Raw genomic sequence first — 144,179 nt, forward strand, 5'->3', positions numbered from 1 at the left:
TTTAGGTGGCATTTTAAATAAACTAGATGGGAAATCTCCTTATTTGTTGTAGATTGTTATGATATCTAGAGAGTTCACAACTTTCATTGAGATTGTATTCTAGAACCATGAGAACACAATTCAATCATGACTATTGGATGGGTACTCCTTTGTGGCAGGATAAGTAACAAATTTGAATTCTCATACCTTTCAAGCTCTTCCCTTTTTATTAGGTTTCTAAAGATTATTCTTTTAACATGATGGATGGAGGATAATGTAACCCTACAAGCATAGATGTCTATAATATGTTTGATGTAGTTTCTCACTATGTAACCTAGATGGCTAACCAAATCAATCATTTAGTACTAAATAAGAAACCCTACTATGATATACAGACACAACTATGAATTATAAGAAACTTTGATTTGATATAACCCCATTCCGTGAGTTATATGAAACCTTATTGCTATACATACACACTTCATTGGAATTCAATTATGATATTCTTTATGATGGGTTATTATGAAGGTATATGCAAATTTGTGCACTACCATTCTCTTAAGTTTAAATAATGTAGGAAAATGGAATTTGAGATCAAACACATGGGAAAGATAGTACCTTGGACAATAGACCTACCTAAGGAGTAAATCTCCATTAAATTCACCATGGGACAAGTACTTTCAATATATGCAGTTGTAGGCAACAACGATAAGGCACACTTGTAACAAATATGTATAGATGGTTTTTCACTCTGCAAACACAATGCAAAAACTACAAGTATCTTGCAAACTAATAATAATAATTACAATTAATTCATATCTATTTGTAACTACCATTTTTTCAATTTAAAAACAATTAAATCCTAAGAAAACTAGTGGTAACAAGTAGAAAATTAGAAATTAGTGTGCACAAGTAGAAAATTAGAAATTAGTGTGCAAAAATATATTTTAAAAAAAATGCTCCCCATACTTTAATAGCTTGAACTATTTTTATTGAAAAAATTAATAGATAAGAACTACTGAACTATGTTTAATTTCTTCCCATTAATTCAAATAAAGTAAACACAATTTTTTTCTTTTAAAAAAACTTGCAATTGAAAGAATACCTAAAACAAGTATAGTTCTCATTGTACATAATATAGTTACACTAACTTATGAAAAACACACTGGTTCCAATTTCTTTCTCCCTGTTACATAAAGCTTAATAACCAATGGACACCCACAAAGAACAAATATAAAAAAAAGAAGATTTTCTCGCAATGAATGTGAACGTGAATGAGGTTGCCCATAGCACCCGGCGAGACCAACAAACTGACTTCCTTGCCTATTAATTGGGCCATTCTTTAGTGTAATTTGTCAGTTGTGGGATCCAAACCTATGGCATCATCACCCACTTTAGCTATTGCCATTGGTGCTTGCATAAAATCAATTGATTTTGATACAGTGTGTGAGCGACGATCAACCACCATGTATACATACTTCTCGAAGCCATCCTTTGTTATAAGTATTTGAAAATACCAATACTTTAAAGAAGATTCCATTTTTTTATTTAATTGCTTTTTTATCAAGGAAACTAATTTTACCCTAACAAAATTGATACTAGACAATAATAATCTAGAAATACTCTATAGAAATATATTAAAAAATAAAATACTTTATACTTTAGAATGTCTTTTTCAATATTTAAAATTAATAATGAGAGTGCAATAGGACTAAAATAATCAATTCCATGAAAATAGTGAAAAACAAAAACAAAAACAAAACAATTTATAAATATTAAAATGACTTAAAAAAATTTCAAACCTCATTTTGAAAAATTTAAAACAATTCATTGGTATAAGCACTATAGTTTTACCTTCCTACCAGCAAAAACTAATTAGAAAACAGAGAGTCAGGGAACGATTCTCTGTTATTTGAGGAGATCTGAATGGACGGGCCCGCTATCTAGAAACCACTTGGAGTCTTGCCGACCTGGTCGGGAATCTGGATACGTGGGAGAAACATAAGAAAGTAAAAGTTACTCTGTGCTTGCAGATTAAATGGAATTCTTATTACGCTCCAGAGGTTATTCCTAGCCTAAATACTTCATTATAAACCCGTCGAACTTGAAGGAGCAGCAGCTGTGGCGACAAACTGAAAAAAGAACAGATGGGATCCGCTTACGAGGAAGATGATGATGACGGTGGTAACTGGGTCACTGTCCCTGTTCACTCCAAATACCAGTCTTCAACTGAAAAGGTATCGCCTTTTCTACAATTCAATCGTTAAGTGTCATCCACTTTCCAGCTTTCAAAATAACCCTCGAAGCCATAGACATCGGATAAATATGAACGGGTATTGCTTGGTCAAGCTACCTATACTTTATGAGCTGTGCTTTTTCTGATTCCATGAGGATGCTATTGTTTTTAAAGTTTCAATCTGTTAGAAAATTTGTTCATATGATTCTGTAGAGTATCTGAGCCGCAGTTTGTCCAAATTGGTACTTTTGATTTAGCAGTTAGTGTATCAAGTCTCCCTGAGCGGTTGCATGTTTGATGCAAGGTAGCATAAATGTTTGGGCACTTGGATAACATCCTCTTTGCTCCTGCAAATTCTCATAGGGCTGCATTTGGGAATTGTTTATTTGTGAAGTAAGGTAATGCAATAGCAAGGTTTTATTTTACAATCCAAGAAGCACAGTTAATAGGTTAAGGGTACTACCTTTTGGAAGCAAGGAAATTTCACGATTCATCATATCTTGATTCTTCAACACCTGGTCTCTTGAATTTTCCTCTCTTTGACCACGCTTCTTAGAAAATGTATAAGAATAAAATCATATATGTTTTCATTACTTTTGAAATTTTGGAATTCTCAATTGCACTTGCAAAGTACAAAATATATCCACGCACATGACATTATGTCAGATGTTGGGTTCTAACCATCAAAAGTATCCTCTCAATTCAAACTATTTACCGTCCCGCAGCCGGAAATGCTTTTAATGCGTTAAATGGAAAGTTGAATGCCCTAGTAATCACGCACAGGTACATTAACGAAGAAAAATCTAGCAGCATATAATAGAAAAGTAGTATGTGAAAATAGAGTGATAGGACTGGACATATTTCTAAATCACATTCAGAGCACAGCGTTTATGTATTTTTAGGATATTGTTTGGTTTCTTCTTAGCCTCACTTTCCCTCTTCTCTAGCATTTCTGTCGCACTAGGTGTATGAGGTGACCGAGGAAAGTGCATCTTCCAATGCGATTTGAATATTAGGGGACGGAGGGGTTACCTTTATCCACATTTCTGGTTAGGTTGCATTTCCAGAGTGACCAGGTTTGGGAGAGGATATGTGCACTTCCTTAACATTGGTTATTTGATAAAAATCCAACTGGGTCATGATCCAGAATTTCTCTGACAATTCTCAGCATCCTTATAAGAATCACATGAGTTCATGACTTGCATAGCTTGCTTATTATTGCACTGATTATGACTTTTGATTCTATATGTTGGTTGGGCTAAACATTTTTACAACTGTATGTTACATGTTTTTTATTAGCTTGCCAGCCAGAAGTGGATGCATGGGGTAATCAATAAGATAATGAAGTATATGACAACATGGTTTTGATGAGTGAGGCATATTCTTGGAGTCTCAGGACTTCATGAGATCCCAATCAATTAGAGATCTAGTAGTGCTAGACTGTACCCTCTCATAAATTTTCTGATTTTACAGCTGATGATTTGAGTTGTCGTTTCATTCAAGTTAAGCCTTTCAATATTCTGGAAAAATATGAACGTAGTTCATCAAGCCATGGTTTGTGAGAGTAACTAAGGTTTTGAAGAGAAGATGAACAATAAGACATGGAGAAAGAATAAAATTGTAGGGTTGACTAAGTGGAGGCTAGAACAAGAGTAAGAAGACATAACAACATGTTGGAAGCAAGTAGAAGACAGTAAGCAATTGAATGGGGCTGGAAATGGTGACAGTACAAGTTTAAGTGTTGGGAAATCAATGAACCATGACTAGATGCCATCCTGGTTGCTGATGCTAGTACAAGTTTAAGTGCTTGGGTGTGCTAGTACGACATTTTTCCCCTCGGAATGGGTGTAGGTTGGTGTATACATTATTTAAAACTATAAAAACAGTGATACTCATAATACCACTAAATAAAATGTTTAAATACTGAATGATTTGAAAAGAAAATGAAATACACAATGGGAATTACAATCAGTATCCAACAATCTTCAAATTATTCTTCATCAAGATTATCAAACTCAACATTTGGTCAACTTGGTTTGAACCAAAATGAGTTACAGTAACACTTCCACTAGCCATTTCATATGTAGAAGTTGCCTCATCTAAAGAGATTTCTGCAAATTGTGCACTACAATGTCTAAGTCAACACACTCAAGAGTTAGGTCCTAATTCTTCACCACCCCCTTCTTTTAATCAAATTTCTTATGCAACAAGACATGCATGTTGGAGTGCACAAAGACCAAATCCTGAGTCTTTTGCACCCAATCAACTATACTTAGCTAAGGGAACCGATGGCCTAGATTCTGGGAATGGCAACCAGTGGGGCTTTAGGAACATAAATCACAATGTTGAGTGATAGTGCCCCTTGTTGAGGTTTAGGGGCAACACCCCGGGTGATTTTGAGGGGCAGTGCTCCATGCAGGCTGTGGGAAAGTTAAAATCTTTTAAATCACACAAATCTTCATGATGCACTCTGTTTTTGCTATTTTATCACTTAAGGGCAAAATTAGGTATTTGGCACTTTGCTGTTGATAGAAATGATTTTTTTCTGTTTTATTTTAGGCAACCCACGGTTTTGTCTAGATATGCCTCAGGTTTTCTCTTCATGGATTTGTGTGATTGTAAGGGACCCTAGGCCGTCTTGGCCTCAAATTATACACATTCAAAAAGGGATGGGGGTTTCTGCTGAACCCAACAAAATAGGATGTAACTTTGATATTGTTTTACATTTGGGTGCATTCAGTTGTGTTGATTGTCTTGAAGAGACTAACTTTTTTTAAATCTATGGCTGAATGAAAGGACATTGTTTTTTAAGAACAGGGATTTTAAAAAGGACTTTTCACAATTGTATCACTTGAAGTGCAAAGTTACGTGTTTGTCACTTTTTGTTTCCAAAATGTTTTTTTACTTGTTCTTTTGGGCAGCCCTTTGGTCCACCTAGGTTTGCCTTGGGTTTGCCCATGATGGATTTGTGTGGTTTCAAAGCGACCTTAGGATGGCACGATTCACGTCCTCAAAGTAGATTCGTATAAGATATCATGGGCTAGGATTTTGCTGAACCCAACAACATAGGATGTAACTTTGGCATCATGTTGGATGCGTTCAATATTGTTGATTTTCTACAAGGGAGTACAAATTTAATCTATGACCCAATCGAAAAGGATTTTGTTCTTTAAGAACCAAGGCACTCCTATAAAGTCTTTTCATGGACTTACGAGGATATTCGAAGTTACCATGAGAAACCCCTTGCTAGGACACAATCTCTTAGGAATAGGTTTAGACTAATCCCAAAGTCTAGGATTTGCTACATGTACCTAGAGAGTGATTACTTGGAATTTCTTTTTGCGAAAAAGTAGTATAGAATACCCAAGTATAAGGACAAGTATCCCCTTATTATAGATAGGTAATATTCTCGCACTCTACATTTTTATCATTGATTCTTATCCATGTTAGTATTTATGCATTGTTTGAGGGTCTTTATGGTTGGCTAGATGCTAGAAAATCAACGTGTAGGCCTAGTTCCCATATTTGATCTGAGGATTCTTTCTTGAGGATTGTGAAATGGATTTTTCTGGTTCCTTGTGATGGTCTCTCCTTCATACCAATCTTTGAGTTCACCTTGTTTGTTGTTGCAAATTTGAAGATATTGCACCCTTTTATCACTTAAGGGCAAAATTTGTAGGTGTTATGGAAGAGCTAAGTTGCCGACAGTAGTACAAGGATGGGTACAGACACAAGTTGTTATCCACACATAGACATAAAATTATAAAAATTGTGATATTCCTAATTCTTTAATGAAATACTCTAATATCTTATAATTTGCAAAAAGAAAACTCTCATACATTCACAACACGATTCAATGATTTTTCAAATATCAATAGAAAATGAGAATTTCAACCAGTTTTCAACCATTTTCATATTGCTCTTTATTGAGAGCATTAAAGACAACATTTAGTTCAAGTTTATTTGAACTGCAATCAACTACAATGCCGCTCCCATGGGCCATCCCATATGTAAACGTTGCCTCATCTATAAAGACTTCAACAAGTTATACAACCCTAGTGTCTAGTTAGCATGCTTAAGAGTTAGATCTCAATATTTTGTCATCCTCTCATTGTAATTAGGTTTCTTATCTGAAAAGAAACACAAGTTGGATTTCAGAAAGATCAAACACTAAAGTTTTTCTTGCATTCAGTTGGTTGCATTTAATTATAAGAGGATAAAGGAGTATCTACTCTAATTCTGTTCAACTAATGAGGAGTTTGCAACTTATGAATTTTACATACAACATTGACAATTGTAATTAAATAAATAATAATATTAGTATATAGCAACAAATAAAAAATGAAAAAGTAAAAAAATAAAACGATGCTGCAATGCCCCCACCTATGTTGCTTATATAGATCTTGTAGTCCATGGTTATGAAGATCAAAATTAAGAGTGATTATTTTTTAATATTTATTTTAATGCTTATATTCAAATCTTAAGAACATTATTTATATATAGGCTAGGTCATGTAGGGTTGGCGAAGGAGACCTCACCAAGTCCTCGGGTAGAACCTTGGCTGCTTGTCCGAGCCTTCCCCTAATGTGACCTCAATGGGTGCTCCCTGTCATGACCCCTCCTAAAATGGAATCCCACAATTACGCTAAATAAAAACATATCTAATAATAATATATATCATATGATTATTATATCTTATGTATATGAATTGCTCACATACAACATTGCCCTAATGAGGTAATGAAATCATCAAACAATAATGAATGAATAAATTGACAAAAAAATAGTTGAGTGATAATAAAAAAACCTTGCAATACTATGGATCATTACATTATCCAATCATCAAAGGAAAGTCAACATCAAGTATTCACAATAATCAACAAGTATATGAATATATATTTATAGTCCATTTTATTCAATCATAAATTTATATCATATACAAGATAATAATAAGATATAATTATTACCTAATTATAAACATATATAATCCCAATATCAAATTTTATATCAAATTTTATGATCTAATTATAAACATTAGTAATAGTTTATAATCCCATTTATATTTCATATTAACCGATCACATACTAACCTTATAAACCAATTACATAATTAAATGAAAATAATAAATAATAAATAAATCCATGCCCTTGGGGTTAGGGGCGGGTTCCACATGAACCGTTGTGGTGGTTAATTTATACTCCCACCCATATTTATAAGTCACCGAATGTATTTGGTGGGGATATATAAGTTATAACATACACCAAAAAGAACATATAAATATTGGGGAGGGAATAAAATCAGATTCTAAGGAAAATATAAGCCACATGTGGAAATCAACATGGTAAAGCATTAGAAAATATAAGTGGATCACCACCCCTTTATTATAGTAAGAAATAAGAAGGGTATTAAGGTTAAGAAAGGGATGTAAGGTAGAAGAAACTTAATAAAGAAATAAGAAATAAGAGTATAGAGTGAAAAAGGGACCCAAATAAAGGTTATATTAATTTTAGTTGCTATTTTGTTGAGATAGATTTATCATTTATAATATTCATATATTCCAATTATATATAGAATAATTATCTTTTATATATTTATATTTTGTCTAAGAGCTTGTATAACTGGAAATGAATATAAACCTCATATATCTTCAAGTGTAAATATGTTTGAAATCAGTCATAATATAAACAAGAGCTATCCAACCTTAAATTGGAAACTCGAAGTGATTAAAGAGAAAATCCAAAGAGGGAGATTACAAGTGTTATCCGAGCATCCTTCTTGCCATCCTGTGAGAAGTGGTTGATGCAAACTAACGAAAGGACCCAGAGAGAATTAGAAAGAGAAAAGAGGAAATGTACCACCACCATGAATGGTCAATGAGTAATGAATTTAGGGCATTTATGGAATAAAGGGCCCGAACCACTTAGGCCCTCATGGAACAAAATAAAAGAAATGCACAAGCTATTACTGAGCAAAGTGAGACAAATCAACTCCTCCTTGAAGCAATCCATAAAATGAGTAAAAAATGGAAAACATATGAACTCTAACCAATCTTAGAATAACAATAACCAACCAAGAATGCCAGATGCAAGGCCAACAATACCCTCTTTTCTACCTGACGAGGAACATGAAGAAGAAAATGAGATGGAAAACCATCGTATGAATGGTATCGATGTCATTGTAAAAGCATATGCCATAATCGATCTTGAACTTAGGAAGGAAATACCTTTCAAAGACTATTGTGATGCTAAGATGAAAGAAGCGTCAAATAAAGAGAGGAAAACAACACAAGAAATATATCTAAAGGAAGAGATGAATAAAGTAAGTCTTCCCAAATTTAAGGGATCAGGGGAAATTACAACAAGTCTATGGGTACAAATGTTGGACACTTGTTTTTCTCTAAACCCTATGAGAGAAGAAAGTGTCATCAGATTTGTAGTACTTCATTTAAGAGGGGCAACACAAAAATGGTGACAACATGGTCTTATCAACCAAAGCCATAAACAAATAAAAAGTTATGTTGAATTCACACAAAACCTCATAAAGCGATGTGATCAAACAGATCTAGAATGGTATTTCAAGAGATTTTCTCAACTTAGACAAGAAGGATCAGTGGTGGAGTTCACTACTGAGTTTGAAAGATTATCAGCGATGGTATCTGAGTCTCACAGAAGAGACTCACATATTTATTTATAAATGGATTAAAAGAGTCAATCAAGAGCATAGTGGGAGTCCTAGAACCAACAAACTTAGAAGATGCAATCCAAAAGGCATTAAAATTTGACACATGCCTAATAAAAGACAGATTCAAGAACTATCCTTCAAACACGCACTTCAAGCATTCTCATAAAGAAGGAAATTACAAAAGGGAATTCCAAAGATAGGAGCTATCGCCGATGCAATGAGCTATGGGATCCCAACTATAAATGTGGAAGAGAATTTAAGAGGAAACACAACAAATTAAAGAGGAAGAGCTTATGTTTTAGATGCAAAGAACAATGAGAACCGGGACATACTTGTGGAAGAAGGAACCAAACTAGTAGATTGGAATTCTTCCAAGTTGACAAGGATTTAGAAGAGAATTTAGGGAAGAAAATAAAACATGATTACAAAGATGAAGAAGGAAAAGATCCAAGGAATTTTGAGGAGCTACAACTCTAGCAATGACAAATAAGTGCCAAAATCATTGAAAGTAAATAAATATATGTATTGTATGTATATTCTCATTAATTTGGGAAACATTTTTTAATGAATTTGAAATGGAGATAAAGTATATGATTACCATCTAAGTAGGCCACCTTGATGGATGCCTAACACCTGCCATCAAGGCCAAGGGGGTCAAATTCCCGCCCTTGGGCTCAGATTGGATAAACTAAAGAAGGATATTATGATATTAAAGTAGAACACCTTGATGGATGCTTAACACCTTCCATTAGGGCCAAGAGGGTCAAATTCTCGCTCTTGGGCTTAGATTAAAAAGAGAATAAAAATACCATCTAAGTAGAACACCTTGATGGATGCTTAACATCTGCCATCAAGGCCAAGGGGGTCAAAGTCCCGCCCTTAGGGGGCTTAGATTGGACAAATTGAAGAAGGATATAATGATAATCTAAGTAGACCGCCTTGATGGATGCCTTACACCTGCCATCAAGGCCAAGGGGGTCAAAGTCCCGACCTTGAGCTTAGATTTGGATAAAGTATAGATATGGAAGAAAACAAGCATCCTGCTAAGTAGACCACCTCGTGTGAATGCCTAACACCTGCTATCGAGGCCAAGGGGATCAAAATCCCACTCTTGGGCTCAGTATGGAATCATCTTGGAATTAATTTATCTGTACTTATTTTTTCTTGAAACTAATATAAATATATACATGTTTATACTAATGATCACTTGTGATTGCAGGATTCACAATCCAAGAGAATATTGAAGAAGTATGATTTGTAAATCATTTCATGAACCCTAGTTCATTGCAAGATATAGATTATAGGGAATTAATCAAGAATGCATTACATTTCCACATGCATTTATGTGTTTACATTGTGTATTCTTCATGTCTTCATGCATTCAAGTGTCTACTCCGTGTCTTCTTTGTGTTACCAGAGGACTTGGTGAGGTCTCCTAAGCCAACCCTATACGACCTAACCTATACATAAATAATGTTCTTATAAGATTTGAATATAAGCATTAAAATAAACAATGAAAAAATAATTTCTCCTAATTTTGATCTACATAACCATGGAATACATGATCTATACAAGCAATATAGGTGGCGACATTACAAGGGTATCAATGCATGGTCTTGCCATCCCGTAAACATAGAATTATGCTAATAATTTCAATAAGATTAGAACTTTAAATATAGTATGACAAGTGATATTGATATAGCCTATCCCTTAATCTCGTGTTGTAGCCTTGGGATTTGATAGTTGGTGTTGTGTAGGGAAAGGCAGAGTAAATCCTCACAAGATAGGTGAATTCCAAGATGGGTAAGGATATTTTTTCCCAATGCCTTGAGGGAAAATCCTGAGATGGTGCGAACATGCAGTCCCCATGCCTTGAGGAAGCCTATTTGTGCCAAGTACCCTATGACAAGTAAATCCACGCTCTCCTCAGGGTTGAGTTAGGAGAGACATAAGGAATCATGACTCTACTATGTCAAGTATCTTGAATGTATTTATTGAGTTTTTACGTTGAATCAATTTGGTGGTATAATAATGGGTGTATGTTGCCTATACTTTATGTATGCTTGTGTCTTCATGTGTATACTCCATGTCTTCATGCATTGGTATGTATGCTTTGTGTATTGTTCATGTCTTCATGCATCAATGTGTATACTTTGTGTATGCTTTGTGTCTTCATGCATTAGTGTGTATGCATTGTGTCTTTATATATTCATGCATATATTTCATATTTTCAAATGTGGTTCTACTTTCTTCTATTTTGAATAGGGGAATCTAAAGCATGTTACATAATGTGGTTCAAAAAATTCGGTAAGCACCATTATGAGGTGAATTAAAATAATTTCTCTAAAAGATGAGAGAAAAATTATCTTAAGTTCAATTGCCATTTTTTACTATAAAAGGAGAAAACATATAATTGCTCGAGGACAAGTAAATTTGGTAAGGATAGACTGTCATGAGCTGAAATTGTGCAGGTACAATACAAATATATCTCATAATTGCAAATACATTGAGTATAAAATACATTGCTTTGCTTATACATACATGAATAGTCAATATAATATTAATATTAATCATAATCTCTAACCTTAATCAATATAGATGTATATATATAATATTTAGGCATTAATACCAATAGTATTAATCAAAGCTCTTAATCAAATATCAAATGTAATTAGTCCAATTATTAACCAATAATATTATAACATTAATCTTTACATTTTAATTAATAATATTATAATAAAATTTCAATGTTATAATATTATACTTGTATCCTATGTTTGAATGACATAAAGTGCACTATGTAGTGCTACCATTGGAGAATCGTGACCTATGAGGTTTGTATATATAGATTATCGTGAATGCTTTAGATGGGAGAAATTATAGGAAGATAGTCTCTTGGAGGAAGGACAGGAATGCTTAGCACCATAGATCCTTGGCAGTGAGTGAAGACCATCAACTACTATTGCTGGGACTGTGCACAATGCACAAAATAGTAGGAATTGTATATTGCTGATAAAAAGAGACATTATAAGAGCTTATCGTCAATGTCTTTATGAAAGAGGAATAAGTAATTTACAATGAGCACGGTGGAAGTAGTGACATCCACAAGTGCCGATAGACAGATTATTCGTGATGTATGTGTAATGCATTTCTCTCATACATACAAAAAGATCTCTGATATATATATATATCTATTTACATATGTGTGTGTGTATTACTGAGCATGTGGGACCATATTCATGACAATCCTCAGTGCTTAGAAAAAACATATTTAATTAAGGCTGTAGAAAAATAGTAAACTGAACTAGAGTTCTTGGTAGAATAGGATATAGATATTTTTTGGTATTCTTCAGGAGGAAGAGAAGATGGAATAAGGAGATATCATTGAATAGAAAGAAACAGAATGATTATCATCAAAAGGAAATTAATTATTTGCAATGCAAGCAAGCACTGTTTCACATCAGTTAATGCTGTAAAATACTAAATCAGAATTGTATATATTCATCAATATGGAATAAATATATTCATCACAAATTGATAAACTTATATTAATTCAAATCCTATTACTATTGACTTATAGATGGGAAGTTGTAATTTTAGAAAAGAGGGGCTTGTATAAATCTTAGCAATGGATCTCTGTCCCAAGATAGGCTGGGGATCAGCGACCACAAGGGCCTTGCAGGTATTGTGCCAAGAAAGGCTTAAGGGCTTGGATCTGTAAACTTTGAGGGAATCCATTGCAAAGTTGGTGTCTTGGCAACTTGGATGACTTCTACTCCTTCCTTCACTAAGTAGTAATAAGCAGGTATGGATGATAGTAATTTTTACATATAACTTTAATCTAATGAGATTAATGACTAAATCTATTAGGGAACATTACAATCCAAACCCTAATTGAGAAATTTAGGTTAAATTAAGTAAAGTTCCAACAAGGGGACACTATAGATGCATACTTGAGAGAACTTTTATTGCAAGAGGCTGCAAGTACTTAGAGCCTTGGCTATGTATGTAGCACCATTCATGAACATCTTTTTTGTACTTGTCTTGAAGTTTTCAAGCATCATGAATCTTTGAAGATATGAATTGATCAAACTCGCTTAAGGCAACACTTGTATATTTGCATTTGGGGATACTCTTTCAAATGCAATCTTGTAGCCAACAACATCCTCTTCATTCCTATATGGTGCCATCTTCTGCAACAAAAAATGTAGCTTTAAGCTATGATATTTTTGAAACAAGGAAAACGCTAGAGATGAAAGGGCATAGTCATGTTGTTCCAAATAGTCAATAATGATAACATTTTTGATTTCTTTTCTTTCTAAATAGTCAATCTTTGGCTTCTATTATTGTACCTTTTTTCAACCATGGAGTCTATAACATCTTAAATTTCACCAAAAACAGGGGCAATCTATATCAACATATCTAACCATGCCTGCGACTGGCTTAGTGAAAGTCAAAACATACTCCACATGGGCTCTTTACTCATCTACTATCAAATGCTTAGATTTTGTGGGTTCTCTATGTATTATTGTCTTCATACACTCCAAAGAGTATTAATGCCCATAGCCTTCAATGTCCTTCACACCTCAAGTTGTCTCAAGAAAACAGGGAGATATGTCAATGGATTTTTGACAAACTAATGTGGTATAAAAATTAAAATAAATTAAAATATTCAAAGGTAGACGTCATGACACAAAAAATTACTAAAAGATAAAATTTAACATCTTTTTAATAAATCTAAGTTCGAGAAGACTTTAAAGATGGCTTATGACATGTGATTATTTGTCACAACCATTTGAATCTCCTTGGCCTTTGTGTAGATATCTTTGACGTACTGAATCTTTGTGCCAATCTCTTACAAGATCAAGTTGAGCAAGTGGAACATGGCATTCAAAAGCTATATATATATATATATATATATATATATATATATATATATATATATATATATATATATATATATGTATGTATGTATGTATGTATCCTTAACTATTGAATCAAATGTTTCACAAGTTTTTGTGTTGCTAGCTATAACTTGAAAATTGTTTTGGGCTCAACCATCTCTCGCTCCTCATAATCTATTACCTTCAAAAACATCGTCCCTTTAGGGGATATTGAAATGACATTGGTTAGTGTTTTTCTGGCTACCTTTCCATTCTTAAAAATGGTCATGCCTATTTTGGCCTATGCATCCATGATTGGTCTCAATGATGCCTCTATGGAAGCTTTATTCTTGGTCAGTAAGGTAGTGTGCATCTTTTCATAGCCAACTCATATGATCAATAGGTGTGTTGGTGCCATCACCATATTGCACCATTGTGGCCATCCAACAAGGTTGAAAGAAAGTGCTTTGCCATAATTTCAACAAGCAATACTCTCACTTGCAACTTCCCCCTCCTCACTCTCATAGGCCTTTTCCAATGGGCCTCTTTTACATGAAAGAAGGCAAATTCTCTAGTTGGGAAGATGGTAGCGTGAAAGGATGTTTGCTAATTAGTTGTGACAAGCCACTAGTAGGTTTCTATAATCCTTTCATGGAAAGAGGATGTGCTCCTCTTTCGTTTGATCAATTACTTAATATGTTGATGTTCTTTTGTTCTTTAATATATCGCATTATTTGGTGCTTTGAAACCCTTTTATACTTGACCTTATATAAATTCTTATTTCTAAGACAATAATAGCGTACAAGTGAGGTTTTATTGGACTATACAAGCCCTTGTCCTCATTCACTTATCGGCTACAACATTGATGATAACTTGCTGCCAAGAAGTAGTTCAATCATGGTTTTATGTTGTCAAAGAGGTGACACTGCATTAAATTTAATTGAGCTCTGTACATGTGGAAAAACTGAATTAGAACTACTAGCCATTCTGTATAAATATAACAAAACCAAAAAAAAAACTATAAATTCCCAACTGCACAACTTAATTTCTTTGGTATTAGAACCCTCTATTATGTATAAGAAGGTATTTAAAATTTCATTTTATTTGGAAACATAAACCCAAAAATTTTTTAAAGTTGTTACAATACTCACTCACTTTTGACAGGTAAATTCTTGTGTAGCTCTCTCCCCTATGCTGGAAGTACATCCTGAATTATATGTATGCACTTCATCTTCGGATGATGTTTGCTGCTTCCTTTGTTCCCTAAGTTGAGATCTGACTGCTCTGTCCCTTACTTAGGCTGTTTAAGTATTGGAATGGGAAGCAATTCAGGATAACCTGGTGACATAGTTTTTAACCTGTTAGTGCTTTACTTACATAATAATTAATAAATGTGAAAATATATGAATGATAAATCTTGCTTAGATCGATGAGGCATCATGTAGCATCATCCAAATTTTTACCATTTCAAAATTCCAATACACAATTTTTATACAGAAGCACTATTTTTTAATCAGTGGAGTTTGGGAGCATATGTTATTTAATTTTATACAGTATTATGATCTTTTTATTTTTATTTTTTATTTTTAAATTTTTATTTTAAAAGCTGAGCACAGTTCTTTCCAGTGAACATCTCAACTGTGCTGCCACAATCTGTCATATGTTGTCTTGACAATGTTTGGTTGTTTGGTATTAATATTACAGTGGCACTTCTTTATGCAGGGAATAAGGCAACTTTGCTCACAATTATTACACATGAAGGCATCATCTGCTGAAGAACTGCATTGTCATGCTTCCTCAAAATACTCAGCATTTATGAGGTGACTGTTGTTTCAATTAATTTTCCCCTTACTCCCTTTGGTGCGAAATATTTCTAATTGGAAAAAGACCTATTTTTGCTCTAAATTTTTTATTAATGTTAAATCTATGATAACCTCCAATCAGACATTTTCATATTTGAAGTTTGAAATGTGCAAGATGCTATGGTTTTATTGGTTATTAACTTATTAGACACGTGTTTTTGGAGTCTTTGAGATTGCAGGATCTTGGAAAACCGTTGAAATTCCCTTTGGCCTCTTATTTTGTTATAATACAGATCTGATCAGCATAATGGTATATTTGACATGGTTGTTATAACACATGCAAGCTTTAGTCTGTTAGAGCTCCAGGGTGGTGCTGAAGAGATTGTAAGAACTGTTTAACTAATTGAGCACTTTAATCACAAGCATTTAGGAATGACAATTGATCCACACGGAGTTTGCAATTCTTTTCTCATATTTCATTTCTTGTACACATAAAGTAAGAAAAAAAAAGGGAATTTTTTGAGGAAATTGTCTTTATAAGAAGCAAGACATGGCAAAGATGATGTATGATGGATATGATAAAAAACAACTGTCCCCAACATTTTTTCTTAAAGCTTAAATCTCACTGTCTCCCATGCTTGTCTGCTTCATCTTATTTGGCATAGGATTTTTAGATCATGACATGAAATGTAAGAGTAACCTTGTGGTTACGTAACCCGAGCTTATGTACTTGGACCACCTTGAGTGGTCCGATCATGATCGCCCCTATATTCTGCACTGATGAGGAGTTCCAGTCAATATATGTCCTTTGAAGTAACATGGATCATTTTTTGCAAATGTATTAACATTGCTAATGTGATTGATGTCTTCCAAATGCAGATTTGAAGGCTCATAAATATGAGAGGAGGAGACATGTCTCATGAAGAGACATGTCTCTATAGTTAATCATTATTTAATATATCAATAATATAAATAACCATGTGTATAACTCATTTTCAAGCATATATGTAATATGTTATAATATATTATTATATTATTATATAATAATATATAATGTATAATATATATAATATATATTTTATTATATATATAATATATACTATATATATAAGATATTTATCTTAAAGATGATTTACCATCAACAAGGTATCTCATGATAAAATCAATCCGACGGAAGCTATAACTTTAACACTCCCTCTTAGCTAGGGAGGATTTATAGAACACATTATGCTCTCAAGAATAAGAAGATATATCATCTCAGTATGATATTCAATCCACTATGAGGCTAAATTTCTCACCTTTCATAACACACAGTTGAAGCAATTTTTTATATCTTTTAAAAACACCACCTTAAGTGTGGTCTGTATGGTGTCCGGCAAGGTCCAGCCCAAAGAACCATAACAAGTTGGTTATCATAGTGTCTGGAAAAATCCGGCCCAAAGAACTATGATAGCAGGTCTACCATTTATAAGATCGCTACCTTACAATGGTTACCTTCTATCTGTTCGTTATCATGATTTTCAGCACTCTGGGACAACAATTTAATGAAGTTTGTCATGATAACAGGTCTACCATTTATAAGATCGTCATCTTATAATGGTTACCTTTTGTTTATATATGTCAATGAAAGATCCATCACCTTTCATTACATATCATAGCAACATCATGTGGTGACTTACATGATATCCACCATGAACCACCATGAACCACCATAGCTGCTACTAGAGGGTGGAACAAATATTTTCACCTCAGAGTTCTCTCTTATAGAGAAGAGCACATTACAAGGAATTTCACTTAGAACTTCTCCTCATAGAGAAGATATGATCCTCAAGGGATTGCATCTCAAAATTTCTCCTTCTGAATAATGATCCTGGGAAGTCAGGTCCTATGGTTACTTTGTTAGAAAATCTCTTCACCCAAGGATGCCTATCGAACTCACTCTGAATCTTATATTAATCTTTTGATTTTCTAGTGATAAGTCAATACTTACTCATGATGCACTCAAGAGTAGGCCCATCAAAATCATGCAGTTACACAGATGTATTTTTAGAATCCCTCTAAGTATTAATCTTCTAAGCTCCTGCATTGCCTTTGAAGAAGTGTCATAGTCCCTCTTAATGTAGAAGGATACTCATAATCTCAATCATTAAAGATATTCACTTCACTTTATCTTGATCATCAAATGACTAATGAATTCTCGTCTACACAATATTTGATAGCATGTGTAAAGTGCCAATCTTCTTTTCCCGCAAGAACATCCTCAGACGAGTACTTATCTGCCCATGAGGGTCATGGAACATCTCCTTACTAAAGATGGTTCAAGTGGGAATGAAACATTGGTTATTATTCCCCCCACAATGTAAAATTCCCACTCTTATACCTTTGAACACTTTTGCCTCACATCAAATTTGACGACTTCTTTCTAAGTTCCAACTTGCTCTTTTCATCCATTCAAGCTCCAAACATTCATTAAACTTAATAGTAGAAGCAAACATTTCCTTCCATTTTCTTAAACTCATCCACGATTCTTAATCTCCCACTGTTTCCTGCAAAAGCATTTTCGGAAGAAAGATCAAGGCAAAATAGCTCCTACAACATAATTATATTTCTCATTAATATTATCATGATTCACATTGTAACTCATATTAATCGTTATATAATTTCCAATATAGTATAGATCAAATAAATATAAAATTTAAATGTATATATATATATATATATATATATATTTTAATCTACACTTTCAATATATCATTTCCATAAAGAGAAAGTACAAATAATAATTTGCATACTTTATCGGGCCCCATTGTCTTATAATAACACTTTTTCAATGTCAACTAATAGTAATTACTGTCAATCTTTTGTTTTAATAATAAATTTCTTTTATTAAGATTGCCGCTGTAGCCCCAAAAAGAATAATCACTGATGTGTATCTTCTATAGATTTTTATGTTTCGATTAAACCTTCATGGCTGACTCATAACTGACGATTTGGCTCTTATTTGTAATCAATAACATCTGACAATGAACTCACTCGCTTGATAAAAGATCTAAATGCTGGTGGTATCAAATTCTGTTTGTTTGATGATCCTTTTAATATTTCTGTCTTTAAATTGTTGTTCATCATAATCGCAGTTGCTGCCCATTATACATATATTGTCCATCTTTTTTTTTTAATATCTTTTGTTGTGATTGATACTTGCTACAATTTGCTTATAGCCATCATGTCCAACTTCTCGTCGCCTTAAAATTTATTTCATGTTGTTACCGTATAATCCATATGCTGCATCTAAGATATTCTCAGTTTGCTATCCTCATAGGGCTTTTTTTTTGTATTTCAAAGTCACGATATAAACGAGGTTGTATCATCTTGATAATTTTCACTTCCTCTCACGCACACCAAAACTTCTCACGGTATGTATTTGTCTTTAACACCTGCTATGACTTGTTCCATATCATGATTCATTCCTGAGACTTTACTTATGACCTCTATGTTCTTGTCGGAGCTGTGTCATTTATAAAGCTATGTGAATTCTTCATTCAATTGCTTATGTTATTCTTTCTTTCATTTGCAGTTTGGCTCTGATACCATGTTAAGTAACATGGATCGTTTTCTGCAAATTTACTAACATTGCCAATGTGATTGATGTCTTCCAAATGCAGATTTGAAGACTCATAAATATGAGAGGAGGAGACATGTCCCATGAAGAGACATGTCCCATGAAGAGACATGTCTCTATAGTTAATCATCATTAGTTAGTATATTAATAATATAAATAACTATATGTATAACTCATCTTTAAGCATATATGTAATATGTATTATATAATAATATATAATGTAAATATATATAAGATATTGATCTTAAATATGATTTACCATCAACAAGGTATCTCACGATAAAATCAATCCGACAAAAGCTACAACCTTAACATGTCCAACATCTGCTATGTACATCCTTAAATACGTGGCATGAAAAACACTATGCAACTAGGTGAGAGAAGTTGTAGAGCAATTTTGTAGGCTACAAGGTTGATAACTTCTAGGACCTCAATTGGCCCTACATATCTTAGTGTCAGTTTAGAGAAATTTTCAAACTTAAGGGAGCTTTTCATGGGTTTAATCCTCAGGAGAGCCTTCCCAAATATCAAATTGTCTGGGCATGCATTTAGCATTAGCATAGCTTTTCTATGTGTCATTAGCCTTAGCCAATCATCCTCTGATCAACTTTACTCCTTCTTTCTTTTTTCAGAGCATCTCAGTTTTGAGGATTACCCTATCCTCTAGCTTATCCTAGTTGATAGGCACTTTGCATCTTTCATACAATGCCTCAAAAGGTGCCATCTTAATGATTGATTGATAAGATTCATTGTTTGCAAACTCTACTACCAACAAGTAGCCTTCCCATTTTTACTATTGGTCCAAGCACTATATCTTTGTAAGATTTTGGATTTGGTTTACCCTTTTTGTTTGATGATTTGTCTCAGGATGATATGCTGAATTGATGTTTAATTGAGTATGCAGAGCTGCAAATGATGTTTGCCAAACCATGGATGTCATTCCTGTCTATAGAGCTGCAAATAATGTTTGCCAAACCATGAATGTCATTCCTGTCTGAAATGATTTTCTCAAGAATTTCAAGTGATTGAATGTCATTTTTATACAAATTTCCTTGCTATGATAGGTGCTCCATTGATTAAGTTCCTTGGAATAAATTAGGCTATCCAAGTTAGTTTATCTGCCACCACCAAAATGGTACTCTGCCTATTTATTGGCATGGGAAGCCCTTGGATCAAATCCATACTAATGATTTGCCACTTACGCTAGAATGGCATGAGGTTGTAACAATCCGGTTGGATGCTGGTGTTCAACTTTGACTTTCTAGCATTCTAAGCAACTTGTCACCAATCCAACAACATCTCCCTTCATTCCCTTCTAGAAATACAAGGGTTTAATATTAGCTAGTAATTTATTAACATCTGGGTGCCTTAAATAAGGTGCAATGTGGACTTCTTTAAGATTTAACTTTCTTAATTCCTGATAAATTGGGAATTTACATCCAGATTCATGGTTTCTTAAAAGTCCGCCTTGATCGATCTCAAAATCTTCTAAAAATCTTCATACCTTGGGTTATGGGGGTCAATTCAAGGGCTGCTTGTACTTGGTCATAGTATTCATCCCCTTCTAATTCTTGAAGGGTTCTAAATCTAACATTTGTTCTTACAGTTTATGCCTCAGATGGTAGAAAGCATACTGTTCTCCTTGTTCTTAATGTAATAGATTTTAAAGTTAAAATTGGAGATTAGTTCTAACCATCTCTTTTGTTGAGCATTTAGATTGGGTTGAGTGAATGTATGTTTCAAACCTCAATGATCCAATTTGAGCTCAACTAGCTTGCCTAAGAGATACTGTCTCCATACTCAAAGAACATGAACAATAGACGCAAGCTCTAATCATGGGGAGCATAGTTTTGCTTGTAGTTCTTTTAAATTTATGGATTCACAAGTGACCACCGTCCATCTTGCATCATAACTCTTTTTAGTCCTTCCTCAAATGCATCTACAACTACTGCAAAATGCCCTAAAGGATTCAGTACCTTGAGTATGTGTGCAAAAGTTAATCTTCCCTTCAAGTACTCGAATGCTTTCTGACATTTTCTTGGCTATTCAAATCTTTTTCCTTTCCTTTGGAGTGAAGTGATTGGATAGGCTACCCAAGAAAAATTCATCACAAACTTCTTGTAATATTCAGGTAACCCTATAAAATCTTACTTCCTACACATTTGTTGGAGCAGGCCATCCTATTATAGCTTTTGTTTCAGCTAAATCTACAACTATACCATTGGTAGAGAGGATGTGCTCTAGATACTACACTTCTTTCTAGAAGAAGTTGCACTTTGATAATTTTCCATATAACTCACGTTCTTGCAAGTGCTATAATACCATCTGCCAGTGTTTGTAGTGTTCGTCCTCATTCTTGGACCAGAATGAACTAATTCATATAATCCTTAAATACTATTAATCAAATTAAGTAAAGCAGTTGGAGCATTAGTTGTTAGTTAACTGAGAGGAGGGGGGAATTAGTTATGTCCAGTTAGCATACAATCCCTTTCAAACATTAACTTCAATCTCTCAGTGTAAACATCCAACTTAATTCTTAACTCAATCATTCAACTTCATTCCAAACTGTTCCTTGCATTATCGACTGACAGTAAAATTCCAATTATTACCTAGTGATATCTTAGCTATTATCGAGTTGCAGTAAACTATAAAACATGTAAAACAACTTGCAACACAAATAACATTTACACAATTAATACCATGATTTTAATACATTTACTCTTTTGAAGTGAGCTCTGCTAGGAGCCAACCTTGTTAAAGGTTACACACACATTGTTAATGTGACCTTGTTAGAGGATTTTGCCAAAAGATCATCTAGACCTTATCACTCCTTGTCCTTGACTAAACAGAGTGGCCTAATTTAAAGGACTTATAAACACCACTAATCGATGTTACCATATAGGATTTCACAGACTTGTTAGGTCCACTCGGTATTTTCGCTTCAACGGTTAAACAATATAAAGTGATATGTTAGAATAGCAACTACCTTTGCTTGTTCAGATCTTTGTTCTTGCTCTTTCTTTGTCTGATCTCTCTCTTGGATCTTCTTTCACTTTGTACTTTGACTTGGTTGATTAATTCCTCTTTCTTCTTTCATTGCTCGGTTCACCTGGCTCAACACTTTACTCATTTTTTCTTCTAGAACTTCGCACTCACAATGACTTCAACACTTTAGCATAATCACCTCCTAACCAGCAACATGAAATCAACAACCTAAAACTGTCTTGTTATCCTCCTTAAATAGTTTTCTCAATGCTTCCAGAGCCTTCCATCTTTTGCCACTTTATCAGCATCGTCGATCTTAGGGTTATAACAAAACTCCTTCATACAATGAATTTAGACACTTAGAAAATATAACTTGCATAGAACTTTGTGTCCATACTTATCTTCATTCAATTTCCTTCATCAGATTCTTCTTTAATTTCTTAGCCGTAGATCTTGCAACAAACTTTGACTTGTGCCTTAGACCTACTCGAACTTTCCAAATTTCCATAAAAAGGCCTTAGATTCCAATTTTTCAAACTTGTTCGTCCAGCTATCACTCGGTAAACATTACATTTACTTGGGCAAAATAACACCCGGTTAATACTGACTTGCTCGGGTAACACTGTGTTTCCTTTCTCCTTTTACCAATCGCTCGAGCAATACTGTAGTCACTTAGTGAACACAGTCTCCCTTCATTAACCTTGTCATTCGGTTAAGCTTGTGTTCTTCAATATATTGCAATAATACATGATTGTAAAACAATCAACCCAATAATAAATTATCATTGTCTAGCTCATTCAAGTACCCATTGAATACCTTACATATCAATTATGTTTTCATCATATTTTCTTCAAATCTTCTTCATCAATCTAATGATATGGTACTTAATTGAGTTAGCATAATGTCTAGCCAACTAAGACTTTGACATCAATGACAATATAATGACGACTATTATACATACATTCATAGCATCATCACCTAACGATCTCCTATTACCAATTATATTATCAGTTGGGGCTAACAATCTCCCCTTCAACATTGATAGCAACACATAAGATTTTACATTACAAAACATTGCATAAGATAATCAAATGTATGCATTGATAGCAATACAACTCTGCAATTTTGATTCTTCAAACTAGTACTTGGTTTGACAACAACAATCTTCAACATCTTCAACATTTCTCCCTCTTTGGTTGTGAACTCTTATTCCAGGTTCTTTCTTCTTTCTCATCTTCATCTCTGTAGCACTCCCCATTTGAGTAATCTCTCTTCCTTTTCCTATTCTCATACTTCTCCTCTTTGGGTATATTCTCTCCCTCTATCATCTCATCTTTGTCAACTCATTTCAGTAATCTTCTTCCCTTCAGACATACATTTCTCTTACCATTCATTATATTCTCCCCTATCAGTAGTCTTCTCCCCCTTTGACAACAATGCCAAAGGTCATTATAAATTTCAACACGAAACTTATAAAACCTTATAGTTATCCTTGTAACTTGCATGTATAGATTACTTTAGTTTCATCATAGTCAACTTCAAAACTTCAGAAATGCTCCTAAAGTGTGAACACTTTTGTATCAACTCCATAAAGATATTACAATTCATCCATGAATTGATGCAGCATGCCTTTTTACTTAGTGAATTTTGGATAGGGGTAGGACCCCCCAGTTTATTGCTTAGATACTCAGAAGCATATTAGGCAGGGACGTAGTAAATATATCAGCAATTTGTTCTTTAGACTTCACATATTCAAGCCTTACTTGCTTTTCTTGTACTTGCTCCCTCAAGTAATGATACTTGATTGATATGTGCTTTGTTTTTGCATGCATCACCGGATTCTTTGAAATATTTCTGGCACTTGTATTATCATAGTAAATAGTGATAGGTTTAGTTACCTCTTCTTGCATTCCTTCCAACAATTGTTTAATCCACACAATATTTGAACAATTTATAGCAGCAGCAACATATTGAGCTTCAGCAGTAGATTGTGAAATACAACTCTATTTCTTGCTTATCTATGTAATCAACCTTTCTCCTAAAAAAGAAAGCTCCACCACTTATTTTTTTTCTGTCATCAACATTTCTAGCCCAATCAACATTTGTATAGACTTTATGATTAAAGTCATCTTCTTGTTTATGCCATAGGCCATAATCTTTAGTTCCCTTAAAATATTTGAATATCCTTTTCATTGGAGTCATATGAGTTTCCTTTGGATTAGAGGAAAACCTTGCAACAATTCCAACAGTTGGGGCAATATTTGGTCTACCATGTACAATATACTGTAGCTTTCCAATCATTGATCTGTATAATGTTTAATCAACCTCACCAGTAGTGTCTTCTTTTGGTAATTTCACTCTAGTCACCATAGGTGTACTGACTGACTTAGACTCATCCATCCCAAAAGTTTTCAAGATTTCCTTCACATACTTAGACTAAGTAACTTATATACCTTTCATTGTTTGATGAACTTGTAAACCAGTGATTTTTTTTATCTCACCAAGTATAGACATCTCAAATTTAGTACTCGTTTGTTCAGCAAGTGTCTTACTCGACATATCATTTCCACCAAATATTATATCATCAACAAATATCTCAGCAATCAACACCATATCTTCAGATTCACTCTTTAAATATAGATTACTATTTTCACTTGTTCTAGCAAATCCAATCTTAATCAAGTAAGAGTGCAATTTTTCATACCATCCTCTAGGGGCTTGTTTCAGTCCATACAACATTTTGCCCAACTTGCAGACCATGTTCTTCTTTTCCGGTTCGATGACTCCTTCAGGCCGTTCAATATAGACTTTCTTTTCAAGTATTCCATTCATAAATGTAGATTTTACATCCATTTGATAGACCTTGAACTTCTTGTATGTAGCATAAGCCAACAATGTTCTTACTCCTTATCTTGTCATAGCTGCTAAAGTTTCACCATGATCAATTCCTTCTTCTAGTGCATATCCTTTGCAAACTAATCTTGCCTTGTTTCTTACCACTTCTCCATTCTCATTCAACTTGTTTCTAAAATCCACTTGGTTCCACTCACATTTTTGTCAGTAGGTCATGGTACTAGAGTCGTGGTATTGTTCTTTTCAATTTGATCAATCTCCCCATTCATAGCATTAACCCAACATTCATCATCCAATTCAACTTTTACTGTGCTACGTTCAAAATCAGCTATTAAACATGTACCTTCTCTTATCTTGCGTCTAGTTTGTACTCCAACACTTCTATCTCCAATTATTTGTTTAGGTGAGTGGTTCTTCCTCACATATTTGGCCAATATAGGTTCAGTTCTATGATTCTCAACATTTCCTTCACTCAGTAGGGGTTCAACTTCCTGCTCAGGTTGTACTGTCTGGTGCTCGGGTATAACTATTTGTGACAAGGTAACAATTGTCTGGTTCTCGGTAGCTCTGTGCTATAACTCGGGTAGAGTATCAGGTGCCTCTTTATAGATATAAACAAATTTGTTGTAATCTTCAGGTTCCCTCTTGTTTTCCACATCATCTCTCTCTGCAAACTCATCAAATCTCACATTTGCACTTTCAATCATCTTATTAGTAGCCCATGTTCAAACATTTTAAAGCTTTGCTCTTAGATGAATAACCAAGAAATATACCTTCATTTCCTTTAACATCAAGTTTACCATTCCTTGTATCTTTATGAATGTAACACCTACTTCCAAAGATTTTGAAATAACTTACATTTGGTGTGTGACCATACCACAGTTCATAGGGTGTCTTGTTTGTTCCTTTCTTCAATTGTACTCCATTAAGACTATAAACAACAATACTAATTGCTTCTCTTCAGAATATATGAGAGACCTCCTTCTCAATCATTAGAGACCTTGCATAATCCATGATGGATCTATTTCTCCTTTCAACAGTACCATTCTGTTTTGGTGTCCTCGGTGCAGATAACTATCTTTCGATACCATTCTAGGCACAAAAGTTAGTGAATTCAGCAGACATAAACTCACCACCTCTATTAGATCTCAAACATTTCAAATATTTACCAGTTTACTTTTTAACTCTAGCTTTATACCATTTGAACATATCAAAAGCATATGATTTCACTTTCATGAACATTACAATCATCAATAATCATACACAATCAATATGAAGTATCTATCACCATAGTAACTATCAATTCTTGTTGGACCACATAAATCAGTATGCACTAATTCTAGAATATCATTTGAAATGTGTGCCTTGTTAGAAAAACTTGACTTTGTCATCTTACCGAGCTAACATTCTTTGCACATAGCATTTTTAGGTTTTTGCAGATTTAGTAAGCCTCTTACTCTTTTATTTTTATTGATTTTCACCATGTTTTCAAAGTTTACATGACACAACCTCTTATGCCATAACCACACATCCTTGATTTTAGCAAATAAACATGTCTCAACTATAGGATCAAGGTAGAATAAGTTACCTTTTGTTTGCATTCCTGTTCCAATCAGATTTCCCTCATCATCAAATATTTTTACTTTCCTTTTCTCAAATTCCAGCTTGTGATATGCATTATCACTTAAAAGATAATTCAAGTCCTTAAACCCAATATGCATCATCACGTTTGATCTTATCATTCAGCAACAATGATCCTTTACCTTTCACCGAGTATGGAACATCACTACCGAACTTAACAGTTCCACCATCATTAATTTCTTCAAACTTGTCAAACTTACTTAGATCACCAAGCATGTGATGTGAATAACCACTATCAATAATTCATGAATCATTCTTAGTAACATGTGAAATAAGGGCATTTTCATTCTCATACCTTTCGCCATTTGGATCTTCCTCGATTGCAACATAGATCATTTCAAGTACTTCCTTGTCTTTGCCAGAACTAGACTTGGTGTGCTTTTCCTCAGTGATATAACATGACTTCTTGCGTTTGTCTTTGTAATCCTTGTTCTTCATGTACTTGAAATCTTTCTTGTCATTTCTATCATTTCTATTAGTCTTGCCTCTGTTAGGGTATTTAGCAGCAAATTGACTAACCTCATTACATTTGAAATAGATCAAGGACATTTTACCTTTGTATTTACCTTACCTCTTGATAACCTTCTTGCAAGCAATGCTTCAATCTCATCCAAATCAACTTCAGTTTCAGACTCACTTTCTTCTTTGGTTTTCTTCTCTTTCTTTGAATTGCTGATGGTTAGTGAATTGCATTTTCCAATGTAACCATATTGTTATCATAATTGCTCAACTCAACTGCAGTCAACCAACCAACTAAACCATCAAGTGTGAGATCATTTCCAGGCACAACTCTTACTTCTTGAATAGCAGAAACTTTTATAGCATAAATAGGCAAAATAGTTCTAAGAACTTTACTTACATTTTTAGAATTAGAAATAACTCCTTGAGCAACTCTGATTGCACTTACAACATCCTTGATTCAGTTCACATATTGTGCAACATTCTCACCTTCTTTCATTCTCATGTCATCATACTTACCTTTGAGACTTTCAGCTTTGACTCTTCTTACATTGTCATCTCCTCCATGTACTAGCTTCAGTTTATCCCACATTTGCTTTGCATTGTCATAGTTCTTGATATAATCGAATTCAACATCATTGAGAGCAAATACAATCTCAATCATTAGACTGTTATGGTTTCTCTTCTCATTCATTTGCTCCACAGTCAGGGGACCAACAGGTGTAGTATATTCATTCTCCAACCAATGTGTGACAATTTCTCCAATACCATAAAGATGCAGCTTCATTTGGTCTTGCCATGAGGAAAAGTTCTTCTTGTTTAGCTTTGGTACCTTTCTCTTATACACCTTTGATCTTTATCTCATGTTCCTTTGAAATTATTTCTCCAAGTACTTAGCTCTGATACCAAATTGCTAGATAATTGAGAGGGGGGAGAGAATCAATTATGTCCAATTATCATAAAATCCCTTTCAAACATTTTAGTACCAACCAAACATCATAAACATTAACTTCAATCACTCAGTGTAAACATCCAACTTAATACTTAATCATTCACTTCATTCCAAACTGTTAACAAACTGTTCCTTGCATTATTGACTGACAGTAAAATTCCAGTTATTACCAAATTGTAGTAAACAAGTAAAACAACTTGCAACACAAATAACACCATGATCTTGATGTGGAAACCTTGTGAAGGGAAAAACCATCTGGGATTGACAACCCAAACATTTTAGTCTTCTCAAGTGAACTCTACAAGGAGCCAACCTTGTTAAAGGTTACATACACATTGTAAATGTGACCTTGTTAGACGATTTCACCAAAAGATCATCAAGACCTTATCACTCCTTGACGTCGACTTAAAAAAGTGACCTGATTTAAAGGACTTACAAACACCACTAATTGATGTTACCATATAGGATTTCATAGACTTGTTAGGTCCACTTGGTACTTTTGAGATTTTCTGCTACAATGGTTAAATAGTAACAGTATAAAGTGATCTGTTAGAATAGCAACTACCTTCGCTTGTTCAGATCTCTGTTCTTGCTCTTTCTACGTCTAATCTCTCTCTTGGATCTTCTTTCACTTTGTACTTTGACTTGGCTGATTAACTCCTCTTTCTCCTTTCACTAATTGGTTTACCTGGCTCAACACTTCACTCTTTTTCCTTCAACTTCGCACTCTCAATGACTTTAACACTTAAACATAATCACCTTCTAGCCAACAACATGAAATTGACAACCTAAAACTATCTTGTTCTCCTCCTTAAATAGTTTTCTCAATGTTTCCAAATCCTTCCATCTTTTGCTACTTAATCAACATCGTCAATCTTAGTGTTATAACATAATTCCTTCATACAATGAATTTAGACACTTAGAAAATGTAACTTGCATAGATCTTTGTGTCCATCCTTATCTTCATTCAATTTCCTTCATTAGATCCTTCTTGAATCTTCTTGATTTTTCTTAGACGTAGATCTTGCAACAAACTTTGACTTGTGCCTTAGACCTACTCGAACTTTCCAAATTTCCATCAGAAGGCCTTAGATTCCAATTTTTCAAACTTGTTCATCCAGCTATCACTCGGTAAACATTACATTTACTCGGGCAAAATAACACTTGGTTAATATTGACTCGCTCGGGTAACACTGTGTTTCCCTTCTTCCTTTACCAATTGCTCGGGCAATATTGTAGTCACTCAGTGAATACAAACTCCCTTCATCAACCTTTTCACTCTTTTCAAGCTTGTGTTCTTCAATATATTGCAACAATATATGATTATAAAACAATCAAACCAATAATACATTATCATTGTCCAGCTCATTCAATTACCCATTGAATACTTTACATATCATTATTGTCTTCATCATACTTTCTTCAAATCCTTTTCATCAATCTAATGATATACTTAACTGAGTTAGTATAATGTCTAGCCAACTAAGACTTTGACATCAATGACAATATAACAATTGATATGAATCTTTTACATACATTCGTAGCATCATCACCTAACAATCTCCCACTATCAATTACATTATCAATTGGGGCTAACATTACTGAGTCCAAAAGGTAGCACTATGAATTTATAATGCCCAATACTGAGTTCAGAAAGCAATTTTAAGTATATCCTCCTCCTTTAGTCTTAGTTGGTGGTATCTAGACCAATCTATTTTGGAGAATATTACCACTCCTGTCATTTGATCAAATAGATCATCGGTTCTCGACAAAGTGTATCTATTTTTTGGATAATGACTTTTTTTTTAACATTCTATAATCAATGCAAAGGCTCAAGGTTCTTTCTTTCTTGTGAATATAGCTTGGTGCTCCCTAAGGAGATACACTAGGTTTAATCAATCCTTGGCGAGTAGCTCTTGGAGTTGTGCCTTCAAGTCCATCAGATTAACAATAGACATTCTATAAGGGCCTTGGATATTGGTTATGTCCCTGGTACTTCATCAATGGAAAGTCAAGCACTCTCTTAGGAGGAAGTCTAGGTATCTCTTCTCCAAATTCATCCTAAAACTCTTGTAGATAAGAATATTTCTTTGCGAAGGCCTCTTCCTTATAATAGTCTTCTAGTGCCATCTTTTAAGGGGGGGAGGACATTTAATAATTCATTTTGTCATTGAAATATACTACCTTCTCTAGCTTCCTTACTTCATCCATTTTAATTACAAACATTTGACACCCTTTCCTTTTGCTTCTCTTGAGTTGCATAGCTGAAATTTGTTGTACCCGTATTCCTCATTGCGCTCCTCTGATATAAACTTCATTCCCCTTATCATCTAAACAGTCCACTGTCTCAGAATATTAATATATCTTCACCCTATGCCTCTACAACTAGTTCATTCGTAAGATTACATCACAATACTCCTTAGGAGCCTAGGGGTGCCATGTACAAGTTAATCTTGGGAGGAACACTTGGAACATTTAGAAGAAGTGCTTAGCATTATTGAGAGTGAATCTTTACATGCAAAAGAGTCTAAATGTGAATTTGGATTAATGGAACTGCTGTACCTGGTCATATTATTAGCTCTAGAGGAGTTAGTGTTGATCCTGAAAAAATTAAGGCAATCACGGATTGGCCTCCTCCAACAAATTTGTCACAGCTGAAAGATTTCTTTGGGTTATGTGTATTTTATAGAAGATTTGTTAAAGGTTTCTCACAGGTTGTTGGCCTGTTGACTAATTTAACTATAAAGGGAGCTTTTACATGGTCTGAAAAGGCACAAAAATGTTTTGATCAGTTGAAAGGTTTAGTGAGTTCATGTCCTCTGTTGGCTATACCTGATTTTACCAAACCTTTTGAGCTGGAATGTGATGCATCAGGTGAAGGGGTAGGTGCTGTCCTAATAAAAAATAAACATCCTATTGCATTTGAAAGTAGGAAATTGAGAGGAGCTGAAAAGACCTATTCAATTTATGACAAAGAAATGTTAGCAATAATGCATGCTCTTGCCAAGTTTAGACAATATCTTGTTGGAAATGAGTTTACCATCAAAATGATCACAATAGCCTCATATACTTTTTGAATCAGCAAAATGGTTGAGTAAATTGCAAGCCTATGATTTTGATATAGTTTATGTCAAAGGGAAAAGGAATGTAGTGGCTGATGCTTTATCAAGGAGACCACATTTATGTTCAATTTTGGAGATGACAACTGATTGGAAGAAATATGTCATAGCTGAATATGCAAAGAATGCCTGAGCCTCAAATCTCTTGGAAGGAATCACACATGGTGACAGGTATAAGGTACAAAATGAACTTACTTTACAAGGATAGAGTGTTCTTGGTACCTAATTCCAAGTTCAGACTGGAGATTTTAAAATCATTTCATAATGCTCCTATGGCTGGTCATCCTGACTTTTTCAAAACATATAAGCAGTTTAGAGAGACATTTAGTTGGAAAGGACTAAAACTATAAGTTCAGAATTTTGTACAAGAATGCTCAATATGCCAACAAAATAAACATGAAAACATATAGCCTACTGGTTTGTTAGATCCCTTGCCTATAGCTAATAAACAATGGGAGAGTATTTCTATGGATTTCATAATGGAGTTACCCACTGGCCAAGGAAGGAATTGCATCTATGTTGTGGTTGACAGAATAACTAAATTTGCACATTTTTTTGCCATCTCATCAACATACACAACAGTACAAATAGCAAATTTATTTTTTAAAGATTTTTTTGGACTTCATGGGCTGCCGAGGAACATGGTAAGTGAATCTATGAGTTTGTTTTGGCAAGAATTGTTCAAGCTATGTGGAACTGAGCTCACACCCAGCATTAGTTACCAACGACAAGCTGATGGTCAAATTGAGATTGTTAATAAGTGGTTAGAGGTTATTTGAGGAACTATGCATCAGGACAGCACAAATGGTTGCATTTGATTGAGTATTGTTACAACTCAATTCACCATATGTTGAAAAAAATGCCCCCCACCCATGATTCTCTATGGATACAAACCACCAAGGCTTTTGGATTTTCTCTTGACTGATAGTACAGTACCCAAAGTTGCAGATTTATAGCAGCAGAGCAAAGACATTGCAAAATCGTTGAAGGAGAATATTCAATAGGCTTAAAAATAGCAAAAAACATATGCAGACCAGCAAAGGGTGGAAATGCAATTCGAAGTCAACGGTTTGGTATACTTGAGGTGGCAGCCTTATAGGCAATCTTCCCTTAAGATAAGTTGAGCAAAGAAGCTTAAACCGAGGTTTTATGGGCCCTATTGAGTTTTTAAGCGAGTGGGAGAAGTAGCTTATGAGCTGGAACTACCTTCAACCAGCAAGGTATACAATGTTTTTCATGTTTCATGGCTCAAGAAAGCACTGGGACATAATATAGTTCCATCACCAGTGTCACCACCACTCTTTGATGAAGAGAAGCTGATCCTAATACCTAAAGCCATCACTGATACAAGAGAGAGGATCCTCAGGAAGAGAGTGATCGAGGAATACCTTGTGAAATGGAGTGACTTACCTGTGGAAGATGCATCATGGGAAAATGAACAAATTTTGGCACATCTAGAAATGAAATTGCTTGAGGACAAGCAATTTAGGGGAGACTGTAATGTCCCCTCCTAATCTCTAACTTCAAAAAAATACATATTTATTAAATGCTTTACCCCTTTTGCATTTAGTAAATATACAATCATATATAAATATATTTACAACTTTGGAAGTCTAGTAAAAACACACATAGACATATTTTAAAAAGGGGAAGGACGAAGACAAAATAGAAGGCATCTATGTGGTAATGAAGAAGACAATAAACTAGGTCGATTACGGAATTGGTAGGGGATAAACAGACAAAAAAATTGTTGCCAAGGGGAGGAAAAATAAAGGAAAAAAGGGAATGTCAGAATTGGTGTAAGTTTGCAGACTGTATGCTTGGCACGATTGCTGAAGTTGTGGAGTCTGGTTGCTACTGCTATCTTCGTCATTGAGAGAGGTGCTCAGGAAAGGAAAATAATCTCCATTGTTTTGAAAAGCTTGCTACGACAAGTTAATCTTCCTTGCTATTTCATCCGTATCTAAGACATGTTACTGGAGCTTGGTGATGACGGTAAGGAGTCTAGAGGTTGTTTCAAGCTAGAATGACTTGGTCTGAAAACATGAGGTATATTAATTACATTGTGTATTGAGAGAGAAGCGGATTTGCTGGTGATAGACTAGGATTATGTTCACAGAGTAGAAAGCCTTATAGACAAATCAATTTTTTGAATAGGTTCTTAGACCCACGAGAAAGGGATGGGACTTTTAGCAAAAGGAGAGTAGTGGGCATTGCAGTATTAAATCTTCTTTATGGGAGAACTGACTTGAAACAACCACACCTTAGGCATTGAAAATAGGTGTGAAGAGCTAGCAGATATATCACACATGATGAAAATCTACAGGAGTCGTGAGTGACTAAACACAGACCAATTGCTAAGAAATAGTCATCTAGTGGGACATGTTCAACAAAACAATAGTAGAAAGAGAACCGACTGTTGAAAGGTGTGAACAGGTCCTCCTGATGAGATTTGAAGACGCTCAATACCTTGCACATCACCAACAATGATAGTTTACTGACTTCTTCATGTAGGAGACATAGCAGATGAAAGAAGAGTTAGAAACGAAATGCCATTGAAGCCGGCAATGTTGCTTGGTCTAGATTGAGTCGACATCAATTTTGAGGTCTGAAATAAAACACTCTTCAAGTTGGACAAATGTGATTAATACAGGAAATGCATTTGTATCTCTGTACGCTCAAATAAGCTTTTCTGTGGAATATTTGTGATGCTTGGATATAGGAAAAGTCCTTTCTCATATATGAGTGATCATTGTTTGGAAGAAGCACACTGTTCTTTAAAGTTTGTTAATTTGACAAATAGGTTATATCTAAAACTGTTTAATCTTGTTGTCTGTGATTCACAAAGTTATTGACTGAGTAGTGAAAAAACATTGATAAGGGGTAGTTTTTACAATCTCTCTCTTGCAGTTTTGGTAATGACAAGAATGGGCGTTTGGAGGATACAATTGGTTTAGTGGGTAATTGTATTTTTTTCTTTCGAGATGGACTACAAAAAACCAATCTATCAACCTCTTCTTGTTCTTTTACATATCTTGCTATTTATGCTTTAGAAATCCCATTCTCATCTTTGCCTTTGCATGCTCCCATTCTTTTACTGGAATGGCCCATAAAATGAAGTTTAACATGAAAATCTGAGCTATTGAATGGTTTACTATCACATACATTTCTCTTCCAAATATATGACCCGCCTCTTGCAACCTATGATATTCTTGTGGTATGTCTCGAAAAAGGAGATCCTATCTCAATTTTGTATTTATCGGCTCCTTGCCCTCCCACTGAACTTTCACTACTGGTGGTGGAGATTCATTTACAATACAATTTGATTTCTTGCTATTATAAGAGATTAAATAAATTTAAATTAGAAAAAAATCTATGAACGAGCATACAAGTGCAAAAGAATATACAAAAATATTAAGCTAGAGCTAAACTTGCTTTTTTATCTCTTAAAAAATGGAAAAACTTAGAAAAATTTATTCGTGAACTTGAAAAAATTCCTCAAAATCTCGAAAAATTCATTAAACGACTCAAGAATGGGATCAAATGCTTTTACCTTAGATGCTTAGATCTCCTTTGTGGAAGCTATCTAGCACCCCACGAACAAACCTCTTCGAAAATAATCACTTGCCCCTCAAAATGCCAAAATGACGACCAAATGAGAAGAGAGCGAAATATCAAACAAAATGATATGATAAACATTGAATGGTCTCTTCTAGGGTCATTTTGGGGTTTAGAAGATAAAAATAATATTTAAAAAGTGCTTTGAGTACATGTTTAACTTTAAGTGAAAAATGAAAAAAAAATTGCTTATGGGATTTTTTTTTTTTGTCATCTTGGCCCTCAGATGCTCATGGACGACTGAGGATGCCTACAGGAAGCACTGCAGCGCCCGTGGATGCTTTTTTGAGGCGCTTGTGCACACCAAGAGATTACATGCCTTTGCATTAGCACCATAATACCTTTGCATCCGCATCTGGGGGGTGCCAAAGAGCATCTGATAAAGTAGATAAAGAACTTCACTTGTAGCTTGTTCCTTGGCTAAAGATGTCGCTCTAATTTGCAAATTCATACCACAATTCTTCAAGGATCTGATTTTTAAAATCTTCTTGATGGGAAAGCCCATCCTAATCTTGTCAGACCATGCCTATATAAGTGGGGGGTCCTAAATTTCATCTTGAAATCTCCATACTTTCTTGTGGGAATTCATTGTAAAGAAATCTTAGATCAGAATGAGGGGACAGGATTTAGGGGTCTGATTTTCCACTTGGAACATGAAGTGGTCAGAATCTGACTTGCTTATGTTCCAGCTTGAACATGGGGTAGTCAGTATTAAATCATCCCAAGTTCCAGCACTAAGGTTGGCTTTCTTACTCATCTCCAATGTGCCACTACTCCCACTTTCTCACCAAGTTCACTTTATCTTTCAAGCCTTGATCAATTACAGTCAAATTTGAAAGTTGCGATCACTAATTTTCCTAAAAGAATCAGATTTTCACATTTTATTTGAGAACTAGATCTTTTAGCCCTTTCAAATTTGACTTGATTTAGGAGACGAGACTGGTTTCAAACCTTACTCCACCTCTTTTCAACATCACAAAGGCCATTGGGAACTGAAATTTATCCAAAGTGGAAGATCAAAATTTTTGGGGTGGAAGTCCCACTTGGAACATGAGGTGGCCGTAATCCTACCTGCTCATGTTCCAGCTGGGACATAAGGTGGTCAAAGTCTGACCATCCCATATTCCAGCACTAAGTCCTTTTCATCAAATCCCTACTTTATCTCAGAGTGACTTCAATGCATCTTTTGCTTGCCTCGATTTCATTCAAATTTCATTCTCAAAACTTCCTTAATTCTGATTTTGACATTATGTTGAGAAGTTGGGCTTTTAATTGCTTCAAATCTAATCATACTTGGTAGAAAATTGATTTTCTATTCTTAATTCTGCCTATTTTTAATGCCGCCCAAGGCCATGAAATAACAGTATTACTTCAATATAGGGGTGGAAAGGTAGGGGCTATCATTCACAAATGGGAACATGAAAGTATCGGAATCCAATCTCTCCAAGTTCTAATTGGGACATGGGGTTGGCGGATTTCGATCACTTCAACTTCTAGCTTCAGTTCCAAGTTTTGACCTTAAAGTCTCAGCTTTTTCTTGCAATTCCATTTTCATAGTCAGCTTCCTCTTCATTTTTTCATTCATCTGAATCTCCCGAAGCCTCAGATTTTTCACTTCTCATAGTTGTATCAGGTTGCTTTCTCTTTTTGTAATTATCTTGATTAATCTTTGTCCTTAAAGTTATATTTTGAATAAATACTGTCAGGATGTTTGAGAGTGGTTTCAGATTCATAGGAGTTATAATAAAGATTTTGGATTTTGTGAGATTCTAAAAAATTCCAGACCCAACCAAATTTCAAGAATCGACACGCTTGTATCATCCTCCATAGCTTTTCTTGAGTTTCCAAGATAAATTAGATGTTGAAACAAGGATTTTCAAAGGATTATAATTCATGTCATCACAATATCTTGACTCCAATCCCTCCTTGACCATATTGACTTATCCTTATTCATATCTGTGGCTGACTTGACTCCTTAATGAGCCAAAGTTGCCCAAACTCATCTCTAATGCTCAAAGAATTGAAAGTTGCCACTAAACTAAGACCACCCATGACAACTATCTATCAAGCAAAACAAGGGGGTCCAAGTTTGCAATGGGGTAATGGTGTGGAAACCTCACAACAATGCCAACTTACCCTTCACGTACTCAATCTCAACCATTGTAAATACATATGGTTGTTTATAGATTTATGACTATATGCATGTGCCTGCATGTGGTTATATAAATGGTATTTATACACTCTATGATGACCATATACTTAGCTATGGATTTTTCTCAGATGGCATTTCCAACCTTCACCACGTGTTTGCACATTCTCTCCCCGATGATACTCTTCCCTTGTTCACAAGATTGATCTACTCTTGCATCTGTTGACAAGGAATGATTAGCCGTATTCACCTTCATAATATTTTAAGCAATAAAATATCTATAGCCTCGTAAAACATTATCCATTCATGAATATAATCCTCATGTGAATACTATTTAATAAACAATCCTCGTAAATGAAACTTAATTATATTAATCATAATCGTCTTGATTAAACATAAAAAATCCACATGATTAACTAATTTCATACTTCACATGAAACAGTTATTAAAGTTGTTCGAAAGTCCTCAAGGAAGCGATGTAGCATTTGAGAAGTTTTTGGAGTCTAACAATATACTACATAAGATTTTTTTTTAACTATGCTTGCATAACAACATTTTTAACAACATTATTAAATAAGGATTTTTTCATGGCTAGAGCTACCCGCCAAGCATTTAAATTAGTCAAGAAATGTCTCCCCTGCAGTCTTGTGTTAGATTTTTTCTATGACATTTGTGGTAGAACGTGACATGGTATTAGGGTGTTATTGATGCAAGAAGGGAATCCCTTAGCAGTTGAGAGGTGAAAAATCAAACGAAAGAACTTGCTAAGGCCTACATATAAGAAATAGATGTGAGCTATTATTCTTGCAGACAAACAATGCTGTCAGTATCGTATGGGAAGGTTTTTCGAAGTCGAGATAAATCACGAGTCTAAAAATAATTTTTCGAGCATTGATTGTCTTTAGAGAAAGAAACAAAATGGAATGCCAAGATCCTAGGATATGACTTTCAATTATTTACAAAAAAGGTAAGAAACATATTGTAGCAGACGTCTTTTCTCTACAAATAGATGAAACAGAGTTTGATCCATTTCTTTATTATAACTTAATTGATTAGAGGTTGTATGAAAAGAGGGTAGTGGTCAAATAGCCAACTAAAATGTAAAATAAGGGCAATTTGAGAAAAAACTAAGTGCCCCCTTGGTAAGATGCACATTTTAGTTTGCTGTTTAGACATTGCCTAGAAGTACATTTTGCATGTCTAATATCATATTCCTGTACAATAACAACATCAGTGCTTGTCTCAGGCACAATTACCAGAGGTACTGAATTTTTGCCTATAATCTTGCATTTTGCCTCACACATAATTTACTGGTTTCTTTATACAAGTATTCAGATTCAATTGGAACATAGAAGTATATTTTACATGTCTAGTAACATAGACCTGTGCAATAACAACATCCAGTGCTTGTCTCAGGCACAATTAGCAGTGTTACTGTTTTTTTGCCTATAATCTTGCCTTTTGCCTCCACATATTTTTCTAGTTCCTTTATACAAGTATTCATAGATTCAGTTGGAACATTGACAATATGATAATGCAATCTGATTCTGAAATTATAATGTTTCCATACATGCAGAATAGGCCAAGACATTCTGGATTTGGAGAATGAGGTGAAGGAACTGAAAAGGCATGTTTCCACTCAAGAAAACCTTGTTCAGGAACTAAGAAATGGAGTCTGTATTGAGGCATTGATCAATGAAACATGTAATGTTGTTTGTCCTGAACCAGCGTACCAAGATGATGGATCCTTGTCTAGTAATCCAAACCCTGGGGAAGACTCTGCACCCAATAAACTAGAAACACATATAGATAGTCTTTCCGAGGTTTTAGATGTCCTTCTAACAGAGCATAGAGTGGATGAAGCTTTGGCTATTTTAGAGGAAGAGGAGAAAGCCTTCACTGAATTTGAGAAAACAGAAGACCCTTCATCACCAGTGTTTCTGCTATATTTTTCTACTTTGACAGAGTGGAAGGCAATGCTTGCAAAACAGTTTACTGAAATTGCTGAACAACCAGCAGTTCAGAGTTTTGAGCTGCGGAAAGCACTGTCTGGACTGCTCAGATTGGGCAGTGGGCCTCGGGCACTCACGCTGTTGTTACGCTCTTATCAGTTACGACTCCGAAATACTATACAGAGTTTTCTTCCTCCTAGTGCATTTTTTTCGGGAGCTTATGCTACAACCCTTGCACAGCTGGTGTTTTCAACCATTTCACAGGCAAAAAAGGATTTTGGAGCAATCTTTGAAGATGAATCAGAATATACCCCAGAACTTGTGGACTGGTCTCAAAAGGAAATTAAACATTTTGTCAAGCTTGTTAAGAAACATGTATCCTTCTTAGAGACAGAAGCAGGTTTCCGTGCTGCGACGATGTGTGTGGAGGCTTCGATTTCACTTTGTTCATTGTTGGAAAGGCAAGACCTCAGATTATGTCCATATCTGTTGGAGCTCCTTCACCCTTATTTTGAAGGGGTTTTAGGAGCATACATAAAGCAGGTTGAGGAAAGTGTTGGTTCTTATGCTGCAAGTGATGATTGGGTTCTTACTTCATCAGTTACTGATACCTGTCTAGACCCCACACGACACATACAAAATGATGCTCAATTGGTATATGAAATTAAACTGACAGCTAGTGCACACAAACTTATTTCAGTGGTTCAGGTACTGTATTATTAACTCATGTTATTGTTACGAACTTATTTTATAACTTGTCAAATAAGAGAGGTTTGATACAAAGATTAGGTTGTTTTTCACATCAAATAACAAGTTGCAACTAGTGTTGTATCAAAGTTCTGTAATTTTAACATGGTATTAGAGCAGGTGTGATAAAAGATCAGATCAGATTTTTTATTGAGAAAATTGACATAAATTTTTCACAAATATTTTTTGGAAAATATTACACCTTTCAAAATGGTGAATGGAATTAGACTTGAAGACAGGCTTGAAGGTGCTTCAAATTTTGAAGCTTGGAAATTGCATATGATGCTAACACTAAAAGATCATGAGTTAAAAACAATTATGGAAAATGCTCGTAAACCTAATGAGAATGACAAAAAGATTCTCTAGGAAAAGGACAACACCAGAGCAATGAAATTATTGGTGGACGGAGTGAAAGATCACATACTGCCTACTATCATAAAGCTAGACTCTGCATATGATATGTTCAAAGCCCTAGAAGACATGTTTGAGATCAACAACACCAATAGGCTTCTTCCTCTTAAAAATCAACTCTCATATAAAGATGAATCAAGGAGAGACTGTCACTTCATACTTCATGAGGACAACAGAATTAAGAAACCAACTCTCCATAATTGATCATACCTATGATATTAAGGAACTAACAATGATAGCCCTAAATGGACTTCCTGTCTCATGGGAAACATTTACTTGAGGAATGAGTGCTCGCTCCAAACTTCCGAAATTTGACCGATTGAAAGCTGTTTGCATTCAAGAAGAGTCTAGATAAATAATTAGAGGAATTGGTATGGAATCCACAAAAGAAGATATTCAGATTCTCACCACTAATCTAAAAAGGATAAAGGGCAAGGATTCAATTGGAAAACAATCATTCAAGAAAATAAGGACTTATCAAAAGCGCAATGCTATAGATGTGACAAATACAGTCATCTTGTAGTGAATTGTCCTGATATACCCAAATCTCAAGCTTCCTTTGCTGAAGTCAGTAAAACAAGCATGCATATGAATTCAGAGAAGCTTGTATTCTACTCTGCCCTATCGAGTCAAGTTTCAAACAATCTAAACACTTGGGTCATAGACAGTGGGGTTTCTCAACACATAATAGGATTCAGAGAACATCTAGATTCTATAGAAGATTATGATGATGAAGTGACTATTGGAGACGATACAAATTATCCAATGAAGGTAATTGGGACTTGCACTATCAATCTCAAATCAGGCATCTCACTCAAACTCTCAAGAGTACTATATGTACCTAGGATCAAAAGAAATTTAGTTTGTATTTCGGCGATTGAAGACAAGGGATACAAATTCACTTTCATGGAAGAAAAAGTACTAGCTTGGCCAAATAACTCAATTATCAAGAATGCTCATACCATTGGAATTAGGCCCTCTACAAGCTATGTACTTTTCCCTCTTCAGCATTAATCCATGAGTCAACTAATGTAAGTAAAATCTGACTTACTCTCTTTAGAGAAGATGGTAGCAGGATTACCTAAACTCAAAACTAACATGAAGAGACATGCAAAGGGTGTGCATTAGGGATGAATACCTAAAAGCATTTTTCTTTTTTCTACAACTTGTTCATTTTGATTTTTTTGTGGACCTATGTTTTTTCCCTTCATAGGATGCTTTTTGTATAATATTATTCTTGTAGATAACCACTCTAGGGAAACTTGGATATACTTTCTAAATGTAAAGAATCTAAAGAAATTCTTACAAGGCTCGAAGAATTTAATGCTCTAGTAGGAAACATATCAAGGAAGAAGATTAAAATTTTAAGCACTGACAATGAGAGGGAATACACTTCAAAATATCTTTTTTTTTGGTGAAATACTAGGATTGAGAGGGAGTTCACTGTTCTTTACAATCCTCAACAAAATGGAGTTGCGGAACGAAATAATATAACTATTATTGAAGCTGCCAAAGCCATCATGCATGATCAAAACCTAGAAACTTACCTTTTAGCAATCATTCTTATATATATATATATATATATATATATATATATATATATATATATATAAACAGAAGAATGATTATATACAAAAGTGTCTTCATATAATTTAGAATGATTTAATTGTATTTAATATGCATTTATAATAAATGAGATTGTCTAATTATGTATATATACACTCACAAACTATTATTAATAATCATATTAAATTGCGTCGATTATAAATTGACTGATTGCAAAGTATGTCAAATTGTGTTTGATTGGTGGAATGGTTTCGGGTGGGGGTGGGTGGGGGGGGGGGGGGGGCAGTATTATTATGCTTCGTAAGGCTGACTATAGATAGTTGTGGAGCCATGTCCACGGAGACATGACTCCACGTGAAGTCATGTCCATGAAGGAGGTGATTTCACGGGGAGTCATTTCTCCCCATGGGCATGTCCTGCAAAGATATATATAATCTTTGTAGACCGAGAGATAAGCACCGTGAACACAAATGTATTCAAGTCCTCAAAGTGTATTATCTTCTGCAATCGAAACAGATATATCATGCAATATAGTATGCAATCAGACATATTGTGTGGAATTATTAAATTCTATATTGATATATAGTATCATTAATATATAAACTGAAACAAAATATACTTTGCAAAATCTGATCATCGATTTTAACAAATTCTTCTAGACTTAGTTTAGCCGTCGACATCAACCAAGGTAGTGTGATCTCCTAAGGTAGATTCCAGATGTTCAGACTATCACCATTTCATTAATACCATCGATTGAAGCATATTAATGTGCAAGCAATAATCAAAGTGAAGTTCATATAAATGTCATTTGACTGCGCAAGGAAGACTTACAATCAACAAACAACTAGTGGTTGGTCTAAGCCAGTTCACCAAAGATGCATGCAAAATCACTTACATTCAACTACACAGACTTCTAAACAACATGAAATGAAATCTACTCTAAGTGAGGAATTGAAGAAACCATGCTACACTCCAAAGAAACACAAGTAATCCACCATGAAGACCATCAATATATCAATAATTGCTTTGATAGCATTATGGCAACAATTTCAACAAGACTTCTCCTCCACTCTGAAACTAATCTTATTCTTATGCCTTACAAATAAGACACACCTAGCCCTTTATTGTTGTTAATTTTTAAATTACAATGGAGGGCCAAGATCAATTCGAGATTAAGGGTCAAGACTAACCCATCACAATCCCTAATTAGGGTTTTCCATCACTATTGTCTAATTACATGAAGGCACCACCTTGTGGACTGATAATTTCTTTACAACACTTTAGAAAGCCAATGTGAAAATAAATAAGGTAGAGGCATTAGATGCCTTCCACATGTACATTTGACAAAATTTGATTGAATGCACTTGAACACGTGTAAATGGGGCCTCTTGATTGGCCTCGACATCCTTATCTCATAGACTCGATCAATTCTTTGGCGATGAGGAAATATCTCTTGATAATCAAAATTATCACCTTTAATTGTGATGTCATATTCCCAAATTGCTTCGTCTTCTCGACTTTTCTCCATCTTTGTTCATTTAAAAATCTTCTCAGTGCACTTGTTGGTTTTGGAAATCTTGGCTTTCTTGGTAATGATCTTCTGGTGATGAAATCCTTATGCACTTGGATCTTTTAAAGTGAACTTGGATTTTCAGAGGAAATTCAAGTTCATGATATTTTTTCCCTAATTTTTCTTTCTCCTTGTTCTTTGCTTTCGTGGACTCCATAATCTTGGAATTTACATTTTTAACTTTGAGCTTCATCTTTCCTGTCTTCGAGCACTTTCTTGCTTGAAGTTTTGAACTTGATCTTGTAGCATCCATTTTTGTTGGCATAATGATTGAGGCTTTGCATATCATCCATGTTCTAATCTTCCAAATTACTCCAATGAGTAAATCTCGATTCAACCCTTCCTCCTTCAAAGTTACCGTGCAAAAACAAAAGAGACATTGTGTTAAGCTCACAGAATTGGAAATATAAATGAAATGAAGGAAAACTGAAAGCTTACATAATATGAAATTGTATCTAGATCAACATTAAATCAACCTTTTCCACCCTTGATAGAAAAATCCTCAATTTCTAAGGTCTGATTATTTTATTTCTTTCTAGATTTCCTTTTTAGCACATTTCAATTCTGATTTTCTTGTTTTTCAGCCCAGATTTTGTAATCTCCAAATTGATTTCAGTTGTAAGATTAGTGATTTATCCTACAAACTCCTCCAAACCTTATAATCATTAAGATAATGCCTTCTCCAAATTCTGCTTTGATAAAATCAGAGATTAATTTTCACTAATTTCTTGAAGTTCGCCCCTTTTGCAACCCCAAAAATTACTGTTTTATGTATGAGAAATCACTGTTACTTAATGTGAATCGATCTGCTCATGGGGAAGAGAAACGGTATGATTGAAAATGAAATCAACTCCCTCCTTTATATAGGCACCTTAGGATGAAAAGTGATGCCTTTTGTTTGGGCCGACAAGAATTCGACCAATTTTAATACAAATTTAAATCATTAAATTAGCTGGCCATGTGATCTGATTTTCTTTCTAATTACTCCATTGAACTTATTTTTTAAACAGCGGAAATTTGGCATAACTCAAGATGGAAAATCGCGACAAGGGAGTGGATTTGGCCCCTTTGTTAAGAATGTTAGCATTCAGTGTGTTGAAACACCTGCTGTTTCATAAGTGTTAACAGTATATATAATACACCTGTTATTCTGAATACAGAAACTTAACATATATATGTAAATGTTATTCTATCTGTGTTAAATGATTTTCAGATCGAATGACATAAGTTCCGATGCCTCATGTAATCCTGATTGTATCAGGTGTATTCAATATTCTGTTACACCGATTGTTATCAAGTGTATGTTATTAACATCAATTAGTATTGGGTGTGTGAAGTATATATTCTCGCTGATTATATAAAGGTGAACTGTGTTGTATTACTTCCACCGATTGGATAATCAGAGTTTCCTTAACCAATCATTATTACTATTAAAGGGATTACCATCGGGTGTGATTAGTATCTGTTAAGGATTAGTTATGAACAGATACACATTAGTATTATATACATTGAGGCATGACCCTACCGGGTCATGCCCCTACTTTATCATGTTTCAATGTATGTATATACTAGATTCATTTCTCATCTGCAGATCATATTAATAACACTGGCATATAGATCTCAGACTGAGAATTAAACAAGTTTCAGATAACATCAGACTCAGAAGTCAAGCCATCATTCTACATCTATCAGATCTGTCATAGGAAGGAAATTAATCAGAAAATACTTTACGTAGTCTCCACCAAACAAGGTCTATAAAACTTTACATAGTTTCAGAGCCAGGTTGGTAGAGAGACTCTCATTCTGATTTTAAAATAAAAGGACAATATGTCAAATAATGTAAAGAGTAGAGGACAGACTCGAAGGAGCAGTGAATTTCTTTTCTTGGAAAATTCGAATTACCACAATTCTTGAAGAATTAGAACTTGAATCTTTTATTGAATCAGATATTTCATCCTGAAGATGAAGCTGAAAAGGCTTCTTGGAAAAGACGAAATAATAAAGCCAGGAAGATCATTGTGGATTCTATAAAAGATCATATCCTTCCATCTATATCAGATATAAAGAAAGCATTTTAAGTATTCAAAACAATTAAGGATACGTTTGAGATTAACAACTCAAGTAGATTGATTACATGGAAAAACCAACTAATGAATACTAAAATGAGTAAAGGGGAAACGATCTCATCATATTTTGGAAAGATTTCCGAAATTAAAAATCATCTAAATGCTAAAATAGAAGATCAAGAACTATTGATAATAGCACTTAGAGGATTGCCCTTATCATGGGAAGCATTCATCCAAGTAATCAGCAGACCTACTATACCTCCTTTTGATCAACTAAAGAATGATTGCACATCAGAAGAATCAAGGCTAATCTCTAGATGGATTGCCTCAAATCAAGAGGGAGAAAATCAAGCCCTCTTTTCAGTTTCAAATTACAAAGGGAAAAAGAGGAAATTTAAAGGAAAGAAATATGACAAAAAGAAAGAGAATCAAAATTACAAAAGAAATGATTTTTCTAAAGTTCAATGTTACGAGTGTGAGAAATTTGGACATATTTTCAATAAATGTCCTGAAAGGGAAAAAATCTTAGCCTCATTAGCCAAAAGTAAGAAAGATGAAAATCTATTATTCTACACTGCCTTATCAAGTGAGATAAACTCAAATGAAAGTGTGTGGATAATAGGTAGTGGTGCTTCCCGACATATAACAAGATTTAGAGAAAAAATTGAAACATTTGAAAATTATAGATCTGAAAGAGTCACTATTGGAGACAACTCCACTCATCCAGTCAAAGGTATTGGGACTTGTTCTATACAACTAAGGACTAGAGTTACACTAAAAAGATGTTTTGTTTGTACCAATTTCAATTTTTGGACTAGTTGATGAAGGATTCCAAGTCACCTTCAACAAAGACAAAGCCCTGTATTGGCCTAAAAATTCAAATCTAAAAAATGCCATTACCATACCAGAGATGGGACCTTATATAAACTATGCAATATCCAAAAGTAGGCTCTTAATCTCGAAGTGACAAATTTTAATGAAGAATGACATAGAAGACTTGGACATATTTGGATTTAGTTCACTTTCAAATGTAGAGAAAATAACCTTTGGCACACCAAGTCTAAGCTCAAAACACGTAAGTATATGTAAAGGATGTGCTCTAGGAAAGAACATTAAAAAACCTTTCCCTCCTAGTGAACACAGGTTTAATTCAATCTGATTTATGTGGGCCCATGCCAACTCTCTCTCTAGGAGGTTACTCTTATTACATAACATTCATTGATGATTACTCTAGGAAGATTTGGATCTTCTTTCTAAAAGTTAAAGAATCAAATGAGGTGTTATCAAAATTCAAAGAATTCAAAGAATTGGTGGAAAATCAAGTGTCAAAGAAAATTAAAACTCTAAGATCTGACAATGGGGGAGAATATACTTTTGAAAATTTCAAAGCTTTTTGTACATCTATTGGGATCAAGAGGGAGTATACTGTACCTTATAATCCTCAACATAATGGGGTAGTAGAAAGAAAAAATAGAACTATTGTTGAAGCAACAAAAGCTATGTTCTATGATCAAGACCTACACTTCTTACTTTTGGGGGAAGCCACAAATATTGTTAGATACATACAAAATAAATGTCCACTGTAACATCTAGTTTTTCCACGGTCTAAATTAACATCTAACATACTCAAAGAATACAGATATTACTTCGTTTCATAGGAAGACAGTTATATCATTTCATGTTCATGTGAATAAGATTTACCATTAAAATCAGTTAGACAAAAATTTCATAACTTAAAAACTTAAAGTACCATTAAATGAAATTATTATAGAAAAAGAAAACTACATACCTCGTAAAATTAAGATTGAAAACAACTAGGGATGCTTTTGCAACCCTCTGGGTTATTCCACAAATACACTATAACCATTTCACATGACGACAATCTACTAAAAACCGCTATCTCAAAATCAAATGATGATTACAATTAAATACCACTATATTTAAAATTAGGGCATCACATACCACTGTATCAATTAGGGCATTGTTTACCTTCGGTTCTTTTAGGGCATCTGATATCGCTATCTCACTTAGGGCTTTCGCTACCACGGATTCAACTAGGGCTTCCGCTACCATGGATTCAATTAGGGCATCCAATACCACAGATTCAATTAATGTTTCTGATACCACTGTATCATTTAGTGTTCCAGTCATCTCTTAATCAATTAGGGCTTCAGATTCCTTTTCCTCCGAATAATTAACTGTGACAGTATCTCAAGATTAGAAATTTGCTTATATTCGATATTCATATAAATGAAAAGCAATCCATGATTCTATTCCTTTTATCTAGGTGTAAAATATCAGCAACAATGAAATAATTCAATTTAATCTTACCTCCTTATAATAAAAATGGAAATACTTGTTTTCCGATAAACAATTGAATGCATGGCTTATCTCTATCTGACGTACGTCTGACATCTTGGGGAGGGGTGAAACATTGTTAGGGGCTTAACCACCCAACCTCGGACCACAACTTGCCGCCACACTATCTCTATCGAGAAAGGCCCTCCCTACCCGAAATAGATAGGGGTCATCTTGCCATCCATTGGGCTTCCTGGTAATAAACTCACCATACAACTTGACAGCAGGAGATCACAATAACAGGAATGTGCATGAGCTATTAATTAATTCATATTAAATGATAAATATTAAAATGACATAATGGATACTGATTCATATTGTTACAGAGTTCCTCTCTTTCACCTCGTCACCCTTTTTCTTGGCTACACAGCCGGGTGGATCCCAGGGGATAGGAATTCTCAGATTAACCGGTTCAGTCAATTATACAAGCATCCAACATTTCACAATCTGTGATTACATGATTATGTTCTTTAAAGATTGAATGTTAAATTATTTAATTTAATCATAACTGGATTTCTTTTCCGCGTTATAGTAGACTAACTCCACCTTTTGACCATTTCATGGCTTCTCTGCCGGTGAATTCTTCGGTGTTAATAATATTTTAGATTTGCTCAGAAAAATTGTGATAGCATGAGTTGTAACACAACGTAGGATAGGGGTATTATTGATGCAGGAGCATCCAGAGGTATAAGGGCAATCCTGTGTCACCCAAAAAATGTACTTAGACTTAGTTTCTGTTTCATGTCTTTTCATTTTTGGATACCCATTTGAGTCAATTAAAGGTTCCAACTCTCACAGTTCAACTATCAGTGTGCTAGAAAATCTCGAAAAAATAGGAGCATGCAATTTGGCCATCATTTTGGTGACCTAGAAGGTGTGAATTGGCCAGATGAATGTAATTGTGATTTAGAGCATTTCAGAAAAAGAATCAGGTCAAAAGGCCCCACGGTTTGAAAGTTATTGCAGTTTTTCGGGTTTTGGAGACCTCCTAAGAATGCTTCAAAGTCAGGTTAGGGGCATTAAATGACCTCGAAAAGGGCCGAAAAATGGGGGACGAGCAAAGCTTGTCCATAGGGCTATAGAGCGCTTCGAGAGCTTTCCGAAAATGTAAACGGTTCGTCAATCGGAGCTACGGTTCAAAAGTTATGCCTCCCGGAAGTTCGGTTACCGTTTCTGGATTCTTCTAGATTTGCACCGACTTCTAACGCAGCTTCTGGAACCTTCTATTTGGTCGGTGGATGCCTACTAGCACTTTCTAGAATGTACTCCTAGTCCTTAACCCTCCGGGGTCTATTTAAGGAGATTTCTGGCATTGTAAAAGGCAGTTCGGAGTGGAGTTTGAGAGGAGGTACTGAAAGGAGAAATTATCTCTAGATTTATGCTACTATAAGCCCTTAGGGCATGTTTGAAGTTTATTTTCTCTGTACTGTTTGTACTAGCTATTTTCTCAGTTAATATATTTACCCCCATTCTGTTGTGTCCATTCTGTTCTTGGGGCTGTATTATTCTGTTCTTGGGTTGTGTCCCCACCAATTATATACCTATTACTGTCCACCGCAATTCAGTTTGCAATAATATCAATGAAAAAGAGACACATTGAACATTCTTGATTCAACAATTTGCATTTAAAAGAAACATGATTGGCCATTCTAGGTTCGGCAACATTCTTACTTATCTCCTACGCTTATATCTTCAAACCAATTACAAAATCTATGTCCTTGAAAACAAATCCTCAATACAGAATAATCGTATATGATTAGAGAGTTTAAATACAACTCACAGATATAGTAAATGAACTCATAATATATTCAGCTTGCAAACTAGAAAAGAACAACTTAATGCACTCACGATCAATCTTGAATGCTCACAATATATTCTCTGCCACAACACTAATATATTATACAAAAGATACCAATATTTCTTCTACAAATATAAATATAAATTTAAAAAAAAAAAAAAAAAAAAAAAAAAAATATATATATATATATATATATATATATATATATATATATATATATATATATATATATATATATATATATATATATAGTTTACATAAAAACTGCTATGTTGAAGCTATGTTTAAGAAAAGATGGCAAGCTTTATATGCATAAATCGATACAAAGGAAATCAACAGACTTTATCTATTAGTGTCATATTATTTCACGAGGAAAAACGTCAGACCTAAAGAGAGATACGACAAGCTTAATGCTTAAGTTCAAGCCTTAACTTCTTATGCTTTTACTAAGGAAATCGTTGATCAACAACGTCAGCTAAAGGAGTGAATTTATGATCAATACTTAACAGGATAAGAGAATGAATAAGGGTTCACAAATTGTGTTAAAAGTCTTACGTGACTCTGCTCGAATATTTGCAAAGAGCCTCGTGTAATTGGATGAATTCGCCAACTCATATTGAGACCTATGGCAAAATGGAAAACGATTTGAACTGGAAAGAACGATTTGAATTAAAGGTATTTAGATAAAGTTATCAGTGTAAGTTCTGTCTCAATGGTGAGCATTGAATTCGATTGCCAAAGATCATGAAGGCTGAAGGAGAAAGAGGAATACCGATAGTCAATCCAAGAATCCATAAATAAGAATAAGCCTGTGTGTACGGCTACCTTCGGTTACAAGAATCCTACAAATTCTAATCATAATTTCGACTTAAATCCCCAAATAATAAATCGATTAAAAGCATAGGAGAGAAGAGGAAACGATTAAAAAGGAAAAAGATTATAAAATAGTTCCAAATGCTAATATTAAATTGATTTCCAAACCAAGTGCAAATTGGCTAAAAGCGAGGAGTATTAAAATAGAAAGGCTAGAGTTATAATTCAAACGCTATTAAATTATGAACATTATTATAATCTTATAGGTACATATAAACATCATTTTATTAAATTGTTAAATTATAATGATGCCGAATCATTTTATATTATATGCACGTATTTAAATATGAACGATAAATTAAAATCCTTTAAGATATGTTTTATATTTAAACTCAATTAATTTAATTAAATTATTAAATAACTCAATTATTTTAATTAAATTAATTATTAATAACTCATGCGGTTCCATAGATGTATCCTGTTTGAAATCGCTAGGTCCTTTATCCGTTTGCCTAGTAATGATGATGCCCTGCCTAATTCTTTTCTGACAATGCTTCCACCCCTTCGACATGCTGCTTGCAAGGAATTTCTTCATAATTAAATTATAAATTATTTAATCATAAATAATCATAACAGTTAACCTTTCATCATAATTCCATGAATTCATGATTAACAATTAACTAACATGTCATCTTCACTTGAAATCATAACGACCAACTATCTTACCATTTTGCCAGATTATATCAAATTAAACTGCCAACTAACTTCATGCGAACCTCAACAGTTATATTTCAAGCTAGGTCAAAAATTGGGATGTAACATCCACACTCCATTTTAGAAAATATAACACCTGAAGAAGTCTTTACAGGAAATAAACCTGACTTAAGTGACCTCAGGATTTTTTGTTGTCCTATGTATATACATATACCTAAAGAAAGAAGAACTAAGTTAGAACCATCTAGAAAGAAAGGAATATTTGTTGGGTATAGTGAAGACTCGAAAGGATATAGAGTTTATGTTCCTGGACAAAGATCAGTGGAAGTGAGTAGAGATGTCATCTTCGAGGAGAACACTGCCTTAAAACTATCTACAAGCACAAACGATGAGCCCATTACAGACTTAGAAAAAATCCACAAACTGAAATTCAGAGGGAGAACATGGTAGAAGAAAATCAACCATTACTAGAGACAGGAAATATAAACATCTCCAATATCAAGAAAACGCCATTATGGGCAGGAAAAATGATTGAAGAAAATGATGTTGAACCGGATGAAATATCCAAAGAAAGCAAGAAAACCAGAAACAAATCTTGTTATTCTGCATTATTAACTTAGCTTACTAAATTTGAACCTACAGCTGTTGAAGAAGCTCTGACTTGTCAAGTATGGAAAGATGCAATGGTTGAAGATATCAATCAATATTACAAAATAATGTCTGGGATATTGTACCTAAATCAAAAGACAAATCAGTTGTTTCTTCCAAGTGGTTATGTAAAATCAAATATGAAGCAGATGACAGTATTGAGAAGCATAAAGCAAGGTCTGTTGCTCAACGGTTTTCCCAGAAGGTTGGTATTGATTATGAAGAAGCTTTTGCCTTGGTTGCTCGTTTCACTTCGGCCAGGGCAATTATTGCAATAACAGCAGTGAAAAGATGGAACGTACATCAAATTGATGTGAAAACTGCATTCTTAAATGGGGTTATAAATGAAGAAGTTTATATTGAACAACTTGAAGGTTTTGTGATATAAAATATAAACCTATATGTATGTAAACTAAAGAAAGCTCTGTATGACCTTAAACAAGCACCTCGAGCTTTGTATGAAAGAATTGACAGCTATCTCACCAAATTAGGATACTCTAAAAATGAAGCTGATCCTAACGTCTATTTAAAAATTTCTAATGAAGATATGATCATATTGGTCCTTTATGTTGATGATCTCTTGATAATAGGTGAAGATCATCTTATTGCTAAATGCAGACAAGATCTTGCTGCTGAATTTGACACGAAAGACCTAGGTTTACTACATTACTTTTTGGGCCTAGAAGAATGTCAAAAGGAAGATTACATATTCTTAAATCAAGGAAAATATACTTAGGATATTTTGAATAGATTTGGGATAATGGACAACAAACCACTTGCAATTCCGATGGAAACTAATCTACATAAGCTAAAAGAGGAAGCAACACATTCAGAATTTGTTGATCCTACCTTTTACAGACAAATCATTGGATCTCTCATGTTTTTGGTAAACACTAGGCTTGATATCTGCTATTGCACAAATGTACTAAGTCACTTTATATGTGAACCTAAGAAAATACACCTAATGGTTGCAAAACATGTTTTGAGATATCTACATGGCACTATTGGTCTTGGACTAAAGTACAGAAATGTTGAAATCAAACTTGAAGGCTATACTGATTTTGATTGGGCTGGTTGTTCCATAAATTGTAAGAGTACCATCGGATGTTGCTTCAGTGTTGGATCAACAATGATATCATGGTTTAGTGGAAAGAAGCAGGAAGACTTGTTCATTCCAGAACTAGCCTAGTGTAAATGGCCGTCTGAGAGTTAGCACCATTACAATCAACATTTGTATAAAGTGTACATTCTAAGGGGCATGAACATTTGAATTGCAAGAAAATGTTGTGTCTTCAATCCCTGTTGACACGGTGAATGAAAGTCTCAATTAGTGAACTAGATGGTAATCGTCGAGATCTTCGAATAGCTGTTGTTCGGAGCGCAATGAAGTTTAATATTCAGATTTGGGTGTAAAACTTGGAATCCATGTGCAACCTACTATTTATGGAAGATCCTACAATCATTGTGACACTTGGAAGCACTCATATTGGTGATTGGTACACAACCTGCAGATAAGGTTGTGAGAAAGAAGTATATATATTATTATTTTGTGTAAAAATGTTTGAGCACTGGATGTAACATTTGAACATGCTAAATGTGGATGGGACCACTAAGAGAGACAACACACTGTTGTATGGAACCCTAATTCTATTTACACAACATTGACTTCCCAACAATAATTGAAATGCAATTAACATCACACAAAAATATCTACGAATGCCTTTAGAATTAAAAGTTGAACTTGTATAAGCATTTTCTTTATAATTGGGGAACTCAGACTCTTCGTCAATAGAGGAGATGGATACTTAAAATAAATGATATATTACTCAAATGCTTACACATGAAATAATTATTGGAGGCATCGGGTGATCCAAACATTAGCTTACACTGCTTACATAATTTCTATCATGGACTCTATATATTGGTGTGACTACTTGATGATTAAGAGATCAAATTGAAAACTATTTGTTCTTTTAACAATATTCTTCTAACGTTCTACCTTATAAAGCTTTTGTTTGTAGCAAGATAATATAATATGGGTTAAAGATTCATTCTAGTAACAGGGGCATGTGAGAATGCTAGCATGAATAAATTGCCATCAACATTGCATTGAAGAAGGAAGTTGGTGGTTTGTGTATACTTTGTGTTTGGGGCTGCAAATATTATGAGCAAAGTCTGTGTGTGTTGATTTTTTTGTTTGAAGCGCATTAGACCCTCCATCTGCTAGGGTCAGTGACAGTTATTATGTAATGTCAACATTATTGTCTTGGATCCGATAATCTCTCAACATCTTTGATGGTACACATTATTTAAAGAGTTCAAAGGTGACTCTTGATCTGTGTGGTCTCTAGAACAACATGATTTGCCTTGCATCAAGGCTTGTTGTGGATCAAATTGTAGCTAGTGACTTTTATTAATGTTGCAGTTCCTTTAGTCACAAACTTCTAGGAAGGAAGAACGAAGGAAGTTGCATCAGGACAGATGTTAATGGGCATCTTGAGATAAGAATGATTCTTTGTGAAGAAGAAAAAATAGAACATAAAGAAGTTTGCCATAATTGATATGATGCAAAATTGTTCAATGATATAAGAATGGGAATTTCACACTGTGAGGGGGAATAATAACCAATATTACATTCCCATTGCTTGACAAATGCTAATATGGAGGTATTTTTCTGATTTGATGCATATGGACCTGAGCAACTTGTATCAAAGATATTGATGCGCAGATAAGTATTTATTATCCTTGAATATTATATATATTTACTTATTGTAGTTTCTCTCCTTTGTATTTCTATATGTACTAGAAAGAGCTATGGAGTCATTGTTTAATATATTCACTCAGGTTACTATGGAATCAAACAAGTACATGTGTGTTTTGGGAAATTGCTCTTATTAAAATAATGAATCATGTAACAAATGATGAGTCCCTTGGAACAAAATATTTTCCATGATTGGATTATATGAGTAGGACATGCCTCTATGACAGAGGGAGCAACCTAGGGATCTACATTTGTTGACATCCAATGATATTGATTCAGAGGGAGTAGACCATGTCGAGATGGTCTCTCTAACTTTTAGTTGAGGTACATTATCATTGAAGAACACACGACTGATATTCTTACCAAGTCTCATACCAAATTAAAGTTTGTGCATTTGGAGTTGTGAAGAATGAAGCCATTGCTAAGAGGGAGTCTTAGCCTTTGTGATATCTTGAAGTATACTTTATTGGATTCTTCTTTGTAAGTGAGAAGCTTAATACGAAACCCATGTTCCACTCTCTAGGAGTAGTTGTGATGGATCCACCATCTGATATGGTTCATGGTGGATGTCATGTGTGTGATGCCATGATAACACCATGTGAGAGATTTATGGTGACTCCGTGTAAACTCCTTTTTCATATGTGTTACTCTATGACTTTATGGCCCCCTTCAACACATTACTGAAATGTGACGATCTTTTTGATAATTACACTTGTATTCAACATTGTAAGGTGACCACTTTACAATGTTCACTATCATGATGAATATCATGCTGACTTGATATCGGTTGTGTATCAATATGTTCATAATGAGATAATCATGGTGGATATTATGTGACAATATTTGTGGACATGCCGATATGTTATGGTAGACATCATGCGACGTGATGTCAGTGCACATACCATAACTAGAATATACGAATGTCATGTGACTTGATGTTTTGTATACTCCTTGATATCACAAGTTATGTGATATCTAAACCAGTTCATACTTAGTTATCTTCCCTAGCTAAGAGGGAGTGTTAAAACATGATAGTGTCGGTCAGAATTCAAGGATAAACTGGCAAACTGTATGAATATGTGCTTGCATGTATGTATACCAGTTTATCATTTGAACTAGCATACATGCATACACACACTTAGACAATAAATTATGTTGCCATAAACTTCAGTAGAATTATCCTTGTGTTAACTGATCAACTAAAGTATGAAAATCTGAGTAATCAGATTATAGTTATCTCTTGGATTGGGTTGTACATCCCTGATTGATATCGGTCATATGTGCATGAGGAAGGATCGTGTGAAATGATCCGCTACAATAATCAGATCGGAGGATATGAATGAATTGTTTAGCATGTAATCATGCCTGATAACCATCGGTGCATTTGCAAAAGGCACAATAGTTAATCCACAAACTATCAGGTTTGTTTATTTATTAGAATTTGCGTTCGTGTCTCTTCAAAGAGACATTTGCCCGAACAGTCACATCTGTTCCTCCCTATGTCTTTTGATGGCACTATATATGTTTGATCGATCACAAAGAGGAGATCATCAAAATCAATAAATGTTCTGCTTCTTGGGGATCAAATACCTCATAGTTCTGATTCACCTTTGAATTTATAATCATTATTTTTTAATACTGATTGAGCATTTTAACACTCTTTGTTTCACACAATGTTATACTTTGATTTACAATCCCACCTTTTGAGCTACACGATAGTAACTTTCCTTGGCTTCACCCTTGGGAGAAAAAGTTTTTCTTCTGTATTGAAGTTTGTAGCTGTGATAGAGATCTTTATCCCTGATTTTATAAAATAGAAATATGTTTGTTATGATCGTCATGGTTGTCTTCAGCTGAAAGAGACACTTGTGACAATATTTAAAGATAATATTATGTAAAAAGACATGTCATACGTCATGTAAAGAGGCATGCGTATAGAACTATGAAGTGTTGAATATTTGGAAATATGAAGGGTCTTATTTTTGGGATTCAAAGAGACCTTTGTGTGAAAGATGAGTCTTATGCAATCTATTAATGTGATTGCTTGGTATATTGTAAATCAATCAAGTGAAAGCCTTGTACTTGAACATTTTTATTATCAATAAAAGATATTTTTTGCTGGTGTGGCTGGATTTTTGCCTCTAGTTGGAGGATTTTTGCAGGATAAATGTCACGAGTCTTGTGCTTTTCTTATTCTCTCCTTTATTGCTGTTTATCTTTATTTTCTGGGCTAAAAACCTAACATGGTATTAGAGCCTGGTTTGGATAAAATCACAAGAGCTATAAAGGAGTTATGTATTTGGTCAGGTTGCTTAAGAATCTTGTCGGCAATTTGTGAGTTTCAAAGTTAAGGATTGCAAGAATTGTTTTTGGATCAGTAGCTCTCAGCTTGCTGGAATTTTATTCCTATCTTTGACTCACCCGCGTTGCAACGGTCTTTGTCTACATATTATACGATGTTCTTATTTTGCATAGTATGATATGTCTGTGACTGATATAGAAAAACTGATATTTGCAACTTTTGATATTATAGCAAAGTATTAATCTTAGACTTGATATAACTGCAGGTGAGATTCACTGCTAAAGATACTAGTCAGTGCCGTGTATAGTTGATGCTCCCTTCAGCAGCGTTCATGTAATATTTATACGGCAAGGAGTAATGTCTATGTAGAGACATGACTCTACGTGGCTATTGCCACGTAGGGTCATGTCCCTACGTGGACGTTAATGCCCAAAGGAAATATAACCACTTACTAGTTAGACGCTCATTAATATGTCAAGGCACCAATTCAAAGTCACCCGATAATGATGATTGATGTCTGATTAAATCAGGGACAATATCGATTAACAATTTAACATGAATAAGATAGGTTTGTTGTGAAATAGTATATCATATGAATTTATTTATTAATTTCATAGGGTATATATCTATATGCAGTTGTGTATATATACACACACACAATACAAATATATATATATATATATATATACACACACACACCACTCTGATTTACTATATGTTTCAATTTAACTGAAGCTACAACTTTAACACTCCCTCTTAGAGAGGGAGAAACGAATCATCAATATTGACTGATTGTATTAATGTTCTCTTGATATATGCATTGACATCAACCTCGTTGATGCCTATCAGGAGAATAGGTTATCTGATTTTCGGCACTCTGGGACAACAACTTAATGTAGTCTATTAGATAACAAGTAATCAGAGTGTCATGATCTCTATCATGACATGTATCATGATCTCCAACATTTTGGGACAACAATTTACTGTAGTCTATCATGATACATTCGTTATCATGACTTCTGACACTCTGGGACAACAACTTAATGAGTTTTTCATAATAACAAATCAAGCTATTGATAAGATCGTCACCTTACAAATATATCATTGAAAGATAGTCACCTTTCTTGACATAATCCACATATGAATGATAGTAACTCTCATGATATTCATTATGAACCAAGTCAGATGGTGAATCCACCATAGCTGCTCCCAGAGGGTGGAACAAAGGCTTTCACCTCAACCTTCTCTCTTACAAACAAAGAGATTCAACTTGAACTTCTCCCTTATAGAGAAGAGCTCATTAAGAAGGGATTGCACCTCAAACTTCTCCCTCTAGATATAGATCCTGGGAAGTGAGATCCTCTAGTTGCTCCCTTACTGGCTCAAGTTTTGACCTCTTCGCTCTTCTTCTAAGGATGCCTAAGATAAACTGTCAAACTCCCTTTGAATTTAGCCTTATCATCCATGGTTTCCTTTGATGAAGTGTCAGACTCCCTCTGAATTTGACTTCCTGGTAGCAAGTCATGTCATGCCCCTTGGTTCAACAAGTATCCATCTATTTGGGAATGTTAGACATCATTTCATACTATGATTCATAGTCCTTTGATTGTTGTTGTTTCCCAATGACTCGAGAACCCAACTTGACATGGTCTGCTCCCTCTAAATCAAGATCCTTGATAGTTACCTGAAGTAGATCCTCTAGTTTCTCTTTTGTCATAAGATCATCTGAATGACCAATCTTAATTATTTGAACAAAATTCCATCACAGTCTTCTCCCTCTCAATGGAAGAACCCCTTGTCTTTATTTCATCGGCCTAGATGTTATCACTCAACAATATCCCTCTGCTCATCAACATTCTTGATACAAGTTTCTCCAATGAAGGTCCATATGCTCAATTCAAAAAAACAACTCTAAATACATAATGAGAATGGAACATTGGTTATTATTCCCCCCACAATGGAAAATTCCCACTCTTATATCGGTGAACAATTTTGCATCAAACTTCTTTCTGCTTAATAGATCTCAGAACCTTAGTCTATTTGTATAATGAGAGGGACGCAATAGGAGCAACCCGAATCATTTCCATGTTAATTGTAAGTAATGACACAATCTTGTAAACTTTTAGCAATGGCCAAGAGGTTCAATTCTCCTTTGGCAATCTCCATGCAAGGTTTGACAGTTCTGAATCTTCCGTGGACCCTTATCCTTTGTCCCTAAGGATAGGGGTTTGTTGATCTGTATATCCTGTGCTGAGAGCCATCATTAGATAAACCATAATGGAAGGAATTATTTTTGTTCCTTGTTCAAGGTGCTGACGGGGTTAAATTATATATTAATTTTGGATATCATACGTTGTTGATTGGATACAATAGCAACAATACTTTAGGGGAATTGCAAATGAAGCAATATATGGAGTGCCACTGTCTTGAAGTGTTACAATTAAAGATCACTAATCTTCTATGACTAGTTCAAACAAGGCAACTCAGATTTTTCCCTTCTTGAATTGAATGACTTTGTTGCAAAGACTGAGAGTGACCAATAAAGATGTCATAGAGGCTCAGACATGATGCACAACCACACTAGAAGAGATGCATGATTTACAAACTTGACACACGACTATCCTCCATCTATTTAAGAATTCTTTTCTTTTTACAAAATTGTATGACAGAGGCTACAAACTATTTTAACCTGATCATCGACATAGTTACTATTGTAGTCTTGAGAAGATGAATCACGGTTAAAGCAGAGGAAAGGGAGACAGAAGGTGAATCGGTCTCATTGTTCCATGATAATTGTAGTCTTTAATGGTTGTTTCATTTCTCAATTTTATAGGATCATCTTTGATCAAGCTATGTTTTATCATTAATGATTAATGATCTAACATCTCAAAAATAGTCGATACAGTATAGGGTAGAAGATTCCAAAAGATGTACTAATCTTTTGCAGGAACAAGTCAAAGAAAGGAGCGTGCACAAAGGAAATAATGGCAAGGTTATGCAGCCACTATGTATTTATGATGCAGCTGAATATTGGGTCAGCATAACTAATAACTGTTGCGCAAATCCAAAAGTTCTTATGTGCTGTATTTGCTGGTAGACTTGTTCAGCTGAGATGTGTGTCATGATGATGCAATTATTGTGTTCTATCCTCATTTGTTGAGGCTAGATCTTAGGAAGTTAGTTTTTGTAGTTGTTTTAAATAAAGTTGTTGAATCGAGCCCTGGATATAGTTGAAAAAGGGAGATTATAATACAATAGCATTTCAGATATAGACTGTCATTTTCCAGTTTGTACTGTTTTATGCTCTGATATCAATGAAGTTACTATTGCTGTGTTCTTAGTATTTTAGCTTGAATTTGTAATCATTCACTCATCAAGGGGGCCCACTTGGTGAGCGAACTTAGTTGGTATAATTAGCTCTCATTGTTTTAGGATTAAGTGAGAACTCTATTGCTCTTGCAGCCACTGGTAACATAAACATTAGTTGTTCTTGCAGCAAAGGCAAATAGTGTAGAATCTTGTTTGTATTTCCATTTTTGTCATTTAGAATAAGTTTATTTACACTAGCATATAAATTTAGTATTTCTGTTCTTGATTCTATAGGTTAGAAATGACAATTAAAGAGGTTTAAAGCATATACTTTGCAAACATCATTTCAAGTTTACATCCTTGGCCAATAAAGTAAATAGATCCAATGGAGAGTTTTGGATGCTGTCTTGGATGTCCAATCCATGAGCACAAGTCCTAGTTTCCTGTTCAATCACACATTATATTAATCGTATGAGAAAATGTGTTTGATAATGTTGTTCGTCTAGAGAGAACCCAATCTCTGATATGGAAGAAGCTCTTTCTCTCCTGCTATACTTATTATTGCAAGAAGATGTAACATGTTTGGTCCAAATAATAAATTGCTTGTTGTATTGTGTTGACCTACAATATGGTCGTTGTGTAATCTGTGTATTCGTCCATATATCTATGTTGTCTTATCGTTGATCAAAGCATTTCTTGCTATTGTTATTCGATGGGAAATATGAGTGATGTTATCTTCTTCCTTAATTTAAAGAGCATATTGGATCATCTATATATCAAGGAGAGCACACTTTTCGCTACATTTGGCGACTAGGAGCATTTGTCAACGCTATTTATAGTTCCACCATCTCTGGAAACTAAACTTTCAGTCTCCTTCCTTAGACAAAACTTAAAGGTGTGATGCGATTTCCAATACCTCAGTGATCTTCTACCCCGCCAATATCCTTTAGCAATTTATATGCATGATTCTCATGTGAAAATGCTATGACACCATATAGGAGCAAGCAACTCTCATGGGAATCGTAGAGTTGAAGTATAGCATCAGTTGAAGTGATATACTTATTACATTGAGTATTTGTATTTGTGATTTATATGAACATTGTTTTATGTCTCATATTATTGATAAGAATATATATATATATATCAGGCTGTTATAATTGGAAGAGACTATTATGTTATGAAGTTCCTGAATGCAATTCTTTTACCACCACATGATTATCAATTGAGAAGCAAACTAATTGTATTTGCTTATACATCAACGGTGATCAAGTAGGGACATGACCCTATGTGGCCTTTGGCAAAGTAGTCATGTCTGTACGGGACATGACTTTGTTGTAGCTTCTGTCGGATTGATTTTATCATGAGATATCTCGTTGATGGTAAATTATCTTTAAGATAAATATCTTATATATATAATATATATTATGCATTATATATTATTATATAATAATATAATAATATAAAAATACATTACATATATGGTTAATATATTAATATTATATATATATATATGCTTAAAGGTGAGTTATACATATAGTTATTTATTAACTAAATGATGATTAACTATAGGGATATGTCTCTTGAAGAGACATGTCTCCACTCATATTTATATGAGATCCAAATCTGCAATTGAAAATCATCAATAACAATGGCCATGATTATAAATTTGCAGAAACGATTTTAGTTACTTTGACATGGTATTAGAGCCAGGTTGCAGATGTAAATCAAATAAGAATAGGCATTAAAAGACAAAGTTTTGCAACCGATAAGCCAAATGATTTTGTCATACTCTCTATTGAACAAGAACGAATAGGGAGGAAGCTATTGTTTAAGTCCAATTGCAGGAGATCATTTTTACCTTACTCCGTTTACAAATTGCTTGCTGGGACTGCTAGTATATGTGTGTTGCAAAGGGTGAATTGGGAGAGAGCCTTGTAGAGATCTTAAATTTCAGTGGATCTAATTGCAAAGTTCGCAAATTATTAGAGCTTGCATAAGATGTGTTTTGTGTTGTGGTCAGGTTGTTTCAACTAAGTAGTGATCTGATGGTGCCAAGCGAGTTGCGCTATGATGCAAAATTAATTGGTGCAGGTGGAGGGAAGGTCAAGTTCGTGTTGATTATTTTTTTGGGGAATCACAGGTTGCTTATATATAAAGAATACAAAAATAGACAGCAGAATGGTAGTAGCATGATGCTTGGAAATGGTGGGTCGAGTTCTTTGTGTGGGTTGTTGGATGTGCCTGTGCCAAGTTTCGCAGTGATTTTTGTGTTTGAGGTTGGATTGCAGGAGTCACCTCTGTGAGGTGATCTTTGTCCTTGTTTGCAATTGGGTTACGTGTCCCCGATGCCTTTATTTGGGTCCACATGGATGCTTTGAGTTTTTCCCATGGGATATGTGGAGATGGTCCATAATATGTGGGACAGATGGGTTCACTAAGTCGTGCTAGTCATTTGCTACAAGGAAGCCAATATTATCAGACAATTTGCAAAGTAAGGCAATATCCCACCATAAATGAATAGTCGTCCTTTGAAGAATGTAAGTCATCTCTATGTGAAGATCCTCATGCCATAAAATGGAACACATCACCACCTTACATAGACTACATCCACACAATGAAGACCCAATTATGATGCAATATCATCATTACAATAAGGGTTTCGATTCCAGGATGAAGATTAGTTGAGTTGAGGGAAAAGATAAATATGGTATGAGGTATCTAAGGATTTTGTTTTAAGTGTGTAACAGCTGATTTTCTTCTAACTAACTCCATCATTAAACTAACTAATTTCTATTTCATATTCACATGACATAGTATTCAATAATGGATTATAAACTGAATTTAAGTCCTAATTTTCTTTTCAAATTCTGTCAAGATTAACATCAACTAACAATTTACAAGATCAGATGAAATTAAATACTGAACTAATTATAGTTTACTGAAATGGAAAATGCAGATTTAAATGTGTAAGATCTTCTAACTAATTTAAAGAAAATATCAACTTTACTGTAAATGATTCTTTAAACTTGAAGAAAAAAACACTAAACTTACAGGTTAAATAGAACATACAGTTTGAGTTGTGAGACTTTCTAAATTGGTTGTCCAAGCTCTGGCTCTGGTGAGAGGAGAAGCATTATCATAGGCTTAACCTCCCAACCGTGGACCTTTTTACTTATCCCTACAGGTTCTAATTTAATAGAACGACCCTCTCTACTCTGAGGTCGGGCTTGGGACGTTCATTGATCTAGCCATCGGAGTAATCAGGTGGGTTGAGGTCCCAACAGCTATTCGAAAGAATAACTAAAGCGTCTAGATAACAACACGATTAATTTATTGTGGCAAGTCTGCCTATTACCACCCTGGCCAAGGATTTTGAAATGTGGGTTTATAACCCGATCTCCTTCACTCAGCTTGACAACTAATTTCAAAAGTGGAATTTGCATGAGCTAAATGCTTTAGATTTATTTATGTAGTATTGGGTACTGATTTCATTCTTGTTTTTCTTTTCAACAGGTTCATCTACACCTCATCACCATAATTCGGGCTATCATACCGGTGACTCCCTGGTGCTTGAACATTTATCCTTATTTGTACAGCTCGCACCTTCATCACCACATTCTGGCATTAGCCAGGTATATCCTTGGTGCTTTCATTACAATTATCTGATATTATAACATATTTTCAAAGAATAAAAGTAAAGTTTAAATGAAGAACTTCAGAGATTATTCATAAAATTGGCAATCATGAATATATTTTGTCTTTTCAAAACATAAGACTGATTTGAAAATATCGCCTAGTCAAACTATTATATCCAACTAGGGTTATGCTTTATCGCAGTATTATATGGACGTAATTATAGACTTAAAGATGATTACATATGTTCCAAATCATATGAAAGAAGGCTTGTTTTAATACTGTCTGGAAAACATGGAAAAAGACTCAAAGCCGACTCAGCTTAAACAAATTTTAAGAAGAAATAAGGAAAAGAAAATACAAGACGTCTCCTTACATGACTCACTGCTCTGTAGTCGAAATTGCTATCTCTTGGACTCAAACGCCTCCTTCAAATTTCCACTGGAAAACAGTTGTTTATGGAATGCAAAACATATTATTTCAGATGCTAATGGCACCGTAACAAAGCAAGGAGATTAAAAGAGAAGTTGGAAAATAAAGAAGCCAAAAATCAGCGTGTCCAATACCCGACAAAGCCATCATATATATTACTTTGGAGATGACCTTACGGCTTCTTGCCGTTACAAGATTCACAATCGAATATTTACTCAATCGGTTTTGAAAAGAAATGTAAGGAAGAGGAAAATAAAATAAAATTAAAAGGAAATTTGATGAAGAATTTATTATTAATATTACTTTATATTATCTTATTATCTTGGTTAAGTTTATAAATACGTATTTGCAAGGTGGCATTATTGGATTAATAATTCTAATGTAATGGTGCCACTTTGTATTTATTTATCTATGATCTTAATTGAGAGAGTAAAATAATATTAAGTGATATTATTATTTGATAAATTTAATAAAGGTAAGAACTTTATTTATTTATAATAATTATATTGTTTTTAATTTTAATTTTAGCTCATGCGGTTTTCCACCAAGAAATTTAATGTCAAGTCCTAATAACCTTGCCAGGGCAATTTTTAAGTCAAACCTGTCATTCCTGATGATTGAATCTTATGACCATCCTATTCCGATGACTTTGTTTCGTAATGCTTCCCCTCTCTCTCCTATTTTCATCCTGTAAACATTTAAAACAACATTCTCGCCAAACCATCAATTCAAGATTCATAATTTGTTACACAAAATCATCAAGTGATCATTAGGAAATTTCATTATAATAACTAACTCATTCATCATAAATGTACAATGGCTAAAATTAACTAATTCCATTTCACATGAACACAACGGCTAGATTTAACTGACTTAGTTTCATTTGATAATCAGATGGATGCAACAGCTATAATTAACTGATTCAATTTCACATGAACATGAAGAATAAATAACGACTATAACTAACATGATATAACAACAGCTATAATGAACTAACTCGATTTCATATGAACATGAAAATTTATTTAGTTCAACGGCTATAATTAGTTTAAAAATTTTAGGGAAAAAATTGGGATGTAACAAAGTGTTGGAGGAATTCATCATACAATAGGAAAATTCATAATGAGAAGAGGCAGACATTCAATTCAATTCAATGAAGATATAATAATGCAGAGAGACGATGTTATCATACTGGAGATTGAGGACATGAGAAGGATTCTCTTACATATGACTAAGAACCATCATCAAGCGTGGAGAACTACAGATAAATAAATGAGTCAAATTATAAAGGTCCGCACAACTAAATAGCGAGTGAATGAATAATAGCATCAAGCGATCAAATGGAGATAATTATTGTTTGTAGACTCTTTTTGCGTTGAAGAATCCATGCTCAAGTATGATAATTGACTGTTGACCTATACACACAAAGGTCAAAGATCTCATTGATTATTTTGGAGTCGTGGACCTCATTCTTATTTTCTATCCATAAGAAATATTTGAGAGTGGCAATGGAAATACAGAGATACTCGATGTAAAGTATAGAACCGCACAAGTTGTTTTTAAGAAACCTTTGTGTAGTTTGATCAAACATCTGTGGATGTTCTTTGTATTTGACATTTATTTCCCTTGCTACATTGCTCAAACGGTCACCATTATTGCTGAAGGAGTTAGATTAATGTATAAAGAGGATGATTTGAAACCTGCAAGTCTCTTCTTTACTTTATATTCAAGGTATGATTACATACAATAAATCAACGACTTAAAATAAGACATTGAACGAACGGATTATTAAGGCACCTGCATGACATCAATCATGACAATCAAGAAAGGTGGGTCGTTATTGGTATTAAAACATTGGGTCCCACATGCATAGCAAAGGTATGTAAGTTTTGTTTTAAAATTATTAATAAAACTAACAAGTATATATGATATTTATTGGGATCGATGATTATGAAATAAATTTCCTTATTCTAATGAGATAATGAACATAGGTACAAGCCATATAGATATATATAAGAATAATTATTAAAAGTGATTTTTATTACTATAAGAATTATTTTCTTTGATCTCTTCCTCCCAGAATGTTCTAACGGAAAAAAAAGGAGATTGAGATTAAGAGGGAGCCAAACATTTGACATCTCATCGGCTGCAACCTTGGAAGAGAGGGAGCAGATAGAGGATATGGTTTCGTCAACCTTCAATGATCTCGATCATATTGATTTAGAGGGATTAAACCATGTTGTGATAAAATCTTCAATGATCGACAAATTGTAACAGTCAAGAGGACTGCAATTCATGCAACTATGTGATCTTAATGGGCCTACCCCTTGTGTACATCATATGAAAGTGAGCAAGTTGGAACTTAAAAAGAAGTTATCATATTTGATACAAAACAATATAAGAGTGAGTAGGAATTTTATATTGTGGGGGGAATAATAGTCAATGTTATATTCCCATTTGAACCTTCATTAGAAGAGAGATGTTCTATTCTCAAATAATCTAAGAAGACAATTTCTGAATCTTCACGTGCAAATAAGTATTCTTATCTTTTGCATTTTCTAATTTGTAGTCTCTCTCTTATTTGTAATTCTATACATACTATACGGGTTATTTGCCTTGATCTTTTCCTTTATGTCTGAGGATGTTCTTATAGGAAAAGAAACTTGGTACTTTACACATGCTATTAGATATTGGTCAGACTCAACCTAATGATAGTAACTCCAAAGACCCTGATGATAAAGATGGATAAGGCTCTCATCTTTGATGATTGAGATTATGAGATTCTTCTACATTAAGAGGGAGTATGATTGAGATTCTTCTACATTAAGAGGGAGTATGATGATTGAGATTATGAGATTATGCTACATTAAGAGGGAGTATGACACTTCTTCAAAGGCAATGTAGGAGTTTAGAAGATTTATACTCAGAGGGAGTCTAGAAATATATGTGGGTGACTGCATGATGTTAATGGGCCTACTCCTACGTATATCATGAGCGAGTGATGAGTTGGAAAGACATCCTTGGGTAAAGAGAGTTTCTGAGGAAGTAACTAGAGGACCTGACTTCCCAGGATCGATGTTCAGAGGGAGAAATTTTGAGATGCAATCCTTTGTGGATGATATCTTCTCTATGAGAAGTTCTAAAAGAAATTTTTTATAATGCGCTTTCCTCTATGAGAGAGAAATATGAGCTGAAAACCCTTTGTACCACCCTATGATTGGGTTCATGGTGGTACTATTTCACATGTGATATGTAATGAAAGGTGATGATCTTTCATTGACATATATAAACATAAGGTAACCATTATAAGATGACGATCTTATAAATGGTAGACCTGTTATCATGGTTCTTTAGGCCGGATTCTGCTAGACACCATGATAACAAACAGACAGAAGGTAATCTTTGTAAGGTGACGATCGTGCAAATGATAGACCTGTTATTATTACAGTTTTGTTACGGATACGCTGGAAGTCATTGATAACGAAAGCATTATGATTACTCTAGATATTGTTTCGGACAATTAGAGATCATAATATATGTTATGATAGTGTTCACAACATTGTGATTGTAGTTATTTGACAAGTCACTATTTCAGAGTGTTAAAAGTCAGATAATATGTTGTGCATAGATATCCTTGATACTAATATTTCATAAAATGTTTTTGTCACTTCTCCCTTGCTAAGAGGGAGTGTTAAAGTATAGCATCAGTCGAAGTGATATACTTATTACAAGAGTATTTGTATTCATGATTTATATGAACATTGTTTTATGTCTCATATATATATATATATATATATATATATATATATATATATATATATATATAGGGCTCTTATTATTAGAAGAGACTATTATGTTATGAAGTTCTTGAATGTAATTGTTTTACTTCCACATGATTATTGATTGAAAAGCAAACTAATTGTATTTGCTTATACGCTGATGGTGATCAAGTAGGGACACAACCCTACGTGGCCTTTTGCCAAGTAGAGTCATATTTGTACGGGACATGACTTTGTTGTAGTTTCTGTCGGACTGATTTTATCACAAGATAGCTCATTGATGGTAAATTATCTTATCTTTAAGATATATATATATATATATATATATATATATATATGTATATGTAATATAATAAATATAATATATATTATGCATTATATATTATTATATAATAATATAATAATACATTACATATATGTTTAATATAGTAATTTTATATATATGCTTAAAGGTGAGTTATACATATAGTTATTTATTAACTAAATGATGATTAACTATAGGGACATGTCTCTTGAAGATACATGTCTCCTCTCATATTTATATGAGATCCAAATCTGCATTTGAAAATCATCAATAACAGTGGCCATGATTATACGTTTGTAGAAACAATCTTAGTAACTTTAACAAGTAGTATATGTTTTGCACAATCTGGCTTCTTCCTGCCCTAGTTCGATACTCCAATCATAGTGAACCAACTAATTAAAAAAAAGCAAGTGAAGGTTTTAAAGTCAGGTAATCGGGCTCTTCATTAAACATTCAAATTATAATTTTGTCTTCTTTTAATAAAAATGAGATCTCCCTAGGCTTCGCTCTGATACCATGTGAAAGAATATAAGAAATCTGATAGAGTAATTGGTAATAGGATTCTAATAATATTTAACAGAGGATGTGATATGTATGACAGTATATTCAAATCTGATATGTCTTGTGACTTATATAGAACAACTGATATTTGCAACTTTTGATATTATAGCAAAGTATTAATCTCAGACTTGATATCACTGCAGCTGAGATTCGCTGTTTAAGATACTAGTCAGCGCCGTGTATAGTTGATGTTCCCTTCAGCAGCATTCATGTAATATTTATAAGGCAAGGAGTAATATTTACATAGAGACATGACTCTACGTGGCTACTGCCATGTAGGGTCATGCCCCTATGTGGATGTTAATGCCCAAAGGAAATATAATCACGTACTAGTTAGGCACTCATTAATATGTCAAGGCCCCGATTCAAAGTCACCCAATAAAGGTGATTGATGTCCTATTAAATCAGGGACTATCGATTAACATGAATAAGATAGGTTTGTTGTGAAATAGTAAATCATATAAGTTATTTATCAATTTCATAGGGATACACACACACACACACACACAATGCAAATATATATATATATATATATATATATACCAATCTGATTTACTTTATGTTTAAATTCAACTGAGGCTACAACTTTAACAATGTCATTCTTGGTGATTTATTTATGATATGGGTTGGTTTCAAGATTTGCATGTTGTGCCAAATCATAATTGTTGGACAGTTGTTATTTGTTATTGCTCGACACTTTTTTTATATGTCAATTCTTTTCAGTATTCAAATTACAGAGGTTACAAGAAAAGTATTTTTTATTAGCAGAGACTATTTTTGTTGGTCGATATGTTTTTTCTGTAATCGTGATATATCAAGTTTACAGTGAAGAATAAATAGAAGAGACTTTGCGGAACCTTGATCGACTTGCAAACCTACTAAGCATTGGTGATCTTTTATCTATGCTGGCAATTTCAGTTACGTAAAGATTTTTTAATGTTCGTTGATTCATTTTTCCGGCAAGTAGAAGCAGATTGATTGTTGTGTGTTTCTTCTGCGAACATCCCTAAGTTTAGCATGAATATGGGAGAATTGAATCTCATCATGGTTTGAGTGTACTGTGTCATGCGTGAAATGAGTGTGATATGTGCCTGCAGTCCTCTCACAAATAATAAGATTTTGGCCCAATAATTTTCTCTTAATCAGGCATATCCAAAATTGATATTTGATAGATTAGGATGCTTGAGAAGACTTATTTGAGCATGGTAATTCTTCCTGCTAAATACAATAATTTTCCTTTCCAGGACTGGAAGTTGGATTTGATTTTATCTATGAGAATATCCCAGCTAGAAGAGGTTCTTTTTCCCTATTCCAATTGGATGCCCAAGTATCTGCAGGGAAAATACCCCTTTTTTACTGTTCAGAATTTTACTTATCTCAATTTCCATAGCTTCTTTAATATTGAAGAAGAAGATTTCTGATTTTGATAAGTTTATTTCATGTCCTGAACCTAACGTATAGGTCCAGAGAATCTTTATAAAGCATTTTGCCTCCTTCAAGCTAGCTTCCCCATATGACATAATATCATTGACAAACTGTTGGTGAGTAGTGGCATCTTCCTCCTGGGATAATTTGATGCCCTTAAGAGAAATGATTTGCTTTGTAGCTCCCAAAAGCTCTCCCTATAGCTTTAGACATAAGGATGAAAAGAAAGGGGGATATAGCCCCCCCTGTTTGAGTCCTCTAGAAGGTGAGAAGAAACCTTCTAGGGTTCCATTAACCAGGACTGGAAATTTGGGAGGGAGATGCATTCAAAGATTAGATTAATCCATTAATTAGAGAAGCCAAAGGCTCACAAACATTTGCAAAGAAATCTCCAGTCTACCTTATCATATGCCTTACTTATATCTTATTTGATGATCATGCTAGAAGATCCATTATATTGAAGAGAGTGGATAGCTTCTTGAGCAATGAATATTACATCATAAATGGATCTTCCCGGAACAAAGCCTATTTGTTCCTCACTGATAGGACAAGGAAGTAGTTTTAACATTCAATTGGCCAATGTTTTGGATAGCAGTTTATAAAGAGTATTACATAGTGTAATTGGCCGATGGTGCTTAAATCTTTCCATGGACTCTTATTTAGGAATGAGTGCAAGAAAAGTATGGTCAACTTCTTTGAGTAGACCACCAGAGTTTCTAAAACCCTCCAAGGCCTCTATAATTTCATCACCCAAAAAATACCGACACTTCCGAAAAAAAGCAGGCTGGGAAGCCATTAGGCCCTGGGGATTTATCATGGTCCATCTGAAAGAGAGCAGTTGTGATCTCTTCCTTAGAAATTTTGTTTAATATGACTTCGTTACGCTCTTTTGTAACTAGTATTGGAATATTATTTAGGAAGGAATTTTGAAAGCCAGAGAAGGCCCTTCCAGATTGTTTAGCATGTTTTCAAAGAAAGATACTGCCTCAGAGGCAATTTCAGAGGGCTTATCTAATATGATATTTTCCTTTTTTTAAATCTTTGCAATTTTATTACTAGCTCTGTACTATTATGGAAAAATTTGGTATTCCTGTCCCCTTCCTTTAACCAGGTCTCTTTGGATTTTTGTTTCGAGAAGATTTCCTCTTTGGCTAGGATATCTTCCAGTTTCAGTCTGAGGTGTATTTCCTTGAGATATAAGCTTTCATCCATTCCCTTCTTGATGATTTCTAAGTTAACATTGGCTAAGTTAGACTCGATCTCAGCCTTAAGGGTGAAGAAATTTCCAAATTTAGTTTAATTCCAGTAAATAATTTTTTTTCTGATAATTTTAAGTTTATGTACTACCTTATACATTTTTTAGCCTGAAACCTTTGAGCTTACTATAATGATCTGGTCTTAATATGATACGAAATGATTAAATCTTGACTTGAGGTATTTTGTCAAACAGTTGGCATGTAACCCAGAACTTAAGCTTTGTTATTGCTGTAAGAAGTCCAACTCTAGAAAATGTAGAGATATGGCCAAAAGAACTTGCAAACAAGGAGAAAGCTCGGTAATAACAATACCGAATTTATGCTTTCTTCCAGTAACAGCAGATCACATACACTATTTATCTATCTAAATCATGAAGGAGTAAGCTCTGAATGAATACCAACGTATTCCTTTATGTTGAATTTACTTAGCAAGTTTACAAACACAAACAAATGGTAAAAGAAACCTGGTAATATTTCACAGACAGCTGGTGGTCTAAGTATGCCCTCAATGACATTCAGCTTTGAACCATCAGCACCCAGCCCACTTCTACGTTGCATTAACCACTGGAAAACTGTCTTGGCGCAATGTCTTGACCTGTGACCACTCTGAACTCCCTACGCCACTTGCTCTCAACTGAGAATGGCTTCCCCTGTGGTAATTTATTGAACCTCGTACTAAGCCTCTGATAATACTACAGTCCTCAATTGTTTGTGGGTTACATGTCAGAACATGTAGACGTCTCTGTAATTTCCCTTTAACCCCCGTGTGTTGTTCCTTTTATTCTCTTCCTTCTTGTCACTGCTGGCTGCAAAGATATTTGCAGACAACGTTCTCACTGTGGCAAGAGTCTGAGCCGACAATTAGCTACTCCCATCAATCCTGTACGTGGCTACTGCAGGTTCGAGGTTAGGAAAACGCTGGTAATGTAAAGCAATGATAATGGGTTGGATACTTACGCAGTGTACTATTGCTGTAATAACCTCCTCTGCTATAGGATTAACTGACTTCTATCCCTGCTGTCCAAACACAAGATTTCCAGTACTGACCTTTATGTGCTGGAATGACTTCAAACACCTGTACTCTTTTGCCATCGAACTTCCACTTCTTAAGAGTCTGTAATGCAATAATTTGGAATCACAGTTCTGAAATGCAAATGTGAGATACTAGGTTTGCGTCTAGTCTCACTATTCTTCCTTAAGGGGTTTCGTCCTTAGGAAATATCCAGTCACATTTAAGCAACCTCTAAGATTTGTAAAATAACATATAACCGTGGTGTCAATCCCAATGTAGCTCCACGCTTTTATAACCTTGATATGAGGGAAGATGCAAACAACTAGGCAATGTGGGATTTAAAGCCAATTTCCTCTTTTAGTCAGTTAAGTTACTTTATAACTTTATAACATTAAAATATTTAAATAAATCACTTAAGTCACTTGAACTTTAATATCTCTTGAAATACTTGTCTGATTGCCTTGCTGTTTGTAATAGGAATCTCTCCTCATAATTCTTCATGTGACTAAAAATAATAAGGGTCCATCTCTATTACCCCTGACTTACTATACATAGTAATTATGGCAAATGGAGTCCAAATGATATCGAACGAAGGCCAAATCCATAAATTGCTGAATGTTGGAGATGAATCAATCCTCAGAAGACCCTCTAACCATCCTCAATAGCCTACAAGGATCAATATTAGGCTAATCCCTTAAATTCTGATGCTGGCAACCAATGGGGACATTACACTTACCCACCATTCTTCAAGCAATTTAAGCAATGACTCATCTTTGAACCACATTAATTCAAATTTAACCGGGCTTCTGGTCGGGTTCCTCCTTAATTGCTTGAAGAATTGGATAATGATCATACTTGGAGAAGGGTACAAATTCATATACCAGGTGAGATACCACGTTGGGGATGTTTCCAAAAATGAAAAATTTGTCTAATTTCTCTGCTATTTGGCTAAAGCCTTGCCTTCTATTGGTCCATGTAAAAGAATTATCCTTAGATTTAATTTCTAAGAGAGCAAATTGAGCAATGCAATTATTAAAATCCGTTGAGGCCTATGATAATTTTGCCATACCTCCTCTTTTCTGAAGAGGTTGATATTGCACTGAAGACCCCTTCCAATACATAGATGGTTTGGAGTGATTGCATTTAATAATCTATTTTTAGCCACAAGCTTCTTTTATCTACTATGGAAGTGGGACCATAAATGTTAATCAAGAATCTAATGACCTTCATTTCTTCGCAGGAAGGAACTTCCCCTTCCCTAAATAAAAAAGACAAGTTAATTTGGTTTGGCCTTCTGCCTTTGCATCTTGAGTTCTAAGCTCATTTGAAGATTTTCTTCCTCTTTTTTCAGGAATCTTAATCAAGTTTGGAGAAGCTAGAGGTTCTTTAGATTGTTCCAATCCTCTTAGATTGTTAGTGTAGGATTTGAGCAAAAGCGCACAACAAATCCACGAAGCCCAAGAAAACTTGCATGCAGAAAACCTGTCACGGAGAAGAACAAGACAAGAAGAGGATAAGGGTTTGATCTGAAAAACTCAGACGAAGAAGAAAAATATTATTCAACGGATCTTCATAATGAAAAAATACAAAGAGATCAATCCTTATAAAGGAGATCGAAACCCGAAAAGGGTAACCTAAAGCCTAAAAAAGCTAGGTTGCACATTATAATTAATAAAATATTAATTATATGCACCTACAAGATAGCTTAAGAAAACTAGAGTAATAGGCAACTTTTTTAATTAAATCAAAGTGATTTAATTAATAAGTGTGAACAAATATTTACTCTAACACCCCCCCTTAAGCGAAGCGCAGGAGGTAAGCTAACCTAGCACAGCTATGAAAGCAGAAAAGTGGGTCCCGGCATTAAGGCCTGATCAGGTACCCAATCACAACAAAATCTCTATAAAGAGGAGAAATAGAGAAAACCACATGAGAAAAACCCTACTCCAAAAAGAGATAGCAAAGAATGTTCCAGAAGATAGGAACAAAGAGAGATCATGAAGAGAACCACTGAAGCATGAAAAGCAGCGAAACTCTGTCAAAAGGTGCTGATCTATAGAACCTCCACGGAAATAGAAGGCACGACCCGAGCATGTCTATATCTCACACCACTGCAATCGCCTAGTATGTAGGATCAGGTAATAAATACATAGCTCACACCAACAAACCATCAACCAAAGAAGCATAGAACAACAATATAACCCCCCCTTAAGGCAGGTGAGGTGATAGGCAGCTGAAAAGGTGGGCCAAAAAATCTCCTACAACATAGGAACCAGACACATCGAGAGTGAGGTACAGACACCTATAAAGGCACATGTCACCGACACTGCATGAGGCAAAAGAGGAAGAGGGCACAAAATTGACAAACAACTATCCCCCCCCATGGCACTTTATAAAATAGTGCGAGTACAACGAATCACAATGATGAAAAGGATCTCGAAACGCAAGAGTGGCACTTTATCTTAGTGTGTTTGCATAAAGATGCTTACAATGAATATCAACAATGATAAAAAAAAACATAAGGCTGAAACAACAGAAGGTAGAGCCCAAAACGAAGTATCTGAAGCAACCAAATCGATCCCGGGACCTAAAACAAACAGGATATACACCAGAATGCTAAAACGCAAAAGACTGAATAGGATATGCCTGGAACAGAATTTGGAACAACAACCAGTATCACTGGAAAGAGCACAGAAAGAGCTTTCCAGCGATATAAAGAAGTCCAAGAACATAGATCGGATGCTCAAGATACGCCTCCCGGAGTGCAAAACAAAACATCTGGCTTTGACTGCCAAAGTAGGCAACCAAACTGCATCAAAACTCAAAAAATACTGTACCATCATCTCCGTCTCGGAACCAGCTTTTCGGCGCATTTTTCAGATTGAAAAAATACATCCGTATGCTTAAGTTACAAAAAAAAAACCTATAGGGCCTCTGGAATGCATGAAAAATAATTATTTTTTTAATAAAAAAAATAATAAAAAAACAAAAAAAGGTGCCACCCCCGGCGAAGCAGCGGTCGAGGTGGCAGGAGGGTGGAGGGCCGTCACGGGGCGGAGCGGCGACGGGGCCGTAGTAGGTGCCGCCAGTGAAGCCGTTATGGGCCACTGGCGGACCGCCAGCGGTGACCGTAGCGGTTAACTAACTGCCGCGGGCTGAAAAATGCCTGTGTGATTTTTTTTGCAATTTTTTAAATTTTTCCGTGTCTCGGATTGCGTGCAGAGGCCGGACGACATTTTTTTTGCCTCCCAGATCAATGTTGTCCAAATCGGACAAATTTTATATCAAAATGAGGGTTTTGACACCTTCTGAATCCATCCGTGAGGTCTGTTTGGCCTCAAACTGCTCTGAAAATCAGTGACCACCCTATTTTCTCAGAAAAAGCCCGAAAAACACCAGATCTGATCCGCCAAACCCTTGTTCTCCCTTTTTCTTGAAACACTGTACAAGCTACAACAGATCTGGGTTTGATACCATGTAGGATTTGAGCAAAAGCGCACAACAAATCCACGAAGCCCAAGAAAACTTGTATGCAGAAAACCTGTCACGGAGAAGAAAAAGACAAGAAGAGGAGAAGGGTTTGATTTGAAAAACTGAGACGAAGAAGAAAAATATTATTCAACGGATCTTCATAATGAAAAAATACAAAGAGATCAATCCTTATAAAGGAGATCGAAACTCGAAAAGGGTAACCTAAAGCCTAAAAAAGCTAGGTTGCACATTATAATTAATAAAATATTAATTATATGCACCTACAAGATATTTTAAGCAAACTAGAGTAATAGGCAACTTATTTAATTAAATCAAAGTGATTTAATTAATAAGTGCGAACAAATAATTACTCTAACAGTTAGAACCCTCCATCCTTATCAAATCATTTCTCAAGTCCTCATTGGTGTATCCTTGCCCCCCAAGAACCAAGAGTTTTTAAATTAATTTTTCTTTCTCAATAGCGAGGTCTTTTTAAACAAAATCCTCTGTGAATGTATTGATTAAATCTTTAGTGAGTTGCACACTGAAGGCTTCTTTCTCTTCCGTACTCATCTTGTGATTGGAGGATCTTTTACTATTTTGAGATAGAACATCCCCTTCTATAGGAGGTGATTGAGGGGGTATTTTAAGGGGACCAGGGGGCTCTACTATGAATAGGATCTGAGAAGGAGAAGGAATAGCATGAATAGCCCTTTCAAATCCTTCATTGTTATCTAGAACAAGTTTTGGAATAGATGCAAGATGTTCATTGTCGTTGACGACCCTTGATCCACACAGGCCGTAGATGGTAGGCTTGAGGGAGCTACTTCCTCTAACCACTGATCCTTAGCAATTTCTTCTTCCTCTAAAATGGATTCTAGAGGGAAGTCTTCAATACCTCCTATAGTAGGGGATCCCCTATTTGAAATAAGAAATTCTCCACCCTCAAGATTAAAGGAGATATCAAGATTAGGGTTGGAAACAGATGCCTCTGAAGTGTCTAAAGATTTTAAAACTTTTGGTTTATTGCATTACTTACATGGGGGGGGCTGCCATGTGATGTTATCACAGATCTGACCATTAAAAATCTCTGATTCCAGATAGTAATATGAATTACACAGATCTTACACTCCAAATCGTTTTAGCACATCCATTCTACCACAGATTTGATTTTCAGTAGCTTGTTTTGGATATATTTATTTGAATTTCATTATGTTTGATCAAGAGGTTGTTTGTGTTTTAGAATAGGAATTATTTTGCCTTTAATTCTGAAATTTGTGCTTATGATTTTAAATGGAAAGATAAGAATATCCTCTTACTCGCAGCAAATACTTGAGCTTTCACCTGTTATTTTTGCTGCTTTGGCTTTTGCTTTCTCTTCTGCCAACTTATATTCCTCCCAAATTGGAGTATACTTTTCCTTTGAGGAAAATTGCAAATGATTTATTTGTAGCAAAATATCCTATTTTATTTCTGGAACCTCAATTCTACAGTCTAGGCTCTCCTTTGAGAACTCAGGATTTTTCCTAAGACATTGATTTGCTTCATTACCTACCATATCCTTAGTACTTGTTTGAGTTTGATTCAAAATACGGGTTCGAAGAACTGGCTTGCTGGTCTTGAAATTTTTTGGAAAGGGTTTTGGGTTCATTTGTACAAAAACATGTTTTATATATATATATATATATATATATATATATATATATTTATGAAGCCTAGAAGCATAAGTTAAATTTAGAATGCCACATAGTATCATAAAATCATATGATTCATACACAAACACCATAAGCTTTAAACTTATAATCATACCATCATATATTTCAAGCAAAGTAATGTGAATCGGAATCGGCAAGGCTGAATCGAATTGTGAATCAGCAATGAATCGGCAAATTTGAAAAAACCCGTTAAATTTAAAGATTTTAACAATTTAAAACTTATTTCATGCACCCTTTATTGAATATAACTTAAACACACTATAACATCATCAAATAGAAGTTAAAACTTAACATACATAAACATGGAAGTTTGGAACATAAAATCCATCACATACATAACTATGTTATCTGAAATGTAAATTGTAGGGTAGCTGAAGTAAATAGAAATCAAATGATCATAATGATTTAAATCATAGAATGTATGTAAGATGATCCATAAGACATCAAATCATAAATGTATGTAAGAATCTAAGATGAAGATCCATGAAAGTTTGAAACATATGTCTATCAATGGTTCAGTATCAATATCTGTAAATAAAATATAAAAACAAGGCTCCGGCTCAAGTCTCAAGCTCATAGTCATCATCATCCTCAACATCATCCTCAAGCTCGGCTGCAGCCTCAGCCTCGGCCTCTGAGTATCCAGTTTGCCTAGTAGCAAGGCGTCTAATGTAGGTCCTAGAGGACTGCCGAGCCATATCTCTCGCATGTAAGATGGGCTTATGAACGTCGCTAGGGCCTGTGTCTGTGCGTGCGCGTGGGCATCTACTAATGCTTGGAGAACGTGCTCTAGTTGCCTCAGCCTCTATATCCACTTGGTCAACCCACGCACGGTCTTCCTCAGTGAAGACTGGATCCACAACCTCTGTGAGCCACTCTGATTCTGGATCAATCTCCTCTAGAATGATCAGAGAGGAGTCAGTGCCCAAAATTTGTCTGATCCTAAGACGGAGGTTGTAATGAACAAAGACAAGATCATTCAACCTCTGCACTATCAACCTGTTTCTACTCTTCGAGTGGATGTGCTCGAACATGGACCAACTGCGCTCATATCCAGAAGCACTGCTTGGTTGACTCAGAATACGGATGGCAATTTTTTGAAGTTTTGGGGTTGTGGCCCCAAACATTTGCCACCATCTATTTGAAATAAGGGAAAATAAAAACAATTAGTCTCATTTACAAATTACAAATTACAAGTTAACTCTAAAATTACATAATCAACTTTAAGTTTAGAATCTAGATTCATGAACATTGAATATATTATTTAATTTTTACCGGGCTGTATTGTTTCTTGAGCATCTATGGCCATGTTGCTTGAGAAAAGTGGCCCTTCTTTATTATTGAACTTATCGAGCTCAATAATTGTAGCACTGCTATCCTCATCAGTACTCAACCTCTAGATCACTGTATATAATCCGGTGAGAACATCCTCATTCGCCTTGAAGTCAGAACGGAAATGAAATGCCGGATTCAAAATGTAAGCTGCTGCATGGATGGGTCTGTGGAGCTGATTCTACCATCTATTAATGATGTCCCAAATAGGGGCATACTTCTCCTGCACTCTTGCATACTGGCCTCTAATGGCCTCCTTGGCCCTATCCATGCCCTCATATATGTAGCCCATAGAGGGCTTCTCCCCATCAGGAGTTTGTAGGAGAGATACAAGGGGATCAGTGGCCTACATATAAAGTAAAACAAAAATTTGAGTCAAAACTTAAATATAGAATAATTCAACAATATAACTTAAGGTAAAACTAAATCATTAAACAATTAGCATAGTAAACTGAAAAATATTAAATGTTAAATTGCAATAAATTTACCTTAAGGATTTCTCTAGCAGGTTTTCAAAAACCATCATCATCAAATATGCAATCCACCACCTCTATCCCTGCAGTGGTCGCAACATAGGAAGATGAAATCCACTCCCACCCAACAAACATGCTCCTCAAATCATCCCTTGATGTCAACAAGGACTGCAAGGTGATGAAATTCGAGGCAAACCTTGTGATCCCTGGACGAGCTAACTCTTTATCTCTTGTGTACTTCCTCATTGTGCTAAGGACAAATGAATGATTATAAATAAACTTGCATATGTTTTTTGCCATTTCCACACATGACTTGACCTATTCAAGTTTGCCAATTTCCTCTAACATGAGGTCAATGTAGTGTGCCGCACAAGGGGACCAAAATATGGTGGGGTGCCTCTCCATCAAAAGTTTACCTACAACAATTTTAAGTTAATTAGAAATTCAAATTTCAAACATGTTAGAACTTAGGAAATTTAGAAATTCTAAGTTAGAATCAGAAAAAGTTCAAAATTCAAATAAATTTATTTTCAAAACTTGAAAAGTTAAAAGTTTACTTGCAGCAATATAACTTGCTGCATTATCCATCACCACTTGCACCACATGTTGTTCCTCCACTTCTACTATGACTTCCTCAATAACCTCACATAAGTATGTGGCATTTTTTACATGAGTAGAAGCATCAATGGATTTGAGGAACATGGTATATCCTACAAGTAACAAAACAATGAATTATAATTAGCAATCAACAAATCAAAATTTGAAATAGTCAATCACAATTCAAAATTATGTATGCAGGAAAGTAGAATGATTAATCACCTCCACAGGATACAAGAAAATTGAGGAGTGTTCTTCCCCACCTATTTGTCCAACCATCAGTCATGATGGTGCAACCCTTTTCGATCCACTCCTTGCGGTTCTCCTTAAGCTCATGCCTCATATCCTCAACCATTTCATCTAGGAGGTATCCATTCAACTCAGCCTTAGTTGGGGTTTTAAACCCCGGATCAAAAATAGCAACTGCATCTATCATGTTCTGCCAATAAGAAGCTTTGTTACAAATAGATAATGATATTGATTAGAAATTTAGATGTCAAAAACTCAAATCATAAAATAAGTAGATATAATTAAAGTTTTACTTTTACTTTTAACTTTAACTTTAAAGGAAACAAAGAAAAAAGAATCAATTACCTGGCTGCAATAAATGGAATGTTGCAAAAGTACCAAAATTTGCAAATATCTTTTCTGGTAGCATCATGAATCTCCTTGTTCAAACCCATGCCCTCAAGCGTGGGTTGGGAGCTAGGAGTAGTGCGGGGCACAAAGTAACTATCCATTCTGTTTTTCTGCACTCTAGGCCGCAATAGGTTAGTGTTGGACTTTGTCTCAGTATAAGACCGACTACCACTAACACTCGCAGGAGCACTAGAATTAGGACGAAAAGGAGGCCTGGAAGAACCCTCTCCAACACAACCTACAGATGCGGAAGTTGATGCAGATGCAGATGTAGATGCGGCTGTAGATGCGGGAGCACGGGAGCCAATACCTCTTAACCCTTCAAGTTGCATTTTCCTATTCAACTTGTCTTGTTCAATTTTTTCTAATGCCACTAAACAAGTGCATTTTGCCTCAGTAGTTTGATGAGTGCAAATTGTGAGATCATGGCTAGGTATGTCAACAATGTGGTATTTCAATCTATAGATACCTTCAAAATTTATTTTTTCTTCACAAAATATACATTTTGTTTGATATTTGGTTCTTCCATGAAACTCTTCATTATATTTCCAGCATTCATCTTTTTTACCCATTGTGGAAATTGGAAAATGAAAGCAAAGGGCTACTGCAATAAAAAAATTCATGTAAAATATCAAAGTTTGTAACTAATAAACAAAAGCTACAAAACAACAAACCCTAGTTTGCAATTTAGTAAAAATAAAAAACATTCAAGATTTGCAAATGAACACTAAAAAAATTTAACAAAAAATGCATAATACACTAACATGTAAAAAAAATCCAGCACTTACCTCTTGCAAATGAGTTGAAGAGTGTTGATATTAACTCCTTAATGCTCCCAATGCAATTTATGGCCTCCCCAGATGGACTTCTGATCTCTTTGGTGCTCTTCCTTCTTGCTGGTTGGAAACCTATGGATTTTTTTTTCTCTTCTTCTCTCTCACTCTTCCTCTCTTCTACTTATGCTAAGCAAATAGGAGGCTCTTTAGGGTTATAACAAAGAGGAAAGACAAATTAGAAAGCAAATAAAACGTGTGTTTTTTTTTTAAAGTCCAACTTTTCATGCTTGCTGCCGCGGCCGATTTTTGGCGATACCCAATGGCGATTTTGGCGATTTTTGCCATGAATTGCCGATATTGGCGATTCACATGAAAAAATCGCCTCCAACGATTTCTGATTCAAAAAAAATCGGGAGTCATGAATCTTATCGCCAAATTGGCTATTTTGGCCATTTTAAGGTGATTTTTGGAACTATGATTTCAAGTTCAACATAAAAAATTCAAAACATTAAAATTAAATCATGATTCATGAATTGTGACAACAAGTTCAAGTATCATTGTTTCAAGTTCAAGTTTCAATTGTTAAAAATGTATTAATTAATAATTATTAATAGTGCAACTCCTCCTTGCACAAACAAACTCTTGCTCAATCACCTATTTGCTCTTGCTCAAGACAAAATAACCTATTTGCGCACAAGTGAGTGTTAAAAGCCAACATAAGTCATTTACATTCACTTTTTAGGGTTGTGGAACTCAAAACATTATAAAATATGTTAAAAAAGGTGACTTAAATGTTGTCAGTGTGACGAAATTCTCTCAGGTTCGCTGGAAGTTTGATTTGAAAGATTTAAGCAATACACAAAACAAATCCACGAAGCTCTCAAATACCTGCATGTAGAAAACTTGTCACAGAGAAGAAAAATACAAGAGGAGGCAAGGGTTTGCTCTGAAAAATATGCAAATATATTCTCAGATAAAAAAAAGATGTAGATTATTACAAAAGATCAATCCTTATAAAAGGAGATCGAAATCTGAAAGGGTAACCTAAAAAGTTACAAAGGGTAACTTAAAAGGTAAAAGCCATTTTATAATTATTAATTAATTATTAAATGTGAATGCAAACAGCGCATAAAGAGAAATCTTAAGAAGGTAGAAAAGGTAATTTAATTGATGAAATTAAATTAACCTTTTTCTCTAACACCCCCCCTTAAGATGAGCAACAATGCAATTACAAACAATGCAGAAAGAGCAAGGAAACTACAATGCAATGCTGAAAGTAGACTTGGGTCCTGGCAACAAGACCTGATAAGGTACCCAATCACAACCAAATCTCTATGAAATGGAGAAATCGAGAAAACCCAGTGGGAAATACTCTACTCCAAAAAGAGATAGTTGAAAACCTAGTGAAAGATTGCAGAAGCCTCCAACTAGAGAAATGTTCCAAAAAATAAGAACAAAGAGCAATCGTGAAGAAACATCAAAGAAGTATGAAGAAGACGCAAACTCTGTAAAAAAGAAACTGCTGATATGAAGAACCTCCACTGAAATAGAACCTGACCAGGTAGAGAAGATTGTAATCTGTATTGAATTAGGAGGCACAGAAAGGCAAACAACTGAACTCAAAGATACATATGGCATGAAACACCAAAGCTTGAAGAGCTAATCAATCGAGCATGGAAGGCTACAACCAAAATAGAAACGAAAAGAAGAGTGTCTATATGGTAAATGATCCATCTCATTGAAATGCATAGGTATCTAGCCACTGCATACGCCTAGTACATAGGAACAAAAACTGAATACATAGCTCACTCCATCGAACCAAGGAAGCATGAGAAACAACAGAAGAGCCCCTTAATGTAGACGAGTGAGGTGACAGGCAACTCGGAAAGTGGGCCAGTAACTCCTACAAAACATAAAGAACCAAGAACATCAAGAGCGAGGAAGAGGTACAAACACCTATAAAGGCACGTGTTATTGAGACATTATGGGGCTAATGTCATGGAAGGGACATTCACTTGACAAAGGAAGAGGGCACTAAAATGCAAACAACTATCCCCCTATGGCACTTTATAATATAGTGCGAGTACAATAAGTCACAATGAAGAAAAAGATCCCGAAAATGCAAAGAGTGACTTTATCTCAGTGCATTTGAATAAACATGCTTACAAATGATATCAACAATGACTAGAAAGGGCAAAGAGCTGTTACAACAGATAGTACAACCCAAAAGAAGAAATCCCATGCCACGAAAATGATCTCCGGACCTGAAACACCCAAGATATCTACCATAGTGCAATAAAGCAAAAAAATGATAGAAAGAGTATGGAGTAGAATTTGGAAGAAAAATCAGCATTTTTGAAGAGTACTGAACCAACTTTCCAAAAATATAACGTTTTCGAAAAACGGAGTCAGGATGCTCAAGATATGCCCTGCGGAGTGAAAAATAGAACATCTGGCTTTGACTGCCCAAACAGGAAACCAAATTCCATCAAAACCAAAAAAATCCTAATCCATTGTCTCCGTCTCGGAACTAGCTTTTCAGATTGAAAAAAGACCTCCGTATACTCGAGATATTGCGAAAAAACCGACAAGGCCCTTGGAAATGCATCAAAAAAATAATTTAAAAAAATAAAAATAAAAATAACTTTTTACAAAAAATGCATCGCTGGAGGAGCAGAGGCGGAGTAGTGGCCTAGCTGCGCTTTGGGCGGCGGTGGTGGGAGGGAGGTGTTGTTGGCGGCGATGGTTGGTTGAGCAACGGCGATTGCCGGGAGCTACTGCGATTAGCGAGACCATCGGTGGTTATAGCTAACCTCTAGTGGTTTTTGGTGACCACTGGCAGATTTTTTAAACCGATTTACATTTTTTTGCGATTTAAAAAAAAATCTCACATCAGAGTGCGTGTAGAGGCCGTACGACCTTCTAGGCAAAAAAAAATTGCCTCTCGGATCAATGTTGTCCAAAATGGATAAACTTTATATGAAATTGGGGGTTTTGATGCCTTCTATGTCCAACCATGAGGTTGGTTTGGCCTCAGAGTGCTCCGAATTTCAGAGACACCCCCCCCCCCCCCCCCCCCAATTTTCACAAAAAAATTCGAAAAACACCAGATCGGATCTATCAAACCCTCATTCTCCTTTTTTCTCCAAATATCGAACAAGCTAGAACAGATCTTGCTCCGATACCATGAAGGATTTGAGCAATATGCAAAACAAATCCATGAAGCCCTCGAATACCTACATGTAGAAAACTTGTCACAAAGAAGAAAAAGACTAGAGGAGGCAAGGGCTTGCTCTGAAAAATATGCAAATTTATTCTCAAATCAAGAAAAGATGTAGATTATTACAAAAGATCAATCCTTATAAAAGGAGATTGAAATTTGAAAGGGTAACCTAAAAAGTTACAAAGGGTAACCTAAAAGGTAAAAGCCATTTAATAATTACTAATTAATTATTAAATGTGAATGCAAAAAGCACATAAAGCGAAATCTTAAGAAGGGAGAAAAGCTAATTTAATTTATGAAATTAAATTAACCTTTTTCTCTAACACAATCTGGGTTAATGCTGGTTAGCACCATGTCCCTAGAAATTGAACTTTGCCCATATTTATGTGGTATTGGACCCAAACCACGTATTGGTCAAACCAATATGTGGTTTGGAGGGCATAGTGGCGAACCCGAGTAACGAAGACCATATCACATGAAATGCATCTGAATTTAAGATTCTTATAGCCCAATTCTTGAAGAAAACTTCCAACCTTTGAAGAGGCTTATTTTCTTTGGAAGTGACAGATCGAAAATCTGTTTATTTCTATTATTGCCTAGTTTACATGCAAATGATCATCACTTTTTCATCCATTTCAATACATTTTTGGTTCCCAATGCATGATCTATATTTTTCCAAAATTTGCAGTTCTATAATTCCAATGATATAGAGGTTTTTAAAGCTCCTCTTCCCCTGATACACATTTGTCTAGAACTTGGACCTTTCAAGGAGAATCTGGCTGGAGTCAATATATAGGCTCTACAAGTCATTGCTGCCTCTGCACAGAATCCCACCCATTGTTCTTAAAATTTTTTCTTCTCAAACCTAGAATTCCAACCTCTGTACTGTTGAGAATGTTAGCCTCATAGTAAATTGAAGCAAACTTTACAAGTAAATATAATATATGATAATTGATGGTAAATCAAATTGTGAAGTACTGATTGAACACACACACACACACACACACACACACACACACACAGATATGTTATCAACAACTTATATTTTCATTTTATCTAATGCCAAAAATACCGATCATTCTTTATATATCGGTTGCATTCTGTAAGAAATGATAATATTGAGCAAGGAACGAGAAACAATCCAAGTAAGTTAAGTGTGAAACAATGTTACCATAAGATAAGCAAAATCCAAGAGCATACACCAAGATGGTTCAACAATGGAGACAAGGATTTATAAGGGGAAAGCAAAGAAAACCCCTTGTGAGTATTATGAATGAAGGCAAATGCCTAGAGAAGAGAGAGAGAGTGTGTTGGAGCAAAAATAACTCAATACAATAACATCAAGTGCTAAGAGTGAAGAAGAAAGAAGGAGGAGCATCTCTTAGATAGAGATGAGAAAGGAGTTGCATTTGTAACTCCCATTTCTATGAATGCCACATTCATAATAGGTGTGTGCAAAGTGTCACAATCCTCTTAAGGAGGATAAACTAAATAAAGGAATAAAAAAGAGTTGTCCTTACATGTGGAATAAAGGACAAACAATGACATGTCCTCCACATGTATACAATAGGACAAACTACATTTAGGGATCCTTGGAATATCCCAATTAATATATCCAAGGAAAGATTAACCTTTCTAACACCCCCCCTTAATCTTTACTTGGGGAGTTTACATCAACGGGTTGTAAACCCAAATTTTTACAATGGAATTGAAATCTCTCTTTAGAAAGTGGTTTGGTTAAAATATCAGCCACTTGATCTTCTCCTTTACAATAAAGAAGAGTAATTTGCTTGTCTTCAACTTGTTCTCGAATGAAGTGATGTTGAAGTGAAATATGTTTGGTTCGTGCATGAAAAACTGGATTTTTTGCCAAGGCAATAGCACTTTGATTGTCACAATGTATAGGGGTAGGTGATTGTTGAGGTAGACCCAAATCTTCAAGAACTCTTCTAATCCATAAAGCTTCCTTAGCTGCATTGGTACAACCTTTGTATTCAGCTTCAGTTGAGCAAAGGGAAATAGAGTGTTCTTTTTTGCTTTTCCAAGAAATTGCACCTGAACCAACAAAGAAACAATAACCACAAGTGGATTTCCCATCATTGGGATCTCCACCTAGATCGGAATCAGTATAGCCATGTAAAATAAATTCAGAATTTGCATCATAAAATAATCCCATATTAATAGTTCCTTTAATGTACCTTAAGATTCGTTTAGCAGCTTTAAAATGAGTTTGTTGAGGTTTAGACATAAATCGAGAAACTAAACCAACACTATAAGCAATATCAGATCTAGTAAGAGTTAAATAATTTAAACTTCCTACCAACTATCTAAACAAAGTTTCATCAACAAAAGGAGTATTCATATCAGTCATTAATTTAGTTCCTAATTCACATGGAATTGAAACATGGTTAGAGTCATTCATTTTAAATTTTTCTAAAAGATCATGAGCATACTTGCTTTGAGAAAGAAAGATACCCTTAGGAGTCTGGCAAATTTGCATACCTAAGAAGTAATGTAAGATACCTAAATCAGTCATCTGAAATTTCTGTTTAAGTTGAAACTTGATATCAGAAATCAAAGCAGCTGAACTAGAAGTGAGAATTAGAGCATCTACATAAACAATAACGATGATAATATCATCGTTAGTATGTTTAATATACAAATTAGGATCATTCTTACTTCTAGCAAAACCTTGAGAAATAAAGAAAGAATTAATTTTAGAATACCATTCTCTAGGTGATTGTTTAAGACCATAATTAGATTTGTTCAATTTGCAAACTAGATTTTCACTACCTTTCTTAACAAATCCAGGAGGTTGAGCCATATAGATTTCTTCATGTAAATCACCATTTAAGAAGGCACTTTCAACATCCATTTGATGAATGGGCCAATTCATTTTAGATGCTAAAGCAAGAACTAATTTGATAGTAGGCATTTTAGCAACAGGAGCAAAAGTTTCATTATAGTCTAATCCTTCAATTTGTGAAAAACCTCTAGCAACTAGTCTAGCCTTAAATTTACTAATTTCATTATTAGTATTCAATTTTGTTTTGTATAACCATTTACATGAAACTATATTCTTGCCATGAGGTAACTTGACTAAGTCCCAAGTTTGATTAGCAATTAAAGAATCATATTCCTCTTGCATGGCTTTCTGCCAATGAGGTTGAGAGTTAGCTTGATCAAAGGACTTAGGATCGTTAGAATTCATAATAGTAGTCATCAAAGCATAATTACAATAATTAATCCTTCTATGTTTAATTCCACCAAATCTAGAAATGTAATCATCACCTTCATTGATTAAGTTTTGAGCCCATTTAGGTTTACGTTTAGTTGCAATGGAATTATCACTAGAGGAAGAATCATTAGCAATAAAAGCATCATTAGTAGCTACTTGAATATCATGACTTGTAGGAGCAGAAATAATAGGGGGAACTTGAGTTGAAGGGTTAAGAGGAGGAGTAGGGTTAAGAGAAGAAGGTTGGTCTTCCACCAGCACAATTTTAGTGCCATTGAATTCTGCATCATGTGTAGCAGAACAGTCATGGACTCCATTTTCTGCAATACAAACATCTCTAGCAACTTGAACTTTGCTAGTAGTGGAATCATAAACACGATAACCCTTAGTGTTTTCATCATAACCAACAAACATATAAGGAGATGACTTAGCATCTAATTTATGCCTTTTTTGTTTAGGAGTATGAACATAAGCAATAGATCCAAAAATCTGCAAATGATGTAAATTGGGTTTCCTACCAGACCAAGCCTCTTCTGGAGTAATAACCTTGAGAGCTTTGGTAGGAGTCCTATTAAGAATATAAGTTGCACAAAACATGGCTTCAGCCCAAAATTTATAATGCAAATTCTTAGCATGCAACATGCTTCTAGCCATTTCAACAATGGTCCGATGCTTTCTTTCCGCCACACCATTTTGTTGTGGTGTATAAGGAATAGTAAGCTCGTGTTTAATTCCACATGATTTCAAATAAGAATGAAAAGCATTATTCACATATTCCTTTCCATTATCAGTTCTAAGAATTTTAAGTTTAAAACCAGATTGCCTCTCAACATACAACTGAAATTCAATGAATATATCAAGAACTTGATCCTTGCTATGCAAAAAATAGATCCAAGTTCGTCTAGAAAAATCATCAACAAAGGTAAGTGCATACCGAGAACCTTGGATGGACTTATTCTCCATGGGGCCCAATAGGTCGCTATGGACAAGATGCAACTTATGAGTTGCCCGCCATGATTTTGCACTTGGAAATGGCTCCCTATGCATCTTACCACTCATACAACCTGTACAGGCAATCTTAGAAGGAATAATGTGAGGCAAGCCATCAACCATATTGTGCTTTTGCATGAAAGTAATATAATCTGAATTTAAATGGGCAAGTCTTTCATGCCATATATTGAAATCAATAGAAGTATGTAACGAATATCGTGAACTAGCAAATTCATGGAATTTAAACAAATTGTCATTATCCATTTGAGCATGAGCAATCACTTTTTGAGTTTGAGGATCTATGACATAACATGTATCTTTGTAGAATTCAACTTTATAATCCTGACATAACTGTGAAACAGAAAGCAAATTAGTTTTCAAATCAGGTACATACAATACATCATGCAATTTACCATTAGGAATAGTTACATCACCTAAACCTTCAACTTTACAAGTCTGATTATTAGCTAACTGAATAGGAATGTTAGCAATATCAGGTTGTAGAGAATCAAAAATTTCTTTATGAGAAGTTACATGTTGTGATGCACCACTGTCAACAATCCATTCTAAAGGTCTACAAAGATTAAAGCTACAAGTAAAAGCATGACGAGAATTAGTAGAGTTATCTTTTTTATGATTTGATTTTTGATTATTGTTACTATTGTTCATAGGTTTTTTATCATTTTGCTTTTTAAAACAGTTATTGATAATATGACCATCTTTGCCACAATAAGAACAATGAGGTTTGGAATTGGAATGATTCCTTTGATTATTAGTATTACGATTGTTATTAGGATGATTGTTATTATTGTTATATTTTGCATGAAATTTATTGTTGGAATTATTTGAATTAGTATTATATTGTTTGTTGTTATTATTATTATTATTGGAACGAAAATTATTATTTGAATTTCTAGATACAAATGCATGTTCAGTTGATTTAAGAGTACCAAACTGAATTAGTTTAGCTTCTTCCTGTCTTAGTAAAGTTTGAAAAATAACATAAGTTAACTGAGAAGTTAAAGTAGGAATAGCAAGCTGGGCATGAACATTAGTTATAAACTGTTGAAACTGTCTAGGAAGACACTTTTTAAGAATAAGATGAATTAAACGAATGTCCTCTAATTGAACACCTAAGGCAATAATTTGGCTTTTAAGAGAATCAAATTTTAACAGAAATTCATCCATACTCTTAAAATCTGCATACCTGAGATCTTCAAGTTGATCCTGCAACTGTATTTTGCGGTATTCATCTCCACTGTCATACTTGGTTTGCAAGATGGACCATGCATCATGAGCTTTAGAACAGTGAGCAATTAACACATATAAATCTGGAATAATGGAAATACCAATTAAACCTAAAGTTTCTTCATTTTTAGATTTCCAAGTATCTTTCTCGTCTTGGGTAGCTGCTGAACCAGGTTCAAGAGAAGGATTAGTGGCTATTTCGAAGAGGTGTTTAAAACGAAAAATGAATGAGATATGAGTTTTCTAGGAATGATAATTAGAATAACTAAGTTTTATTTCTGGAATTAAGGTTGACATGATTACAAGATTGATGAATTTAAAAAAAATTCCTTGATTTGAAAATCAAATTAATTGAAAAAAAAAATCTCTTCTTTTATATATAAAATTAATAATATATATTTTTTTCTCAAAGAAAACAAATTAGAGTAAAAAAAATTTTATGAAATGAACAAGTTTTAAAAAAATTGAATATAAAAACTTTTTTTGTTTTTTATAATAAACTTTGTAAGGTTAAAAGGTTTTTTTAAAAAAACTTCTAAAAAAAATAAATTAAACAAAATACTAATGTTGAGATTTTTTAAAAAGGCGTCGGTGAAAAGGCGGGTAGACTGAGCGGAGATTTAAGAAAAAAACGCGCGGTCTGAGTGTAGTCAGAGGCGGGAGCGGTTGGACTGGCCACACAGGAGGCGGGTGACGCGTGGCCTGAATGCAGGCAGCGGTGAGGGTGGTAGGTCTGGCCGTGCAGGCGGCGGGTGATGCGTGGCCAAAGTGCAGACAGCGGCGGGTGACGGGTGCTTTGTGCACAGGCAGTGGCGGGAGCGGTGGGTCTGGCCGCACAGGCGGCGGATGACGGGTGGTTCTTTGCACAGGCAGCGGCGAGAGATGCGCAGGCAGTGGTGAGTGACGTGCAGGCTGAGCGCAGGTGGCGCGCGGGTGGCGCGTCTGCCCAACGCAAAGAATTTGAATTAAAAAGACTCTCGCGCTACGCGCATTTAAAACAATTAAATGCAATTATTCTAAATTTACTAGAATAAATATTTAAAATTAAAAGATTGCACAATAAATTAGTGCTATGAAATAAATGCTCCTTGTTTTGGTGGCACGCCTTCCAAAACAAGAGCAAAATTTTGAAATTTTTTGAAAAGGAAAACCCTTTGGCGGCAAGCCTTCCAAAGAGGGTTAGTAAAAAAAATTTAATATGAAACCTGCACACACAAGAGATGTTAAAATGATCTAAAATCACAACACAAACTTTCAAACTTTCAAACTTCTTCTCTCAATAATGTCTCCAAATAAGGTGTGCTCCAATGAATGGCAACCTTCAACACAAAAACTTAAAACAAGGATTAGTGACCAAGCTCTGATACCATGTAAGAAATGATAATATTGAGCAAGGAACGAGAAACAATCCAAGTAAGTTAAGTGTGAAACAATGTTACCATAAGATAAGCAAAATCCAAGAGCATACACCAAGATGGTTCAACAATGGAGACAAGGATTTAAAAGGGGAAAGCAAAGAAAACCCCTTGTGAGTATTATGAATGAAGGCAAATGCCTAGAGAAGAGAGAGAGAGTGTGTTGGAGCAAAAATAGCTCAATACAATAACATCAAGTGCTAAGAGTGAAGAAGAAAGGAGGAGTTGCATTTGTAACTCCCATTTCTATGAATGCCACATTCATAATAGGTGTGTGCAAAGTGTCCCAATCCTCTTAAGGAGGATAAACTAAATAAAGGAATAAAAAAGAGTTGTCCTTACATGTGGAATAAAGGACAAACAATGACATGTCCTCCACATGTATACAATAGGACAAACTACATTTAGGGATCCTTTGAATATCCCAATTAATATATCCAAGGAAAGATTAACCTTTCTAACACATTCAAATACTGATCAAGTAGTGTATCTGTTCAAAGCAAACACCAATCACATTAATTATGTATTAGTTATGTTGATTAGTATCTGCCTTCGGTTTTGTTATCAGCAGTTTGGTCAGTGATCGATAGAAGTTTAGAGGCATGACCACGTAGGGTCATGCCCCTACATGGGCATATGCCCTTTCACATCTATACTTATATATCATTCGAAGGCTAGGGATTTCATCAATAACAAGGCAGTGTATAATCCCAGTCTTCAGAATAAAATTCAGTAATACATCTTCTTCACAGTCCACGATTTGCAGACCTATATATCTGTTATCATTATAACAGCAGTCCCTGCAAAAGAAGAACACAAATCATATCAGAGTTATAATATAATCAGTCAATTACTTTGCAAGTATATTCAGTTCAATCTCCACCAATACGATCTATTAAATATTTACATGGCATTAGAGCCAAATTGGTAGAGAGATTGCTAAACAAAATTTTAAAACATCATGGCAAACATTGTTAGAGTCGAGGATAGGCTTGAAGGAGCAACAAATTTCTTCTCATGGAAACTTCGAATTATAACAATCCTTGAAGAGTTGGAATTAGAATCATTCAGTAAAACATACATTTCAATACCTGAAGACGAGGTAGAAAAGGCCATTTGGAAATGGCGAAATAATAAAGCCAAGAAAATCATTGTTGATTCAATAAAAGATCATATTCTTCCTTCCATATCAAATCTCAAGAAAGCATTTGAAGTATTTAAAACAATTAAGGACACATTTGAGATCAATAACTCAAGTAGATTGCTTACATTAAAAAACAACTTATGAATATAAAAATGAACAAAGGAGAGTCAATCTCATCCTATTTTGGAAGAATTTTCAAAATAAAGAATCAACTATCTTCTATTGGAAACAAAGTAGAAGATCAAGAATTAATCATAATGGCACTTAGAGGACTACCTATATCTTGGGAAGCATTCATCCAAGTCGTTAGCATATTGTTAATTCCAGCTTTTGATCAACTTAAAAATGATTGCACCTCAGAAGAATCAAGACTAATTTCTAGATGGATCATTTCAATTGAAGAGGGAGAAAATCAAGCTCCTTTTCTCAGTCTCTAATAACAGAGGGAAGAAGAGAAAGTTCAAAAGGAAGAAAAATGATAAGCGAAAAGGAAACAATAACTACAATAGAAAGAAATTCTCCAAAATTCAATGTTACAAGTGTGAGAAATTCAAACATACCTTCAGATTTTGTCAAGGAAGGGAAAAAATTCTAGCCTCCTTAGTCGAAACAAAAAAGGAAGAAAATCTATTATTCTACTTAGCTCTATCAAGTGAGATGAAATCCAATGAAAATGTGTGGATAATAGACAATGGTGCATCTCGTCACATAATAAGCTTCAGAGATAAGTATAAACTTTTGAAAATTATGATTATCTCATTGAAGGAGTCACCACTGGAGATAACTCCACCTATCTAGTAAAAGGAATTGGGACCTATCGAAGTTGATGAAAGATCAACCTCACAGCTCCCAAGAATCACCTGCATGCAAACACTTGTCACAAAAAGAGAGCAACAAAAAGCTATGGAGGTTGGAATTCCCAGATCTATACATGAGACATTCTTGACGAGCAAGAAAAAAAATTGCTATTATCAAAAGTGAATGAATGAATACAAAGAGTGATCATCTTAATAAAGGAGATCAAAACCGTAACAGGTAAAATTTAGGTTGCATGATAATAATTAATAAAAAAAATAATTTTTATATTCCCAAAGTTTAGCTTAAGTAAACTAGAGGTAACAAGTGACTTAATAATAAAATCAAAATGATCTAATTAATAAAGAAATACTTTATTACTCTAACACTTGCCCTTAAGATAAACTTAGGGAGTAGCTAAAAACTTAGAAACTACTACTGAAAGTAAATTTGGGTCCGAGCATTAAGGCTTGATGAGGTACCCAAGCACAACCAAATCTCTAAAAAGAGGAGAAATAAAGAAAAACACATGGGAAAAACCCTACTCCAATAGGAGATGGAAAGAATTTTCCAGATGATAGGATCAAAAGGATGATCGAGAAGAACACCACTGAAGCATGAAGTTGCAAACACTGCCAAACTGTTGATCTGAAGAACCTCCACTCTATAGAACATGACCAGGTTGAGAAGACTAAGTCTGAAGAGTTGATCAATCGAAGATGGAAGGTATCTTCATGGCCTCCAAAAATAGGAATGAAAGAATGTCTATATGGTAAATGATCCATCTCACCAAAATGTATAGGTGTCCAACCACTACAATCGCCTAGTACATAGGATCAAATACTGAATACATAGCTCACTCCATCGAACCAAGAAAGCAATAGAGCCAACATAACCCTCCTATAATGCTGAGAGGCAAGACATGAACATTGAAATTGAATGCAATTTCTCCTGCAAAAAAAAGAACCAGGAACGTCGAGAGTGCAGAAGAAGTACAAACACCTATGATGACACGTGTTATTGACACATCATGAGGCTAATGTCGTGGAAAGATCACTCACTTGACAAAGGAAGATGGCGAATATGGCCAACATGAAACCCCCCAAGGCACTTTATAATGTAGTGCGAGTACAACAAAATACAAAGATGTGCAAGATCCTAAAATGCAATGGAGTGACACTTTATCTCAGTGCGTTTGCATAAATGCTACAAAAGATGTCTAAATAGACGAGAAGAGACAAGGTTGATACAAGAGATAGTTTGACCCATGAAAAATCATTTTAAGCAACAAAATCAATCATTGGACCTGAAACAACCAAGATATCCACCAAAATGAAAAAAAAAAACAAAAAACTAAATGGAATGTGCTTGAAGTAGAATCTAGAAAATAGAATGTCTCAAGATATGTCTCTCGGAGTGCAAAATAGAACCTCTAAATTTGATTGCATAAATTGGAAACCAAACAGCTTCTAAAGTCCAAATAAACTACACCATTACGACAGGCTTAGAATCAGCTTTCCGATGATATTTTATTTGTGAAAAACGGAGTTTGGATGAGCATGTTACGGCAAAAAATTCATAGGTATGTCAATAAAGAGAAAGAATGGCAAAATTAAAAATCAATGCCTCGGGACACGTGCCAAATGCATTAGGAAGAGTGGTTGTCAGTATTAAAAATTACCTCAAGAAGTGTGCAAATGGTACCACAAAATTGTCTCGAGAAGTGTGTAGAATTTGTACCAAAAATCACCTCGAGAAGCGCACTAGTTTCGCACCAAAATTACCTTGGGAAGCATACCAGTTCTGTACCAGAAGTTGTCTCGATTTCGTGCCAAAATCATATTTTTGTGCTAAAGTCTCAATTTTTATGCCAGAAAACCTTGATTTCCGTGAATTTTTAAAGATATTTGAATGAAAAATCTCAATTTCCAAGCCAAAAAATATCGGTGTCCATATTGAACAATCTTAAAATTGCTGCCTCGAGAAACGTGTCCAATATGGGAGCAATATTTTATTGTCTCAAATTCCAACTGTCCAAATTGAACAAATTTTATATAAAAATAGGGGTTTTTGGGCACTCTAAGCCCTATGGTGATGTCCTTTAGGGCTCAAAGTGCACCGAAAAAAGGTGACCCCCAAAGATCCAATACAAAAAAACTCTGAAAAATGAAACCCTTTGAAAGAAAAAAAAATATAGATCTGAAAGCCAAGCCAAACCTCTCATAAATAGGACAGGGGCATGAAGATCTGGAGCTTTGATACCATGTTGAAGTTGATGAAAGATCAACTCCATAGCTCCCAAGAATCACCTGCATGCAAAAACTTGTCGCGGAAAGAGAGCAGCAAAAAGCTATGGAGACTAGAATTCTTAGATCCATAGATGAGACATTCTTGATGAGCAAAAAGATAAATTGCTATTATTGAAAGCGAATGAATGAATACAAAGAGATATTGTCCTAATAAAGGAGATCAAAACCTTAAGAGGCAAAAGCTAGGTTGCATGATAATAATTAATAAAATAATTAATTATTATATGCCCAAAGTTTAGCTTAAGTAAACTAGAGGTAACAAGTGACTTAATAATTAAATCAAAATGCTTTAATTAATAAGGAAATACTTTATTACTCTAACATAACTTGTTCTATACAACTAAGAACTAGGGTTACTCTAAAATTAAAAGATGTTCTTTTCCCACCTGGCATAAAAAGGAATCTAGCATCTTTGGACTTGCTGATGAAGGGTATCAAGTCACCTTTTACGAAGACAAAGTTTTGTACTGGCCTAAAAACACTAACCTCAAGAGTGCTATCACCATAGGGACTAGAGATGGAACCCTATATAAATTGTGTAACATTCAAAATCAAGGCCTAAGTCACGAAGCAACAAAAACCTAATGAAGTATAACATAGAAGGCTCACACATAGTGGATTTAGTACACTACCAAATATAGAAAAAATCACCACTGGAACACCTAACTTAAATTCAAACCTTATAGGCATTTCTAAAGGATGTGCTCTAGGAAAAAATGTGAAAGGACCTTTTCCTCCTAGTTACATAAGTCTAAATCAGTTTTGGAACTAGTCCACATTGATTTATGTGGACCTATGCCAACACTTTCTCTAGGAGGATTCTCATATTGCATAATCTTTATTGATGACTTTCCTAGGAAAACCTGGATCTATTTTCTAAAGGTCAAAGAATCAAATGAGGTTTTATTGAAATTTAAAGAGTTCAAAACAATTGTGGAAAAACAGATGTCAAAAAGAATAAAAACACTAAGATCAGACAATGGGGGTGAATATACCTCTGAGAATTTCAAAGACTTCTGCACCTTTGTTGGGATTAAGAGAGAGTATATTGTACCTTATAGTCCTCAACAGAATGGGGTGGCGGAAAGAAAAAACAGTTTCATTGTTGAAGCAACAAAAGCCATTCCTCATGATCAAAATTTACACTTCTCATTCTGGGTGGAGGCCACTAATATTGCTGTATATATTCAAAACGAATGCCACACTCAATTAGAAAACATAACTCCTAAAAAAGTCTTTACAGGAATTAAACCTGATCTATGTCATCTCAGAATATTTGGTTGCCCCGTTTACATTCACATACCTAAAGAAAACAGAATCAAGTTAAAACCATCCGAGAAGAAAGGAATATTTGTTGGGTACAGTGAAAATTCCAAAGGGTATAGAGTCTTTGTATAGACTTGGTCAGAGATCAGTTGAAATCAGCATAGATGTCAAATTTGAAGAAAACACTGCCTTAAAACTATCCACAAGTACAAAAGATGAGCCCATCTCAGAAGTAGATGAAAATTTGCAAACTGAAAATTAGAGGGAGAACATATTATAAGAGAATGAACTATTACCAGACATAAAATAGAGACATATCTAATATCAAGAAAATGCCATTATGGGCAAGAAAAATGATTGAAGAAATTAATGTTGAACGAGATGAAATCTCCAGGGAGAGCAAGAAAACTAGAAATAAATCTTGTTACACTGCACTAGTAACTGAGCTTACAAAATTTGAACCATGAACCATTGAAGAAGCCCTATCTTGTCAAGCAAGGAAAGATGCTATGGTTGAAGAAAATATCAATCCATATTACAAAACGATATTTAGGATATTGTACCTAGGCCTAAAGACAAATCAGCTATTTCATCAAAGTGGTTATACAAAATCAAGTATGCTTCAGATGGTAGTATTGAAAAACATAAAGCAAGATTTGTTGTTTGAGGTTTCTCTCAAAAGGTAGGTATTGATTACGAGGAAACATTTGCTCAAATTGCTCGATACACTTCAGTAAGGACGATTATTGCAATTGCAGCATCCAAAAGATGGAAGATACATCAAATGGATGTCAAGACCGCATGTTTGAATAGTGTCATTAATGAAGAAGTATATATCAAACAACCTTAAGGTTTTGTTATAAAAGATAAGAACCTATATGTATGTAAATTAAAGAAAACTTTTTATGTCTTCAGACAAGCACCATGAGCTTGGTATGAAAGGATAGATAGCTACCTCTCCAAACTAGGATACTCCAAAAATGAAGCTGATCCTAACATATAATATTTCAAAATATTTAATGATGACATGTTAATACTTGTTTTATATGTTGATGACTTGTTGATAGCAGGTGACGACCCTTTAATTGAAAGATGCAAACAAGTTCTTATAGCTGAATTTGAAATGAAGGATCTAGGCCTTCAACACTACTTTTTGGGTTTAGAAGTATGTCAAAAGAAAGACCGTATGTTGATGTCAATTTTTGTACCACTACATAACATATTAGTAATTGAATATCTGATACGGAGTATCAAACACACAATTCCTCTCTTGAAAAGTTAATGCTCATGGGATATGAGAATAACTCCAATGTTCCTTACACTTATGGATACTTGCTCAATTTATCGATGTGATTTGTTGGTAATAACGTAGGCGGCTTTACATTTAATTGTTGAGGATGACTTGGACTTTGGTGGGATGATGGAGATGGTGATTTAGGGTGAATGCTAGATGGTGTTGATGGAGAAGGTGATGGTGATGGAGGGTGAATGGTTCTTATGACTTACGCTCCTCTAACTTCCTTCTTCAAAATTCTAACTCCTAAACTACTTGCTATTCTACTCCTACTCCTATGGATGGAAGATTAGCAAATGGACTGGGATCAAATCTAATGAAAGTTAACCAGTGGCTCCATGTAATGAACCCTTTTCGGCTATACCTCCAACTGCTCTTAGTTTTAGCTTAAGACCTTGTGAATAACTTCAAGTATGGTCCTATAATTGGAAATATATTGAATTTGTCTTTTTATCTTTAGAAGTTTTCCAAACTTTTGAAATATAGGTATTTTGATGGCTTGTATGTAAGATAAGAATATATATATTTTATAATTAGGAGTCTCTCCTAATTGTATATTTAACTTTATACTCTTTCTCTTATTAATAATTATATGCCTCTTTGGTAAATCAACTTTAATCTTCCCTTCCAATCAAAAATCTTGATCATTTCTATTATTCCTTGAATTGGGATATGTATATTCTTAAAGTATTTTGCAAGTATAAATCTCCTCCTGTATGAGTGTTATCGGCCTAAGGCCTTTGTGCACGTGGTTGGTACCTTGATGTACTGGCGTAGACTCCGACGAAGATGCCTCTGTACGTTGCGATGTTGATTGTTGGCTACCCTGATCACTCGCTCTGCATTCGCTGTAATGGTATACGTCCCTTCCAAGATGCTGCCTTTATCACCTTAATCGGTGTGCGGTGTAGTACGTGCTTGCTCAGGTCCTTATTGCGAATCAAAATATTTGAAAAATGCCCTTCACACCATGTCCCACATCCTTCAATGTGACTTGGCAGTTGACCGGTTTGATTCAGATCTATGAATATGTATTTCTGATTGCCCCGATTTCCTCCCTGTCCTGTTAATGCTGACCCTATTCAATGCATTTATCAGTGAGTTTGATATGTTCTTTGGGTGATGATTCGATTGTGTTCCTTTTGTTTCCTTTCCTCCTTCCGTTCTGTTATCCTTCGATCCATGTCTTACCTTCTTAAATAAGCTGCATCAATATTGGAGAGGTGTGAATGAAATGATGAGACGTGTGTTATTATTATTTTTATTATGATTTGATTTGTTATTTGTCTATGTATGTTGAATTGTATAAGAGTTATATTTAATTAAGAGTATGTGATATATATTTTTATAAGATATAAATATGTTATATAATATTATATGTTATTGTAACATATTTAATTATATGTTATGTAGATATAATACCATATTGGATATAATATTATATTGATTAATTAATCAATCTATTACATTTAGTTATTAATAGTATTTATAACCAATGTGATAATAGTTACATATATTATCATATTATTGATTTATAATGTAATTATAAAATATTATATTAATAATAATATCATTAATCTTGATACTGTTACGTAGTATATTTTCTTTATATATTATTCTTAATTATTATCATTGTATAATATGTTATTTAAATATTCATATATCCTTCAGTTGGGCTCATGACAAGTCCACCCCTCTCGAATTTGCTTGTCCTCAAGCAATAAACATTTTCATATTTGTTTCACCTTATATAATGAAATTGACTACTAGATCCCATTCAAATTTTTACTTCTAATATTACTTCGTTTATTCTATAAAAGAGCTGCACATGTAGTATGCATTTGAATGCAAAGTATACATATGAATGTTTGAAGACACAAAGAAAACACGAGGCATACACATTGATGCATGAAGACACAAAGTAGACACGATGTAGACACATCATACATAGCCTTGATTAGATCCTAAAATTACAATGCACAATGACTATATTTCTTCATTAGGTTTATGAACCCTGCAACCACAAAATAAGCATCAGTACATGCATGTAAATATATATAAACTTCAAAGAAATTTGAATGATAATAAGTTAATCCAAGTCAGTTCCATATTAAGCCCAAGAGCGGAACTTTGGTCCCCTTGGCCCCGATGGTGGGTGTTAGGCATCTACACGAGGTGGTCTACTTAGTGGATTGCTTGTTTGGCTAGAAAGGTTCTTGTGAAAAGGAGCCATTACTATCTTTTCCTTAACTAGCACTACAATAGGGTGTCCTAACCGCTCTCCCTTGATTGCAGACTCCATAGGAAAGTTGATAGGGTGCCTTTACTATCTTCCCCTTAACTAGTACTACAATAGGGGGTTCTCCTCTGATTGCAGACTCCATAGGAAAGTGGTAGGGTTCCCTTACTATCTTCCCCTTAACTAGTATTGCAATAGGGTATCATAGTAGCTCTTCCCTAATTGTAGACTCCATAGGAAGGATAGATGCCCTTATAGTCTTTCCCTTAACTAGTACTACAATAAGGTGTCTTAACAAACCTCCCTTAATTGTAGACTCCATAGGAAAGTTAAATATGGCCTTTCCCTACAATAAGGTGTCTTAACAGACCTCCCTTAATTGCAGACTCCATAGGAAAGTTAAATATGGCCTTTCCCTTAACTAGTACTACAATAAGGTGTCTTAACAGACCTCCCTTAATTGTAGACTCCATAAGAAAGTTAAATATGGCCTTTCCCTTAATTAGTACTACAATAAGGTGTCTTAACAGACCTCCCTTAATTGTAGACTCCATAGGAAAGTTATATACGGTAGGGTTTCTATATAGTCTTTCCCTTAACTAGTACTACAACAAGGTGTCTTATAGACCTTCCTTGATTGTAGACTCATTAGGAAAGCTATTTGAAATCTTTAAATCGTTTCTCAAATAATTAATTTTACACCTTTATGATTACATTAATTTACAATTTCATATTTTTAATTATGGTTGAACTTCCTCAAAGCTCCATTGACTTCCCTCTTTGTTCATTGACTGAATGCTATTGATGTTCCCTTGATCATATCTCATCTTCTTCGGTGTTGTCCATTCTAATTTTGGGTTGAGTATTTCCTCTATTCTATGAACTTGACTTTTCTTCCCACATTTATGTCCTGGTTCCCATGATTCCTTGCATTTGAAGCATAATTTCTTCCTCCTTAAGTCTTCTCGTCGTTTTTGAGCTTTCTCATCTTGGCATAGGTGACCCTTTTCAAAGTCCTCACCACAGTGAAAACATTTTCTTTTTGGGAATTCTTGCTTGTGCTTTTCACTCGTATCGTGGGATGGTTTGCTATGGTCATTTGAAGTTCTTCAACTTGATGATGAAATTTCTAATCTCAAAGCTGTTTCAATGACATCGTCCAGAGATGTTGGTTTAAGAACACTGACCAACCCTCTTAGTGAATCTGTTAATCCTTCCACGAACAAGTAAGTGAGTTTGTCGTTATCTACTCCTGTAACTCTGATTGAGAGTTTTTGGAATTCGGTTATATAACCTTCGACTGATCCTTGTTGCTTGATTTGAGTCAGCTTTCTAAAGTCTTCTTGAGGGTGCTTTCTATCAAACCTTTTAATGAGTTTTTGAGAGAATTCTTCATAAGAAGTAATATTTTGGTGTCCTTGAGTAACAAGGCCATGATGCCACCAATCATGTGCCGTGCCTTCTAAGTGAAGGATCACAAATTGAAGTGCGTCCTCTTCTGTCATCGGGCTAAGGGTAAGATAAGTGTTCAATTTTTGTAGCCAAGCGCGTGCAATGGTCTTTTCTGATCCATCAAAATTTGGAAGTGTTACTTTATTTACTTTGCTTTTAAGATCTTGATTTTGCGGTCTTCTTCCTTTCCTAAGAGTTTCTTGCCTGTTAGCTTCACAAAATTCTCTGAATGTTACTAGCTCTCTCATTTCTGGTTCAAGGCTGGCATAAGCTCTTGCATTCTCAATAGCATTATTGGTTGTTTGTCCCTCTCCTTCCATCGAGGGGTCCTTCTGAGGTAAGAAAGGGGGTTTGGGCACTCAAGATGATGAAGCTCCATTATTTTCTGAGTGGTTTGAACTTACGTCTCTTCCACTAGTATTATTGTTTCTTAGATTGTTTATGGAATTTCCCATGTTTTGCAATGCTTGAAGGAGTGCTTGGTTTGATCTTTCTATTTGCTCTGCTAAAGTTTGGTTTGTCTGTTCCATAACATTTCTAATTTCATTAGATACGCTCATTTTCGCTCCTTTTTTCATTTACTATATTTCAGGATGGCAGGATCTGGCTCTGATACCAATTGTAATGAACCCTTTTCGGCTATGCCTCCAACTACTCTTAGTTTTAGTTGAAGACCTTGTGAATAACTTCAAGTATGGTTCTATAATTGGAAATATATTGAATTTGTCTTTTTTATCTTTAGAAGTTTTCCAAACTCTTGAAATATAGGTATTTTGATGACTTGTATGTAAGATAAGAATATATATATTTTATAATTAGGAGTCTCTCCTAATTGTATATTTAACTTTATACTCTTTCTCTTATTAATAATTATATGCCTCTTTGGTAAATCAACTTTAATCTTCCCCTCCAATCGAAAATCTTGATCACTTCAGTTATTCCTTGAATCGGGATATGTATATTCTTAAAGTATTTTGTAAGTATAAATTTCCTCCCGTATGAGTGTTATTGGCCTATGGCCTTTGTGCACGTGGTCGGTACCTTGATTTACTGGCGTAGACTCCGACAAAGATTCCTCTGTACGTTGCGATGTTGATTGCTGGCTACCTTGATCACTTGCTCTGCATTCGCTATAATGGTATACGTCCCTTCCAAGACGCTGCCTTTATCACCTTAATCGGTGTGCGGTGTAGTACGTGTTTGCTCAGGTCCTTACTGTGAATTAGAATATCTAAAAAGTGCCCTTCGCACCATGTCCCACGTCCTTCAATGTGACTCGGCGGTTGACGGGTTTGATTTAGATCTATGAATATGTATTTTCAATTGCCCCGACTTCCTCCCTGTCCTGTTAATGCTGACCCTATTCAATGCATTTATCAGCGAGTTTGATATGTTCTTCGGGTGATGATCCGACTGTGTTCCTTTCGTTTCCTTTCCTCCTTCCGTTTTGTTATGCTTCGATCCATGTCTTACCTTCTTAAATAAGCTGCATCGATATTGGAGAGGTGTGAATGAAACGACAAGACGTGTGTTATTATTATTATTTTTATTATGATTTGATTTGTTATTTGTCTATGTATGTTGAATTGTATAAGAGTTATATTTAATTAAGAGTATGTGATATATATTTTTATAAGATATAAGTATTAAATATGTTATATAATATTTATATGTTATTGTAACATATTTAATTATATGTTATGTAGATATAATACCATATTGGATATAATATTATATTGATTAATTAATCAATCTATTACCTTTAGTTATTAATAGTATTTATATCCAATGTGATAATAGTTAGATATATTATCATATTATTGATTTATAATGTAATTATAAAATATTATATTAATAATAATATCATTAATCTTGATACTATTACGTAGTATATTTTCTTTATATATTATTCTTAATTATTATCATTGTATAATATGTTATTTAAATATTCATATATCCTTCATTTGGGCTCATGACGCTCCACCTCCATAGATGCAATGATTCAAAGGAAAATAAAAAATAAAGTTTGCCACACAAGGCTTCCCAACAAGCCGCTAGGATGCTAGTGGTCTAGTATTGATCCCTATCAAACATCTACTAATGCTACCATGCAACTATCCATCTACTCTTGATCTTACTTAACAACTTGAAATGAAACCAAGTTTAACAACTTGAAAATAAAATTTACTCTAACTATTTGGAAGTAGAAATCATGCAATAATACCAAAGGCTCTTAATCACCATGCAAGTCACAACAATGAGAAAGAAATAGCAAATTTTGGCATTATCTTTGCAACAATTTTCTCCGACCATTACAAATGAGAGCAAATGGCCTTATATAGAGGCCAAAATGTACAACTAACGGTAGAGATAAAAAGGCAAAACCGACGATCCATATTGAATCTTAGAAACCTTAATTAGGGTTGCCACCCCATCGGCCAATGAGAAAATGCCACCTCACCAATAGACTAATGAAAAAAGTGGAAAAGTAGCAACCGATGAGAAGGCGCCAAAATGGTGGCCTATCAGAATTAGACACTTGTCCTACCTTAGAAGAAAGAGAAATTGCCACTTGAGCTTACATCAAATGATCGTCTAATATAACTCTCCCTTTTTCTTCCATTCTTTTAGCTAAGGCAATGAACTTAGCTAGCCTTTCGTTGACTTCTTCCATGGGAGGACAAGGTGTATGCTTCATCTTGAGCTCAGCCGATTTCATCACGCTGCTTGCTGCTTGTAGTGTCTTCTCATGATCATTCTCATGCTCTTTTGCAAATTCGATAAAGGCATTGAGGGAGGAAAGGGTGTTCAAATGTTTCTTCCTAATAGCAACCTTTCCTAACTCGTCCAATCTTGATCCAAATCTTGTCTCATCAATGTCCTCTTCTCTGATGTCTTCAAAATCAAGTGCCACCCCAACGTTGCTCATCATGGTTGAAATAGAAGTGTCGACGTTTGGGCTGTGCTGTGCAATTGCCTTCTGTATCTCCTCAAGTGTTCTCAATCTGGTAGTCAAGGCAACAAACCAAGACTCAACTGTACTCAATCCTCTTTCATCAACCAACTTGGCCCTTTCCAAATATGCCTCTGGAAACCCAATGAACGCCTGTAGCCTGGGAATAGCCAAATCCTTGACTGGAAGGAAATCCTTCCACTCCTCTCCAAATACTTTGAATTTGTTTCTAACGGTCACTTATGATCATAATGTCGAGATGAAGGTAAGAAATTTCGCCCGTCTTGGATTGTATCATGGATCCAATCCTTGACTTCATGTAGCTGAGCTGATATCTCTTCTAGGTTGCTCCCACTATCTTGAGGAAGGGCTGCCTATTGCAACTGTTGGATAGGTTGGCAATCTCTTCAATATTTGTTCTGGCCCTCCAACTTTACGATCCTTTCATTTGCCTTCCTCAACCTTTCTTTGATTGAAGATATACTCTCTTGGATCTCTTCACATTCCATATCATCTATGTTCTTTCCCATGTTGTGTTCCACTATCTCATATTCCTGGGCTACAATCTCATCTACTGCCTTGTTGACTGATGGTATAGCAATTTGAACCTTTCGGTAACCATCATTGTCACTCCTGATTACCTTTGCCACCGTCTTCGCCATCTGTTTTTGGTTCTCGCTATCACCTTTTTCTATTAATCTTCGGATGTCTTCCATTGTTCGGGCAGTTACTACCTCGCCTCTTGGCATAAGCATTTGCCTTAACCATAGTGGTGCCTTGCATCTCCCTAAATTTGGATTTGGTTCGACTAACAAAGCATCACCAACGGCTTCGGGTGCTTGACTTATTGCTTCAACGTCAATCGGCCCATCTTCTTCTCCACTAGTTACTGCCATATCATCTCCTTGTTGGTTTCTGAGAGAGGGGAGTACTCGGTGCTCTCATTGTAACCACTTGATTCTGAATTAGAGCTCACTTCTACTATGGCTCCTTTATCACTTGAATTGACTTCTTGGCTCCTAGCCTCAATTATGCTTTCTCTTGATGGAGCTGTATGTTGTCTCTTGGCTGGAGGTTCCAGATGTCCTTTGCTCTTCTCAACCTCCAAAGCCCTTTTCTTGCTTCTAACTGTTTCTTGTTGCCGGTTACTTCCTTCACCCTTCTGTCCGACTGATTCTATTGGAGCCTCCTTTGGCTTCATCTTCTCATAAGTAAGGTGTACCCTTTGACTTTGCAATTTCCTTAACTTTCCATTATACCATGACTCGGTATGCAAATCTACTGTCCTTGTGACTACCTCCAAGGAAGGATCCTGATGATTGTCCCAATCTATTGGATTCAATTCTGTTCCTTCTACTGTATTATAATCTTCTCTTAGCACATCCCTATCATCTTTCAGTTGACCGGAATATCAAGGCCTCTCCATCTGATTTCTCTCATCATGTTCACCGACAATCTTGAGAAAGCTAGCTTTCTCACATGAAAGTCATCTTTGGCATTGGCCCAAAAGTCTTCTATAGTGGGAACATGTTTGAATGTATTTCCATGAGATGCTTTGATAAAACCTTTAGGATCGAATCCTTGCCTTGCTTTGTACCATCCTAGATGATACCATTCCAATTCCTTCTCTGTGGTTGCAAAAGCGGGATGATTGGGGCAACTATCATTGCCAATTCCGAATGAGAAGGTAATCCTTGTTTTACCTTCATTTCTCATTATTCTATCATAGTGCTCAAGTTGCCTAGCCAATTCCATAAAAACTACCTTGTTGGGTGGGTATCTTGGAAGTCTCTTGGGACAAATTGTGCTTCCTCCTACTCTAATGTATGTGAATTGCGGAAATTGGATGAACCAACTCTCATACTTCTTTATCTTTGCTTCTGCTTCCGGTGAAAGTCTCCTAGTAGGTGTCCTTTGTAGTACCCTTACTGTCTTCGTGGAAAAGGCATCACAAAATATCTTATAGTCTTTGTTGTTATGCAAATGAAGCTGTGGGTAGCATTCATGCACCAAATATTGCCCTGGCCCATTGCCAACTTCTCCTAAAGCCTTAAGCCCTAGGTTTTTATACAATCTAGCAATTAGGTAAAACAGATAGGATCCCATATAGAATTGCTTTTGGTTTTGTACTATTCTGAGTTACAACTCTAGATTCTCACTTATGATCCTAGCCCAATCAAATCTTATTTTTTCTTTTTCAATTTCATCAATAAAGAAGTACATCCAGTTTTCAAATTGCGTACCTTGAGCTAGGCCCATGGTTCGGTTGAGAAGTACAATGAGATCTCCATATTCTGATTTGAAGTCCACCACTGTAAACTTTGATGACTGAGTTATGGCCTTCTTTCCCTTGCGTAGCCAATCCTACCTTAGATGTGTGAAATAGGCCTCTTGGTTATCCTGAAATGATTTAGCTACCTGATCCATCATCACTATTGTCATGCTCTTATATTGGGGAATGTTAAATGCTTCTTCGATCGCTTGTTCGCCAATATTGGCCAACACCCTCTTCCCTTCATCAAAAATGATGGATTTACTAATCAGATCAAACCTGGATGTGCACTCCATAACCAATTTTGGACATGGCAATGTAGGAGGAAAAGCTGCTGCGTGTACAATTCTGCTTCTGTATATCTTCTTTGCCATGGGAGATTGTCCTTCCTTTAGTTTGTCCTTTACCTGTATCATATTTACTGTACCGACATTAGTGTCGGTTATTCGCCTCATTTTCGAGAAGAAAGTTGTTTTGGGCATTATATCCTTTGTCTTTCTTAGTATTTGTTCCCTAAGGGTTCTTGCTTGCATTAACATCTACCATCTTGTCAACCTATGATGGGATGGTGAAGTGGTGGATGATGAATGCAAGAAGAATCAAGGGAGACAATGTCTAAACAAGAACAAAAGAGAGAAAGCCACTTAAGGACTTCTTTCAACTCTAAATGATTTGAAATTACCTTTACAAATAGCCGGGTCTTCTTCTTGGAATTTAGGATCAAACTTGAGAATTTAAAATCCTTTGCAAACCTTGATGCCCTGGCTGGAAAAATCAGAATTTAGTGCTGTCGGGATTGTCCATGCATGTTCTCAAAAAAACCAGACCTTTGATCACAATAACCTCCTCCAAATAAAATTGCCCAAATTAGGCTAGAAAACACAGCTCTTTAGCAAAATCAGATTTTATAAAAAAATCGCCTAGCAATGGAAAGTTTCAGATCTGCCCTAGAGAAGCTGCCATGCATGAGAACTTTGCCCTTTAATCATGAAAAATCGCCAATATAAAGTGCAGATTTGCTTCACAAAGAAAATCGTCAAGCATATGAGATCTCCACCATGAAGAAAAAATCACCAAAAAGAAAGCCAATCTGCCCTTTCAAAATCGCTTAGAGGAGAAAATCTGCCCTTAGTCAAAAATTGCCTAAACACAAAAGAGGAGTGAGGAATGAGGAAATGAGGGGAAAGAGTTTCCTCTTATACCCTACTTGCTCATCCTCCCTAGCTGGCCGACTAGGACCTTGGGAGCAAAAATAAATTAATTAGAACACAAGACATGGCCCCCAATTAAATGTTTAGCCAAAAATTAACTTTTCCAAGAGGAAATTTACTTTTAAAAATTGCCAATTAGACCAAAATTGCAAAAAAAAAGTAAATAATGCCTTGGAGATGCTAAAAGTTTCCATTTAATGACGATTTAGTAATTAATATGTCATTAAAATCGGATTTTGGCTAGTCAAAAGCCATTTTTTCAATATTAAATTACTAATTTCATAGAAGTCTTAAAGATTTTTAAGGCAATTTTAATTCATTAAAAACCAATTTTTTGCAATTTAATTCAAATCGATTTTGCCCAAGTAATTTAATTTAATTTTTTTTGACAAAAAATAAAAATCATTTCTAGAGTCTAAAATCAATTTTGCAATTTGATTTCATTTTCACAAAAGAAAATTTTTTCACCAAAGAAATTCAAGATTTTTCAAAAACTCTCAAGTCTAACAAAATTTCACTTTTTTGAAAATTATCTAAATTTATACAATTACATCCAAATTTTCAAAAATAATCGTCTAAGTACAAAATTTACAATTTTATCTAGCCAAGTGTTGCTCTTTGAAATTTATTCGGCCTAAGGATGAAATTGACCACTCTGGAAAGTCAAGCTAAAACTCGGGTGAAAATAAGTCTAACCATCCCCCTTTTGGCCTGAAGGTGTCCAAAACTTAAAGTTTTCACAAAAAATCAAATCAAATTTTTTTTTGACAACTCAAAACATTTGCCGAGGCAATTAAAAAAAAAGGGGTCCCCAAAGTTTTGGGGCGATGGTGTGAAAACCTCAGAACACTATATTCTCCTAAATCAAGGGAAGTATACCCTTGACATATTAATTAGATTTGGTATGATGGACTGCAAACCTCTGGCAACTCCAATGGAAACAAATCTACACAAGTTAAAAGAAGCTGTGAATTCAGAATGTATTGATCCCACTCTCTACAAATAGATTATTGGATCACTTATGTATTTAGTAAACACTAGGTCTGATTCTGTTAAGTTTATAACCTAATAATCACCAGGTCTGATAGTGCAGATTGCACTAGATCTTCTAGGTTCTAATATCTACGTAAGGCTTTGTATTTATACTTTTATGTTTCTCCTCTAGTTAGATCTTTCTTGCACTGATCTATGAGGTGATCATCACCTGTTATTAGTAAATCATCGACATACAATATGAGAATTACCATATCATCTTTATCTCTTTTATAATATAAATTTGGATCAGCTTCATTCTTGGAGAATCCTAAGCTGGTGAGATACTTATCAATTCTTTCATACCAGGCCCTGGGAGCCTGTTTAAGTCCATAGAGAGCTTTCTTGAGCCTGCAAACAAAAGCGTTAGGATCATGAGTTTCAAATCCTTCAGGTTGCTCCAGATATATATTTTTTGAAATCTTTCCATTTAAAAATGTTGTTTTCACATCCATTTGATGTACCTTCCATCCCTTTGATGCAGCAATTGCTAATACTACTCTTACAGAGGTATATCTGGCAATAGGAGCAAAGGTTTCTTCATAATCAATCCCTTCTTTTTGAGAAAATCCTCTGGCTACAAATCTAGCTTTATACTTCTCAATACTACCGTCAGCAGCATGTTTTATTTTAAATATTCATTTGGAAGAAACAACAGATTTTCCTTTAGGTCTTGGAACAATTTCCCAAACATCATTTTTCATAATAGATTGGTATTCTTCTGTCATAGCTTCTTTCCAAGCTGTATGTTTAATAGCATCAGAAGGATTAGTTGGCTCTGTTTTGGATAAATCACTCATGTTTGTTGTATAACCAGAGAATCTTTTAGGTCTTTTGCTTTCTCTAACTGTTCCGGAAGGTGAAGCAAAGTCTTGAGCTGCTTCAACTATTTTAATGGCCCAAAGTGGTCTTTTCTTTGAATTTTCTTCAAGGTTCATATTTTGAATTTCATCTTCGATTTCTTCTAAGTTCTTCCTCTGGGACCCAGATTCACTATTTCTTTCAGAACTAGATAAAGGATAAGGTTCATCAGAACTTATGGCTTTTTTGAATGCAAGATCTTCTTCAAAAATTACATCTCTGTTAAGTTCAATATTTTTCTGTCCAGGTATGAAAATCCTAAATGCCTTAGAGGTTTCACTATACCCTACAAAAATACCTTTCCTCCCAGAGGGTTCTAATTTGGTTCTCTTTTCTTTTGGAACATGGATATATACAGGTCACCCAAAAATTCTAAGATGACTTATATTGGGTTTTACTTTAGTAAATACTTCTTCAGGGGTTTTATCTTTAAGATAGGAGTGAAGACTTCTATTTTTGAATATATACAATAGTACAAGAGGCTTCTGCCCAAAGATAATATTCTAGATTTTGGTCAAAAATCATAACTCTAGCAACTTCTATAATTGTCCTATTCTTTCTTTCTGCTACCCCATTTTGTTCTGGATTATAAGTAACAATGTACTTCCTCTTAATCCCTGATTCTTTACAAAACCTTTTAAACAAATCTAAGGTATATTCTCCTCCGTTATCAATTCTGAGGGTTTTAATTTTAAACCCTGAAAAGTTTTCAGTTAATGTTTTGAATTCTTTAAACCTTTGTAGGATTTCTTCTGATTCTTTGCATTTTAAAAAATAAATCCATGTTTTCCTCGAGAAGTCATCTATGAACAAGATCTAATACTAGAATCCTCCAAGAGAAGGAACAAACATGGGTTCACATAAATCTGAATGAATTAATTCTAGTACATTATTAGTTTTCCTAGTACTATCATGAAAGGGACTTCTGGTGTTCTTACCCAGAGCACACCTTTTGCAAATACTTGGGTGGTCTTTATTTAGTTTAGGTAATCCAGTGCCCATCTTCTCCATAGTTGATAAAGTTTTGAAATTTAGATGCCCTAATCTTCTGTGCCATATTTGATTTGTATTTGTAGCTTCGTGAACTAGAGCTTGAATAGAATGACTAAGTTTTGTATTCAATTCATACAAATATCCTTTTCTTTGATCAATTAACTTTGCTTTCTTGATAGAGGAGTTCTTATCCCAAGTTAATACTTTGCCATCCACGAATGCAACATTGTGCCCATCATCTTCAAGTGCTGTAATTGAGATTAGGTTTCTTTTAATTCCTCGTACATAGAGTACCCCTTTAAGAAGAAGAGTATTTTTGATTTTAGTTTCAAAGTACAATTTCCAATTCTTTCAATGGCGTGTGCTGAGTTATCAACAATGGTAACTTCACCGTTAACGTTCTCTGATAAAAAATCTAGAGTTTCTTTGTATCCCGTTATATGTCTAGAAGATCCACTATCAATTATCCATGCTTAATTTGAAATTTCATTTGATAGAGAGGAATACAAAACACAGTTCTCAAGATCATAAGTATCTTCTTCTCTAATGACATTTGTACGATTTGCTTGTTGTTTGAAATTTTCAAGACAATTAGATCTATAGTGTCCAAATTTTTCACATTTGAAACACTTTATTTTAGATAGATCTTTCTTGGGTTTTCCATTCTTTTGATTTCTTTTTTTCTTCTTGAAATGCTTCTTCTTGCTCTTATAGGAGTTTGTATTAAGAGCGTGAAGTTCTCCATCTTCTACTTTTGGTTTCCCTTCTTTGTTTAGTTTTCTGGATTCCTCTTAAAGACAATCATTCTTGAGTTTGTTAAAGTCCGAAAGCGTATCTCTAGCACTTATTCCTTGTGCAAATGTCTCCCATGAATTCAGCAATCCATCTATAGCCATAAGTGCTAATTCTATGTCACTAATGATGGTTCCTATGCTTGATAGTTCATCTCTAATGCTGACAACTCTTAGGAAGTAAGAATTTATCAATTCTCCTTTCTTTATTTGAATGTGATTTAGTTGCCTTTTTAGTGCAAGAACCCTGGTTGCATTGTTTACTTCATAGGTATTTCGTAATGCATTCATCATATCAAAGACAATTTGATGTTTTGTAAGCATAGGTACAATATCATTTTAACTCTATCCAAGATGATTTGAATAACTTTTCTATTTCCTCTGCTCCAGATAGATTTGTGAGGTTCAACTAGGGGTTGTTTGGATGCTCCATCAATGAATTGTTTTACATCGTTCTCTTCAAGAATCATCATGATTCTGAATTTCCAGGCTTCAAAGTGCTCTTTCCCATCAAACCTATCCTCGGGTCTGATTGTGTATGCCATAGAAGATAGGAGATTGTTGCTTGATGTATGCAAAGTCTGATTACTGAAATTTTGCAGTCTTTACATGGTATTAGAGCTCTGGTAATCGAACCTAGGCTCTGCTCCTTCAAGCATCTATATCCGGTGAATTTAAATCAGTTATACTCCAATTCAATCAAAGATTGATTATAGATTATTGGATCTGCATTAAAGATACATGTCAACTTCCTCAACATTCAGAATATTTAGAAGACCATTCTCAGCATTTAAAGACTGAATTAAAAGTTTGATTCAGAGATAAGAAATTAGCAGAATTTTTACAGATTTCTGCTATGCCACCAATGTTTTAAGTCATTTTATGTGTGAACCAAAGAAGATTCATTTGATGGTTGTTAAACATATCTTTAGAGATATTTACGTGATACTAATGGTCTTGGTTTGAAGTACAAAGATGTTGAGATTAAACTTGAAGGGTATACCGATTTTGATTGGGCTGGTTGTTCCATAAATTGCAAGAGTACCATAGGGTGTTGCTTCAGTCTTGGATCAGCAATGATATCTTGGTTCAGTAGAAAACAACCAACAGTTGCCTTGGGATCCATCGAAGCTGCTTATATGGCAGCCTCCATGGGAGCTCGCAAAGCAGTATGGTTGAGAAAGCTATTATTTGGACTTTTTGGAAAGCAATTAAGTCCCACAGTGATTCATTGTGATAACTAGAGTTGAATCGAACTTTCTGCTAATCCTGTTTTCCACTATCATTCAAAGCACGTTGAGACTCCATACCATTACATAAGAGACATGGTTGACATAAATGTCATCAAACTATGACGTTTTCACCAAGCCTCTGGCAAGGTTGAAAATAGAATACTTCAGAGGTAAACTTGGTACGACAAATTTGTAAATACATTTGTAATTTAATATATTCATGAATAATTGAAAATTAGATTGTTTGCAAACTTGTGTTATGAAAGGTGACAATCTTTCATATGTGTGAGATCACTATTGTAGGGTGACGACCTTATCAATAGTTGATCTCTCACCTAACACCAAAATGTGTTGGAGCAAGTGTTATCATGGTTCTTCGGGCTAGATTTTGCTGGACACCTTGATAACCAACTCATGGTTCTTCAGGCTGGATTTTGCTGGACACCTTGACATAAATCTATTATAGATCACACTTAAGGTCGTATTTAATCTTGTATTATATGTGTTTCAATTCCCTCCTTGCTAAAGAGGGAGTGTTGAGAATGTTAGCCTCATAGTAAATTGAAGCAAACGTTACAAGTAAATATAATATATGATAATTGATGATAAACCAAATTGTGAAGTACTGATTGAATACATACATACATACGCGCGTGCACGCACACACACACATATCAACAACTTATATTTTCATTTTATCTAATGCCAAAAATACTGATCATCCTTTATATATCGGTTGCATTCAAATACTGATCAAGTAGTGTATCCATTCAAAGCAAACACCAATCACATTGATTATGTATTAGTTATGTTGATTAGTATCCGCCTTCCAGTTTTGTTATCAGCAGTTTGGTTAGTGATCGATATAAGTTTAGAGGCATGACCACATAGGGTCATGACTCTACGTGGCATGAGCCACGTAGGGTCATGACTCTACGTGACTCTACGTGGCATGCCTTTCACATCTATACTTATATATCATTCGAAGGCTAGGAAATTCATCAATAACAAGGCAATGTATAATCCCAGTCTTCAGAATAAAATTCAGTAATACATCTTCCTCACAGACCACAATTTACAGACTTAAATATCTGCTATCATTATAACAGCAGTCCCTGCAAAAGAAGAACACAAATCATATCAGAGTTATAATATAATCAGTCAAATTACTTTGCAAGTATATTCAGTTCAATCTCCACCAATACGATCTATTAAATATTTACTTTTATTTTCACTAAATTTCACTTCTGTCAGACCTTTAAAAGAAGTTTAGAAGTTTATGGTATATTAAGAATTCTAAACATGTAGACTGTAGTTAAATAGAGAATTGAACATAAGCCATTGTTAAGGATCAGTATTTTGCAATAATATAAGATTTCCATGTACTCATAGTTTCCATTTAACTTCAATGTAGATCTTTTTCTGTTTGGTATTACCCCGATTCTGTAGTTTAACTTCAATCAGGCTAATGTGAATCTTGTCTGGCTTATGGCATTTAGCAGAAGCCATTTACTACAAAATTTGGCAAACCCACAATGGCAATTTATAGAAGCTTCCTTTCTGTTTGACAGGATATTGCAAAATGCATGACACAGTTTGTATGTGTCCACTTTGGAGGAAGCATCTTGAATGGGCTGACCTGCCTTTTTGATAGTTATATAAATGCATGCTTTAGAGCTATACCCTGTCCTTCTGAAGATGAAAATAACATGGACGTCAGGGATAACTCTAATTTCATCTGGGCAGAAACAGAGGCCCAACAGCTTGCCCTTTTGGGAAATGCATCAGCTCTTGCTGATGAACTTATTCCCCTTTCTGTTTCAAATATATGGGAGAAACAAACTGAAAACCAAGAAGACCCGTCTAAGACATCGCCAGCAACATCAGACCAATTTGGGTCACTCCCAAAAGAATTAAGGGATTGGAGACGACAGCTTCAGCGTTCTGTAGACAGACTTCGGGATCATTTCTGCCGGCAGTATGTGCTTGGGCTTATTTATTCTAGAGAAGGCAATGTGCAATTGAGTGGAAGTACATACTTAAATGGAAGGAGTGAGGATCTATACTGGGACCCTGATGCAATGCCATCTTCACCTTTCCAGGTCGGAGATGTTCTTTGTTAATATTTACTCTTTCAGATAATTAATGGTTGTTACAATTAGAATTTTCAGTGTAATACATATCCTGTGATTCTTCTTCTGACGTCTGAGTGAGGTCTCTTCAGGGATTATTCACGAAATTAAACCAGCTAGTACAGCTTGCTGAAATTGTGTTGGTTGGAAGAGACAAGGTGGTGAAGCATTTACTTACAAGGCTCACGGAAACAGTTTTGATATGGTTATCAAATGATCAGGACTTCTGGGAAGTGATTGAAGATAGCTCAACATTATTAACTGCTTACGGTTTGCAGCAAGTATGTTTTTCAACAAGTTTCCCAATTAGATATTCAGTTATTTAAATAAGTTTATAACACTTCAAAGGTTGATTTGAATTTCTAAATGATGAAAACTTCTTAAATTCCTTTCCACCAACTTGTTGAGATAGATTTTACATTTTATCTGGTTTTTTTTTTTTTGAAGTATGTTTGATGACTCTAATGACTAGATTTCTTTCAAAACAGTTTATTTTGGATATGCACTTTATCATTCAAATTGCAACATCTGGTGGTTATTGCTCTAGACAAATGCATCAAAGTGTCTCCTCTATAAGAACACGTGCTATCAATGTATTCTCATCAAGAGGGATAGATGTTAACAGGTAGTTACTACCTAAAAACATTAGAGAATATTATTTGTACCACTTGGCTGTGTCTATTTTGGTATTGGGAATAAGAATAATATAACTGCTCTATGTAGTGCCTTGCCAGAGGATGAATGGTTTGTTGAGACTGCTGAAGCAGCTATTTGCAAGCTTCGTACCAACTGGTCACAGAACAATCTGGAAGGAGGGCCTAACAGAGAAAATGATAGTTTGTGTGATGGAGAGCTTGTGACTTCTAGCTTTTCCAGTGGAGAAATGATTGCAGAAGCTCAGGGAGAATCTCAAGGAAATTCTGATGCAATTTGCAACCTAGGAAGCAATGCAGAACACAGCAGAGGAACCGATTTAGTAAATGATGGAATACCTGCCAGCCCATTGAGTTCTGTATCTTCAGATTCTTTTGCTTCAGCAGAAATGGAAGATGATGGTAGTCTTCAGAACTATGCAGAAACTGAATCTTGATAACGTGACAAATTCAGGTAAAGAGAATTCATTTTATAGGGTGTCTATTCATTTAATTTTTTTTTTAATAGGAGTGTTGCTCATTTCTGGTTCTATTGTTGTGAGTTTACACAAATCAGATTCAGGAGTGAAGATCATGGCAAACTGTTATGAAATTTAATGAGTCAGAAACTTCCTGTAAAAGTACAGTGCATTTCAGTCTAAGCAGGCTCCATATTTGACTTTATAACTTTCATTCAAGTACTGACTTAAATTGCCAGTGGTGTCCAAAGTTTCCTGCAATCAAATGCGAAGTTTAACCACTCGAAGCTTATAATTGGTGCCATGAATTTCTCTGGGCAATGAAATGCAATCTGTGACCATCCTTGATTCTCATAATTGGAATGTGGTGGAAAGCTACAGCAATGGTCTGTCTAGGAGAACCAGCATGTGAGATACTCAAGAATTGAAAATTCTGGTTCACAGGCTACACTTATCTTGAGTTTGTAGTTTCTGAAAGAAGCTATGTCCAATCAATACTTTGATGTGGAATTCTCTGAGCTTCCACTGTTATTATAAATACTTCACTTTCAGTGGAACGTCAGATTCAAAGGCTACATTTGGTTGAAGTGCCTTTTCTGTAGTTGCCAGAAATGATATATAATATTCTAAACAAGAAAGTTTGTATGTATTTTTGTGCATGATTGCTACCGATTTTGCATCCCTGGATGAAGAGGAAGATTCTAGAGCAACAATTTTACATAGATAAAATAGATTGCAAATTTTATTGCAAACCTTATCATCAAGGCCACCCAAAGAGGTGGACACTGAAGAAATACAGAAGATGCTGTTTTCTGTTACCGAGAGGAATTCTTACCTGAATCCAAAGGGGTTAGAGGTTAAATACTCAAATTTGTGATTGCAGTGATTTTGTCTTTTGATCCCCTTCTGATTGTTCATCATCATGCTTGTCAACTGTAGTGTATAACATTACCATGCACATAAGTGCAAATAAGCTTACTAGATTACCAACAAATGTTTACTAGGTACAATAAGCTTATCTATTGGCACACTTATGTTTACAGGAATATGGTTGGCAATATTGTGCTTAACTAGATTACAACATACTTTGAAAATTGCATCGTTAAACAATTTTTTGATATCTATTTTCAACATGAAATGTGATTCTAAATTAACAGAGGTTATATCAGCTTTAGGAAGAATATCAAAATCTATGGAGACATTTGAGGATATGAATATGTCTGATATTATATAGTAATAGGGAAATATGCATAACTATGCTATTTCACATATAATCAACAAATGGCATGTGTGAAGTTAGGTTCATTCCCCTCACCTTCACCTATTTCATTGTATATGCATTTCCATATATTTATCTGCATATTATAAATATCTGCACCCTTTCATATACAGATCACCTTGATTGCATCATCAATGAGTACTCATTCTTTGTATATATAGGCAACGGTTTTTATCAGTCTGGGTCATCTCTGCAGGCTTGGGATGGGTCCTGCGACTTCTGAAATTTCAAATTTCAAATTCATATTCATCTTATTCTTGCCCATTTCAGTAGTACACATTTGTGTAAATTGTTGCTACATCTTGGTATTTAAAGGGCACTTATTTGCATCTTATATTGAACATCCCCTTTAATTCTAAGGAGTTATCATTTGAAGAAAAAATTAAAATTGGTAAAAATCATAAAAATGTATATATTCATTCTTAAAACATTTGTACAACTGAACCTGCTTGTTTTAATGCTGAGAGGCATTCCAACATGTTAACAAGGAGATAGAATGTAATAGAGTATTTTAATAAAAACATTTTTTATATTTGAACTTTGATAGCTATTTATGTGTTAAAATATTAATATCTAATAATAAATATAACATTCTCACAAAAGAAAACAAGAGCCTCATGGGAGGTCTTGGGTTCAAATTCGCTTAACACATAAATAATTAATTACAATAAATAATAATTAATCTAGGCTTCAGCCATTTACTGATCCCAAAAAACAAACATTCTCACAAAAGAAATAGTAGCTCTCATAAAAAGTACTCCACCAAGTAAAGAGATTTTATTAAGTGATGTTTGATTCTATAATTTTTAGATCCTTGCAAAATAGTAATCATTATTTAAAAATAAAATAATTAATAAAAATTAATTTAAAAATTAAATAATATGTATGCAAACTTTAATAAAATAAATCTTTTATACAAAAATATTATGTTATAATATATTTTTAAAATTTAAACACTAGAATTAAACCCAAAATAATTTTTAAACTTAGAATTATCAAAATAATGTCAATGAGCCCTTAGTCCACTGGTGGAGTTGAATGGCTCACAAAGAGCCCACCAAGGATCAAGTCTTGTCGAGTGCAAGACTTTGACACCATAAGGGATGAGGTCAGGATCGTGCCTCAGGTGATTTTGATAGCGTGGATGCCCCTCAGTCCTTGGCTCTAAATTGAAGAGATTTCAAGCACATGTGGGCCTGTATCAGGGTCCTAAATCTTCAAGTGGTGGCCTTCACTGGTTGGTAGCTCGCAGGCCTTGTGCCTCGTTGGGTTGCCTCACAGGTATGAACCCTCCATTAAAAAAAAAGTAATGAATGGTGACTTTCTTAAAAGTGAAAATTGAATGTTACCTACAAAAGTAAAATGTGTTTATCATAAAAAAGTAAGCAATATGAATAGAATACAATTTGTGTCCATGCACGTATAACTAAGATATTATCAAAACAATTGAAAACAACTCTCAAATAAACAAAATTGTTCAAAATACACTTTTAATAAAATAGCAGTGAAGTTCACCCTTTTTAAAGGTTTGTTCAAGAGATCATAAACTCCAGTAATTTTGGAAAATTTATAAAATTTTAGTGATCTTAGAAAGTCCTTTGAATAATACCAATTCAATTAGTAAAGACATAGTTAGATCAATTGAATTAGTGGCCATATTTCTAACAAGAGTAAATTTCTTTCTAGGTCAAATCCAATTCGCACTGCCCTCCACCCTCGTCCCTCGCCCCTCATCTTCCCCCAAACTATTCCACCCAAATTCGCCAAATTTCTATATACCATTTGTAGAGTGGCACATAAAGCACCAATTTTTTTTTTACATTGATATATGTGAAAGTGAGATTTTAGAGTTTACTCCATGTTCAGGTTACTCTATACTTCAAAGGCTTTCGACACAAGTCACTTAGGAATTCTTTAGATGTTGAGTCAATGATAGATCTAGTCACTGTATTGATAAGTGATAAAGGTTGTAAGATTGATTTTAGTGTTTGCCATTTTGAGTTGTTAGTGTTTCTTGTTTTGATTTCAATTTTTTTTTCTAGCTTAGCTATTAGGAATTAGTTTTTTCAACAAAAGGCAACAAGGCCTATACACACGTATGATATTGAAAGTAGTGAAACTAGAAGTAGGAAGTACAAAACATATAATCTTCAAAATGTCTGAGAAAACAGAGACTAAACACCCATAGAAGACTAATAAAAGACTAGACAATGAGAACAAAAACCTGTTAACATATACTAGGGGTACAATAGAGATTGAAAAATATGATGATTAACAACACCATTGCCATCTAGGTGAAACCATAACTAACAGACCAAAACATAGAGCATTCCTAATCATCCATGTCTTCTCATTTGTAAAGCTAAGTCTTGTCCATGTCCATGCGAGCAAGAAGCATGATAACAATAATGGACATGAAAACTGCTGGCTGAGGCTGAACGAATAGGAGGAGCATCCTTGACACATTGCTCATGTTCAATTAGAGTAAATAATTTGTTGACCTTAGCCCTTGCAATTTTCATCAACAACCTGCAAAATTCATCCCCATGAGCCGAGAACACCTGGTTTAGAATCCTGCTATCTAACATCTCCAAGGTACATTTCATCACATTGTAGGAGTCAAAAGACATACCTTTGCCAAATTTATCATGAGATAAGATACATCCAATGCAAGAACATGACCAAACACAATAGTTTTCCATGACATGCATTCTTACAAGATAACTCATCTATTTTATTTTCCATTGTTTTACTTATTAAATATTTTGTAGGAATCATATTCTTTCTTGCAACTTCTGTTAATGAGAGATATCGAGCATTAGAACTCCTGAAACTATTAGAGGAAGGCCATTGAAACACAAAAGTAATAATCTAATGTCACACTTGCAGTGCACTAGACAACGCTACAATATCAATACTTGTACCTGATGCACTAATTGACATAGATGCCTCTGTCATAGAGAATGTTCCAATGAGTACACATTGTAGCTAGTCTAATCAACTTGGGTGATGCTAAGGTTAACTTTAGTGGCGAATATTTGTCAATTGGCAAATTTCACTCATCAACCAATGTTGGATCCACAAATGTGGTATGGCATGTCGCCCCAAGTTTACCACAACGGGTCACACCCTCGGACCCATCGCCACAGGATTTATGCCATTGGATCTCCTTTCGAAATGAAATAGCCAATCAAAAATATTTTTTTACACACGACAAATTAAACATAATTGCCTATGATTTTCGAAGTGGAACTTTTTAGATGACCTCAAATCGGCCTTGGTTTAGAAAAATGTTTTAGGAGAGGGTCGAGATTCACCCCACAAATATGCAGATGTCTGAAATACACTAATTCAATTTCTCGAACTATATTATGCATGGCCATATAATGGACAAACCATATTCACCTTGGAAATTCCATAAGATGTGTTTTTATTATGTTGGCTTTGCCAAATATTTTGTATGTGCTATAATATTCCCGTAGAATTTGCCAAAAAAGAGTAGTATAAATACATTCATAGATTAGTAGGTTGTCTCAATTTGAATCAATAGCGAAATCTCAATTTCTCAAACTACTGAGATCATTGTTGGGTGAGTAGTGAGTGTAATGACTACAATTTAGGAAAATGTGAGTAACTTGGACTCCTATTTATATGTTATCTATAATTTTAGTTCGTTCTTATTTAGTAGATACAAGTTAGACTGTTAGTGGTTAGTTATCACCTGAGACTAGTGACCAGTACCATCGAGTCATGTAGTAACTAGTTAGACCTAGGACATTTATATTTTATAGTGTAGGTCATACAACCAATGAATACTATTTAGATAAATATATGTAATAGATTATAATCGATTGTCACTTTTTGAACAACTTGAATTTTATTGAAGAAGTTGGTGAACCTTATATCTTTGATCATGATTAACTTGAAGAAGATACTCAGGTAAATACCCAGAGTAGCCAAGATCTTCAGGTCAATACCCAGAGTAGCCAAAATAATATAATAGACTTGGATGAGAATTCCAAAGATGATGATGGTCCATGAACAAGAAAGGGAAAAGGGAAATACAATGCAAAAACTGATGCAAAATAATAATAAAAGATCAGAAGTGGGATCTATCGATCATAAATTTTCAAATAGAATGGGCCTCAAAGTATCCATTCATTGAACTTGTATGCAATCCAAAAGAAGGCGAGCCTTTGGTAGAATACAGATGCATGATATGCACAAGGATAAATAAAAAGAAAAAGAGGTTGCAGCTAAAAATTGACGCCATAGAAAAATATATGGGTAAAGTTTATGAGACAAAAATCATAGATGGAGTGAAAAAATCAGTGACAAGATGGAAAACCAAGGAGGAATGTCAACATGTTAAGAATGCAGAAATCTTAGAATTTCAGGAGAAAATAGAGACAAAGCCTACTAAAGTAAAATGCTACATTAAATCTCTTCTTAGAAAAGCAATGGAAGTTGAAGAAATGGGTAAAGTTATTTATTTAAGTGTTGTCTTCTATATTTTGAGAAAAAGGGCGTGCCTTGATAGCTTACCCATCATTGAGTGGTTTATTACACTTTCTGAGAGTCTGTTATTATTTGAGGAGACACTGGTTAGTAAACAACACATGGAATGGGCAAGTTGTCTTGCTGAGGTTGAAAAGGAAAATATCAAAAAAAAATTAAAGAGTCAAATTTCATTGCATTATCTTCAGATGAGGTGACAACAATAAATAATACTTCTTAGGCATGCATGCATGTTTATACTGTACACAATTTTGTACCCCAACTGAATCTATTAACTGTTGTTAAAATGAAGGATAAATCAACAACATAAAATATATATGAACTAGTAAAGAGTTCTCTAATTGAATATGGAGGTATAGATGAAATTACGATTGACCAAAAGTTGGTGTGTGTTAGAGCAGATGGAGCTTTAGTAGTGCAAGGCCACAAGAATGATCTTGTTAGAAAGTTAAAAGATTTTCTTGCACCTTACATTGTTGGCATTCACTGCATGAGCCACAAAATGAATCTAGCTTTTGGAATTGTTAGCAACTCTCTAGAAATATACAGAGTTGAAGTTCTAATCGAAGAGATCTATAGGCACTTTTGTCAAAGTCTTAAATGATTCAGAGAATTTTAACAGTTTTTTGAGGGAGTGACTAATGAGAGAAAGCTTCTTAAGGGTACTTATACTAGATGTATCTCTTTGGATGAACCAAATCATTGAAATTTTTTCTAAATATCCATCATTGCTTGGTACAATGGAGTCAACTCGCAGCGTCAGGGTTGTCAACATAAATATTGTGAGATACTTGAAAGGTTAAGTAATCTAGAGACACTCTTAATGTTAGTAGCCATTCTCCCCATGCTAGAGGAAATGAGAAATATAATGAAGAAGATCCAACAAAGATTTATGTATATTGCAGAATATAATACACTATGTAAAATGACATGTGCAACCCTCGATAATCTCTATTAAAATCCAGATTCATTTTCTATGGATGAAAAACTTTTAGGGTGGATAAGAATCATAGATTTGGATAATCCTGATAATTTTTTAAAGATTGATGCAAAGGGGGAGTTATGTGCCAATATACAAGGTGTTGAGATACCAATGAACTACTATGGAAGGCCTGTGTCCACGAGAAAAGAAAAGAAACACACACAATCACAATTGACTATTACAAAGGTAATGTTTGAACAAATTGTTGAGTCTATAATGGATTATGTGAAGGAAATTTCTTATAATCTTTCCTAAGAAATAGATGGCGAAGGAATCTGGAGATTTGGATGATGAGATGTTGTGGCAAGTTTAATAGTTATAGTATGATGTGTCAACTTTGAATTTAAATACTATTTGAACTTGATGGCACAGAATCTAAAGTTTCAAATGATGATATGTTGTTGCAAGTTTAATAGTTGCGGTATGATGTGTCAACTCTGAATTTATTACTTATTAGCAATTACTATAGTCTAAATTCTGGATTCTAGATAGTATTCTCTCAATCTCATCATGATTCATCTATCATGCATAGTAAGTTATATCATTTTCTAAATGTCTAATGTCAAACAAACATGTACGTTTTATGTTAGATGATGCCATGAATCAAGATTCATTCAAATTTTACCATTACTATTATTTTTTTATTTGCATTATTATGCTCATATGGTACATTTTTATGGTAGAATCCTTGATTTTTTAATGAAAACATAACAATTCAAAAGATAAAATTCATATTCATTCTCATTACTATTTTTATGCATGATAATTGATACAATTCAATGAAATCATGTTTTCATAAGTTAAATTTAAATACCCAATTTCATAATCATGAGTTCTAAATACTAAATTTACAACCATTACATTTAGCAAATGACCCTGAATTCCCTTCTATAGAAATATAGAAATAAGGGACAACAACTTTACGTCGATTTGTCTCTTGGGAAAAGTCTTAAAGTAGCATCAAATTTAGTATCAAAAACGTTTTTTTGCCTTTGATAGACCTATTAAGCAAAATAGCATTTGGATTTTGCTACGTTTATCCTATTCAAGAAACAACGTTCAAACTTTAAACTCATATCAAACAATTACAAATAGAAATAAAGTAAACACTACAAAGATGATTAAAAACACTTTCCAAGTTTCACATACTTTGAGTGAAGTTTCGGGCAACTTTTTTAAGGTGTTGAATTCTACTTCGTTTGGAGTTTGAATATTTGTTATGTTATAGTAGATGACCTATAACTTTGTTAGACATCCATATTTGGAATATTTACTTGAAAGCAATGCTACATCTAATAGTGCATTCATATTTGCCAATGGTTTGATGTAATTCAAAATGCCTTTCGGAGTTGTATCATGAGGAAACTTGACTACTTTAGACATCATTTTGGCTTCCAACTCTTTCTGGTAAGCTTCCCTTCTAATGAATTTCATTGATGAGTTACTAGGGAAAGGATTAGGCAAACCAAGACTTATCATTAATTTCTCTCTGTCATCCATCTTGGTGAGCTTTCTCCCAAATGAGTTTAAATATTCCTCTCCTTCCCTTATACTCTGACATTTTTGAATGATAGATGATGACTTTATTGATGCACTAATGTGGTCATGAATTCCATTGTTGGCCAAATGCCTATCACTCTTTGTGTTGATTATGTTTACAATCTATCTTGTAGTCTTCTCAAGCTTAAAAAGATCTTTGTTCTTGTCAATTTTCTCTTTGATATTCCCACAAAAAACTCAAACAATGTGATGCAATTCAAACCAATCACACAACCTATCAACATTTGCCAAAATTTCTCCCCACATTTTTTCTTTAATTTACTTGACTATTTTTTTTTGTCATTAGACTCATTCAAGATATTTTCGTAGGTTGTGATTGTTTTCTTTGCCTTATGTATCTCTTGCACCATTTGTGACAACTGATTTTCACTTTGTTCCTTTGTTTCCTATGCTTTCTCTTCTCATTGTTTTTCTTTTTCCCTCTCATTGTCCAATACCTTATTTAAGTTACTGATTGTATATCCACTAGAGTTTGACTTTTTGAAAATATCTATCGCAGATGCTCTTTCTTTTTCTTTCTTCTTCATTTATTGTGCTTGTTCTTTTGTGGACATCGTTTGGTGCTCTGTTTGTCTGGTAACTTCTTGGTTGTAAGATTCTAGTCCCATATACCCAAGTTGTGGTATTTTGTTGGACATTAATAAATTTATCTTATCTTATCTTTCATCCTTGAGTAGTGTATTGGTTTCTTGCAATTTGTCATCAAGTTCTTTGAATTTTACATCTACATCCATATTAACATGATTCAGACTATCCCTAAGTTTTATATTGCTTTATTCCGATTGTTCCTTCAACTTCATGATTTATGCTTCTCTCCACATTTACATCACTTAGCTTTTTGTTGGTTTCTTCCAATTTTTCCTTTAGAATTTTCATTTTTGGCTCCATATTTCCTAGCTTTGCAGTTGCTTCTTAAGAGGAAATACTTGTTATCCTTCTCTCTATTTCTTTGCACTCAATATCTGTTGCTTTCTCCATTGCCTTTTTATTTTCTAGGTCTTCTTTTAACTTTTCAATTGCATTCTCCAACCTGTTTTTCTCTCTCTTCATCTTGAATAGTGAACTATAGACCATAGAGTTGGTCTTTTTTGCCACACTAATTTTGTCCACACTTTTTACTTTGGAGAAATCCATTGGTAGGGTCCTAACATGAAAATCTAGTGGATATATCTCACTCTCTGGTGGATTATTATGTAGCTATGGGGGTGAAACAATCATGAACTCCATCATTTCTTTATTTGGGTTATATGTTGAAAATGTCCTATTCGATACAGGTTCTTCAGAATGAGCCACATCAAGTATATCCTTCTTGAATTCCTTGTTATTTTTTTCTATTCATTTTTTGGTTTCTTCAAAATTTATTACAAAATTATTGAATTCAAAATTTGTCTATTGACATAATACAGTGTTTGAAAGGAGAAATATCACTTGCAATATTGTACTTGTCTCCACCAATGCCCGATGTTTTAATTATTCAATGTTGAGGATAGCCAACATCACCCCTTCCTAATCATGTGCCACTACCACTAACAAGTGGTCTCTTTGGACTATTCTAGGGGTTTTGTCCCAAGGTAATTATGACTAGTATTGTATCAGTATGAGTATGCATAACCTTTTTCTTATTTGCACATTCATCTTTAGTATTTTGGTCAAGATGCACTCATAATGTCCTTTTTGAAGATGTACCAATAGTGGGAGTTGAAATTTCAGTTGGGATGAACAATTTCATGGGTTCACATTTTTTTTGATGAACTTGATGGGTCATGTGAATTATCTCCAATGACTAGTTTATGACTAGGTTTTGGTGGGTCTGCTAGGGGGAGTGGATACCAAGGTCCTTGACCTATTGGGCCCAACCCGCTATCACTTCCTCATTTCCCAAAAATCATTAATTTTTTATCAACACCAATGTACAACTACACAATCTTTATTTATGGCGTATGGAAGAGATATTTTACTTGGATGATTTGCTTTCTAGTAGAAATTGTAGGATGTCACACGTTGCACCTTTTCTTTTTGACTACCCAATTCTTTAATTTTTGCTAACAATCTATTGAAATATTGTTTTCACTAGAGCATTTCTCCATCTATATTTTGACCGCTTCCCAGGAGTCCATATTTTTAAAAATTTCAATCAATGGAATACTCATATGCTGACATTTGCTTACAGAGTTCCCATTCTATACAATCTTTGTACCAATTATGTTTAGTGGATCATACTGCTGTAGAACAAGAATTAGTATGCAAAGAACATTAACAAATAAAGTAAACATTCAAAAACCAAAAACTAAATTCACATATATGCTTAGACAAGGAAAGAAAACAAGAAGTGCAAACCTCACAAGAAAAAGTACTCCATGCTTTCTTGATTCTGTAGATGTGTCCTTTTGCTGTGGATGTATGCTCAAGATGCTCAAAAGCTGCTTCAATGGAGATGGGTAATGGCAAATTGGTAGCTTTGTGAGCTCTCAATTTGGCATTATAAGGGTATGGTTGATGGCTTTGGTTCTCAAAAATAGCATGGTAACTTTAGCTCAAAGATTGTTGATGAAATGGCTTGGGATGGGATTCAATTTATAGGCTAAGGGGTAGAGGGATGGAGGGATTAGATGCAAGGATGGATGAAGGCTTAAGGAGGGCTAGGATGCACTCAAAGGAGAGCACATGGATTGTGCTTGTTTAGCACCAATAGGAAGGTGACACTTGTCACAAGGAGGATGAGTGTGAGAGGGTAGGGTAAAGGGTTGGTTAAAGACATGATGAGTGGGGTTGAGTATGTAAGAAGGATGTAAGAGGAATGAGTGTGGAAGAGGGAAGAGTGTGGAAGATGGGTGTAAGAGTCATGAGTGGGCTTGTAAGAGCACTCATGACTTAGTGGTTGGGCTTTTTTTTGAGGGGAGACTTTGGTTTGGATTAGGAAAGTCTTAAACTTGTTTAAGGAATGTGAAAACATTAGGGGATGGATTAGGCTTGGGTTTAGGATTAGATTAGGGATGTTAGAGATGTGCAAGTGGATGGCATTAATGAGGGTGGGTGAGTTAGTGGCTAAGCTTGGTTAGTATGGGTGGATGGGGTGGATTAGGCTAAATGGAGGATTAGAGATAGGTTAGGGGTTTTTGAATTTGAGGATTTCATTTATCAAATAGATTTATTTAATAAATGGGGATTTTTGGAATTAGATAGGAGAAAAGGATTTAATTGATAAATAATAGATTATTTGATTTATCAATTAGGACTATAGATGATTAATTAAATTAATCAACTAGGGATGGCAAAGGATTAATTAAATAAGAATTTAATTAATGATGCCTTTAGAGATGGCTAAATTAGATTACCAAAGCAGTGTAATCAAATTTAGGTGTCTACAACTGCTAGTGCCTGACAACATCAAATTTAAAAATTGTAAAAATAATGTGTCACTTTGAATGCTCTTCTCTCAAATGTGAACCCTCCACATGCGATAGGCAAGGAAGGAAATATGGTTTTCTTTTGATGACCATGAAAGAGTACATCTTTAATTTCCATTTGCCATACATATTCCAACATAAATACCCTCTCTGTCACATGTACTGGAAGTTTGTAGGGTTCAACTACCGAACCATAAAACCTTAATATAGTGCAGTCTTCCATGAAGTACCAGTTGACCAATTGAATTTGACTTCCTAGTTGAATTAATTGTTTACAAGACACATGCAATCTAGGCATTGTAGTGCCTGTAATTTTATGATAAAGGGGTACCAAAAAGAAGTGTCCCCTTGGTAATCATTCATCCTAATCACCATTGTCCATTCAAATATTTGTTTGCTAAAATTAAGCCAAAGCTTGTTTAATTCAAATATTTGATGATGCTTTAACAACATAAGATAGCACAAGTAGGTCGTGTATCTAAATGTCTCCTATGAGTGTGACTATGAACTTGTTTTAATCATTAACAATTGTTCTTGCATGCCATGAACAATGTGCTCAATATAATTTTATCTTACTGGATCTCGTAGACAATGAATATTGGAAATTATTTTCAGAATGCTAACACCCACTTTTTGGTCACTTTGCAAACCCAAACACATTTATAGCAGGGATATAGTATCCTAAACCCATTGCAAAAAAAATCCAATTCATAAGGCGGTTTATGAACACAAGGCAGATTGGAATTGAATCGGTCTGCTAATCCTTTGATATACAAATATTTTCTATCTGGCCATAAGTTCTCATATGTTTTTGCCAATTTTTCCAGATCAATGTGGGTAGAGTTTTGTGCTTCATACCGTAGGTCCAAAATAGAAAATAATTTGGTGTTATTGATTTGATTACTTCCTATGTATCTTGATTGACAATTGCCTTTATTTTTTTGTTATTGTTTTCGGCACAAACCATTACAAATTCTAGAAATGGAAATACTGGAGGAAACCCCAAGTGGGTTGCTTCCACAGTCCATGTTGCAAATTTATTTACGATGGACCCTATCATTTTGTTGTTTCTAATATATTTTGACTCCTTTTGTGGATCATTCCACTTATCTAGAATTGCATGTGTAATGTCCTGTTTAGGGCATTACCCCCTCATCTTATTATCTGTCTAAGTTTTTATCATATTTCAATCCGATATCCTTCCATTGTTTGATATATATATATATATATATATATCAAAGGGTCACATCCTTTCATAATAGTTATATTATATTGATAATTATATTAATTATATATTAATAAGGTTATTTATATATCATAAGGTTTATCATATTAATAATTATGTATTATATATTAATAATATAGATTAATATTATATATGATTATTATAAAATATCATTATATATTATATTAATTATATATGATTGTATATTATATATGCATCATTTTAATTATTTATGATTATTTAATATAGATATAATTTTCATATACTATAGTACATAAAATAGTTGATATATATGTATATATTAATTATTTATTATTTATAGAATGACAATTATATATATAATTATATATATATAGATAATAATATTCATATATATATATATATATATATATATATATATATAAAATTAATATTTATAATTATATAATATATAACGATTTATATTTGTAACTTAAAATAATTATAATTTATTCTATATAAATTATCGATTACTAATATTATAATATTTATGTATAATTAATTTATATACTAAAATGGGGATATCACAACCATCCCCTCTCAAATTTGCTTGTCCTCAAGCAAAATCATTTACATACAAACTCCTTCATAGATACAAACATATTTGTATACAAAAGTGCTAAAATATTTATGAAATATACATCTTAATGAATGAAAACACGAAGCAAACATGATGTAGACAGATGAAAACACAAAGTAGACACGATGGAGAAAGATGAAGACACAGAGATGCAAACACGCAATATACATGTTAGGCATTTTCTTAATTGTGAATCTGCAACAAAAAAAATCATTAGTACACATTATAGATAAATCAATCTCTTGATAAGGTGTTTATAGTCTCAATCTATTTATTAATTCATTATTTTCTAAATATGGGAGGAGGAACCATAATAGGGTGCCCTGTTACCCAATCAGTGGGCCTCACTGTTTGCCCTCATTATCGTTACCTCTCTCCAATCATTATTTCCAAGAAGGTGCCCTTGTATGATGTACCCTAAGATATCCCGTCATTGTAGGCATTACTCGGTACCCATAGGCTTTCTCTGGTACCCCGAGTAATGTCACCCAACCCATTCCATCGCAGGCCTTATCTCAACTTGGAGAATCATGATCTTAAGGTGATTCTATCAACTATTTTCCAATAGGAAGTCTTTTAAAGCATAATCTTTGAAATATTAGATAATTAATCTTATCATTCAATTATAGGAGGACAAATCATAATGGGGTGCCTTGTTACCCAATCAGTGGGCCTCACTGTTCTCCCTCATTATTGTTATCTCTCTTCGATCATCATTTCCAAAATAGTGCCTTTGTATGATGTATCCTAGGGTATTCACTCCATCGTAGGCCTTGCCCGGTACCCATAGGCTTTATCCAGTACTTCGAGTGGTGTCACCCAACCCATTCCACTGCAGGCCTTATCTTATCTTGGAAGATGATGACCAACATTATAATTCATTAAAGTAATTACAAGTCAATCAAGATTTAAACTTAATTGATTAATAATAATGTTTGTAGCAAATCATTTCAATTATCAAATGATATGATTATTTAGAACTATAGGCTATGTATGTTTATAATTTCATACAAATAATATATTATAAATAATCATAACCTAATCCCTCATTTTAATAGCTTAATATTTAAAATAGAAAAAATTAACCATACCTTATTTATACTTTTCATATGCTATGATGAATCTCTTTTAAATTTACCTCATTTAACTCTTGCTTGGTAGGTGATTAGTCCCATCGTACCAACTTCAAGATCATTATATGATGGCGAAGCCAAGCCAATATGGAGGCCTTAATTCAAAAAATTTCCTTCTAACAATATCTCCTTTAATCTTTTCGTGTGCTTTCCTTGTCAACTAAAATTAGCTTCACCAAAATCACTCCCAAACACGTGTCAGATAGATTCAATGACAAATTATTCTTGATCAGTAAAATCTTCCTCTGAATATAAATCATCTCAGTCCTCATCCAATGTTACCTCTAATAGAGTGCCAAACTCTCTCTGAATCTAAACAATATCCACTTTCCTACAATATTATTTTTGAAGGAAAAATCAAGGCACATAGCTCTCTTTATAGTATGTATTGAAATACACATAAGAAGGTTAATTAGGCTGTTAGAAATTTAACTCTTACCTATTTAAAAACAATAACACATAAACTTAGTCTTTTACCATATTTAATCTCACAATTATTATATCAAATTATTAAATGTCATCAAATGTAATTATACATATATATAATTAATTATCATGTATATTGTCAATTATAATATTTATTAAATACTCACCACACTGTGGAACCCTACTCTCACATAAAATTATACTAATATGAAAATAATTTAAAAATAATGTTTCTCATAGCTTACGGCTCGGTGGGTGCTTAGTCCTTTATCCTTCATATTGTAGGTGCTATAAACTTTGGTAAAAAATTATTGATATATTATTTTAATTTAACATGTTCCTACATACCTTAATACATTGTGCTTGTACCTTCTTAGTATCGCCTTGCCTTTGCGTATTGTCTACGGTCCATATTCATTGCTATGTGGATACTGAGTGGGTGGTGATTAGGTTTATTAAATATGTACTGCTCGGATCTCTTTACAATCCATCGCATATAGCTTTCCCAACTTAAAGACATCTTCTCAGCAACTTCTATAATATTGATAAAAGGCTGCTGGCTATCGAACTTTATAGTTGCTGTATTGGATTTATTCGGTTCGGTTTTAATACGTAAATTATTTCTCTATGTCGTTGAGGAGTTATTCTCTTATCTTCTATTTTGCTGGCTGTTGGCTGTGTAGCTCGATTGAAACCCTTATTATACCTGTATACGAGATGGTCTCTCCCAATCCAAAGCCATTGCATTATGGAAGTTGAAGCATGCATCGTTATAGTGAGCAAAGCATCTTCACCATAAAGATTTGGAAAATTAGAAAGCAAAATTTTATACATTGCTGTCCAAAGAGCAGAATCACGTTTTTGTATTTTAGCCTCAGGTTTGGTGCTATTTTTGAGCAGCAAATGATATTTTCCGTATCTAAATTTTCCCTCAAACCATTTCTCATAATTAGATAGCATGTTTTCATCTTTTTTATGCATTCTTGTGAAACTGACAGCCTCCAAAACGCCCAGTATCTCCAAAAACGTCCAAAAACGACCCAGATTTTAATAATTGTGAATGTAGTTTTATAATTTATTGCAGAAGCCTTTTAGAGGAAAGATTTGCATGTGTGAGGGGCCTGTGACTAGCCGGACAATGCAAAGAGGATAACTGTGTGAAGCTATCATTGTCTAGGTTTGATATCTGCTAGATCTTATCATCATCTCCGAATCTGAAATTTTGAAAAGTAATATCATTATAACTAAGTGAGGGCTGAAAATCTTATCATCAACGTGGACGAATAGTTCTATATTTTTGCTTTTGAGAGTTTTACATCTCGGGCAGTGATGGAAGCTGTGGGATCATGCCTAACAAACAAGTATTCAGAAGGTCTTCCTAGGAAGAGGCAAGTTCTTAAATTTTTTGATAATTCAACATTGTCCAATTGGCGGTTACATTCTTCTTATAATCTTATTAAAGCTAATCTACCTTCATTTAAGATTTGTATGTTAGGGTCCAAGGTTCCAATATTTCGTATCATTTCCATTTTTGCCTTCTATAATTGTAAATTTGGTACTATTACAGCCTGAAAATAACATTATAGGATGTTTTTGGATGATAGGACTGAAGAACCATATAGGCAAACTCTTTAGAGAATGTTGCTTTCTGAAGTTTTGCATATCCTTGGACTCTATGTTGACTAGATATTATGTTGCTTTGGATTCAAATTTATGCTTATATTATGGTGGCAACGAATTTATTGATCAAAGTGAGAGGCTTTGCTAGGATAGGGTTTTGACAGCATTCTATCTTGACAATAGTAAAATGGGGTGTTAATGTTCAGTCGTTATCTGGCTCCCCAGCTAATTTGGCTGTCTATACAGCTCTTCTCCATCCGCATGATCGGATAATGGTATGTTTGTAAACTAAATTAAGCAATTAAAATTTGGATCTCTTTAGATTGGCAGGGACATTTTTGACAACTTCCTATTGAATACTTTTCACAGGATGACAACAAAGATGCTCTGATACCACTTGTAATGTCCTGTTTAGGGCATTACTCCTTCATCTTATTATCTATGTAAGTTTTTATCATATTTCAATCCGATATCCTTCCATTGTTTGATATATATATATATATATATATATATATATATATATATATATATATATATATATATATATATATATATATTTTCAAAGGGTCACATCCTTTCATAATAGTTATATTACATTAATAATTATATTAATTATATATGATTATATATTATATATGCATCATTTTAATTATTTATGATTATTTAATATAGATGTAATTTTCATATACTATAGTACATAAAATAGTTGATATATATGTATATATTAATTATTTATTATTTATAGAATAACAATTAAATATCTAAATATATATATATATATATATATATATATATATATATATATATATATATATATATATATATATATATATATATATATATATATAACAATTCATATTTGTAACTTAAAATAATTATAATTTATTCTATATAAATTATCGATTACTAATATTATAATCTTTATGTATAATAAATTTATATATTGAAATGGGGATATCACAGCATGTTTGATTGCCTTCATACTCCATCCATAGATAATAGGATCACAAATATTGTGAAATTCATCAGTAAAATCTAGTGTTTCAACCATTTTGTGCAACTCAAAAAATGGTATCCCCGTCCTTTGTATTTTATTTTGGGTTGCACTTCCACTACCAGTGCTAGTGCCACTCCTCTTTTATGTTTTCATCATCATTGAAAACTTTCTAAAACTATACACAGTCACAAATTATAATTTACAATTTATAGGCCCGATCAATATTTAAACCCTAAATTATAAATCTAATATTTTACTTGCAAGTTACCTAACTTCTAGAATATAAACAATTTAGGCTTATGCATGATACTTGTTCAAAATTAAACTTTGAATTTTATGACCGATACTACACTTACAATACAAATTTTTAAAAATGTAGTAAGAAAAATGTGTTCAGGATCTTACTCAGAAAGTTGAAACTGAAATTTATAACTGTAGTCTGGGAGCTATCTTAGAAGTCTGGGACTGCATTGCAACTTGCAAATTGTAAGTTCATAACACCTTTCTGACCAGTGATTCTCTAATGCTTTTGCAGAGATCTTAGTAGTTTGTGCACAAATTGAAGATTGAACAATGAAAACAAAATCTTATGGTCGAGACTAAACACAAAAGAAAATTTCGAGATTGTGTTTGATATTAACTATTATGTACATTGTACACTATAAAGCTAGTATAATAATTTATTATAATTTTCTTATGAAATGTGCCACACTATAGTGTAAATTAGGATTAACTTTACCAATTATTGCTAATTTCTATCTGTGAAGAGTCAAAGACTTCTTTTTTGGGGGAAATTTTGAAAAAGAAACAACTGTAGTCAAAATGAGCCTGAACTACATCTCCAACAGTTGATCTTTGATGATCCAACGATGGTCAACACATTTGTCGCCTCTTTACAGGTCACATTAGTGCACAACTTCATACTCATTTCTCACTTGATACATGTATGCCAAGTGTCTTCTTTCTAGGATTTTTTTTGAAAAAGTAACTACTGTAGCCAAAATAAGTTTGAAGTACATCTCCAATCGTTGATCTTTGATGATCCAACGGTGGTCAGTGCATCGACCATCACCTCTTTAGAGGTCATGTCAGTGCACAACATCATACTCATTTCTCATTTGATACGTGTATGCCACATATCTTCTTTCTAGGGGCAATTGAGGAAAGGAGTCGATTGTTGCCAAAATCGGTCCAAAATACATTTGGGGTTGTTGATATTTGTTGATCGAATGGTGGTTAGCGTGTCCCCTTTGGGCCCTTTCTAGTACAATATAAATGATGTCAACATTGTGTTATCACGTGTCACTATGTGATTTACTACATCTAAATGAATAAAGATTGGTCACATGTGATACATGTATGCCACGTGTCTTCTCTCCAAGGTGATTTGGGAAAACAAGTTGAGTAGTGCTGCCCAAATTGGCTTGAAATACATCTCAAGCCATTGATCTTTGTTCATCCAATGGTAGTTGGAGCATCCCCTTTATTATATCAACACTTGTGACATTATATTAAATTATAATTATAATATTAATTACTATTATATTATAATAATAACATTGTATTAACACTTGTCCAAGACTCCAAAATGATCTAAAGTACATCCAAGATTAAAATTTGAGGTTTAAATAAGATCTCTTATGATAAAAAAGTGCTATATAGTGACTTTTATTTGTCGTAACTTGTAATAACTTAATTAAGGAGAGTAAAACATATTTTTAGTAAAGATAAAAAGTTACTAATTAAAAATAAATTAAATAGAGATTTTTTATGTTTGATTTTAAGAAGAAAAATTGACTTATTTGTATTATGGTAAAACAAGGGAAAACCCTAGTACTAATATACTAGTCTTTGTAGAAACCACAAGACTTGACTAAGGCTATGAATTCTTGAAGCCATAGATTGTCCTATGCCACTTCATCCAAATTATACCATTTTTAGATAAAATCCAAGCCAATTTGTGACCATTTCTTATGGTGCTTCAACTATCTAGCAATCAAGGTCAACATAAATGGTTGCAGGTCCACATTTTGGCCAGGTTCTAGAAGCTTGTGGATTTCTCTCGCCCAAGGGATCCCACCCCTAATTCTACATGAGCAACAATGTCCAAGTCATCACCCAGGTATTCTTCTTTAAAAGTCCTTCTTAGGAGAAAAAAAGAAGTCAACCCTTTCTTCTCTAAGGTCGAGAAGAGATGCTAGAAAATAAGACATAATGTCTTTGTTGACACGATACTTACTCTTATTCTCCAAAAACTCATGCCCCAAAATCATCTTCACAACATCAATAATGAAATACACAATGGGAACAACCCCATTGAAAATTGACTAGAGGTTTTCATTAGGGACGTTGCCTAAAAAGGTCTTATGTTCCTCTTCCAATTTGCATGTTAGGTGAATTGGAGTGTGCATCTTGATTCACAATTTACAAAATAAATAACTATAGAACAATGACTATAGACTAGTGACTACCAATCTACTGCATCAAGTAAACTAGACCAAAATTTAACGAGCACTACAAGTATACCACACTATTAACTACCAAAAATGAGATGAGCATGATGAAAGAAGAAGCTCAATTGCCTATAAATAACCTGAGTAGCTTAGTGATGGTCCCTACACATTTGTCCCTCCGATTTCCAATTCAATTGTTTTAAATGATTGAATCTTTTCAAATCTTGCACATTAATGCAAGTTTGTGTTGAAAAAATTGTAATGCGTGTGGACCCAATGGAAGAGGGGATGCAACTAACAATGACGATGTTGGAAATACGAATGGGAAATGTATACTTCTAAGAGGGTGGGGGTGGTTTGAATTAGAAGTACTAATCTTTAACCAATAAAACTTTAAACTTTTAAAACAATGCATGCATAAACATATTAAAATAACATGTAAAGTAAATACATCCAAATAAACACTTGACACCAAACATGATTACCCAGAAACCCTCCAATGAGAAGGTAAAACTTGGGTGGGGATGACACCCACAATTCTTCACTACTGCAACATTAAAGTTCACCTGTTAAGGTTACATAGTTTGACCATTCTCATGATCTGCCCTGTGAAAGGCCTACCCTGTGAAAGGCCTACCTTGTTAAAGGCTTACAAAGGATTGTTAGATCCCACCCTGTTAAAGGATTTTAACACCTTGTTAAAAGTATGCCTGGCTAAAGGACTTTAGGACACTCACTTGGAATGTTACCCTGTTAAAGGATTTTACAATGACTATTAAATCAACCTTAGTTCAAAGGATTTCACCTTGCTGATATAGTTGTTAGAAAGTAACAGTAGAATGTTTGATCTAATACACTTATAACTTTGCCTTGTTGATTTTAGATCACAAATCTATCCATCTTGATCCTCTTTATCTATTGTAGCAATTTTGTGTTTCTCCTTTGATTTGCAAACTAATTTTGCAATTCTTTCACACTTCTAAGTCATCTTGAATGTATACTAATCAATTCACCCCTTTCATTTCCTTCAAATCTTTGCTAGCATCACTTCCTCATTCATATTTACTCATACTCTCTCATTTTGAATTATGGAGTTTCATCTCCCTTTAAAAAGACTTTGGTGGCTTAGGGTTATGTATGAATGTATGATTGAGATTCATTCATTTTTCCTGCTCAATTCCTTCCATTTTTTTGATTGGTTGCATGTTGATCACATAGGGAATCCAAATATATTAGATCTTGTCTTCAAAGCTTTGAGATTTATCCATAAGTTGGCTCAAAAATGGTTTACATAGTTGTTTGTGCCATCACAAACAACTAGGTCCATTCTGTATTACTTGACACTTGATAATACTGATGCTCGACACTTACTATAATTCTATCTAGCTCGGTAGTTGAACTTGCTCAGCATCGACACTTGAAATTGCTCAGCATTGTCTATTTTCTTGGCACTTGATTGACTCGACACATGAGTGACTTGGTACTCATTGAAACTCGGCATCTATATGTATTATATTGAGCATGTGTTACTGGTTTGGCATGAACTTAGTAAAAATCTTAAGTGTGTTGACACTCAATTATCGAAACCAATCTAAGATCAACAATCTCCCCCTTTTACATGAGTGGCAAAAACACTTAACTGTACGTAACAAATCTAATTTCCTCTAGTATAATATACATATAGTTCAACATATATACAAAACTTCAAAATTTTCAAAACTCTATAATAGACTCATATACCTCAAAATTTTGGAACTCCCCCTAAGTTAATGTGTCTTTTCTGTATCCAAAATCTCTCTGAGTAGATTTTCCTCTTGCTGATATTCTTTATCTACAATCATTCTGATACTCTTTATTTGATATGCTCTATTTCTGATTCTCTGCTGTTTACTCCCCCTTTTTTTTGCTCTTTTCTCTATTTATTTTATCTCCCCCTTTCACATGTCTCCCCCTTGCATATTTGTCCCCCGCTAGCTTTTATCTCCTCCTCATATTTATCTCCCCCTTTTTGACACTTATGTCAAAGCGTCTATACATCGAGTGTGTATTTATCCAAAAAATTCTTGTTAACTTCCATTATAATCTTGAGAGCAACATCCTAGTTGTCTATTGCAATATCTAAGGATTTGATTTGGATGGCTGTTGTTGGTGTTTAAAGCTACTAAACAAAAAAATTCTCACCACCGAATTGATAATACTCACACAATCTAAGGATTAGCCACTTCCTATTAACAACTCTATGTGCAAACCATTTGGACCAACTTCAACAAAACCAAGAATGGTTTCCTACTCTTTAGGCTCTATAAAACCAAGGCGGGTTTATGTAGGGGATGCCTTAGATACTCATTGATATATGAGAATTATATTAGTTTCATTCTGATTCTCATCTCTAATTCCTAACACTTACATTGTTTATCCAATTTTTGATACTTTCAGACTAATATGCATCCCTTATAAGAAGATTTGGTCATAATTCTCCTTGAGTTTACAATTATTTATGGGAATAGTAGCTACCTAAGATCCAAAAATAAAATATAAATGAGTGTTGACCAACATTATAACTTTAAACAAAATGGAAAAAGAATGATTTTGAATTTGTGATTAATTTGATATGCAGAAGTAGAATTTACCCCAACTCACTCATGATTCATGAGATCAGTGTTTTATCCATTGGGAAAAAGACTATATATTGGCGGGAGATCTAATTCAATTAACTTGTAAATGAATTCATCAATTGTAGTCACCTATTTCCATTCTTATGATCTACCCAATTTATAAACTCATAAACCTCACTGATCTACTGAAGCATTTATATAATTCTTTGAATTAAAAGCAATAATAGTATCAACATACAACCCATCCAGATTGCATTCAATCAATTGAACCTTACTCAAATGACATCAAAGTAAACAAACTCATAAAATGGAGACAAAAATTGATGACACAAATCTAATGCAAATACCCCTTTGTATTATCCTTTTAGATGACTAATACAATGACCAATAGAAATTCAATTAGAAGCCTTGAATATCTTGATGATGTTGTCACTTGTATGTATTATCAAAGAGTACAAGATTGATAGTAAACTCAACACATCTACATGCAACTAGACCGACTGTACCTTTTTTGAACAAAAACAAAAATTATACAACTTTCAGACCCCTTTTCTAGCCTTGGGATCTCACTTATATAATGTGATGCAACAAGCTTTAGGCTTAGAGAAATTGACAAGTGTCCAAAAGCCAAAACTTAATGTAACAAAAAGCTAACACATCAATATATTCTTTGGTAGGTCCTATTTCTGTTGCATCATTACAAGCTACTGGCCCTTTTTATTTTCCATCACTATTCTCACTCTTATGAATATGTAGCTACTAAGCTGGCCAATGATGAATCTTGTTGTAATACTTGCAAATCAACCTCTACCCATGGATTTTCACTACTTTCATCTTGAATAGACAAAACTACTTTTACTCTTGATTTTTCTTTTGTCATGTCCACATCTTGGGCTTCTGAACCTATAGCTGGAAGTGATTGATGACCTTTACCTTCCTCACTTTCCTGATTTGGTGCTGGTGTCTCAATAATCTGCACCTAATCATCTTGTATTTCATCATCATCTACATCGACCTCTTCTAACTGCTCACCAAAAGCAATATCTACCATCCATGTGTCGAATTGTGCATCATTTGGCCAGTTGAATTGCAGAATATCATTTTACTTCTTAAGTATATACTCACCCTCATTATCAATACTAACAAATTCTTGTTTCAAAGAAAAAAAAAAACTAGACTTTCACCAATTCCTTTTTCGTGGCGGCCCACCAAGCATGCCCTTTTTCATTTATAACCTTATTCATCCTTAGATAGAACAGGTCATCCAATTCCTTAGCCCATTCATCCTTATTCTTCAATTTATTGTTTCTATCCAAGGCATGAGGAAACAAATCAAATTTTTGATTCTTGTATTTGCTTAAATAAGAAACAACCTTTAGTTGCAAAGCAACTCTTCTGTTATCAAAATCTGGCAAATCATTAGCAATATCATATGTCTTTTCAATATGGTCATGGGAAGACCTTATAATAGAATAACATGAAAAGGTAATTTCTTTCTTTCTCTTTCTCCACTTGTTAACAATAGGCTTCAGGGCTTCATCATGGGTTTTTAATTCTTCCCATATACTTATTACTTTTGCCAACTGATCATAAAACATGGGCCATTCAATTTTATCTACTAGGTACATTAGAGCCTTTCTAAGTTTATCCTCATATTGCACTTCCATCTCTACATGTAATGCCCAAAGTTTCCTTTTTTCTTCCTCAAAATCTTCTGCTGTATAATATTGAGGCCTCTGTGGGGTGTCTAGCATTTCTATAAGAGGAGTGGATTTAAAAGGCTCCACTGGAGGGTGAGGATATGTTATTTTTGGCCTGGTAGACCTTCCCATAATTTTATTTTCCAATTCAATCCTCTTTTGAACTTCTTTGTTGTATGCTTCTAAAATTGTTTCATACTTATTTTTCAATTCAAACATGGCCTTTTCTTCCTTTTGAGCAGTGGCCAAAACAAATTGAGATGTATCTACAATGAGAGGTATTGGGTACTCTCCTTACAACTATACTTCCCATCAAACCATAATCATCTAGTTCTAATGAGGTGGCTCTTGATCCTCTCCTCAATGACCATATGACTAAAGCAACCTAGTCCTCACTGAAAGTAGTGCCCTAGAAGTCTTTCTTACTTTGATCTCGTAAATCAAGTTTATTTGAAATAGAATTAAACACTAGAGCATCAACAATGTCCCAATTAGGTAACAACAAAATGTTTGATCCTTTGACAATTTTCCTTCCTTGTTCAGGGCTTATACTCTGAAATTCCTTCATCATCTCTTCTTTTACCTAATTTTGCAAGGAAACTTCATCCATTTCTGGATGCTCTATTCTCAATTTATTGCACCTTTCTTCAAATATGCTCATATTAGTCTATGATGCAAATTGGAGAAAAGCCCTAGATTTAATAAAACTATCATCAAACAAAAATTGATGACTAACCTATTCTAATACAGGGTCCAATTCCCTACCTCTATAATCTGCAACTGTCAAATCCAAACTTGGCACATGAGGCTCTTGAGGGTTTCCCTCATCTAATTCTGCCTAGGTAATGAACACACCTCCTTGTGACCCTATCTTCTCAATCTGTTCTCTAGTGAGTTGTTCTTCTCCAATCCACCAAGGGGATTGAGTGGGTGAATAATCCTCAACTTGAGGACTCTTTTCCTTTATTATCTTTTGCCTCTTGGGAGAAGGTTCATTAGGTCTCTCCTTTGGGACTGGACTGGTGGATCCCATTATTTGCTTGCCTTTGTCCATAGTAGCTCTTTTATTCTAAATGATGGTATACCCTAGCCTTCTTTGGAAAATTAATTGACCTGACCCTATATTAGGAGTAAAACCCATTCTTCTCATTACTTCCCTGGCCTTATTTGGGTAAAAATTAATAAGTAATTGCTTCTTTTCATTCATTGCCTCCATTATTTCAAGAAAGGTATTCATAACTTTATTTATTTTATCAGCCTCTATAATGGCATTATCTAAAGGACTATAATCTTGATCAAAACAATGAATGAATTCCAAAACCCTTGAATAAACTCTCCATTTTTCCTTTTTGGTTTCCTGTTCCTGTAATGAGAACTCATTCCTTATGATGTCCTTTGGATAATATGAATCATATTTTACCTTTCCCAATTTAATTCTAAGTCTCAAAGTTAGATTATAAAACCCCTTAGTATCACAAAAATAGGGATGAGAAATAGCCATTTTGTAAGGATCCAAAATCTTGTTCAAAGAAAGCCAATCCTCTTTTGTGATTACAAACTGATGAGCCACTATATAAGTAGGAAAAATTGACCCCAGTTGCCTTTTCAATAGATACATTTCTTCTAATCCTCCTAACTACCACAAAACTTTAGCCATCCCTACGTTTAAAGGCACTTGATAGGGCAACACATGAGGGCTTCCTTTAAAACCATAAATTCTAAATACAATAGAAACAGAGTATGGGATGGTATCTCCCCAATTGTGTGAAACTTTCAAACCAATGGGATTGTCCATAGGCCTAATGAAACTCATTAGTGCCTTGGGGATTCTGGGACACTCAATATGAGCATCTCAGCTTGGAAGTGAAATACCTATCAAACCTGACAAAGCTAGCCTTCTCTGCATCCCAGGTCATATTTGCACTCCATAACTGGACTGGTAGTGCTTCTCCATTCTCTTCTCTATTCAACTCCATTTCTTTATCAAAATATGACACTCCCTTAAATAAAAACATATGCATCAACAAATAATAATGGCCCAAAGTTTTCTCCACCTCCCCTTTAGCAATTCCAACCAAGCCAGTAGGAATTTCTTGACCCAAATAAGAAGAAAAATAAAAAATAACATCTACACCAAAGGAAGCAATCTAAAGCATCATATACATAAGGCTGATGAGCATGAAATTCTATTTTTCCTCACCAAAAACATGACATAGAGTCCTATAGATCTCTATAGCCTAGGAAGTGAAAAGATCCTATTTAAAAGGTTCCCTAGAGGCTATAATGATTACTGGAAAAGTTCCTATTGTGCCAATATGTGCCCTCAGTGCACCTCCCCTAATCACATTCTTGTTTTCCTTGTATTCATTTTCTAATTCTTGTAGATTAATTGGCACATGATAATCTATCAATGGCTCTAGGCGAAAAACCTCTCTAATTTCCTCAGGACTGATTGAGACTAGAGGCACACACCATTAGTTCTTCTCACCACCCTAATAGCTTGGTCATAATTCTTTGCAATGGCTTCAAGAAAATCATAATCCATGAAAACACTTGGAACTACTAGTTTTCCCAAATCAAAATTCCAAACATTAGCACGTGGGGCAAACAAATTCCTCTCTGAAAACCACTTTTTAAATAGAACAAGACCAGTCTATGAAGTTGTTTCATCCCTAACCTAGTTCCCTTTGTCATACAACCCATCTGCAATTTTAAGCCTAGGGTTTAAGGAAGTTAATTTCTTAACCTACATGGTCTCAGTGGTGGACTCTGGGAGTAACTCTAACAAGTCGTCATGAACATTTCTATCCATATAATTCACCTGCCTAGAAAATGCTTTCTTCAGAGGCATCCTGACTTTAATTCTTAGAAACTAAAATACTATAGAGGTTACAATGTATAAGTACTTGCTTGTAAGCTTGTTCTTCTCTGAAATTTTGCAATAGTTCATGAACAAATCGGAAACTGCTTCATGTTTTTGCTAAGCTTAACACAATTCTCTCAATAGGCTCTTGTGCTCAGAAAAGTAAAAATCTTTGTTCACATGAGATTGGAACTGATGAAATCTCC

The 144,179-nt window shown here is 34.5% G+C and overlaps 1 protein-coding gene across 1 annotated transcript; it reads left to right on the forward strand.

Annotated features, from left to right (window-relative positions):
- Positions 1–1,811: 1,811 nt before the first annotated feature.
- Positions 1,812–117,643, forward strand: LOC149561864 (exocyst complex component EXO84C-like). The gene is made up of 8 exons (XM_089825394.1): positions 1,812–2,216; positions 15,502–15,599; positions 38,553–39,636; positions 114,926–115,456; positions 115,579–115,767; positions 115,975–116,111; positions 116,210–116,593; positions 116,696–117,643. The coding sequence occupies exons 1-7, from the start codon at positions 2,127–2,129 to the stop codon at positions 116,574–116,576; spliced, it is 2,496 nt and encodes an 831-aa protein (XP_089681520.1). The 5' UTR covers positions 1,812–2,126; the 3' UTR covers positions 116,577–116,593; positions 116,696–117,643.
- The last annotated feature ends 26,536 nt before the right edge of the window (positions 117,644–144,179 follow it).

This window comes from Cupressus sempervirens, chromosome 4, assembly GCF_028749045.1.
Source record: "Cupressus sempervirens isolate cs-2001-9-10 chromosome 4, ASM2874904v1, whole genome shotgun sequence".
In the NCBI taxonomy this organism is placed as follows: Eukaryota; Viridiplantae; Streptophyta; class Pinopsida; order Cupressales; family Cupressaceae; genus Cupressus; species Cupressus sempervirens.

Coding starts and splice junctions, on each gene's coding strand:
- LOC149561864 (XM_089825394.1), top strand. CDS start 2,127: ATGGGATCCGCTTACGAGGAAGATGATGATGACGGTGGTAACTGGGTC. Junction 39,637..114,925: donor AACTTATTTCAGTGGTTCAG/GTACTGTATTAT, acceptor TCTGTTTGACAG/GATATTGCAAAATGCATGAC. Junction 115,768..115,974: donor CTGCTTACGGTTTGCAGCAA/GTATGTTTTTCA, acceptor CTTTCAAAACAG/TTTATTTTGGATATGCACTT.